The sequence below is a fragment of the Haliotis cracherodii genome, unplaced genomic scaffold (genome assembly GCF_022045235.1).
Source record: "Haliotis cracherodii isolate W230 unplaced genomic scaffold, xgHalCrac1.p SCAF_9, whole genome shotgun sequence".
Lineage (NCBI taxonomy): Eukaryota > Metazoa > Mollusca > Gastropoda > Lepetellida > Haliotidae > Haliotis > Haliotis cracherodii.
In genome coordinates, this window is record NW_027266343.1 from 267,845 (window position 1) to 400,371 (window position 132,527).

Genomic DNA, 132,527 nt, shown 5'->3' on the forward strand with positions numbered 1-132,527 from the left:
GGAACTTATAACTGAATGGAGATATAATACCCTTGATAATAGAGGATGATCCACATTTGGTCAAACTGTGAATAAAGCCATATCACAAAGCTATGAGCAAGTAAACAATGCATTAAGGACTGACATCAACATCTCAAATCAGCACTCAAGGCCCACAATACATCATAAAATAGAGCAAAATAAATGTGCTTCTAAATAAACAGATTTCAACTGTTGAGGAAACAAACATTTCATGAAGCCCTACCTTCTTGTGTAAATAATTTGGAAATGTTTGCAAAAGTTTCTGGAAAGTTGGTGACAATTTTCTAGTGAGATACCATCTGAAAATTATACCCCCAAATTCTTACATCTTGACTAAGTTCAAGAATTTGTACAGTTTATTGTTTTCACAATAATTCCATTTTAAGTGTCATCTGTAATGTTAACATGTTGGACTTTTGAACTGCTAGTGTCAGTGCAATGTATACATTTAGCAGCCAGCAACACTCCAGGCAAGGGGTGTCTCAGTCACCAGCAACACTCCAGGCAAGGGGTGTCTCAGTCACCAGCAACACTCCAGACAAGGGGTGTCTCTGTCACCAGCAACACTCCAGGCAAGGGGTGTCTCTGTCACCAGCAACACTCCAGACAAGGGGTGTCTCAGTCACCAGCAACACTCCAGGCAAGGGGTGTCTCAGTCACCAGCAACACTCCAGGCAAGGGGTGTCTCAGTCATCAGCAACACTCCAGACAAGAGGTGTCTCAGTCACCAGCAACTCTCCAGACAAAGGGTGTCTCAGTCACCAGCAACACTCCAGGCAAGGGGTGTCTCAGTCACCAGCAACACTCCAGGCAAGGGGTGTCTCAGTCACCAGCAACACTCCAGGCAAGGGGTGTCTCAGTCACCAGCAACACTCCAGGCAAGGGGTGTCTCAGTCACCAGCAACACTCCAGACAAGAGGTGTCTCAGTCACCAGCAACACTCCAGGCAAGGGGTGTCTCAGTCACCAGCAACACTCCAGGCAAGGGGTGTCTCAGTCACCAGCAACACTCCAGGCAAGGGGTGTCTCAGTCACCAGCAACACTCCAGGCAAGGGGTGTCTCAGTCACCAGCAACACTCCAGACAAGAGGTGTCTCAGTCACCAGCAACACTCCAGGCAAGGGGTGTCTCAGTCACCAGCAACACTCCAGACAAGGGGTGTCTCTGTCACCAGCAACACTCCAGGCAGGGCGTTACAAGGCTTCATCAGCTGCTGGTCTCCATGGACTCCTCCTGCTCCATGGGACGGTCATCTTTATTCCTGAAAGTAGAAGACACGATACCTTCATTACATCCACAGGATCTCTCTACAGGACGTCTCTGCAGGACGTCTGCTGGTCTGGCAAAGAGGATTTAACTTTTTTTCAAGATAGATTATATTAAGATTTTAGAAATACCTAACTGTCCTAATAAAAAAGGTAAGAGGGTTAGTGTGCATTATATTGTGCTAGATCCACTTGTTCACAGGGCTGTGTATTGGCCAAAAACATTTATTTCAATATATTGCGATGCGGGTTGGACCGTGATTAACACTGATTGTACATGCAGAGCCTGTTTCTTACATACTGAAGTAAATAATACTCAGCATAGTCAGTTGTGGTCATTTTGTAGTCATGGATACAGGGGAGATAACAATGTGAGGTAAATCACTTACATGTTTCGGGCGTTTTGTAAAAAGATTTCAAAGGGAAACATCAACTGTGAAGGAATTTCTGGGTTGATTTTAGGTTGAATGATGTAAATAATAACAAAAATTGTTTTATTTTCTTACCCAATATACCGGATAACAGAAAAACAACTGCAATATATACTGTGCCAAAATAGTAGGGGATAGTTGGAATCATGAAGACAAATCTTCTGATCTATATGGTACTGGTAAATGAAATGATACGATCATATCTTCTGGGGAGCAGGCCATCAGACGTAATGGGTTCTAATGGCTGGACTGATGGGATGGTGGCGCACTTGGCGTTAAAGAGGTCATGACCAAATTTGGATTTTGCAGACTTTATCAATATCAGGTAAAAACCACCTCTATTGGCCAGAGATGCATGAATTCTTCGAGGCGTGCTTCTGATGAGTCGACCAATGTCAGCTTGACTCCTGTTGTTCCACCCATCAGTCAGGACAACACCAAGATCATTGAGAGTGGTGGATGGACTTTGATGTTGACGTACGACGTGCCATTGATGTCCAGACGTGGTCAATGGGGAGGGAAGGTCAGGACAACACCAAGATCATTGAGAGTGGTGGATGGACTTTGATGTTGACGTACGACGTGCCATTGATGTCCAGACGTGGTCAATGGAGGGAAGGTCAGGACAACACCAAGATCATTGAGAGTGGTGGATGGACTTTGATGTTGACGTACGACGTGCCATTGATGTCCAGACGTGGTCAATGGAGGGAAGGTCAGGACAACACCAAGATCATTGAGAGTGGTGGATGGACTTTGATGTTGACGTACGACGTGCCATTGATGTCCAGACGTGGTCAATGGGGAGGGAAGGTCAGGACAACACCAAGATCATTGAGAGTGGTGGATGGACTTTGATGTTGACGTACGACGTGCCATTGATGTCCAGACGTGGTCAATGGAGGGGAGGTCAGGACAACACCAAGATCATTGAGAGTGGTGGATGGACTTTGATGTTGACGTACGACGTGCCATTGATGTCCAGACGTGGTCAATGGAGGGAAGGTCAGGACAACACCAAGATCATTGAGAGTGGTGGATGGACTTTGATGTTGACGTACGACGTGCCATTGATGTCCAGACGTGGTCAATGGAGGGAAGGTCAGGACAACACCAAGATCATTGAGAGTGGTGGATGGACTTTGATGTTGACGTACGACGTGCCATTGATGTCCAGACGTGGTCAATGGAGGGAAGGTCAGGACAACACCAAGATCATTGAGAGTGGTGGATGGACTTTGATGTTGACGTACGACGTGCCATTGATGTCCAGACGTGGTCAATGGGGAGGGAAGGTCAGGACAACACCAAGATCATTGAGAGTGGTGGATGGACTTTAATGTTGACGTACGACGTGCCATTGATGTCCAGACGTGGTCAATGGGGAGGGAAGGTCAGGACAACACCAAGATCATTGAGAGTGGTGGATGGACTTTGATGTTGACGTACGACGTGCCATTGATGTCCAGACGTGGTCAATGGGGAGGGAAGGTCAGGACAACACCAAGATCATTGAGAGTGGTGGATGGACTTTGATGTTGACGTACGACGTGCCATTGATGTCCAGACGTGGTCAATGGGGAGGGAAGGTCAGGACAACACCAAGATCATTGAGAGTGGTGGATGGACTTTGATGTTGACGTACGACGTGCCATTGATGTCCAGACGTGGTCAATGGGGAGGGAAGGTCAGGACAACACCAAGATCATTGAGAGTGGTGGATGGACTTTGATGTTGACGTACGACGTGCCATTGATGTCCAGACGTGGTCAATGGGGAGGGAAGGTCAGGACAACACCAAGATCATTGAGAGTGGTGGATGGACTTTGATGTTGACGTACGACGTGCCATTGATGTCCAGACGTGGTCAATGGAGGGAAGGTCAGGACAACACCAAGATCATTGAGAGTGGTGGATGGACTTTGATGTTGACGTACGACGTGCCATTGATGTCCAGACGTGGTCAATGGGGAGGGAAGGTCAGGACAACACCAAGATCATTGAGAGTGGTGGATGGACTTTGATGTTGACGTACGACGTGCCATTGATGTCCAGACGTGGTCAATGGGGAGGGAAGGTCAGGACAACACCAAGATCATTGAGAGTGGTGGATGGACTTTGATGTTGACGTACGACGTGCCATTGATGTCCAGACGTGGTCAATGGGGAGGGAAGGTCAGGACAACACCAAGATCATTGAGAGTGGTGGATGGACTTTGATGTTGACGTACGACGTGCCATTGATGTCCAGACGTGGTCAATGGAGGGAAGGTCAGGACAACACCAAGATCATTGAGAGTGGTGGATGGACTTTGATGTTGACGTACGACGTGCCATTGATGTCCAGACGTGGTCAATGGGGAGGGAAGGTCAGGACAACACCAAGATCATTGAGAGTGGTGGATGGACTTTGATGTTGACGTACGACGTGCCATTGATGTCCAGACGTGGTCAATGGAGGGAAGGTCAGGACAACACCAAGATCATTGAGAGTGGTGGATGGACTTTGATGTTGACGTACGACGTGCCATTGATGTCCAGACGTGGTCAATGGAGGGAAGGTCAGGACAACACCAAGATCATTGAGAGTGGTGGATGGACTTTGATGTTGACGTACGACGTGCCATTGATGTCCAGACGTGGTCAATGGGGAGGGAAGGTCAGGACAACACCAAGATCATTGAGAGTGGTGGATGGACTTTGATGTTGACGTACGACGTGCCATTGATGTCCAGACGTGGTCAATGGAGGGAAGGTCAGGACAACACCAAGATCATTGAGAGTGGTGGATGGACTTTGATGTTGACGTACGACGTGCCATTGATGTCCAGACGTGGTCAATGGAGGGAAGGTCAGGACAACACCAAGATCATTGAGAGTGGTGGATGGACTTTGATGTTGACGTACGACGTGCCATTGATGTCCAGACGTGGTCAATGGGGAGGGAAGGTCAGGACAACACCAAGATCATTGAGAGTGGTGGATGGACTTTGATGTTGACGTACGACGTGCCATTGATGTCCAGACGTGGTCAATGGGGAGGGAAGGTCAGGACAACACTCAGATCATTGAGAGTGGTGGATGGACTTTTATGTTGACGTACGACGTGCCATTGATGTCCAGACGTGGTCAATGGGGAGGGAAGGTCAGGACAACACCAAGATCATTGAGAGTGGTGGATGGACTTTGATGTTGACGTACGACGTGCCATTGATGTCCAGACGTGGTCAATGGGGAGGGAAGGTCAGGACAACACCAAGATCATTGAGAGTGGTGGATGGACTTTGATGTTGACGTACGACGTGCCATTGATGTCCAGACGTGGTCAATGGGGAGGGAATGTCAGGACAACACCAAGATCATTGAGAGTGGTGGATGGACTTTGATGTTGACGTACGACGTGCCATTGATGTCCAGACGTGGTCAATGGGGAGGGAAGGTCAGGACAACACCAAGATCATTGAGAGTGGTGGATGGACTTTGATGTTGACGTACGACGTGCCATTGATGTCCAGACGTGGTCAATGGGGAGGGAAGGTCAGGACAACACCAAGATCATTGAGAGTGGTGGATGGACTTTGATGTTGACGTACGACGTGCCATTGATGTCCAGACGTGTTCAGTCAGGACTAAGTGCTGGCCATGGCATGACATGGATGTTTTGTTGTTGGAGAAATTGGGTCACAATTCGGGCATGATGAGCACATGCATTCTCATCTTGAAAGATGATAGGTTTCCCTACACATTGTGCAAATATCACCACAAGTGGTGCAATGACGTTGTCCCGGTAGTATTGACCTGTGACTATGACATTGACAATATGGAGCGCAGTCCGGCCAGTCATTGTGATACCACCCCATACCATTAGGGACCCACCCCAAAACTGACCATGCTGCACAACGTTAACGTCCATAAAATACCCATTAGAACGTCTCCAATCTTTATTCCTTTGGATATGGAAGTTGAGAGGGAACCTCCATTCGTCAGAAAACATTACATTAAATCATCTTTCTTTGGACAATCCCTACTTCACTGCCGCCTCTGACACCTTCAAATGGCTCGCAGCAAGTTGTGGGATGACATGTGGAAGTCGTGAAAACAAAAGCCATCTGTGCAGACGATATCTCACCATCTGTGCGACGATATCTCACCATCTGTGCGACCTATATCTCACCATCTGTGCGGATGATATCTCACCATCTGGGCATCTACTCTTACACCAGTTGCCTGTGGCAACCGGTCCCTTATCTGAGTGCCATGGTTCGGACTAATCTATCCAGGAATTGTTGCCCTTGGACGTCCAGAGCGACATCGATCGTCGACATAATGTGTTTGTTGTTATGGGGCCAACAATCTGCTGATGACAGATTAAGAAACATGCAGCGTTTTGGGCAACAATATTCTGACATGTGCCCGTCTGCAACATGCCTATGGCAAGGAAACATTCAGCACGTTGAAAACATCGCATGATCTATGCTGTTGCTTCCCTAATGATTAAATGTCTTTAATAACGTGTCTTTGAGCGGTTGGTTCCATGAAAACAATACGCATCTGCTCTCAACCGTGTCTGAGAGACAATGGTAAATCAAGCATACCGCCCATTGCACGTGCTGTCCGAGGTCACAAACTTCATGACTGTCTTAATGTTGTGTGTAGGAGCTTCAGAAATGTTCGTGCCACATAAATCATTTACTTTCATTGCCAGACATTGGTGTATTTGCTTGTCTTTTCACCTCAAAACTAAATATCTCCCTACTATTTTTGCATAGTATACATCATTTGAAAAGCGTACTGTGCAGTCCTACTTGTTATCAATCACACCTAAGTCACACTTTACAATAAGGGCATACAGGGACCCATACACAACATTTCACATAGAAGTACAATAGCATATAACTTTTACAAATAATTTATCCACATATGGAAATAAAGTTTACCTATATGAAAACATACTTTCTATGTGTTTTTATGCCATTTTATTAATCGTATTAATAAAATTTAAAAAACAAGCACATTACATATTTCCCTTAATTTCCAACATGCATCGACATTCCATTATAAAGAGAAGTTAAAAGGTGTGGGGAAATAAGAATATATTTTCAGTGCAATGGAAAAAGTCTTATCATATGAAGCAGCTGTAAAATCTGCACAAACACCTGGCAACAGCATAACCTTCAAATGAAAATCTAAAAATATGTAAATCAGTAACCGAAAATGAATGTTTTACCAGATGTTTGTAATGTACATGCATGTAAATGAGCTGGGTTCTAAGACTTTCTCATGTTCAAATATTAGGCCACTGCATGACAACCTCTAAAATCAGCCTCTTTGACAAATTTTATACTTCTTGCAGAGGATAAAACTAAGGCGGCTTTATCTTGAACACATTGTGTTATTTGTATACTGTAGACAGGCAGCCCGATACAGAGTTTCCACAGACACATCTTAGAACTTGTGATTGGAAGTGGAGCAGCCTAGTTCTCAAGGAAAATGCAACAAATTCTTACTTCTCATCTGCCAGTTTCTGGTTGAGTGACTTGAGGATGATGTCTTTGTGCTGAGTCTGCATATGGCGGATCAATGTCGACTCCTTCGCATACTGTCGGCGGCAGTGACCGCACGATAACATGCTCTCTTGGCTGTGTGCTGCACGAATGTGCCGCTTCAAATCCCCTACAACAGAAGACGTGACTGAATGATAACATGCTCTCTTGGCTGTGTGCTGCACGAATGTGCGGCTTCAAATCCCCTACAACAGAAGACGCGACTGTATGATAACATGCTCTCTTGGCTGTGTGCTGCACGAATGTGCCGCTTCAAATCCCCTACAACAGAAGACGCGACTGTATGATAACCTGCTCTCTTGGCTGTGTGCTGCACGAATGTGCCGCTTCAAATCCCCTACAACAGAAGACGTGACTGAATGATAACATGCTCTCTAGGCTGTGTGCCGCACGAATGTGCCGCTTCAAATCCCCTACAACAGAAGACGTGACTGAATGATAACATGCTCTCTAGGCTGTGTGCCGCACGAATGTGCCGCTTCAAATCCCCTACAACAGAAGACGTGACTGAATGATAACATGCTCTCTTGGCTGTGTGCTGCACGAATGTGCCGCTTCAAATCCCCTACAACAGAAGACGCGACTGTATGATAACATGCTCTCTAGGCTGTGTGCCGCACGAATGTGCCGCTTCAAATCCCCTACAACAGAAGACGTGACTGAATGATAACATGCTCTCTAGGCTGTGTGCTGCACGAATGTGCCGCTTCAAATCCCCTACAACAGAAGACGTGACTGAATGATAACATGCTCTCTAGGCTGTGTGCTGCACGAATGTGCCGCTTCAAATCCCCTACAACAGAAGACGTGACTGAATGATAACATGCTCTCTAGGCTGTGTGCTGCACGAATGTGCCGCTTCAAATCCCCTACAACAAAAGACGTGGCTGTATGATAACATGCTCTCTTGGCTGTGTGCTGCACGAATGTGCCGCTTCAAATCCCCTACAACAGAAGACGTGACTGAATGATAACATGCTCTCTAGGCTGTGTGCCGCACGAATGTGCCGCTTCAAATCCCCTACAACAAAAGACGTGGCTGTATGATAACATGCTCTCTTGGCTGTGTGCTGCACGAATGTGCCGCTTCAAATCCCCTACAACAAAAGACGTGACTGAATGATAACATGCTCTCTAGGCTGTGTGCCGCACGAATGTGCCGCTTCAAATCCCCTACAACAAAAGACGTGACTGTATGATAACATGCTCTCTAGGCTGTGTGCTGCACGAATGTGCCGCTTCAAATCCCCTACAACAGAAGACGTGACTGTATGATAACATGCTCTCTAGGCTGTGTGCCGCACGAATGTGCCGCTTCAAATCCCCTACAACAAAAGACGTGGCTGTATGATAACATGCTCTCTTGGCTGTGTGCTGCACGAATGTGCCGCTTCAAATCCCCTACAACAAAAGACGTGACTGTATGATAACATGCTCTCTAGGCTGTGTGCCGCACGAATGTGCCGCTTCAAATCCCCTACAACAAAAGACGTGGCTGTATGATAACATGCTCTCTTGGCTGTGTGCTGCACGAATGTGCCGCTTCAAATCCCCTACAACAAAAGACGTGACTGTATGATAACATGCTCTCTAGGCTGTGTGCCGCATGAATGTGCCGCTTCAAATCCCCTACAACACAAGACGTGGCTGTATGATAACATGCTCTCTTGGCTGTGTGCTGCACGAATGTGCCGCTTCAAATCCCCTACAACAAAAGACGTGGCTGTATGATAACATGCTCTCTTGGCTGTGTGCTGCACGAATGTGCCGCTTCAAATCCCCTACAACAAAAGACGTGGCTGTATGATAACATGCTCTCTTGGCTGTGTGCTGCACGAATGTGCCGCTTCAAATCCCCTACAACAAAAGACGTGGCTGTATGATAACATGCTCTCTTGGCTGTGTGCCGCACGAATGTGCCGCTTCAAATCCCCTACAACAAAAGACGTGGCTGTATGATAACACGCTTCCAGTCCCCAAGCCTGTAGTAAGACCCGACCGCTGTGGTGGCTACACTCTGTGACCTGGATGACTGTGTCACCATACCCATGGGTCATTCACTGATGATGCAGTCAGCTCACCCGACCCTGACCAGATTGTTGCTGACTGCTGCATCAGATTGTCCAATTCCCCAAAGGCCACTTTTATATTACTTGCCTTATGGATCCATCGACTGTAACATTTGTTGAAATAAATTCAGACTAAATTCAGGTTTTGCATCTTTTATCCTGCCAATATGCTGATAGAAAATTGCACCAAAAAATTGATTTTCTTAACTGAAGTTGACACATATTGAACATGGGAGTTAAAATGAAGTTTGTTGTTGTTCCTGAAATTGCTTAGATGTATTCGTGTGGCCTAACTGAAGATATTTTGAACATTACATGCTCTATAAACAATGTGAGTGATTACCAAGGTCTCAGCTTGTGACCCTTGCTCTTTGTTAATTGTTTGTTATTTGAATAACTTCCAAAGAATTCAGCTTCTGGGCCAACCATTGCCAACAACAGCTGGGTGCAAATATTCATAAAAAATGGTTAATAAAAAAAACTCTAACTCCATTCAATTCTAACAAGCATAACATACATCCAACAGCTGTAACTCATTGTTAGGTGAGGCGGGAGGCTCCTGTTTGTGCAGATAACAGATCTCACTCAACTGGAGCATTGAGATGGGGATGGTGTTGTAAGGACGGTCCAGCTCCACCACCCCTGTGACTGGTAGTGGTCCTTTGTTCACTGTGTGAGAGTGTGTGTGGATGTGTGAAAGTGAGGGTGGGTGTGTGAGTGTGAGAGTGGGAGTGTGAGAGTGAGGGTGGGGATGTGAGAGTGTGTGGTTGGGTGTGTGAGGGTGTGTGAGGGTGAGAGTGGGGGTGTGAGTGTGAGGGTGGGGGTGTGAGAGTGGGGGTGTGAGAGTGGGGGTTTGAGGGTGGGTGTGTGAGAGTGGGAGTGTGAGGGTGGGTGTGTGAGGATGTGAGTGTGAGAGTGAGAGTGGGGGTGTGAGTGTGAGGGTGGGGTTGTGAGAGTGGGGGTGTGAGTGTAAGAGTGGGGGAGTGAGTGTGAGGGTGGGGGTGTGAGTGTGAGTGGGGGTGTGAGTGTGAGGGTGTGAGTATGAGAGTGGGTGTGTGAGAGTGGGTGTGTGAGAGTGGGGGTGTGAGTGTGAGAGTGGGGGTGTGAGTGTGAGGGTGTGAGTATGTGGGGTTGTGAGAGTGTGAGTGTGAGTGTGGGTGTGTGAGTGTGGGTGTGTGAGGGTGGGGGTGTGAGAGTGTGAGAGTGAGGGTGGGAGTGTGAGGGTGTGAGTGTGAGAGTGCGGGTGTGAGAGTGGGTGTGTGAGGGTGGGAGTGTGAGAGTGAGGGTGGGGGTGTGAGAGTGAGGGTGGGGGTGTGAGAGTGGGTGTGTGAGAGTGGGTGTGTGAGGGTGGGGGTGTGAGTGGGGGTGTGAGTGTGAGAGTGGGGGTGTGAGAGTGGGTGTGTGAGGGTGGGGGTGTGAGAGTGGGGGTGTGAGAGTGGGGGTGTGAGAGTGGGGGTGTGAGTGTGAGAGTGGGGGTGTGAGTGTGAGAGTGGGGGTGTGAGAGTGGGTGTGTGAGGGTGGGGGTGTGAGAGTGGGGGTGTGAGAGTGGGGGTGTGAGTGTGAGAGTGGGGGTGTGAGCGTGAGAGTGGGGGTTTGAGTGTGAGAGTGGGGGTGTGAGAGTGGGTGTGTGAGGGTGGGGGTGTGAGAGTGAGTGTGGGGGTGTGAGTGTGGGGGTGTGAGTGTGAGAGTGGGGGTGTGAGTGTGAGAGTGGGGGTGTGAGAGTGGGGGTGTGAGAGTGTGAGTGTGAGAGTGGGGGTGTGAGAGTGGGGGTGTGAGTGTGAGAGTGGGGGTGTGAGTGTGAGAGTGGGGGTGTGAGTGTGTGAGTGTGAGAGTGGGGGTGTGAGTGTGTGAGTGTGAGAGTGGGGGTGTGAGTGTGAGAGTGGGGGTGTGAGTGTGTGAGTGTGAGTGTGAGAGTGGGGGTGTGAGAGTGGGGGTGTGAGAGTGGGGGTGTGAGAGTGGGGGTGTGAGTGTGTGAGTGGGTGTGTGAGAGTGGGGGTGTGAGTGTGTGAGTGGGGGTGTGAGTGTGAGAGTTGGGGTGTGAGAGTGAGAGTGGGGGTGTGAGTGTGAGAGTTGGGGTGTGAGTGTGAGAGTGGGGGTGTGAGAGTGGGGGTGTGAGTGTGAGAGTGGGGGTGTGAGTGTGAGAGTGGGGGTGTGAGAGTGGGGGTGTGAGAGTGGGTGTGTGAGGGTGGGGTTGTGAGAGTGGGGGTGTGAGAGTGGGGGTGTGAGTGTGAGAGTGGGGGTGTGAGTGTGAGAGTGGGGGTGTGAGAGTGGGGGTGTGAGTGTGAGGGTGGGGGTGTGTGGCTGTGTACGCTGCTCTCAGGACAGTCCTGGTCCACCTACCTGACTGGTAGTACTCCTTAGTGCACTGTGTACACTTGAAGGGCCGATCCTTGCTGTGGAACCGCATGTGCACGACCAAATCACTCTTCCGAATATAGCCTGGGGAAACACAGAATCACGAATACCACAGATATTAATTTAGAAGTGAAATCAGTTGCAACAAAACAGTGCATTTGTCATGCATTATATAACCACCCACGTTGTTTTTTAAACCATGACACAAAAACATTTTTCAAGGACTCATATTAAACTCCCTCCATGAGGTCAATGTCCACTCTATACCGAACTCTGAGTCGCTATATGGCTGAAAAAATGCTGATTCACCCACCCCAAACTCTGATTCCCATAATTTTCTTTCAGTTGAGAAATCTTAACATGTTTAACCATGTTAACAGCGATAGAAACTAACTGTTTTTGTCTACTGGTCCTTATAATGATAACATATAGCAAAACCCTCAAAAATGGCAAATTTCTACTGGTCCTTATGATACCTTAACTATTGGGCAGTTTGGCAAGGACTATAGGACGGACTAGTGCCAATTTCTAACGCTGGCTTAGGTAAAGGCTATGACAGCAGTAAAATCTGTTGAAAATGGGACAAAGCCTCGAAGTTATGGCACAAACAGAAGACTTAGTGTTGAAACCATGGTAACGTGTGCAGGATTTCAGAATGATCGAAGACATGATGTGGTTTCAGTACAAGGACTTCTGTTTCTAGAGCATACAGGAACAATCCAGTGTTTCTGTCCTCCGGTTTATACCAGACATTGACCGGTAAAATGTGTCTGATAACTCTGAAGGTGGACAGTCCCAGAGTCCTGTAGAACTTTCCACTGAAGAACGCATGTCATATGCTGTGAATTGCTGAAGAACGCATGTCATATGCTGTGAATCACTGAAGAACGCATGTCATATGCTGTCAATCGCTGTAAATATTAAATCACTCTGTTTCAAACGTCACCTGTCTTCAAACACCTGATTGATTCGGTACTTTTTTTGCAGTTCCTTGAATGAGCAGCCTTGTTTTGGCGCAGTTCTCTACATTATCTTACAGGTCTCGACATTATCTTACAGGTCTCGACATTATCTTACAGGTCTCTACATTATCTTACAGGTCTCGACATTATCTTACAGGTCTCGACATTATCTTACAGGTCTCGACATTATCTTACAGGTCTCTACATTATCTTACAGGTCTCGACATTATCTTACAGGTCTCTACATTATCTTACAGGTCTCAACATTATCTTACAGGTCTCGACATTATCTTACAGGTCTCTACATTATCTTACAGGTCTCGACATTATCTTACAGGTCTCTACATTATCTTACAGGTCTCTACATTATCTTACAGGTCTCTACATTATCTTACAGGTCTCGACATTATCTTACAGGTCAGCATTAAAGCTCAAAGAGTAAATGAAACCTTGAACCTATTCAAAAACTAGGAATGCTTGTCAAATTATAGAGTTCACAATATTTTACTCTCTAAAATATTTCCTTTTCATAATGACATGGGCACCACAATTCTGAATGACAGACTGTTCTAACAGGTGTACAGTATTCCATGAATAGGACTCCAAGTGTGGACTGCCAAGTCGGCAGCTTTGATGACGTTTCACCTTTCGATATAACACGACGATTGACTATCAATATGACTGTGTGAAAACGTGTCTTACATAGATCTCTTGTCAGCTGTCATGAGACCAGTAAATTTTAGCCAATACTGGTATTTTTGTTTACTACCAACCCACAAGAATGGCAGATAAAACTGCCACCAGAAACCCTGGAATAAACTTTGTGTACCCCTGTACATTGTCTCAGTACTAGAATGAGTGAGTGAGTTGGGTTTAACGCCACTTTTAAAAGTATTCCAGTTATATCACCGGGTATCAGCTTAATGTGGGAGGAAAGCCCGAAGTGATGCAGGTCTCAGACGTTTACCACTTCGGTGAAACCCATCAGCACAGGTATGGATGGTGCTGACAAACCTAGAAACAAATTGGGGCAAACCTGGATTAGAACCCACATCATAGGTTTCTGACGTGTCCAAGGGACGCAACTCTGCACAGCGAATTGCAGCGCTCAGTACTAGACTCGGGCCTTACCTTTGCCACACACTTGACACTTGTGAGGCTCCTGCTTGGTGTGGATGAGCATGTGTCTCTTCATGTCACACCTCTGGATGAAGCTTCGCTCGCAGGTCGGACATTTGTACTTGTTCTGTGAGCATGGAACAAAACAGATAGTGCTTGCAGGGATGTAGCTAGGATAACTAAGTCCCTCTGACAAGTAATTGGTATTTTCTTCACAGTTCTTATTATCTTAAATTCAGAGATATTTATTTAACACTGCATTCAGTGCATTATCAGTGTTTAAAATACCTACCCATAATGCAGTGTTTAAAATACCTACCCATAATGCAGTGTTTAAAATAACTACCTGCCTGGCAATCTGAGACGGTCTATTTTGCTGACTGAGATCAGTTATGAAATGCTGCACGCCCGATGATCGGGCTATTATTGTATACCCTAAAATACCTAAGCATTCTAGTTTTAATTCAATGTAAGAGGAAACTTAACTGTAAATGTTAAACACATTATTGATGGAAAAAAATATTAATGAGTTAAAGTTACTAAGTTGACAATCCACCAATTTATCGTTGTTTTCTGAGAACCAACATTAAACAGTACTATTCTTATGTTTACCCTTTTCTTACTTATGATCGTAAGTCTACAAAATTATGGACTGGCAACATTTTATCTGGTCTGGTAACTATGCAAAGTTGCCAGTCCGGTTGTCTGACAGCAATTTTGAGGAATTTCATACACAGGCATTATATACAAGTAAGGATTGAAACCTCGGGTTCTTATATCAGAAAGGTGAGGTGAAATGTGATTTAACATCACGTCCAAGATTATTCTACAGATATAGCAATGGCCATGTGCTTGTACTCGTTCGGACTGATGCCAATTTATACTGCTAGACCACTGAGACACCATGCCACAGTTTAACATGAATACCTGACTCAGACACAGTATAATTACTCCGAGCCAACCAGTCCTTGTTTTAGCCCTTAATGCCCAGTGCCAGAGAGGGTAACAACAAGTACCATCTTTTGGTACAACAAACCGGGGATCAAACCCGGATCTTCCACTTTACCACTAGACCACTGAGATCAGTGCACTTCTACAAAAAACTTTACATGCTTTAGTTATAACAACACAACAGGAATTTGGGATTTTTTTCTGACATTTTCTGTAAGCTTGGGGACAATTATCAGCCTATGAGCAGGATTACATACATTCCTGCCTTACGTATTCATTCCAATGCTCTTGTGATATCAAAAAATGTATCAATACATAGGATGTTTGTCTTTTCAAATATTCTTATTATTATGTATTTAATTGTATCATTTTCCTGATTTTACCATAGTGTCATTGAGGTAGACTAAAAGTATACTCCCTAGGGAACTGAGAATGAAAATCAAGTTGGTAGTAGTAGTAGTAGTAGCAGTAGTAGTAGTAGTAGTAGTAGTAGTAGTAGCAGCAGTACATTATTTTACTCAAGTTGCATAACATGTTATTTCACCTGAATGAAATATAGTATTTCATCACTAAATGCATAACAATAGATAACATTCTGTTTACTGAAGCGCAATTCCTGTCAATATGTATGTGAAGTATAATGTGTATTGTGAACAATCATTTTAGTTTAAATTTGTGCAATAAATAAACTCTGTAACTGACACATTTTGTTAGCTTACATTTCACAACCATGACATTTGTACTTTTAGGGTTAAGACATAAAACCTAAACTAATAACAATGTGAGCATAACACTAACCTTTCAGTCAACCCGTTGAACCTATGAGAAATATTCTATGATATCCCGATTCACAATTTAAAGGTACAAACAGGAGACTAACTATGAATAACTCAGCAATATTCCAGTTTTTCTGTAAATCATGTCTGAACCAGACAATCCAGTGATTGATATCATTAGCATCAATAAAATCAGTGAGCCTGATAACCCAATCTCGTAAGTCGCCTCTTACGACAAGCAGTCACCTTTTTACAGCAAGAATGGGTTGCTGGAGACCTATTCTGCTGAATTAAGCGTTACATTCTACACAACATCTCCTAAGGACCAAACTAGTCACCTTTAGTCGAAGGTGTGGTCCTTAGCAAATATTGAGCGGTACATATCATTACATCCCCATACCTCATTGTTAACCTTGTGAATTTTCCGATGCCTCGTATAATTCCCCAGCACATCAAACTGAGCACTACACAAGTCACACTTGAAGACCTTGTCCTTGTCCACAACTCGTTTATACTTTTTCCTCGTTGGTGAAGTTTGGGGAACAATGTCAGCCAACTGAAGAGGAGGTTCGTCTGTGCCATGACTCTCCCTGTCAGCCCTCTCTGCGTCCATGTCAACAGCTTCCACATCTAATAAGTCGTCTGCAGAGTCTTCAAGGTCGGCATCTGTAATGTCATGGCCCAGGTCTTCCGTCAGAGTAGTCGTGATGTTCTGACAGTACAAGATATCTTTGCTGGAAAAAGCACTATTACGGATTAGATGCACTAAAACTGGTGTAGATTTCTCCTCACACGTCATGGGCACAGTCACCTTTATCTCTTTGCCATCCGTATCTTTAGGCAGAATCGGAACTTTGTGAGACGGCAGCTCCTTGACCAGCCTCGACCCTTCCTGAAGTCCCTCAATGATCAGTGTGGAAGGAGCACAGTGTTTCCTCACCTCAACTGTCCTTGCAACTTCTTTACCATCATTTGGTTTGTTTTCCTTTTGTGCTTCTTTAGCTGCCGCCCTGTCCTCGATCTCCTGGAGCTCCTCAGAAGATGAGCACTGGAGTATTGGCTGATCGGGTGCCAGTGTCATGAGGTTGGTCAGGGGGAGGCAGTCTGAGAGCTGTTTTGTTGGGGTCACCCCTCCATTGGATGGCAAGTCCTGAAAACTGAACAACTCTGAAAAAGAATTGGATTCTGAACCTTCAGACTTTGAAAGAATCATTCGTTTCACTGAGCTTTTGTCCAAATCGCTGTCTGAGACAACCCGAGGTATTTCTGTTTGTATTATGTTTGTTGAACCTGAGCAGTTGTTTTTCATTAGAATGTCTTCTAATCTAAGGAATGAGGTAGGATTAGCTTCGTGTGTGTCTTCTGACTTTAACACCATGTGCGTCCCTTCATGCAGTGCACTAGAAACCTCAGTCACTTCTGTCATATTGGCAACGCCTTTCGAAGAATTTGAAGATCCAAAAGGAAAATGTATTCCATCCTTGTTTGAGTGTTCCTTACCAAGCAAACTACTCCCCAGGGATGTCTGGCAATAAGATGAAGGCATCGGTACCGTCACAGTTTCAGTGTAGCATGCGCTACTCTTGCAGATATCAGTGGAACCCATCTTAACCACGTCCTGGACAGAAGCAGTAGCCATTGATTGTACAGACGAAGTAAGTGTGACCGGCTTCACTAGATTGAGAATGTCTGGGTTGATATTGATAGGTGGTGTGTTCAGCACCCAGATTCCTGCAGCGGCCGGTGTTACAGATACCGAGTTCATTCCGGACTGTGAAGACTCGGACTTCTTGGCATTGAGCACTGCAGACACCAGTGTCTGAGCGGTCATGTTTCCTATCACCACCGGTCCGGCGTTCAATGGACTGAGAAGCTGGACCCCCGGGACATGGCCATGGCTGGAGCCTCCTGTTGAAGCAGCTGTTAATGATGGGATGGCTGAAGTGACAGAGATCGGCAAGGAGCTATTACTGGCTGAAATAGCTGAAGCCGATGAGACGGATACATTGTCGAAACAAGATGGTGGGCTACACGACAGACCCGTCTCAAAATTTGGTGTTATTGACAGTTCAAGGTCATCAGGGTCGTCACCTTCTCTGACCAGAGAATAGGAAGATCCTAACACTGAATCAGGGTCAAACTTGGAGGATTCACCAAAGTCCAAACCAATATCCGAAGTGATCTGGTCTGCCTTATCATCAGACAGTGATGGGTTGAGCAGCCTCGAGATGTCAGCCGATGGACTGTCTGCAGCATCATGGAGACTTGACACCTCCGACAGGCTGCTGCAGTTCATTTCGGAAACAAGCAGAGTTATCTTTCCTTTGTCATACCTGCTTTACGGCCATATCTCTGCAACAGAAGAGGTTACCAATATTTTGTGAATAAGATTCAGTCAAATATTAGAATTTGATGTTTTCTCTCCACAGATTTAACAACAAATTTGACAGTGGCCAGCAGGGCTTGCTCCTTTCAAAAGCTACTTGCCCTTCTCCAAACTAACTAAACTAATGTTGGAGGACACGACTGAGTTACACAGGGGGCTCCCAATATTTTAGAACTCCTCACCCCTAAAAGATCATTTCCTGCACTCTTGTGATTAAATATTGGCTTCCATATTTGCATTTCGTGGCGATTTTATAAGCACATAAGATGTTGTTGAACAGTCAGAACATTACAAAATGGCCGCTTGTTGTGTCACTCTATTGATATGATCTTTGAGTTAACCATTCACACGACCTCATACCCCCTAAGTATTTTTTCATCAAAACTGCATGATTCACAAGCAGTGTCTAATTAAAGCAATTTTGACAAGCGCGACAGGCCATTTATTTTATGTTTCAGCAAGCCTTTCGTAATTTGAAATGGCCAGCGGGCCAGCAGTTAAATCAACCCCTGCACTGAACCTGGAACAGCAGTGTTGAAATAGTGAGTGAGTGAGTGAGTGAGTGAGTGAGTGAGTGAGTGAGTGAGTGAGTTTTAACATTATTCCAGTTATATCACTGCGCATCAGCTTAATATGGGAGGAAAGCCCAAAGTGATGCAGGTCTCAGACGTTTACCACTTCGGTGAAACCCACGAGCAAGGGTATGGTGCTGACAAACCTAGAAACATAATTGGGGCGAGCCGGGATTCAAACCCACAATCATAGGTTTCTGGTGGCCCAAGGGACGCAACTCTGCACAGCGAATTGTAGTGCCTTTGACAACTGGGCCACCCATGTCCCAGTGTTGAAATATAACATGATATTCCAGGAAATGTGTCCAACTATGTAAAATGTGACCTTCTAGGCGACAGACGCGCTGACAAACCACAATGCTTTTAAGATCTCTTTTTCAAGTATATTTACATCAGCAAGAGATATTTAACACCCGTTTCCTGATGTTCATGGGAAGTATGTTTGAAACATAAACTTGTTGATAAATATTCTCTTTCAGTTTATTTATAAGTAAGATAACACGATTCCCCTCGGGTTCTTATGAGATTTCAAATTCTTATTCTTGGGATGCACCTCAGTTTATTCCTCAGGCGAGGGTTTTAAATCTCAAAAAGGCCTCAGACATGTTTTATCCCCCACACAATCAGTGGTTGATCCTCTACATGGTGTTGTAATGGCTGATCTCATGTGTCCATCATTGATTGTGGAGGAGAATGCCGATTTATGTAACAAAACAAAAGAGATGAAATACCAAAGGATTATATCCAATGAATCACAATCTCAAACTGATACAAGACATCGAAGACTCACAATAAAAGCTGATATTGACAAACGGAGATGAAAAGTATAGAATAGGCACCTTTGCCATGTTTGGTTTGGTTTGGTTTGTTTGTTGTTTAACGCCGCACTCAGCAATATTCCAGCTATATGACGGCGGTCTGTAAATAATCGAGTCTGAACCAGACAATCCAGTGATTAATATCACGAGCATCGATCCATGCAATTGGAATCGATGACATGCATCAACCAAGTAAGCGAGCCTGACCACCCGATCCCGTGAGTCGCCTTTTGCGGCAAGCATTGGTTGCTGAAGACCTATTCTACTCCGGAATCTTCACGGGTCCTTTGCCATGTAAATCGTAACATTGGGCATTATTTTGCCATACATACACAGGTCTTACGCGACACATAACTGTGCGTCCAGCACGCACAAATGTAAAGGTGGTGGTGAGTTCGGCTTTACGCCGCTTTTAGCAATATTCCAGCAATATCAGGGCGGGGGACAGCAGAAATGGGCTTCACGCATTGTACCCATGTCGGGAATCGAACCCGGGTCTTCGGCGTGCCGAGCTAACGCTTTAACCACTAGGCTACCCAACCGCCCCCACAAACGTAAAGAATAGCCTCAGAAATAGTAAGCACTGTACTGTAAGATTCGATCACTACTTTAATTATCATGACTATAGGACCTCAATAACATCTGTCGATAATTTAGTAAAATGAATGTGTCCATTTTATACATTTGTGGGTACATTACCATGGTTACCAGCATCATGTTTTGTTCTATTTATGAATTTCAATTAACACATTCATGTTTCATATGGCTTCTGAATTCAAAATTTAGAATCAAACAATACATCGTGATACGTATCGCAATATGACCTTGTGCATGGCAAAAATTGTGATACACTTTTTAACCTCCAGTAACCATCCCTATTTTAGACATTATTGTCCTGAGTGAGAATGTGACTGTTTCACACAGCAGTCAGCAATATTCCAGCTATATCACGACAATTTGTAAATAATCAGCAACCAGTGACAGAAAGCATTGATCCACATCAATAACAAACCATCAGACAAATCACAGACCACACACAATACCACTCATATTTGTCAATGTGCCCAACAAGACATACAATTACAAATGGAGTCATATTAATTTATGCATACACAAAACATGGTCAGCCTACAACTTTAGCCAACAGTCCAACGACTGTATCTAATAAAATTCTGTGCGTCTGCTAAACTCAGCTAAAGGCGATCATAGTACATACAATAACATAAAATTTTTGATAATGATGGTAAGATGGTAAGGCCAGCAGACTCGAAGGTTTTTGCACTGATTGCCTAGTTTTAAAATGGGTTCATTTTCTAGGACATTGAGAGATTGTCATCCAAAATGTACAAACGATTAGGTGAAAATTGGTACCATTAATGCTACAGAAGAATGTTCTATCAAAAACTGTTAAAATCGCGGAAATATCCCACAGCCATTTGTCTCTAGCATAATTAATGAGTGCATGGGTGAGTATGGTTTTACGCCGCTTTTAGCAATATTCCAGCAATACCAGGGCGGGGGACAGCAGAAATGGGCTTCACACATTGTACCCATGTCGGGAATCGAACCTGGGTCTTCGGCGTGACGAGCTAACGCTTTAACCACTAGGCTACCCAACCGCCCCCACAAACGTAAAGAATAGCCTCAGAAATAGTAAGCACTGTACTGTAAGATTCGATCACTACTTTAATTATCATGACTATAGGACCTCAATAACATCTGTCAATAATTTAGTAAAATGAATGTGTCCATTTTATACAATTGTGGGTACATTACCATGGTTACCAGCATCATGTTTTGTTCTATTTATGAATTTCAACTAACACATTCATGTTTCATATGGCTTCTGAATTCAAAATTTAGAATCAAACAATATATCGTGATACGTATCGCAATACGACCTTGTGCATGGCAAAATATTGTGATACACTTTTTAACCTCCAGTAACCATCCCTATTTTAGACATTATTGTCCTGAGTGAGAATGTGACTGTTTCACACAGCAGTCAGCAATATTCCAGCTATATCACGACAATTTGTTAATAATCAGCAACCAGTGACAGAAAGCATTGATCCACATCAATAACAAACCATCAGACAAATCACAGACCACGCACAATACCACTCATATTTGTCAATGTGCCCAACAAGACATACAATTACAAATGGAGTCATATTAATTTATGCATACACAAAACATGGTCAGCCTACAACTTTAGCCAACAGTCCAACGACTGTATCTAATAAAATTCTGTGCGTCTGCTAAACTCTAAAGGCGATCATAGTACATACAATAACATAAAATTTTTGATAATGATGGTAAGATGGTAAGGCCAGCAGACTCGAAGGTTTTTGCACTGATTGCCTAGTTTTAAAATGGGGTCATTTTCTAGGACATTGAGAGATTGTCATCCAAAATGTACAAATGATTAGGTGAAAATTGGTACCATTAATGCTACAGAAGAATGTTCTATCAAAAACTGTTAAAATCGCGGAAATATCCCACAGCCATTTGTCTCTAGCATAATTAATGAGTGCATGGGTGAGTATGGTTTTACGCCGCTTTTAGCAATATTCCAGCAATACCAGGGCGGGGGACAGCAGAAATGGGCTTCACACATTGTACCCATGTCGGGAATCGAACCCGGGTCTTCGGCGTGACGAGCTAACGCTTTAACCACTAGGCTACCCAACCGCCCCCACAAACGTAAAGAATAGCCTCAGAAATAGTAAGCACTGTACTGTAAGATTCGATCACTACTTTAATTATCATGACTATAGGACCTCAATAACATCTGTCAATAATTTAGTAAAATGAATGTGTCCATTTTATACAATTGTGGGTACATTACCATGGTTACCAGCATCATGTTTTGTTCTATTTATGAATTTCAACTAACACATTCATGTTTCATATGGCTTCTGAATTCAAAATTTAGAATCAAACAATATATCGTGATACGTATCGCAATACGACCTTGTGCATGGCAAAATATTGTGATACACTTTTTAACCTCCAGTAACCATCCCTATTTTAGACATTATTGTCCTGAGTGAGAATGTGACTGTTTCACACAGCAGTCAGCAATATTCCAGCTATATCACGACAATTTGTTAATAATCAGCAACCAGTGACAGAAAGCATTGATCCACATCAATAACAAACCATCAGACAAATCACAGACCACGCACAATACCACTCATATTTGTCAATGTGCCCAACAAGACATACAATTACAAATGGAGTCATATTAATTTATGCATACACAAAACATGGTCAGCCTACAACTTTAGCCAACAGTCCAACGACTGTATCTAATAAAATTCTGTGCGTCTGCTAAACTCTAAAGGCGATCATAGTACATACAATAACATAAAATTTTTGATAATGATGGTAAGATGGTAAGGCCAGCAGACTCGAAGGTTTTTGCACTGATTGCCTAGTTTTAAAATGGGGTCATTTTCTAGGACATTGAGAGATTGTCATCCAAAATGTACAAATGATTAGGTGAAAATTGGTACCATTAATGCTACAGAAGAATGTTCTATCAAAAACTGTTAAAATCGCGGAAATATCCCACAGCCATTTGTCTCTAGCATAATTAATGAGTGCATGGGTGAGTATGGTTTTACGCCGCTTTTAGCAATATTCCAGCAATACCAGGGCGGGGGACAGCAGAAATGGGCTTCACACATTGTACCCATGTCGGGAATCAAACCCGGGTCTTCGGCGTGACGAGCGAATGCTTTAACCACTAGGCTACCCGACCGCCCCCGCACAATTAATGAACGACTGGTTCCGTTATATAATCACCCTTTGCACACTGTGCACAAGACCTGCACTGAGTTGCCATGGTTACTTTGGAGTTTTCTATAGTTTTGGTGTTATGTACAAGCAATCTACACTACTATCCACCAGAACCTACATCATGTAAACATCATGGCACCGACCAAATGCTTTATTTCAGCAGAGACCATAAAATTTTATGGTCTCTAATTTCAGTTACTTTTCTATAATCATAAAATATTTAAAAACTCCCCAAACAGTTAAATACATAACAGTTCTAACTTGGGTTACAAACAGGTTACACATTGAACATGACAAATAACACAAGCAACTCAATTTCAGTACCGAAGTCATGTCACCAATTAAATTAATGATTGTGTCCATCAGAATATGTTTCGGCCATTAATGGCCATCAGTAGTGTAATATGCTGCATCTGAATGGCACGCTTACTAATGACATTTTCAATATCAACCACATGTGGCATTCAGGCCATATTTGGGCAACACCCATTAGATAATATGTAAAATACACCCACAGATATCCATGTTATAATTGCCGACTCAATTACTATTCGGAAGAGTCCATTTTATCCCTTCTAACAACAACATAATAATGGTTAAAAATGTCAGAAATATATTTAAGAAAATTATTCCCCCCCCCACAAGAAAAAACATTTCCTGAAGATATTTTATTTGTGTGTGTTGTATTGATTATTAATTTTAAGTTCTGGATTTGATCATGTTGATAAAATACTACACTGCCCACGGACACCCCTGGAAAATAATGGATTCTTCTGAAGATAAACCGGTACAAATAATGCCTATCTACCACAAAATGAAGTTTTCGGTGGCATTTTCCAAATTAATCAACTTGAAGGAAGGTGAACAGCTTGACCTGTTTTGAGGTTCAGGAATAACAGGTGAGCTGATTTTGATATCAAATCACATGTTTTAGTATATTTTTTTATATATTTCTTATATTGACAAAACATGTTTCTTTCAGTTCACCACAAAATTAACACTAGTACCTATTTCATGGCCACCTATGTCAGAACACATCAAGTAATGACATACATCATTTGACTTTATCAAACCACAAACACATTTTTTAAATCCACAATTGTGTTTCTTATATGCTGGACACTTTCATTCTAATACAGTAGCTATTTTTCAAATAATAATTTGGCAATTAATAATTTATTGAACTTCCGAAATGGAACAGTCATGATAGAACCTGTTGTATGTAACTAGTATTTAAGTGTGTATTTATATGTGTATTTATATATATATACCTAATAATGAATGAGTGAGTGCGTGGTGAGTTAAAATTTAGTGTCAAATTGGCAGTATTTCACACATATCATCAAGGATCATGTTGGGAATTTTCTGATGTGGGCCCATTTAGCACTGATAAGTGAAATTTGGAACAATTCATGTGATGCCTATATAATACTCTGTTATAACGCTCCACTGCTTTTGAGTGAGTGAGTGAGAGAGTGAGTATGGTTTTACGCCGCTTTTAGCAATATTCCAGCAATGTCACGGCGGGGAACACCAGAAATGGGCTTCACACATTGCACATTGTCGGGAATCGAACCCGGGTCTTCGGCTTGACAAGCTAACGCTTTAACCACTAGGCTACCCGACCGCCCCCCACTGCTTTTGAACACGTGGGCCTTTTTTCAGATTAATGGGCCCAAAACCCAAGGGCCCTTCCTAGCATTATCCATGTATCATGGCATCTCCTTTATACAACCATTGTCTATGTACAGAAAACATCTCCGACTAATTATCCCCGTGTTGTGGGTTTTCAGACGCCAAAGAAATTCATCATTTTCTCATTAACCACAAGAATAACTTGTAAAACCTCTCACTCACCTTATCTTAAAAACAGGCCACAATCTCAGTGTTTACAATGAATGTGTGATGACACATGGCCGTCCGAAAACCTGTGATCTGACGATATGTTAAAAAAACATTATTACTAGGAGTGACACGGTTCATACATTTTCACCAAACAATTCAATACATGATACGCTACCTATGTTGCCATTTATTTATCAATTTGTGCTTGTGCTCATCAACCTATTCCTTTCACAGAAACTGCTCATCCCGCCAACATTAGCATGGAACCGGAATCTTCCTTCACTTTTCCTGAGGTCAACCTGCGGAGACGACAGCTGGAAATATTTAGCAAAGTAAGTTCCTATTCTGCAGTGCCCACTGAGGTGCATGAGTAGGCAATGGCGAAAGAATGCCAGTCAGCACTAATCTAGCTTTATCATCGTGGCCTATCATCATGGTAATGTAACAGTATGTTTTTGTTCAAGAGGTTAAAATCTGTTAGTCGTGAGATTTGTTTTAAATTGTTCCTAAATTAAACTGGAAAAGAATTACTTGAGGTCTTACCCACAAGACTTGTCCATGGGACATTAAAAAAAGAAAATTGTATATTCATCCATTCACAGATTGAAATAAGGCATTTTGAAGGAGTAACATAAAAAATATCTTGTTTCAATAAAAATGTCAGCCTCTTCCGCCAAATAATAACAACCCAAAGCTTAGCATTCTGGCAGAGACAATCTTCCCCTGGCAAAGATGATGGAGAAGACATATTCGTGTCAACAAAGACAGGCAGCGGTAACGGGGAGACAAAATGTGGATTTGAGTATCCGTGTCTCATCACCCGACTTGGGACTCCTGGTGTGAAGTTGTATGACGTGTGTACTGCTGATGAGAGTTACTTGTCCTTTTCAACATGTTATATAACTTATCTCGATTACATCTATACTGTACCTTTCACAGCCCGAATGCTACTTGTGCTATTTTTAGCAACAGGGGATTTCCAAAAAGAAGTCATTTTGAAAGATAACAGTAACCAAAGCCATGAAAGCAGTAGCATTGGAAACAGACAGAAGACTATTTTCAGTAGCTATTCCGTGAACATCTTGACCAGAACAAAAAACATCAATACATCTATTTAATAGCATTCTGCCTATGTTCATATTGTGGAGTCATTGAACGTATCATTGTATAATGGATCCAAAACATATTCCAATGTTGGATGCCATGTTGGCTTCACCGTGTTCACCCACAGGAATACGTAGCTGTGTGCACACAAATGTATCATCTCTCTCTGCGCGGGTGCATGTGTATAGTTACATATTCCTGTGCTTCACCATAGAAATTGAGTGTATCCCTGTGTCATGGGTTTTCAGATGCTTAAGAAACAGTTGCAGTTGTAGTTTTCTCTCTAACGACATGAACACTTTTATTCGCTCATAAAAAAACTTTCTCTTAAAAACAAGCCATCCTCTGAGTATTTACAAGTTCTGTGTGATGCTACACCCCCCGTTATAGCACAAGTATGTCCGAAAACCCATGATCCAAGGATATAATATATCATGATATATAGACTATTATACAAAATGAACATTTTATTTAACACCATACTTTATTTAAGTGATTCCTTCAAAATAATAATCTATAATGTGTCAATCTAGAATAAGGAATTTGCATACCGACGTATATAATAATGTCACGTGATAAGTTATATCTGAAAGTATTTCTGCACACTTCAATGAAGACCTTTTACCGAAGACCACATCGTTAAACTGCCTCCGACCTCACTTGCTTACGTCTGCAGTGTTCACAGTTGTTACAGAAAAAAACACACAAGTCAGATGACAATGTAGAATAAAACGTACAAATAACATTCGCCGTGAATACTTACGCAATTTGCAGCTATGAGTATCTGTTTCAACTTGAAGTTAGGTTTGTTTTGATGTTTTCTTCGCGGAATAAGTTTGGTTTTCAAAGCTCCTGGCGGCAAGTCCACCAACACATGGAAGAGTCTTTTCGCTTTGAAAAGAAACGCCGCATGGTTGAGTCACGCATATCCATTTACAATACTGGCTCAGGCATATTTCAGAAACACGCAAAGAAAACGTTCATCCCATCTGACGAATACATTTCGAGAAACCTAAAGTCCACGAAAACATCATTTACGTGGCGGAAGTATACACCAGGCTCCTCACAGCGATAGCCCGTTCCCGGAGCTCTCTATACTATGTTACCGAGAGCGTAACGAAGGTGTCACGCGCTGGGAAGGAGCTTGAGTATACACAATGGAAGGGAAGCAACTCTCGTCAATCACAATTTCACAAACCTCTAGGTAAACTGATCGATCATTTCAAACCTTGTTGGAGATTGATAACACATAATGATATATCTGCACAAAAACACGGAACAATCCATGAAATATATCCATGTTTCAGTACATATTTCGTATAAATCGTTTGAATTAATTGTCTTAAGACACATGTGATATTTTTTGTATTACAAGAAATTCTGTTTGACTGCCATTCTATAAGTTGGTGAATAAGTAAGAAAAACGTCGCTATATGCAATAAACCATAACCAATTATCCATAAAGTAGTACGTTTTTCTTTTAAAAAATGTCGAAATAACAAGCTTCCTTTACTTGGAAACACATTTTGTTTCTCCAGACACAGTAGTATTTTTTATCATGATTTGGCTTCTGCGATATTGAAGACAGCCTAAAAGCTTAGATTAAGCATCTTGCCTTTGACATTACATTACATTTTTCACTGGAACTTGTATAATAAAGAATAACCTTGTTTTAGATAGCCCGGGTGACACATATCCCGAATTGACAAGTTACTTTGTATCAAACACTTGCTTCTCTTTTCACACACACCAAAGGAAGCCAGACATCATTGATAGGTTATAGGCAATGGGCAAACGGGAGGCCGGGGGTAATTAGCTCTGATAGGTTAAAGAATGGAAATAGTAAAGCGCAACTGGAAGCCAGCTGCATACATAGTAGGGCTGGGACGAGTCCAAATTAACTACCCCGGTACCCAGCTCCCTATTACCCGACCCTACCCGGGTACCCGCTATAAGTCTCAAGAGATAGGTAATACATGTCCGATTGGGAATAGATAGGCCGTACTCCTGTCAAAATAAACTAAGATACACGTATAAACCGATCTGGCCATGCATACACTGAAGTTGACTGATGCTTTATCATTATGTAAACATATAAAGTCAGAAGGAATGTGTGCAAAGTCAGAAAGAAATGTGAACATTTATCACTTATAGTGTAACCATAGAGTTCTAGATAATTTTTGCCATTAAACAATTATATAATCACTTGACTAACCACGGGTCCGGGTAGTTCTGTGGGTACCCGGGTCCTATTCAGTACCCACCCGACCCGGCTACCCGAGTTACCCGTCTCAGCACTAATAAATAGCACCAACAGAAATCAAAGCAGTAAGACCCAAGCACTTGGCAGATAGGTCCACTGGTCACGGATCATAGCTGGCTGGGGTCTCCTGATGTCAATGGCTTCTTGTAGTTTTCTTTGTTATTTTTTTCAAAATGGGAATAGTACCTTACTTGTTGATACACACTCATATATTACATACACATGCACCTATATTACACGTGGACTTTTAAACTTCGATCTCTACAGAGGCAGCCTTGTGGTTAAAGTGTTCGCTCGTTAGCGGAAAGCCCGGCTTCGATTCCCCAACTGGGGACAATGTGTGAGGCCACTCGTAGTGTGCCCCGTCGTGAATCAATCTCACATAACACTGACGCCTGCATGTTCCGAAAGTACAAGTGCAATGCAGGGCGAACGGTTAACACTAGGGTACACTTGCAAAAGTCTCTAGGACAATAATTATTAGTTTAAATACAATTTCTAGATTACGGTTAATGATAAGAACAAGTTGTCACTATAAGAGACTGGAGTCCTTATCTAGACTTACTTATTCGGAAGGTAGAATTAGTACACATCCATGGACCTTTCTTTCAGTACAGCCTGAAAGCAAGGCTAACACTAGGGTAAACCCATGTACACACGCGCGTCAAGGCAAGGCATCCCAAGTGTGACAGGAGTGAAAGTTCGAGTGAGTCAGCTGACGAAACAACACATGATCACATTGTTTAATTGTGTGCTTCCGGGGAACGCAACGCTTACAATTTACTGTAATCGCGATCGCCGCGTTTGTTTGTCCGGCGACGCCGATGTGCACGTTGGTGAGTATTCCTGTCAGTGTTCAACTCTCTCGACCACAATGCTTGCTCTTGCTTCAATGTTTCTCTTAAACAAACATGTATTATTACATAATACATTTTTGTCCTTTTGCTGATTTCATTGACTAAACATTTTCAGGACTTTCTTATCAGGGTAACCTTGCAATGATAATTTTAGGTCACGCGTAATTTATACAACTCCACATTCTGAGCACAGTCGGTGCCCTTTTCAACCAATCAATCCACGGTGTCAGCTACAGGATTTGAACACACAATGCCATTTAGAAAGTGGTCAAATGTAACAAATATTATATTTGGGATAACACTTGTTTGTAAAGTGCAGATTCTCGTACTTTTGGGGGTTGAGTCCCATCCTGGATCCAAACCCACACTGGTTATAGCTACAGGATTGCTTCCATGTAACCATGGGTACAGCAGTCTTGACTGGGTGCGAACAGGAGGGGGATAGACATAGGGGTTAGAACTTAGAAGCATCAAGAGTCAGAGTCTTCGGAGTGACAACCAATTTTAACCACTAGGCTACCCCCACCCACCCGCAATATGTGAACATTTCATTGTACGTGTTACAAGTGAAAAAGTCGATGACAGCATTAGTGATACGGTGTCTTGTGTGCGAATGGTGCTAGTTATAAATAAGTGATTTAATTTCCTGTTTGAGAACAAATGATTACAAGCTTTCCTTGTAGGTTATTTGCATCCTTGTAGTATGTCTCCATACATAGCGGGACCTATTCGCTACCAGGTAGCTTTGTTTTACCTCCGGTTCAAATGACTCTAGATACAACCGCCCACGCAATCACTATCATATGACATGGGGTGAGTGAGCATTGTTTTACGCCACTTTTAGCAATATTCCAGCAATATCACGGCGGGGACGCCGGAATTGGCTTCACACAGTGTACCCATGTTTGGAATCGAACCTTGGTCTTCGGCGTGTCGAGAGGAAGCCTTATAACGAGGCTATACACTCGTGGTATTTATGGTAAATCGGGGAGTTTTACATATAGGCGTCCTGACTTATTCGACAGCAAAGATGAGAATCTATATAGGGTTTATGACATCGTGTAGGCAATAATTTGGTAATTTTTAGCTCACCTGATTGAAAGTCAAGTGAGCTTATGTCGTGGTGCGTTGTCCGCCCGCTGTACACTGTTCAATCTCCTCTGGAACTGCAATGCTTATGGAGTTGAAACGCTGTACATATTGTCTGAGCTATGGTGTCTCGAAATCCTGCTTGGGCGGTCGGGTAGCTAGTGGTTATAAAGTGTTCGCTCGTCTCGCCGAAGACCCGGGTTCGATTCCCGACATAGGTTTCAATTTTTGTTCCCCGCCTCGATATTGCTGGAATATTGCTAAAAGCGGCGTAAAACCATACTCACTCACTCTAAATCCTGCTCAAAGAATTTTGATCCGAGTTCAAGCATGGCGGCCATATAATTTTGTCATACTGACCATAACACATTTATTATTATGAGTATGTGTTAAGGTAGTGTGTGGTTGGACACATAATACGGTGGTTTTGCATATTAATTCAAGCTACGACCTTTCACATTAACCCCATTAATATATGAAACTTTGTTTGTTTGTTCGTTGTTACGCCGCACTCAGCAATGTTCCAGCTATATGACGGCGGCCTGTAAATAATTGAGTCTGGACCAGACAATCCAATGATTGACATCATGAGCATCGATCCACACAATTAGGATACGATGACATGCATCAACCAAGTCAACCTGACCACCCGTTCCCGTTAGTCGCCTCTTACGACAAGCATAGTCGCCTATGGCAAGCATGGGTTGCTGAAGGCCTATTCTACCCCGGATCTTCACGGGTTCTCTGAAACTATTTGGCCTATGTAGCTGACACTTTGTATCAATGGTCCCAGCTGTGACGACTAACAACTCTAAAAAATTCACACACAATTCCAATCCGAATTTAAACATGGCCGCCATTATTTCTTCATAATTCAGGGGAGACCCGTGGAGATCTCGCTTCAGCAACCCATGCTTGTCGGCGTCTGTACGTTCTTGTGGTAAGTAGCGACTGACGGGATCGGGTGGTCAGGCTCGCTGACTTGGTTCGTGCATGTCATCGTATGGCAATATTATATAGATGCTCATATGATGTTTAGTCTACGGACACTAACGAATGATCCCGATACCATTTGGCACACTCGCCCCATTCCGTAATCTACAAGAGACCAAGTGGTGAGGAATGAGCCGATATGGCGCGGACTGAAAACGGACCCAGACGTCGAACTCGAGGGTACGCATGAATGACATTTTTGTGACAAAAAAGTGTGGTAGGGAACACTGTAAGGATGATGTGGATAATAGTAAGGAACGAGGGAGGCATGGGCATGGTTAGTGACGACACAACAGTGAATTCGCTTTTGAATCAGTACTGAAAAAATGTAGCGGGTGAAAGTGGCTTGTGTGAATGTTCCAGGACAGTTGCCAGTAGCCAAAATATTCGACTCAAAACCATGTCATCCTTTTTAGGCGACAATTTTGTGTGAAAATACTTAGTATTAGGAGCCTCTATAGAATCTATAACAGCCACTAAACGAGTACCTAACCCTAATGATTGTAAAGGGATGATTGATCATAAAGGGGATTCAAGGGCTAAGGATAGAGTTCGGGTAATCTAATAGCTACTAAAGGGGTACCTAACCCTAATGATTGTAAAGGGGTGATTGATCATAAAGGGGATTCAAGGGCTAAGGATAGAGTTCGGGTAATCTAATAGCTACTAAAGGGGTACCTAATCCTAATGATTGTAAAGGGGTGATTGATCGTAAAGGGGATCCAAGGGCTAAGGATAGAGTTCGGGTAATCTAATAGCTACTAAAGGGGTACCTAACCCTAATGATCGTAAAGGGGTGATTGATCGTAAAGGGGATCCAAGGGCTAAGGATAGAGTTTAGGGTAACCTAGTCGGAACACCAGCGACATTTGGATGTGTTCAGCGCCAATATAATATAGATCTAGTCCTACCTAATATTAATAAACAGTTTCTGCATTCTTGTGCATCATAATGAAAATTAATGAACCGAAAAAATAGTATTTGTATATTTGTTCCCATTTAAAATCATTTTAGCCACTTGAATTACGAAAAAAAATTTTAGTAAACATATATTCAAAACTCTCAACATCGTTGGACGTATTTAATGACATTGCATATAGAGATGATAGATCACTGGGAGGAGCTTATGCACACTCAATGACAACTGACGCGAGAGGGATGTTTTGTATGCATAACTAGATTGAACCCTACTACACCTGATACACGCTCACACGCTGATACACTCTACTTGACTGCGTCTTCTTCTTTATGACTGCAAACTAATCCATTATTTGTCAACAGTGGCCCAACTATAAAGCGCATGCAAAGAAATAAATTGCCCACGTAATCTCGGGACCCAGTTAATCAGAAAGTTTTTTTCCCTCAACGATGGCAGTTAGCTAGTTGGACGTAACTATTGATTGTTTTGATGTTCGTAAATGATAACAATTTAATATGAGGTAAATCTTAGGTACGTATGAATTTCTTAAGTGATCTGTTCACTGTTTAGAAAACGAGGCCAAAAGATGACTGAAAGTGAAACGGGGCTTCCCCAGCCCTCAGCCTTAGCATTGGATTTTGATTTTCTGATCAGACTGAATGCAAAAAAGGTTGCATATTGGGAATAGAACTGCTGTAGGTCCTGATAGTGATGTATATCAACAACGGGCATTGCGTTTCTGTGCCATATACGGAATATGACGTCTTGTAATTCTGAAGTTAGATTCAGCAATCTATACTTACAATAATGGTAGCTCAAAGAACACTTGACGTCAGAGGTGTTTGGTGCACTGATGTACTGGAACTGATATGATCCTACTCCATGCTTGTCACATATTTGAATGGGTTGTAGTCAAAACGGCCTGATGTCAGAACAGCCACAAAAGTCAAACATCAAGACAGCCACAAAAAGGTAAAAATGCCCACAAATTAATGGCGACTGTGCTTGTTGTAAGAGGCGACTAACGGGATCGGGGGGTCAGGCTCGCTGACTTGGTTGATGCATGTCATTGTATCCCAATTGCATTGATTGATGCTCATGATGTCAATCACTGGATTGTCTGGTCCAGACTCGATTATTTACAGACCACCTCCATATAGCTGGAATATTGCTGAGAGCGGCGTTAAACAACAAACCAAACAAACAAAACATTTTTCATTGGGTAACCAATATTTTTTCACTCCTCCTTTGATCACTTTATTTGTTTTTTCCCAAAAAGTGAACATTTTGAGATTTAAAACAAAAGGAAATAATGTTTTAGATGTATATTACGATTCTAAATATAGGCTACACTCAGAAAGTGAATTAGCTTGTAATTGTGTTTTTCTGAAATTAGCTCTGTTGTACAAATGCTGAAAAAGCTTCATTGGGAATTTACACATGCTGTTTTCAAACAATTGAGTTCTCCATTTATTGCATGCGTTTCTGTATGCAAGTTAATTTAATGTAATTGGGTTTTGAATAGTTTTGCGGGGGTGGAAGGGTGAGGGGTATTTTACGATAATACGCAGCCTAGCTCTGAGTCATAAAGTAAAAAGTCAGAATGGCCAGATAATAATGTTTACTTTATTGCATTTTTTGGTGATACTCGTTCTCTACCAAGGCATCACAGATCCATGAAGCGACTACTGGGCTATCATTGCTATGCCGATGATACGCAACTGATGAAGACATTCATGATCAAACTCCCATCTGATCTTAAGCTGTCGCCATCGCTTTCGTCCTTTAAGGCTCATCTGAAAACACAACTTTTCACACAACACTATCAACTTCCATCAGCATTATTTGCTAAAACTATGTAGCGCCATGAGCATTGACTTGGTGAATGGAATCTGGCGCAGTATAAATGGACTTATTATTATTATGAGGTATGTGTTTTCAATCACATATAGCTTGAAGCAATCACATATTTTAATCCCTCCCAGGGGTTGAAAAATTATTAAAAATGTTACTTGACCAAGGGCAAGTATGACCAACATACTCACTTGCCCTATTTTAAAATGTACTAGCCCAAAATCAAGCTAATAAATTCAGTAAAATGTTACTGCTGCAGGACTGAGAATAAAATTCTGAAATTTGAATATCCATCAATAAAAGTTCTCTTACGATTGCAAGCGTGTATGTTTGGGTACTTGGAACAAATGGTGCACTTCATGACATTCGCTGTGTCATCATACGCAACCCAAGGAAACTGGTCTTTCCACCCAGCGATGAATGTTCGTTTTCGTTTACATTCGTCATACTTCTTATTCTTTACCTATATACAACTTTCGGAATTTCCCTCTGCCTTCCTTTAAAGTTCGTCCCCACCGCCAAAGAAACTTAAAATAGACCGCTGAGACATTATCGGCCATGTGCGGTACTGGCAACATAAATTGTTATTGCAGATGCCCCTCTGGGTGCTAATGAGGCAAAGGGAGGCTACTCTGTCCTTTACTAGCTTACTCATTTGAAACAACAGATTTACTACAGTGATCCCTCGCTATTGCACTCTTCAATATAGCGCTAAATCGGTTATTGTGTTCGGTAACACGTGGTTCCCCAAACTTATATACACTTTTAGTAAACTCAAGTCACTGACACGATGTCATTTCCCCATCGCAAAAACATTACCACCTGCACGCAACACCGGAAATACCAATCAACAAATTCCGCAATTAAATCCTATTATTACTATCTGGTTATAAAAAAACAACACGTTTGTACCTTGACATATGTTTGTATCATATTTTATTAATTTTATTTAAAATTTCATTCAGTACAGTTTAGATCAATTTTGCCGAAATCGTGCGTAAAGGGGTCGATAGATCGCACAACTCGCCGTTATTTACAGCAACCACGGTCAGCGCCTCGAATAAACTTTAGTTGACAACGAAAAGAAACACATATCAAATAAATGCCATACTTTCACTCGTTAAAAGTCCCGTTTGTTGTAGTTCGACAAAAGTATATTTCATCAAAGCTAGGCCTAACGAATCATCTAAAGTCGGAAAATGTTTCAACCTCGCGTTACAATTTCCAAGAAATTCCATTTCCAAGAAACATGTGCCATATATGGAAGTGTTACTACGATTTAACAATGAAACGAGCCTGGTTCTCGTTGTTGACCTGCCTGACATCGAAATGTATTAATCCCATTTAGTCCGGCAGAGAAATCAATATTTTCCCCCAACCCAGAATTAGGGGATAAAGTTTTTTTTATTGCTGGATTTGTTTAATGATGTACTCTAGATTATGAAACTGACTGATGACACTCTGTCATCTTTGGGCATTTTGAAATATTCAAGATGGCCGACAAGATGGCCGCCAAAACATGAAAATATCGCTTCCTTGCTAATAGTATGGAATATTATACCACTTTTGGAGCAAATCACTAATATTTTACTTTCAACTAATTAGAATATGGTATTCTAAATGAACTGGTATCATTTAAAACATAATTTGATTCTTAAATAAGCAAGATAACTGGCAAAATGCCTGTTGAAACATTATAAAAGTCAACAAGCACGGGACTCTTTTTAAGGATAATTGATTATTCTGAACTTTCAAAAATGAATATTGGCTCAAGGTTTTCTTCACATACATACAATAAGTTTAAGTTTCTTCCTCATCATCAATAACACGGTTTGTGAGTGGGTTGAAGCAGACACTGGAGCTACAGGAGCAGAAAACTGTGCACGGTAACTGGGCGTGACTGCAACCACATCGATTTGTCCTACACGGTGTATCACTGCCACAAGTGCACTTCACAAGTTTCAAAATATATTGTGGTGCTAGTGTAACACTTTCATGTACAGTAACTGGAAGAAGGCACTTGGATGTAATGTCTTTGTGGAACCCAAACTGGGTTGGATCCATCGCAGGTGGGTCTGGCTGTAACGCAGCCTTCCACACACTGGTTTGGAGATGTGCCCGCTTCACATTTTCCAAAAAGGCTTCATCTGTTGGCGGTAAAGTTGAGAGCTTGGGAATTTGAGTACAGCCTCTTCCAGTTTTGGTTGCCCAAACTTGTAAGCGAGCTTCTGTAATAGATGTGCAGTTTGGTTTGCCATAGCACACTGCAATGAATTGAGTTGCTTGTAAATTGATTGCGGGTAAATCTGCTGTAGGATCTCCAAGCAGTGAGAGAGAGTGACCGTCCCTTAATGCCTTGACCACTTTTCCTTTACCAATCCCAAAACATGATGCTGTTGTATCACAACCACTCAATGCATGTGCTGTAGTAGAAATGTAACAGCAGGAGGAATACGTCGGTATCATCTGACAGAACAGTCACTGGATGGATTCCATCTGATGCTACTTTAATTGCTTGTTGGACAATTATGTTGTCAGCTTCTTCATGCGTTGTGGCAATGTCATGTCTGATGGATATGATGCCATTGAACACTTCATGTGGGACATTATTCTCTCCTGTAATGACAAGTTTGTGTTCTTTGGTGTGAACATGAAGCAGCTCATCGTCATTAAGGAGGTCATGGGAAATCAAGTTTATCAACGCATGTTTGTTTTCTTTGACTGTGAGGGTAACATTCTGGGGAGGTAAGATTGTTGACACCTTCATGTGATGAACTCTACTGCTGGCATTTGTTGTTCTTCCCTGCCTTGTGACATCCTTAGTGCTGTACTCCTTGTAGCGGTCAAATACCAAGAACACATCTCCAACTTTCAATTTTGATATAATGTTAGCTTTGAAACATAGCAAAAAATCTAGGACTGCTCCCCATTCTGGCCAGCGAATGACCCACAGCAATGCTGATCCATCAATAATCAAGGCTGTTGTCTGATTATCTGGTTGACGAGAAGATACTGGTACTTTTGTTAAATACGTTTCATCGTGGACTTTGCCTTGCAAACTCTCATTTCTCCAGCGTCGCTGAACATGGAAGTAGGAACTGGTGCCAATTTATGAGAAAATACATGCTTAATGTCAACATCACGAGAGCTGGCCTGCAGACCAATAACACGAGAGTAGATCAAACTTGTGTCGAAAACTTTAATTGATCCAATATTGATATGCTTCTTTGCTGTATCCATTGTAACAATCTTTTTTGGAATTGTTTCATGAAAGCTGTTTGGCCATCCACTCTCAAAGCTTGCCATCTGCTTTGTTCCAATAGATACTGCATCGTGAACGTTAACTGCAGAAGAAGAAATCCTGCTGGAAACGATGTTCACAAGATCTTCAGGATGAGTTTCTGGCTTCATTGGATCAATGAAAAGTTGAAGCTGCTGTCGAATGTTCTCCCTGTCCTTGGCATCCGAGTCTATTCTTGATTTGTTTTCTTCTTTGTGTTTCTCCTGTCCCGTTTCCACATTGTGTTGACTGATCTATAACACATCTTCCTCTAATTGTGTGCAAATGTGGAGACTTAATGCCCATGTCTTAAGCGTTTCAGGCCTCAGGGTAACTCCAATTATTCCCCCTTGCCCATGACCATATCTCATAAATGTTGTTTCGATCCACATGTCACTCCAGATACCGTTCCAGTAGCCAGGTATGTGTCTCATTACATGATCACCCGCAAGAAAGTGTTCTTGGATTTTGATGGGCATAGCTTCAGTGGACCTAAGATAGAACAGACCATATCTGGCATAATGTGTATGGCCTGCAGCAAAGAAGTACGGCATCATTTGTTTAACTGCTTCAAGGTGCAACGACCAGTCACCTTCCCTCTCTGCCCTCTAATACATCATCATAATGAAAACAGGCTTGATGAGAACGTCTTACTGAAGAGAGAGTTTGCAGTTTAAGCTGAAGTTGATTGCCACTGCTGATACTGCCAGGTGCAAGCACACTTCTCAAAATCTCTTCTGCCACCATACGAAGAGCTCTGACGTTCTGTGGAAATTTCTTGCCTGACAGCATCTTTGGCACACCAGCAAACACATTTCCCATTACCTCTTCCAGACCACTATTTGCCATGAGTGATCCTACTGATCCTACGAAGCTCATCAGTAGGTGCATACCTCCTAGCCGTAGAACAACATTGGAGAATCTGTCTGGATACACCCACATCACATGAAGGGCAACTCTGTAAAGTTGTTGATCACAGGTGAATACGGTAATCTCTTGACCTGTCATTTGAGTCAGACGCTGGGCCTCAACTAAGGAAGTCATCATGGTATCAGGGTGTGATGGTGTCATGTCTATGAGTGGTTGGTATGTAGCAGAGGTGCTTGGTTTCAAGGTTCCACCATTTTCCCCGAGAGAATCGGGTGTTGTATCCATTGAATTCTGGGCACTCGTCTGTTGTTACTGCATCCTTTAAGAAGAGAAAATCCTTCTCCTTAGCTTCATTTGATGACACAACACGTTGGCACAATACCTTCAAAAGCAGTGGTGACTTCAGTCTTGCAGTTTCAGGCATTGCCGGCTTCTCAGGACCATGATAGCGAGTAATGACAGGCTCATAGTCAATAGGCACTGCCATATCTTCCTTTCTAATTCGCGTGATCAGAGCTTTGATGTCAGAGGAGTTAACAGATCCATTGTCAGTTGTTCCTGTCTGTGCTACGAGCATTGCTAGGGAGTGTGTTGACTGCTTTCCATTTTGTGATGAAATATCTGCATCAAAGTTGTCAACAACAACTTGAGTGAAATGTGTATCACCATTGATGATCCCTGATAATTCACAATCATGTGCAGCAGCGTGGGCAGCTGATTTCTTGAACCTGAGAACTTCATCATGGGAACAAACTACTTGAAAGTTGTGCATTAACTGGATCATACCTTTGGAATCCAATCTGTAAGTCAGTAGGGGTGTGCTTCAAGATTCCAGTTACCATATTACCCATCAATAGAGCTGAAGGGGTGTGATCAAGGTTTGATGATAAGGAGGCAAAGAGTTCCATTAAGGTTTTGCTAGTTGCCTGCTCTGCATCTGATAATGTGAGTCGTGTTTTATAATGCCCTCTGTCTGTTGCAATTTGTTTGGTCTCCTGCTTAATCTGCTTTGACAACTTGGTAATAGAATTTTGAAGGTCATCATCTTCATCCGGTGCCAATCGTAGAACAGAGGAAGCTGCTGTTTGAAATGCAATAACATTGGCATATCCAGGAGAGGACAACACTAGGAGTTCTCGACTGAATTGCTGGGCTAGTTTCTGACTCAAAGTTTTTCGACACATTTTGCTACCTCCATTGTCTGCATATAGTTTATGCAACTCTACTGAGTTCCAAATACGTGTTTCATCTGACACAACAGAATCAACAAGTTTCTTGTATGGTTCATCAAGGTCATCTCCAGAAAACAGAGAAGAATACTTTGCTTTAGCCACTGCCTTTTGTCCCATAAATCTACAACGACAGTCAACGTGATACATTGCATCGGCAGCATGTAGATCACTCACAGCTCCTTCAATCCGTATCCGTACTTCAGAAGCCCACTCATCATGTCTTTCGTCGCATGTATCACTGATAACCTCCTTGAGAGACTTTTTTTCTGATGTGTATTCCAACTGGCGAAATAAATATGCTGGCCTCCATCGATTTGGATGCTTTTTATCCTTTATCAAAGTGCAGTCCTTTCCACAAAATACACAATGTTTGAGAAAGTCAAACTCAGAACTGTAAGATCGACGAGCACGCTTTACATTTTGTTCATTCAATTCAGTACCAACAGACCGTTTTGTAACTCTCATTAAATGGATTTTTGATGTATATGTTGACACACAACCTCTATGACACTGTACTTGGACACTGGCATCATTGTCCAAGTTCCTTTGTAGCTCTAAATGCTTTCCATCAGCATAGTGTTTGCTGTAGCTGATAATAGTCTGTATTCTCTTAGGTCCTGCAGTAGAAAGTTTCTCTGACTTGCCCTTACATCCATATTTCCACTCAAAATAGCACCTCATTGCTACTAAATATACACGTCCATCTGTAAAAGTGGAAAAATTAGTATAAATTTAAATTTGTGCATTTCTGACCCATTTGACAACAGAAAATATGTACCTTACATTTCATTTCGAAAATATGACTGCTCCCCAAAATATAGTAATATGAGAGTTCTCTCCCTTGAATAGCAGACGACTCCTTATGACTATGTGTAAAGCAATATGTACTTCAATCAGATGCTCTACTTGCATTTAACACACTTTATATAATTCTTTGTGAAGTCATACAGCATTTCATATACTTTTAATAAATTGAATTGAAGAAAAATACTTACAAAATTGGTCCCACTGCTGAGATGTCAAGTTCAAGCATGGAGGCAGCCATTGAAAGGGACCAGTCATTAATTGTTCCATTCTTTTTTTCCAAAAAATTGGCCCAATCTTTTTTTTGTCCAGTTTGTTTTGGCATGAATTTCTTAAAAGTATTTAAAACAATTTAATACAACCATGTGTATAACAGACATAATAGGTTTTGCTTTATTTGCACCTCTTTTGAGGTAACTATTATTTTTATTTATCTCTATTGTTTTTTATAATTTGATTTCAAAATGCAGTGGGAATTTATCTTATTTTGTAACTATAGAACATTAACAATCGTTAGAAAATCCACAAGCATCCCAGTTGACACTGAATAATATAATAACAAATGTATATATAACGATATATACTGATTTGGGGGTTTTCATAGACAATATTGCCTATTATTTTGATTAATTACATTTCCAAATGAAACTATTTCATTAAGAATAACATATTCTAATATGTTGAAGGCAAAACAATAGTGATATGCACCAAAAGTAGTCCCATATTCCATACAATTAGCACGGAAGAGATCTTTTCATGTTTTAGCGGCCATCTTGTCGGCCATCTTGAATATTTTAAAATGCCCAAAGATGACAGAGTGTCATCAGTCAATTTCATAACCTAGAATGTGTACTTTAACAAATCCAGCAATAAAAAAAACTTTATACCCCAATTCTTGGATTTTGTCCTCTCTGCCGGACTAATTTGTTGACTGGCGTAGCTGTATGCAAATTACATTGTCAGTCTGGGACACTAACAAAATATTAGCCAATCAAATACCGTAACATGATCATGTGATTACATTCGCGTGAAACTTGACCCAGTTCATTTTGTGTGCTCTACTTGTCCACGGGCATGCTAGAAAACGTATATTACACGCCCGACATCTAAACCTTACTTGGCACGGGCGTCGGGCAATGGTATTTTTCAAGCCCTGCCTCCACTTCATTTGCATACAAAACAGATATCTAGATTGCCAATTGCATTGCAGGTAGGCAAGCCTACTGGCAATTTCCAATTATTTTAGAGATGAAATTGAACAGTTTAAAGAAAACTTTTGAGTTTGTAAAGTTTAAGAATACCTTTCTCTAAAGCTGACCAGTGTACAGATCGGTTGTGAAAACATGAATAAACTTTGATCCTAATTATCCTCTGTAGACTTTATTTTTCTGTGTTGCCGTTTTGTTTTCTTTTTTGGTGTGGCTCATTTGAGAATGGGTTGTGGCCATTTTGACATTTTCCTGTGGGCGTTTGGACTTTGCTTTATGAGCTGTTATGACGTGAGGCCATTTTGACCTGCTCCCCGTGTCCTTGTATCCATTGTTTTCATGAAAATCCCTGAAAACACACGATGCAAAAGCACTTTATGTTTGGGTAAAATGTCCCTTTTTTTCATAACCTTCCCCAAATATGTCAATTGTTTTCTATGACCCTTCTCTAAAGACTGTAATATTCTTTGGTGACCCCCCCCCGATTCCCTCTGACTCCCCACATCCAGCGATAATACATGACCCATTAGTTGCTGTTTTACTATTTAAGCCATATTTTATTAGTTCAATAATTTGAATTATTTAAGTCACAAGATGTAATTAATGAATTCTGTTTAGATTATGTCATACAGTAAAAGAAAGTAACTTCTGAACCTGCTATATGACGCACCATACACACCATTATTCCCTATTTCATTATCACAAATTCTGTTTCATGATATAAAACAATTATTGATATCCTAATATATTTATCGATATCATGAATTGAATTTTTAGAGTTCCAGACTGAACGAATGTATGGCTTACCTGAAGAATTCAGCACACAAACTTTAAAACATGCCATAATACATTATAAGGTGTGCCTTTGCAATATCACAAAAGAAATATCTGATACCTAAACTTGAATTGTTACATATCATAATATGAATTATTGATTTGTGATTTCCAAAAAGTAGAAGTGGAATATAAATTTTTACACTTATTTAAACTGAATTTCTAAGGCTTGATGTGTAGCACTACAACATGTCCAAAAGGATTCATATTACTCGCTCATGGCATTTAGATTTAGGAATTAAGCGTTTTGTCTTCAACCTGAATTGAATTGAATTTTGTAGGAATTTAGCAGAGCTGAACCTTCTGCACTCGAACATGTGCATTATGTTGCAAAGTCTTATGTATCTCACAAACTGCGGTGATACTTTAATTGAATATTTCTGACCTTGACAGTCTTATTTTAAATTTAAGTATAATTTTTTGGATCATCCTGCCAAAATATTAGCCATACTTTCCTTAGCTGATGGCTTAATGTTTCATATGAAAATAACCACCAAGTAACAGTGAGATCATTTGGAATGTTATGCTGGTGAGCAGTTGCCAGACTTCTCCTTCATAAGCAACTGATAACCTGTTTTCTGAACAAACTGCATATAACATAACCTTGAATAGTCAACCTCGATGTATCCCATGGTATAAACATTTTTTTATAAAATGAAACCTGGACTAGTCTGTTTAGACATTGGTGTGGAAAGTGAGGTTTTGTAGGAGTTGCTTCCCTTACTGTCATGACACGAACGTGTAAGATAGCAGACAGTATTGTTCAAGTTGTACAGGAATCAATTCCCTGTGCATGATGTATCAAGACTGTTGATGATGTTTCAAATTGATGGAAAGGAGTATCCTACAAATCGTTGATTACTCGTAATCATGATAATTTCAGTCTGGGATCCAAAGTGAAGGAAGGAATTCAGGACCTTAAATATTGACAGAGATCTGGATTACTGAAAAGTCAAGCTTTGACAGGCTCAACTGTATAAAGTGAAATGTAGTTTAAATTTTCTTGCCCAGATTGGGATTCAAACTTACATATGTTTTGTAATCCTGTGTTATGTTCACTCTAATCACACGAACAACTGTTGAACATCCCATTCACTTATAAAAGACAACTTTCTGTCAAAAACAAGCTATCATCTGAGTATTTTAAGCATCTGTGTGATGCTACACCCCGTTATAATGCGAGTAATCACAATAAACATGCCCGTCCGAAAACATATGATGTCCTAAAACCTATGATCCGACAATGCTAACTGTATGCAACATGCAGTAACTGCTTGTTCTGTTTGCAGGCTGACGATGAGGATGAGACCAACCAAGGGTACATCATGACATCAGCTGGTGTCATCTCAGCAGCCGTAGGTGGAGACTCGGGTCAGGAGGATGTCCCGACCCTCGACGTCCCCACACTGGATGTCGACAGACCAGTCCTCAACAACATGACATCCATCATAGACAGGTATGTCATCCTCCTCAGGTGGTCAGACTTTGTTGTTGGTTATAAGAGATGACAAATTGGATCAGGTGGTGTGACTTGGTTGTTGGATATAAGAGATGACTTATTGGATCTGGTGGTGTGACTTGGTTGCTGGTTATAAGAGGCGACTAATTGGATCAGGTGGTGTGACTTGGTTGTTGGATATAAGAGGCGACTAATTGGATCAGGTGGTGTGACTTGGTTGCTGGTTATTAGGGGCGACTTATTGGATCTGGTGGTGTGACTTGATTGTTGGATATAAGAGGCGACTTATTGGATCTTGTGGTGTGACTTGGTTGCTGGTTATAAGAGGCGACAAATTGGATCAGGTGGTCAGGTCAGACTTGCTTGTTGGTTATAAGAGGTGACTAATTGGATCTGGTGGTGTGAATTGGTTGCTGGTTATAAGAGGCGACAAATTGGATCTGGAGGTGTGACTTATTTGCTGGTTATAAGAGGCGACTTATTGGATCTGGTGGTGTGACTTGGTTGCTGGTTATAAGAGGCGACAAATTGGATCTGGAGATGCGACTTATTTGCTGGTTATAAGAGGTGACTTATTGGATCTGGTGGTGTGAATTGGTTGCTGGTTATAAGAGGCGACAAATTGGATCTGGAGGTGTGACTTATTTGCTGGTTATAAGAGGCGACTTATTGGATCTGGTGGTGTGACTTGGTTGCTGGTTATAAGAGGCGACAAATTGGATCTGGAGGTGCGACTTATTTGCTGGTTATAAGAGGCGACTTATTGGATCTGGTGGTGTGAATTGGTTGCTGGTTATAAGAGGCGACAAATTGGATCTGGAGGTGTGACTTGGTTGTTGGATATAAGAGGCGACTAATTGGATCAGATGGTGTGACTTGGTTGCTGGTTATAAGAGGCGACTAATTGGATCAGGTGGTGTGACTTGATTGTTGGATATAAGAGGAGACTAATTGGATCTTGTGGTGTGACTTGGTTGCTGGTTATAAGAGGCGACTAATTGGATAAGGAGGTGTGACTTGGTTGCTGGATATAAGAGGCGACTAATTGGATCAGGTGGTGTGACTTGGTTGCTGGTTATAAGAGGCGACTAATTGGATCAGGTGGTGTGACTTGGTTGCTGGTTATGAGGCGACAAATTGGATCTGGTGGTGTGACTTGGTTGCTGGTTATAAGAGGTGACAAATTGGATCTGGAGGTGCGACTTATTTGCTGGTTATAAGAGGCGACTTATTGGATCTGGTGGTGTGAATTGGTTGCTGGTTATAAGAGGCGACAAATTGGATCTGGAGGTGTGACTTGGTTGTTGGATATAAGAGGCGACTAATTGGATCAGATGGTGTGACTTGGTTGCTGGTTATAAGAGGCGACTAATTGGATCAGGTGGTGTGACTTGGTTGTTGGATATAAGAGGTGACTAATTGGATCAAGTGGTGTGACTTGGTTGCTGGTTATAAGAGGCGACTAATTGGATCAGGTGGTGTGACTTGATTGTTGGATATAAGAGGCGACTAATTGGATCTTTTGGTGTGACTTGGTTGCTGGTTATAAGAGGCAACTAATTGGATCAGGTGGTGTGACTTGATTGTTGGATATAAGAGGCGACTTATTGGATCTTGTGGTGTGACTTGGTTGCTGGTTATAAGAGGCGACTTATTGGATCAGGTGGTGTGACTTGATTGTTGGATATAAGAGGCGACTAATTGGATCAGATGGTGTGACTTGGTTGCTGGTTATAAGAGATGACTAATTGGATCAGGAGGTGTGACTTGGTTGCTGGATATAAGAGGCGACTAATTGGATCAGGTGGTGTGACTTGGTTGCTGGTTATAAGAGGCGACTAATTGGATCAGGTGGTGTGACTTGGTTGTTGGATATAAGAGGCAACAAATTGGATCAGGTGGTGTGACTTGGTTGTTGGATATAAGAGGAGACTAATTGGATCAGGTGGTGTGACTTGGTTGCTGGTTATAAGAGGCGACTAATTGGACCAGGTTCTGTGACTTGGTTGTTGGATATAAGAGGCGACTAATTGGATCAGGTGGTGTGACTTGATTGTTGGATATAAGAGGTGACTAATTGGATCAGGTGGTGTGACTTGGTTGCTGGTTATAAAAGGAGACTTATTGGATCAGGTGGTGTGACTTGATTGTTGGATATAAGAGGCGACTAATTGGATCAGGTGGTGTGACTTGGTTGCTGGTTATAAGAGGAGACTTATTGGATCTTGTGGTGTGACTTGGTTGCTGGTTATAAGAGGCGACTTATTGGATCAGGTGGTGTGACTTGATTGTTGGATATAAGAGGAGACTAATTGGATCAGGTGGTGTGACTTGGTTGCTGGTTATAAGAGGCAACTAATTGGATCTGGTGGTGTGACTTGGTTGCTGGTTATGAGGCGACAAATTGGATCAGGTGGTGTGACTTACTTGCTGGTTATAAGAGGCGACTAATTGGATCAGGTGGTCAGACTTGGTTGCTGGTTACACAGCCTATACTGGTTGTATGAGGCGAAGTTATGGATTGATTTGTCAGGCTCAGGGACATGTCATTGAAAACCAAAGGCATGGGACATATAACTCCTGTGTAGAATAGGTCTTCAGCAACCCTTGCCTGCCATGAAAAGCGACTATGCTTGTCGTAAGAGGCGACTAACGGGATAGGGTGGACAGGGTCAGTGACTTGGTTGATGCATGTCATCGTATCCCAATTGCCTGGGACAATGCTCATGATGTCAACCACTGGTTTGTTTTGTCCAGACTCGATCATTTACAGGGTGCCGTCATATACCTGGAATATAAGTGTGATGTTAAACAACAAAAAAACTGTACTATCCTTGGCTTGTAGGTTACACTGAAAGTCATAATCCTCACTGGAATTTTTCTCTCAAATTATGCTAAAATGCCCCAATTGCTGAAATACTGTTAAAAGCAGCATTCTTATCAGTATTAGTTCACTTAAGTTTAAGTTGAGTTTACACATCATCATAGAATGCTGAAAGTATTTAATACATTCATTCTTGTTTCTCCTAACCTGCCTGACGTACTTCGAGCCACAGCGGGTGCAGCCAAACAAGGTCACATTGTACTGAAGAAATGCAAGCAATACAAGAAACGATGAGTGGGAGTTGCCTATCCTACAATGAAACACTGCAGCCCCAAGTAGTTTATACTCCCTGCAGTGTTTTATTGAATGATAAACAACGACCATGAGTCGTTTATTTTGGAGATATCAACATTTTGTACAGCTTTTTTAAGGATGTCAGTAAATTGTCCAAGCTTTAAAAATATTTTCCCTTATTTAAATAATGATGACTCCCTGAATACAATCTGACCTCGGCAATGTCGGACAACTCCATTTTATGTACAGGGGGGTTAAGTTTGGTATTGCCAATTTCCACATAGATTATCTGCACCTTTCCTCCCTCATATCTCTCTGACTTTTTGGTGCAATCATTTGGCCATTGCGTTTTTCTGCATTGCCTGGATACATGTATTGGGAACAACTCAATAGATACTTCCCTCTCAAAAATAACGTCGTCCAATATATCATATCACATCAAGTTGCGAGCATTTGTTTGAATCGCCAGAAATGACGGTCAGGGATAGAACAATGTTTTATCGTGTGTAGCAGGACTGGGTACAACGCCCACAGACCACAGACACTACGGTGTTCATCAATGGCCAATATTCATTTGCAGAAATTATGAATGTTATTTAAAAGAAAACCACCTTTGTAATTTGGACTGAACAGCCTTCCATTATACTGCTGAAAGTAAGGCAACGTTTGTCACCACACTTAGAAACCTGTGGAGTGATGACAACAGAATCTAATTTAGAACTTGTCAAAGATTTTTGGGTTGTCTTTGGCTGTTGATAATTTTGTATTTGCTCAATATCTTCTCCATTGTAATACTTTGATTCAAAATAGGCAGGTATCGTTGAACCATGGATAATGTTTTTTCATGATTAGGTTGAAGGTAGATACTAGAGGAAAATTATTCCCCATATTGTTTTCTTCAGACTTTTCTCTCAGTTTTAGTTGCTCAATACTTAGCGCCTTCTGTATGCTATCTTCAATTAGCTTTGCGGGATAATTTTGATGCAGTAGGAAATTCTTAAGTTCAGCAAGGCGGATAGTTTTAACATCATTCCCGGAAACAATGGTAAAAATATGTCTTGCGAGACAGTAAGGATACTGTGATACTAGAAATGTTATTTACTTGATTGTTTGTAGTGGATGCAATCAAAAGTATATCGGAAAGACAGAACTTAAATTAAAAAGAAGAATGAATCTTCACGGTTCACAAATAAAGCAGACACACAACCGCACGATTCCACTCAGTGAACATTTAGATACATGTGGAAGCGGCAACTTTTTAGTTTTCCTGCTATATAAGCTAAATTTTGATCATGAACCTACATCGTTTCAAAAAGAGCAACATTTCATTCATAAATATGCGCCTAAGTTAAATGTAAAGGCGTAAGTTATTTGTCTTTTGTCACCTTGGTATTGTGACGTCATAGTGCTCCTAAATATTATGATGTCACGTAACTATATGTTACTACAGTAATCGCTCGCTATTGCGCTCTTCGATAAAGCGCTACTTCGGTTACAACACGCGGTAACGCATGGCTCCCAAAATCTATGTACACTTTTAATACTGAGAGTTGAACACAGACATGATTGTATTGTTGTTTGTTGTTCATTTGCACATAACGCTTCACATTGCATAATCAACCGTTTATCGCTAAATGGAGTTCTAATAATCTGTTTGAAAACATCCGCGGCAAGTCCCGGAAATACGATTATTCTACTAGTTATCTTTTTACGCTATACGTCCTTTGATCATAGAAGCGCATGCATGCAATAAAAGAAAACCACAAGCAAAGTTCCGTGTTTCATGTCCGTTATTCAGTTATGGCCTGATGAGACTCGTACGTGGTATGAGTTGAAGCGCTAGCCAATTAAAACTGCCACATGCATTCATTCATTTATGCTTACTTTCATTCATTCATTTATGCTTACTTTCAATCATTCTTATAAGCTTACCTACATTCATTCATCCCATGCATGCTTGCTTAGCCTTACCTCTTATATCACAAATAAACTCTTTCATTTCTAAAACTACAAATCTTACTTTTTAGTTTAATGCTTATACATGTTTTAATGAATGTAGGATACTTATTTGGTTGTTAAACTCAATAATAATTACGAATCCATATTCCATGTATCCGTGTCTAAACACACATATTTCCAAATACAAACAATATCTACAATACTGCAAATACAATTTAATGAATAAAATCCTCATTTCATTAATAAAATACTTACCTTGGAATTTGATCTTAGGTTCCCCAAAACGATCCTTGTGAAAAACACATGAATATATATCTTTATCCGTGGAGTGACCACAGTCCTTAGGTGTCCAGCATACAAGCTGGCCATATAGACAAAAGGCTTGAGTAGGGAGAGGGCTGGGGCTATTGTATTGGTTCACGGGGTGTGACATTCACAAACAAACCTTGCAGTAAGCATGCTTAGTAAGAGTGCTGTGACTGATAGTTTAGTGTTTAAAGTAGGCTGACGTTAAAATAAAATGACTACAACTGCATTTAATTATGTACATGAATTATACTTAAAAGGTAAAATACAAGAAATATTCAAAATATGTAAGTGCCACATGTGAACTATACCATGCTTTGTTCTTCATTGGTTTTTGCAATTTATCGTGTAGCATCTTATATATTAGAATAAAGTCTACTTTAGATATTTGTAACTTACTGCAGAGAGAAAATAGAGAAAAGAATATCCTGCCTACCTAAGCTGCCATGCCTGGTGTATACACCCGTGTTTGATGACAGCTAACAAGGACGAACAAGAAGTGGTTCTTCGATTGGCTCAAATCCAGTTTTCAATTGTATACTTTCTTTTGCAGGTCAGTTCAGTTAACCTTTAGCGTGCTGATTTAATATCTCAATGAAAAATCTGTCAAATTTAGAGAATTTGGTATCATTGTGAAGCATGTGATTCTGTCGTTCCAATCCAAGGGTAATTGACACACCTCTGCTGAATATGGGTATGCAATTTTCCAGTTTGCCTGCGCAACAATTGTCGTGACATACACTCTTGTACTTGGTAGGCTAGGCTAACATCTAGTCTATGAAATGAACATATCGTACAGAAAAAACAGCTGTTCAGTTATCTTAATACAAATATAATAAAAGGGAGCCCAGTGACTCTCTTCATTTTCTGATACTGATACAGCAGTAATCTAGACTTGCCAAACATTATAGACTTGCATGGACTATATTTGATATATACTTGTATCAGGGTCTGTAAAACAGACTATTGGTAGGCCTGCGCGACTTATTACATTGTCATGACACGCAGTCTTAGGGTTCAGCCCAAGTCACATGAACAGGATGAGATGTTTTAACACTACAATGCCAGGGTCGTCAAGAATGGCTACTGTATAAACACGTAACAAAGCTAATATCTAATTACACCTACCCAAGGCAATATTTGTGGTGTTTTAAGCTGGATAATTATGTCTGCCTGACCAAGTCTGTGTTGCTTGTAGTCTAATGTAAGCCTGCTGAGGACAATGGGGACAATACTGAAATTCAGGTTCCTCATGTTCGTCTAGACCAGAATTTTTCAATTTGTTGGTTATTTTTGTTTGTATTTTTCAGCATCATCAGGGTTGTTAGAAATGGCTACTGTGTAAGATGTGACAATGCTAATTGATATGTTGTTGTTGGAATTAATCTGTGGCACAAAGAGGTGGCAACAGTTGTTGTGTTTTAAGCTTGCTAAGTAATCTCTGTGTTGGTTGTAATCTCTGAAGTAAGCTGACATGGATCAATACTAAAATATGACATTTTTCATGTAAGGCTATACCAGATTTATTTAATTTTTATTACAGTAAATTTTGTTTGTAATTTTGTTAAACGAATGACAACATTATTATCATTATATCAGAGTCACGTGTGCATATTTCTACAGTCCATTTCAGACTGCCATCATTGGACTTAAATCATTGGAATAAATGTAAACTTTCTGTTTTCGTTCGCATTTGTCCCCTGTAAACTTGTCGATAGGACTCCTTGTGAGAGAAATACTTCAAACCACAGGAAGGTCGATCGGTAGTATTAATGCGGGGGGATATAGTGATCAGCCAGTCTGTCCGTCCATCAGTAATCATTTCCTTTTCCGGGGCAGAATTCCCAAACCATTCAGTGAATTTGATTGAAACTTGGCAAACTATCAGGCACATACTGAAGAGGTGCCTTTTGATATTTTGGGATTTTTCTCATTTTCATTTTTTAAAATTTTTATGGAATGAAGTTGGACATAGACTCAATTGGGGATGGGGTTCGTTTCCAGGGCAGAATTCCAAAACCATTCAGTTTATTTGATCGAAATTTGGCAAAGCTATCACGCACATACTGAAGTGGTGCCTTTTGATATTTTGGGATTTTTCTAATTTTTATTTTTTTAAATTTTTATGGAATGAAGTTGGACATAGACTCAATTGGGGATGGGGTTGTTTCCGGGGCAGAATTCCAAAACCATTCAGTGTATTTGATCGAAACTTGGCAAAGCTATCAGGCACATACTGAAGTGGTGTCTTTTGATATTTTGGGATTTTTGGAATTTTCATTTTTTTAAATTTTTATGGAATGAAGTTGGACATAGACTCAATTGGGGATGGGGTTCGTTTCTGGGGCAGAATTCCTAAACCATTCAGTATATTTGATTGAAACTATGCATTCATATGGATGCGACCATTGTGGATCTTTTGTGGGTAAACAATGTATGCTTCTTAAAGAACATTAAACTGTTGACTCATTACATACAGAATTGCACATTTACTAGTGGTTACTTTACAGACAGCTGCCGGGGGGGATATGTCATCTTTCTAAAGACTTGTTTCACAGGCAAAAAGCAGTTTTCTAGTATTTCTGACAGTACTTCAGCTACATGGAGTAGTTCAAATTAAGCATCGCAATATTTATGTCATGACTCAAGTCGGAATATGTATCATATCATGATTCAAGTATCGCGATATGTATCATATCATGACTCAAGTATCCCAATATGTATCATATCATGACTCAAGTATCACAATATGTATCATATCATGACTAAAGTATCCCAATAAGTATCATGTCATGACTCAAGAATCGCAATATGTATCATTTCATGATTCAAGTATCGCAATATGTATCATATCATGACTCAAGTATCGCAATATGTATCATATCATGACTAAAGTATCGGAATATATATCATATCATGACTCAAGAATCACGATATGTATCATATCATGACTATAGTATCGGAATATATATCATATCATGACTCAAGAATCGCGATATGTATCATATCATGACTATAGTATCGGAATATATGTCATATCATGACTCAAGAATCGCGATATGTATCATATCATGACTCAAGAATCGCGATATGTATCATATCATGACTATAGTATCGGAATATATGTCATATCATGACTCAAGAATCGCGATATGTATCATATCATGACTCAAGAATCGCGATATGTATCATATCATGACTCAAGAATCGCAATATGTATCATGTCATGACTCAAGAATCGCGATATGTATCATATGACTCAAGTATCGGAATATGTATCATATCATGACTCAAGAATCGCAATATGTATCATATTATGACTCAAGTATCGGAATATGTATCATATCATGACTCAAGTATCGCAATATGTATCATATCATGACTCAAGTATCGCAATATGTATCATATCATGACTCAAGAATCACGATATGTATCATATCATGACTCAAGTATCGCAATATGTATCATATCATGACTCAAGTATCGTGATATGTATCATATCATGACTAAAGTATTGGAATATGTATCATATCATGACTCAAGTATCGGAATATGTATCATATCATGACTCAAGTATCGGAATATGTATCATTTCATGACTCAAGTATCGCGATATGTATCATATCATGACTCAAGTATCGCAATATGTATCATATCATGACTCAAGTATCGGAATATATATCATATCATGACTCAAGAATCGTGATATGTATCATATCATGACTCAAGTATCTGAATATGTATCATATCATGACTCAAGTATCGGAATATATATCATATCAAGACTCAAGAATCACGATATGTATGATATCATGACTAAAGTATCGGAATATGTATGATATCATGACTCAAAAATCGCGATATGTATCATATCATGACTCAAGAATCGCAATATGTATCATATTATGACTCAAGTATCGGAATATGTATCATATCATGACTCAAGTATCGCAATATGTATCATATCATGACTCAAGTATCGCAATATGTATCATATCATGACTCAAGAATCACGATATGTATCATATCATGACTCAAGTATCGCAATATGTATCATATCATGACTCAAGTATCGTGATATGTATCATATCATGACTAAAGTATTGGAATATGTATCATATCATGACTCAAGTATCGGAATATGTATCATATCATGACTCAAGTATCGCAATATGTATCATTTCATGACTCAAGTATCGCGATATGTATCATATCATGACTCAAGTATCGCAATATGTATCATATCATGACTCAAGTATCGGAATATATATCATATCATGACTCAAGAATCGTGATATGAATCATATCATGACTCAAGTATCTGAATATGTATCATATCATGACTCAAGTATCGGAATATATATCATATCAAGACTCAAGAATCACGATATGTATGATATCATGACTAAAGTATCGGAATATGTATGATATCATGACTCAAGAATCGCGATATGTATCATATCATGACTCAAGTATCGGAATATGTATCATATCATGACTCAAGAATCGCGATATGTATCATATTATGACTTAAGTATTGGAATATATATCATATCATGACTCAAGAATCGCTATGTATCATATCATGACTCAAGAATCACGATATGTATCATATCATGACTCAAGAATCACGATATGTATCATATTATGACTCAAGTTTCACGAGATGTCTTACATCATTAGTCACTTCAGTAATGTGATATGTTCCACATCATGACTCACGTATCATGTGGCTTCGTGTGGTATTCGTATTGCGACACTGCTCGTGCCTACAGATGGAAGAAATCACTCGTCCTCGTGCCTCATCAATCATATCCGCCACCAGTTAGGCTCTCACTTTAATTTTCAAGGTGACGAAGATAACTAGAATGTTATAAGATGAAAATGAAATCAGGTTTGGCAGGGTTGCCAATGAGACAGCTGATAGTCACAGAATGATGCAATCAACAGATTCTTGGACATACGAGGACTCTCTGAAGCCAAAAGAAGCAGTGATGACGTAATAATATTCAATGAACTTGCTCTTTGCATTTTTAACATCGGCTCAGTGATGACGTAATAATATTCAATGAAGAACTTCCTCTTTGCATTTTTAACATCGGCTCAGTGATGACGTAATAATATTCAATGAAGAACTTGCACTTTGCATTTTTAACATCGGCTCAGTGATGACGTAATAATTTCCAATGAAGAACTTGCACTTTACATATTTAACGTTGGCTCATCAATTGCACCTTGCTCTAACATGGATTCCTGTTATCAACTGCTACCTTTGACCTTATTATATATCAGGTGATAACTGGTGTATTCCTGGTGGATGTCAACACAGTAGAACGGACTGACGGTCAGTGTACAGGTCGTGTCTCACTGTCGCTGGACGTTGGGACTGGACTCCTCGGTGCCACCAGTAGACAAGCCACTACCTTGGGACTTGATCTCAAAGTGGGGATTCTCTTTCACAGTGCTGCTTCCTAGTGTCATAATCTTTGACAGTTTTAGGGCTGAAGGGTGTTTGTTTTCATAAGGATTACATCCCTGATTGACCAGCCTCCATTAACCCTTGGATCCCATTGTTTTGTTTCAATAGGATTATGGACGGTTGTGCTGGTGACAGTAGTTTGTTTTGAAAGTGGTATCGTCAATAAGAGAGTATAACTTTGTCTTGAGGTGAAACAGGTTTAGAGACATGCATACTTAAAACAAGCATCCCAAGCTACGTTTGACAGTGATGCGTGCTGAGTTGTGACCAGAAACAGTTCTCTCTACACAGTGGAAGTTGCTGCAGTGCTGCCTGACTATCACCACACTGAGCAAGTCGGTTGCTATGGTTTTCTGTGTTTCCAAATAATGACAATAGGCTCTTGCTCGACATTCAAAATGGGCTCCAAAGTGGGAGATACGGCCTCATATACCATAGATACTGAGTAAGTATATCTGAAAAGTGGAAGCTTCACCCCACATCAGCAGACTAAGCAACGCTATCATGGTATTTGATTTTGTAAATATTCATACAACTGTTGAGTGTAAAATGGTGTTGTCAAGTATGTGATCATTTGTGTGTTTACATATGTATGTTATATATTAGTTTTTGATTTTAGGCATGTAAGAGATTTTTATAGACCTCATAGGCTGATATTCATTCCCTGGGCCCTGTTGCACAAAGTGATTGTAGGGGTAACAAGATCGTAACTCCCAAACTATCACATAGACAACGACTGTCATAGCGTTCCAATCGCTTTGTGGAACAGGGCTCAGGTCTGTAGCAAATTTCAGTAAACATTCCCAAATTGGAATTAAAAATATTTCCCAGTATATGCTATTATATTTATAACTAGTTTTATTGTTGGAAATAAGTTTAAAACCCAACGAAACAGTCAGGCAGGTGGCCCATAAGTTCTCTCTGCCTATCTTTGAGTTACCTCCCATATTCTTACATTATGAACAATGAACAACGCAGAAACTAAGAGACAAATTACATCTTGCTTCAGTAAGATAATGTTAACATGGTTAACAATCACTTGAGAATCTACAAGGAGTTATAAACTGAATTGTAAGTAGTCTTAAAATTATCTGCCAGACAGTCCTCCAGGTGGAGGAAAATTTCATGCAGCCCGACAGAAAAGTTACCAGTTACTGTCCGGTGGGCAGGCAGTTATTTTGGACACTGAGTGTAATGGCTTTGTGGATGTGACTTACATTTCACTGTTAAGGGAACAGTTGTCAACATTTTTTGCATTGAACTCAATTTTGAAGTACTTATTAAAATTAGAACTTGAAATAACCAACTTGAACAAAATAATGGAGCAAAGTGCTTTTTATGGTGATTATGGTAGATCTAGATACTAGAGGGAATATATTTATTTTGATAACTTTATTAAGTTTTTGGGCCCGCGAAGATCCGGGGTAGAATAGTTCTTCTGCAACCCATGCTTGCTGTAAAAGGCGACTTATGTAATGCTTGTCGTAAGAGGCAACTAACTGGATCGGGTGGTCAGTGTCACTGACTTGGTTGATGCATGTCATCGTATCCCAGTTGCGTGGATCGATGCTTATGATGTCAATCACTGGACTGTCTGGCCCAGACTCGATTATTTACACGCCATCATATAGCTGGAATATTGCTGAGTGCGGCATTAAACAACAAACAAACAAATTAAGTTCTGGGGCTTGTGTAGAATGAATGAATGTATGGAGGGTGTGATTGGAAGCAGGTTATCAGTGTGAAGCATAGTGGACGTATTTGACCTGTTCGCGATAACAATCAAAACAAACACTTGATGCTGTCATCAGTGTGTTATCGATATGACTTGTGTACAAGTGTTTACAGTTTCAGGGAGATAGAAGCGTGTTGATTAAACTGATGCTTTGTTTGATGGATTCATTATAAACTCACCTGCCTGAAAGTCAAGTAAGCTTATTCCGTGGCATGTTGTCTGTTGTCCAGTTGTTGTTGACATCTCATAAAACTGCAAGTCTTGTTCAGCTGATACTCTGGATGGTCCCTCTTATGGCGGCCCTAATAACTGTAATGGCGGCCATATTGAAAATGTCATTTTTGCCCGTTACCCAGACATTTCTGCATGTATCATTATATTGATTAGTAAATTTGATATGCAAGACAGACAGACTGTATTCATTACTTCAGGCCCTAGGCCCATAATATGAACAAGATGGATAAAACAATTAAATGTACATGCCGAATCGACAGCTAGAGGAAAGTACAATTTATGTTACAGGGAAAGGGGATTTGCTTCTTATCTTGAGTACTTGACAAAGGAATTTAATCAAACATTTAATAATAATATGGATATTGTCGGTTGACATAAGTCTTACAAAGGTTTCAGTTATGGCACTTTGAAGTGCTGGCATGCTTGCCATGCTTGATGTGATTGTTGTGACTAAGAAGTATTACATGTGGGATTAAAATATGTGAGAGGGTTTTTATGAGATCCAAGGGTTTTAAACCTCATAAAAACTTTTATGTTTTATCTAACTTACATGGAAAACTAAACCCTACACTCTTGTTTTACTGCTAAAACTAAACCCTCTACTTTCAGTTTTACTGCTAAAACTGATCCCACTACTTTCAGTTTTACTGCTTAAACCGAACCCTATACTCAGTTTTACTGCTAAAACTGAACCCTCTACTTTCAGTTTTACTGCTTAAACTGATCCCACTACTTTCAGTTTTACAGCTTAAACCGAACCCTATACTCAGTTTTACAGCTTAAACCGAACCCTATACTCAGTTTTACAGCTTAAACCGAACCCTATACTCAGTTTTAATGTTAAAACGTATGTCTTTGCTCTCTGTTTTGCTGTTAAAGTTGAACTCTTCCCTTGTTTACTTTCAGGGAGTGTAATGGCCACCTGTTGCAGAATGGTAAGGTCCACCAGAACGGCACCGTCCCGCAGGAGATGTTGGTTACGGAGGCAGAACACAACGAAAAGGAGAAGGAGAAGTCCTCTGGCAAGGTGAGCTACAACCCCACTGATGTGATGTGATGCCAGGGGTTATGCCATTCTTCCTTTGTCCTGGTCATTTATTACAGGGGAGGGGGAGCTGGTGGGATGAAGGGGAGCGCCATGAAAGAATGACTCAGCAAAAGGATTGGAGGGTCACCAAATTTGTACACCGATACACAGAAAGCCCACAAATGGAGAATCTGCTATCGAAATTTAAAAAAAAATTATTCCAATTTCCTCTTGCATTTCATCATAATTTGATGTGCTTTAAAGTCTTTAAGATATATTTGCAACTGGTTTAAGTATAGCATTTTGAATAATTTACATTGAGATGGGGTTTTGTCAACATTTTACTTATTTCTGGTTTGCAGACTAAAAAACTCACTGCTTTTTACATAATAATCCTGCCTTGGTTCTCTGTGATAAATGTGTATACTCTCATACGCGGATCTCTGTGTGTGTGTGTGGGGGGGGGGGTCTTTCCGGGGCGGGAGAATCCTGCACCACGACTGTGGAATATATGTTGTTCATGAAACCAAAACCTCGATAATAGAAAAGCAAGTCTAGCTAGCTCTAATTTAGAGAAAAGTAACATATTTATATTTTATTATATCTATATAGATATTATAAAATATGTTACTTTTCTCTATATAGATATTATAAAATATGTTACTTTTCTCTATATAGATATTATAAAATATGTTACTTTTCTCTAAAATAGAGCTAGCTAGACTTGCTTTCCTAGAGGAGCTGTCATGAGACAGCGAAAGTACTATGTCTGAAACTGATATAAAGACGATGGACTATTGGGACTTTATTATTATATCATATATTACATGTACACCAAGTGAACAATTACCTCATTTTTGTGTATGTATATATATATATATATTTTTTTGTCTATGGGAGTCTGCTGGGGTAAAATATCCTACCCATTCATTCAGAAATTGACAAAATGCATCCAAGGGGCCACACTTCTATTCATGTCATGTGGTAGGCCAGAGTGTCTTTTTAACAACTGAAATTTAAATAAAGCTGTTACCGAACCATGTTGTTTTCAGGTAGTGAAGCAGCATCATTTCAGGGAGAAGGTGGTGTTTGTGGTGTCCGTGGCAACAGTCAGCTTGTTGACACACAGCCTCATCTCCGCTCAGTTCCTCATCCCATACTTCTACTCAGTCACCGCCCCCATACTGCTGCTCATCCGCTGTATCATGTACTGGTGAGTCCATCCCACCCCCACCCTCCCCAAAACACACACACATCCCTCCCTGTTGGTGATATTATATTTGTTTTAAAGGGCCAATATAAATAAAGTGTTATGGTGAAAAGCACCATGTGTCATTCCGTGAACACTAAAGTGTGGAGACATCTCTGCCAAGTGTCACATGTTAAGCACACTGTCACCTTATGTAAACCAACTCACTCGCTGAGCTCCTGACTTCACATGCCATGTAGTTCAATGAGCAGTGTTAAATACCACTGATGAATATTAACTTGAGCTTCTTTCTTTACAGGTTATGTAAATGGCAGTATTTTTTACTAGATTTCTGTTACTTTGGAAACATCACGTTCTATGTGTTTATTTGGTAAGTACCTCAGACTACTTCTTAAGTGAACTCTACTTTTGAAAACAAGTCTTAGTTTCTTTATACAATAAAAATGGTTTGAAGTTCAGCAATTTAACACCAAATGTTAATTTCTAGAAAATTATGTTTATTCGGTTTATATGATCAAAAAAATTATTTGACTCACATTGACCTCTCACCTCTGCTGTATGGAGTTACTGGGTTGCAGAAACACTAGATTAGGTTCTCATTATCGGAGTTTCAAGGTTCACTAAATGGCAGGATTTGGAAATTAGGATTCAATAAAAAATTGTGAATAAGTTTGTTAATTGTACTGCAGTGTGATTTTGTGTTATTTCCCAGGGCGTTCCCCCAACAGCCGGAGTTCTTCTGTGTGTTGTTTGCCCTGGCCAACGGCCCGATCACATGGGCTGTAGTGTTGTTCCGAAACTCTCTAGTCTTCCACAGCTTTGATAAAACTGTCTCCATATACATCCACCTGATGCCAGCCCTGTTATCCTTCACGTGAGTCAAGCAACATTATTTCTGTTTTATTGCACCATGCCAGCACCATGCCAGCACCATGCCAGCACCACGCGGTAGACATTAGAGAAGGCCCCCACTGCCTGCCACCCCATGTTGATATGTGTCTTTCAGATTCAGGGTATTCTGGACCCAGCATTGTGGTATTCAACTTTAAACATAAAAAAATGGTGTACTATAATTTTTCTTTTACATCGTATTCGATGTAATAAGTGCCCCTCTCTAATAAGCGCCCACGGTGATATTTGCTAATATATTGGCTAGTGAACAACCCCAATTAGCACCCCTTCCGATTGATCAATGTACACAAGACTTATTTATTCATGTATAATACACACTCGTGTGTTATATGCACCCTTAATTATGGACAATAAAATTCTGGAAAAATATATCTGTCGTGTATAATACACACAGACTTTTCTTTTGTATCATTTCAGGCTGTCAGCATAAACCATGAAATTTAACTCTTTCAACTGTTTATTTTTCACCAAAATTATATTCTAATAAGAGCCCCCTATTCCTAATTTTGAAAGCGCCCTGTGCGCTTATTACGTCAAATGGTACTGTATTTTTTCTAATGACCTCAGATTTGACATCATCTGTTTCAGGATACGATGGTACCCAGAAGAGACCTCTAACCTGTGGCACCAAGAGATGATGCCAGCCTTCGCTGACTGGAGCTTTGCATGGCTTGTTGGCGTGCCCTTGGGGTGCTTTATGGTTCACGGTGTGAGTATTATAGAGGGCTTGTCGGCATGCCCTTGGGGTGCTATATGGTTCAAGGTGTGAGTATTATAGAGGGCTTGTCGGCGTGCCCTTGGGGTGCTTTATGGTTCACGGTGTGAGTATTATAGAGGGCTTGTTGGCATGCCCTTGGGATGCTATATGGTTCACGGTGTGAGTATTATAGAGGGCTTGTTGGCATGCCCTTGGGGTGCTATATGGTTCACGGTGTGAGTATTATAGAGGGCTTGTCGGCGTGCCCTTGGGGTGCTATATGGTTCACGGTGTGAGTATTATAGAGGGCCTGTCGGCGTGCCCTTGGGGTGCTTAAGGTTCACGGTGTGAGTATTATAGAGGGCTTGTCGGCGTGCCCTTGGGGCGCTTAAGGTTCACGGTGTGAGTATTATAGAGGGCTTGTTGGCATGCCCTTGGGATGCTATATGGTTCACGGTGTGAGTATTATAGAGGGCTTGTTGGCATGCCCTTGGGGTGCTATATGGTTCACGGTGTGAGTTTTATAGAGGGCTTGTTGGCGTGCCCTTGGGGTGCTATATGGTTCACGGTGTGAGTATTATAGAGGGCTTGTTGGCATGCCCTTGGGGTGCTATATGGTTCACGGTGTGAGTATTATAGAGGGCTTGTTGGCGTGCCCTTGGGATGCTATATGGTTTGGGATGTCTCAGTTTCACAAAGTGATGTCTCAGTTTCACCCAGTGATGTCTTACTTTTACACAGTGATGTCTCAGTTTCACAAAGTGATGTCTCAGTTTCACCCAGTGATGTCTCAGTTTCACCCAGTGATGTCTCAGTTTCACCCAGTAATGTCTCAGTTTCACCCAGTGATGTCTCAGTTTCACCCAGTGATGTCTCAGTTTCACCCAGTGATGTCTCAGTTTCACCCAGTAATGTCTCAGTTTCACACAGTGATGTCTCAGTTTCACCCAGTAATGTCTCAGTTTCACACAGTGATGTCTCAGTTTCACACAGTGATGTCTTACTTTTACACAGTGATGTCTCAGTTTCACAAAGTGATGTCTCAGTTTCACCCAGTGATGTCTCAGTTTCACCCAGTGATGTCTCAGTTTCACCCAGTGATGTCTCAGTTCGACACAGTGATGTCTCAGTTTCACAAAGTGATGTCTCAGTTTCACCCAGTGATGTCTCAGTTCGACACAGTGATGTCTCAGTTTCACAAAGTGATGTCTCAGTTTCACCCAGTAATGTCTCAGTTTCACCCAGTGATGTCTCAGTTTCACAAAGTGATGTCTCAGTTTCACCCAGTAATGTCTCAGTTTCACCCAGTAATGTCTCAGTTTCACACAGTGATGTCTTACTTTTACACAGTGATGTCTCAGTTTCACCCAGTGATGTCTCAGTTTCACCCAGTGATGTCTCAGTTTCACCCAGTGATGTCCCACTTAGCACCCCTTCCGATTGTTCAATGTACACAGGACTTATTTATTCGTGTATAATATGTGTTTATATGCATCCTTAATTATGGGAAATTAAATTCTGGAAAAATATATCAGCATAAACCACAAAATTTACGATCTTTCAACCCCGTTGTTTTTCACCAAAATAATATTCTAATAAGAGCTCCCTATTCTAATTGTGAGAATGCCCTGGGCGCTTATGTCGGGCATGTCCTGGTTTCACACATAAATCTTGTCCCGGTTTCACACATAGGTCATATTCCAGTTTTGTGTGTGGGTGATGTCTCAATTTCATAAAGTATAAACCCAGCCTTATTTGGGACTGGTATTATATTCATCTATTTATTATCCTATGGGATATAGCTATGGGCATTTTTGTCTGTCCATCTGTCTGAATCGTTTCCAGAGCGTAAATCAAAAATCGTTAAATATTTCTTCATCAAACTTTGCATTTATATCACTGAAGTGGTGAAGTTGTGCCTTTTGCTATTTTGGAATTTTTCCAATTTTTGTTTTCTAATTTTCATGAAAGCATGCATTTTTTTATTTTTTACGTTTCCATGGCAACAAGTTGGACTTAGGTTCTATAGGGTAGAGTTCGTTTCCGGAGCATAACTCAAAACCCATTCAAAACTTTCTAACAAAACTTTGTATGTCTATCAGACTCATGCCTCCAATGTTTCAGTTTGTAAATAGGACAGCCAATGTCCTGAGTCTAAAGGTACAGCTAATCAGGTTCAGTGGCAGAGGTCTTAGTGACATCGTTTGATTGTCAAACATCAACCAATGACATCACAATAGCCTGCGAAGCAATGTCATGCAGTTACATTGTACTGATATCTCCCAGGAGGGATCGCTTGTTCTTACCCAAGCAATAAATCCAGTGGAGGCCAGTTTTCGATGATAAGATTTAATTGTCTTGTTACGCAGGTTTAGCAGTTGACTCAGTATTGAATGCTGGTTGGATGTCTCCCCTCAAACATAATTCACTGAACAAACTAACTACAAGTACAACAGAAGAACTTCAAGGTGTTCCATGAGTCACTTTTTAGCCAAGATAACATTATAAACATGTTGGCAGCCAAGTGACTGATTTATTCTGGGTCCATGGTTTAATAAGTGTTCAAATGTATGATTTTTTGTTTTCAGCTGTTTAACGCGGTGCTGTTGCGTGTAATTCTGAAACCGGCGCCAGAATATTCGACCATCTACCGTATCCTTACAGCCAATGAGAAGAGTCAAAGCTTCCTGTTGTTCGACATGTGTGGACCAAAGTAAGTTCCCTAACCATTAGAAGTTGGATTTCTGTTGGGATTCCTGGGCAGAATGGGTCCCCAGTACGCCATGCTTGTCATAAGAGTTACATGAAGATTGGTTGGGCTGAGTGGATGAGGGCTAGCAGTGGCCGATTGCATCCCAATGTAATCTGACATCTTGGGTCGTTCCTCGTGCGACCCGCCACTGGTCTGCCTGGACTCTTTTTTTCACAGTCAGTGATATGGCTGGAATATTGATGACCTGAGAATGGTCAATGGTCAAGGTCACCACCAAAAAGTCTCACTTAAATGTTTGTGATTACATTTTCTCAAGAAGTCTTGTTGCATTTATTATTAAACTTAGTACATACCATGTTTGGGACAGGGCCCCGTTTTAAAAGGTTTTAATCAAAATCAGTCAAAGGTCAAGGTGAATATTGCATGTTTAAGAAAGATGGTTAGATCACTGACAGTTCCTGAGGCATGGGTTCCTGGATATTTGCATGTATATTTACAAATCCTAACACATGTTGGTGGTTGATCTATCAAAGGTCAAGGTCGACTTGGAGGTTATTGTGATTACAGTTAAGATTTCTGGAGCTTTGGGGAAATGATGTTGTTGGTTTTTTACAAGTAAACATCTTGAAGGGAGTTAGGCGCCACTTTCCTCCTGTATTTTTTTTTTCTCCAAATTTCCATGAAATATCTACATGACATCGAGCTCATTCTGACCAATATGCATGATACCACTGATACATGATGTACAGTCACAGGGTACAGGGACACTGTATGTTCCTCCAGGTGGTCACAAGGACTGGGTCGTGTCATGGTGTGAAGTAGAGGAAGTAAGGACAGAGTCGTGTCATTGTATATTGTTGTGTGAAGTAGAGGAAGTAAGGAAAGAGTCGTATCATGGTATATTGTTGTGTGAAGCAGAGGAAGTAAGAAAAGGGTCGTGTCAGGATATTGTTGTGTGAAGTAGAGGAAGTCCAAGTCACATCTGTTTGTATGCTTACACAACTGTTTATTAGCTTTCACAACTGTTTATTTGCTTACACAACTGTTTATTTGCTTACACAACTGTTTGTATGCTTACACAACTGTTTGTTTGCTTTCACAACTGTTTGTTTGCTTACACAACTGTTTGTATGCTTACACAACTGTTTATTTGCTTACACAACTGTTTGTATGCTTACACAACTGTTTGTTTGCTTACACAACTGTTTGTTTGCTTACACAACTGTTTGTTTGCTTTCACAACTGTTTGTTTGCTTTCACAACTGTTCATTTGCTTACACAACTGTTTGTATGCTTACACAACTGTTTGTTTGCTTACACAACTGTTTGTATGCTTACACAACTGTTTGTTTGCTTACACAACTGTTTGTTTGCTTACACAACTGTTTGTTTGCTTACACAACTGTTTGTATGCTTACACAACTGTTTGTATGCTTTCACAACTGTTTGTTTGCTTACACAACTGTTTGTTTGCTTACACAACTGTTTATTTGGTTACATACCAAAAAAAACACCGTCGGCCCGCACTATATTTTCAAAAACCATTGCCGGACAACCAATTCTTTTATTTCTTTAAGCCTTAAATGTCCTCAAAAGATAGTGTTGCTTGATTACTTGCTAGATGTACACTTGCACTCACAGCATTGGCAGTTGAAACACTGGAGACTGGAAGCCTGTGCTTGATTACTTGCTAGACGTACACTTGCACTCACAGCATTGGCAGTTGAAATACTGGAGACTGGAAGCCTGTGCTTGATTACTTGCTAGACGTACACTTGCACTCAGAGCATTGGCAGTTGAAATACTGGAGACTGGAAGCCTGTGCTTGATTACTTGCTAGACGTAATCTTGCACTCACAGCATTGGCTGTTGAAACACTGGAGACTGGAAGCCTGTCCTTGATTACTTGCTAGACGTACACTTGCACTCACAGCATTGGCAGTTGAAATACTGGAGACTGGAAGCCTGTGCTTGATTACTTGCTAGATGTATACTTGCACTCACAGCATTGGCTGTTGAAATACTGGAGACTGGAAGCCTGTCCTTGATTACTTGCTAGACGTACACTTGCACTCACAGCATTGGCTGTTGAAATACTGGAAACTGGAAGCCTGTGCTTGATTACTTGCTAGATGTACACTTGCACTCACAGCATTAGCTGTTGAAACACTGGAGACTGGAAGCCTGTCCTTGATTACTTGCTAGACGTACACTTGCACTCACAGCATTGGCTGTTGAAACACTGGAGACTGGAAGCCTGTCCTTGATTACTTGCTAGACGTACACTTGCACTCACAGCATTGGCAGTTGAAATACTGGAGACTGGAAGCCTGTGCTTGATTACTTGCTAGATGTATACTTGCACTCACAGCATTGGCAGTTGAAATACTGGAGACTGGAAGCCTGTCCTTGATTACTTGCTAGATGTATACTTGCACTCACAGCATTGGCTGTTGAAACACTGGAGACTGGAAACCTGTGCTTGATTACTTGCTAGACTTACACTTGCACCCACAGCATTGGCAGTTGAAATACTGGAGACTGGAAACCTGTGCTTGACTTATGGTTGCAAACTTGGGATACCCTTGGTCAAAATTTTCTAATTTCGTCGAAAAGTAGAAATTAAATGGGTTTTTTGATGATGTGAGAGAAAACCAGCCAGGGTAATCAGTCAGCCAATTATCATGATTATCTTGTGTATTTTATCTCTATTCTATTGTGATATACCCTGGACCCACTGTCATAAAGTAATGAATGAATGCTGTTCAATAATAGTAAGATTAGTAAGGCTGTTTGCCTATTGCTGATGCTGTGTACATGTCGTTGGGTGGGATTTCGTTAGTCTGCCATTCCGTTCCGGTTCGACAGTTGTATGCACCCGGGTCATACTTTTTTATGTAACCTTTGGATGACTATTTTTAACATATTTCCTTTAAATAGGGCTCAAAATGAAGCTATGGTGACGAATGGGTGCAGGGTATTTATCGCAATAGGGTAGAATTGAGATTCAAGGATGTCAGTGACATTGTGGCACATGTTGTTGCAGGTATCGCTACATGATGTACCAGGTGAGCTACTGGGTCTTCTGTCTGCTGTCTGTGCTCGCTGGCATCCTGTGGTACAACTACTTCATCGCTCACTGCATCTACCTCTCCTTCGTCATGCTCATCGCCACCTACAACGGCGCCTGCTACTACCTGGATGTGTTCAGTGTCCGCTTGTTGAGGATGCATCTGCAGAAGGAACGCCAGATTCAGGTTGACAACTGTGATGTAGAGTGATCTGTTTGTCCACGTCTGCTCACTCCGTCTGCTCCTCACGACGGAGTGACCTTGAACTTGAGACAGTCCTATCCTCTCAGTGACTGGAATGTTTCTTCCACGGACATGATGTTGATGAAGCAAACCATGACATATTATTTATCATTTATTTATTTATTATGAGATATTCTCAGTCATACCAGAAGACTTTGCTTTCAGTGTTTGCATAAATATTGTTCACATGTAATGAAAGAAAGTATGCGTGGGTGCTGAAAGTGAGAATATAGTCACTGGTTCTTGTTCTTGTGAACTTTGTACATGTTCTTGTTGTGAGTAGAAGTCACTAATTTTAGAGACCAATTACTTAATATTGTTTTCCTTCATTAGGGTCCTCAGTGTCAAGTCTAATTGTGACTGGAGGCCCTTGTTGACTTTCTTGATCACAGGTTAGGTCAAGGTTGACCAGATTTGGCCGGGGATGACTGAACCTGGCACTGCATTGCACCCTGGGTCGGATATATTGTAATGAAAAGTTGAACCCAACGATAGATAGTCATGTGATGGCTTCCAGCAATGCGTGTATTTAAGCCTTGGGCTTAATTACTGTGTTAACATTTTTGTATTTTATTTAGTCATTTTTTATTCAAGTTTTAACTCTTGGCTGAACATGCTGAAAACAAGTAAATGTTAACACTTAGAACAGAATTAAAATATTTAATGAACATTTATGAAAAAATAGGTAACTTTAAACAAATGTAATAAAATGAAAGTCATCACATTGTGTGGTCGGTTGGATGGGATGTGACACACAATGATGCTATGATTCACAGTCATACAGCCCGTCAGTTTCACCTGTTGCAGTGAGAGGCGGTCGGGTAGCCTAGTGGTTAAAGCATTCGCTCGTCACGCCGAAGACCCGGGATCGATTCCCGACATGGGTACAATGTGTGAAGCCCATTTCTGGTGTCCCCCGCCGGCATTTTGCTGGAATATTGCTAAAAGCGGCGTAAAACCATACTCACTCACTCACACACTGTTGCAGTGCGCCCCAGTATTCCCAGTACATGAGGAGACCAACGTGTGTTGAACATGTGGAACTTACAGTGAGGACCTGGCTCCAACTCGCCATTCATTAATATGCTCTTACATGTTTTAGAACAAATCCCAAATTTTAATTCAATTTTAAGCATATATATTAGCATATTACCTTATCCGTCATGCATGGCCTAGTGTAGTGTACTGTGCCGCATTCCACAAGGAGATCGTAGCGCTACGACTGTCGTAAGTCCATGTCAAAGTATGGCAGTTACAATCATCTTTGCGCTAAGATCGCTTTGTGGAACGGGCCCAGGAACGAACTTAATATTACTATTTTGAAGTTTATCTTTGCACATTTAAAACTTTGCTCAAATGTATTGGACACTTGCACTGTTATTCCAATCAGCTTGTGTGGTATCATTTTGAAATAATTAGAAGCAGGTATTGAAGACAATTCATACTGTCGTGATCGATCATGTATCCTAGGACAGCAAGTTCATCCCAACTAGCCATCAGTTCTAAATATTGCAACACCATGACGGCTCCACATGTTTCATTTGACAACAAAATTATATCAGCATAAAATTATGATTGAATATTTTGATGAAAGTAATTTTATTTTGTAGCAGCATATATCATTTTGATATATGAAATCATATTTTCATATAGCCTTTGTGTTCAGGGGGCTTTGAAGCGTCACCCTTGATTATGTTTAGGGGCACGAAAAAAGGTAAGGCTCGAAAACGTGATGTGAGGATGTATTACTTGTAAATGCTATTCAAGGACTACATTATCAATGTTGTACGTTTTGTACACACGTAACAGGTTCGTCCTGAACTATGACTTTGTTTAAATACTGTAAATCTTGAAATTAACGTGAACGTGAATTAAATGTGAAAAACGCATGTGGTCTTTACTCTCATGACTTAAACTCGGCATATGTGTCTCCAAAATGACTATCAATAATATGACGGCCTCACTGCACACTTTGGATTGTGGAAATACCAACTTGATTATAAACAAACAACGATATATTCCACATCATGGTTTATTGTTTTTACGGAAATTCTCTACTCGGCGCTAATAAGCGGTGATATTTGCTGTTTGACTGGATTAGGGTAAGGTTGGATTAAGGTAAGGATATACATAATTCCACTGGAGGCTGGGGGAGTCACATTAATATTGACTCGCATTTCAGGATTTACAGAATAGGTCTCCAAACCAGTAAGGAGGGTGCGAAAAGACAAGTCTAGCTTACCCTGGTCCATGATGGGATAGACAGGATGTAGTATGTAATAGAATATTACAGTGTAGTGTTCATCTGCCAACATGCATCATGTCATGTTGTTGTGCTAGGTATTGGTTGTTGTGCTAGGTGTTGGTTGTTGTGCTAGGTATTGGTTGTTCTGTCTGTAATTGTGACAATGGATTTACTAATCATGTCCATGTTCTGTCTACCACATGGAAGTAGGTCATCATTAATTAGGAAGAAACTGCGTTGTATATTTTGCTGAATGTGTGTGGGATGATCTGTTGGGTTGTTTGTGAGGCCAGGGCCCCATTCCTCGAAGCAACCTTGGCACTACAATGGCCATAAGTCTATGTTAGAGTATGGGAGTTACGATCATCTTAACGCTACAATGGCCGTAAGTCTATGTTAGAGTATGGGAGTTACAATCATCTTAACACTACAATGGCCGTAAGTCTATGTTAGAGTATGTGAGTTACGATCATCTTAACGCTACAATGGCCGTAAGTCTATGTTAGAGTATGTGAGTTACAATCATCTTAACACTACAATGGCCGTAAGTCTATGTTAGAGTATGTGAGTTAAAATCATCTTAACACTACCATGGCCGTAAGTCTATGTTAGAGTATGTGAGTTACAATCATCTTAACACTACAATGGCCGTAAGTCTATGTTAGAGTATGGAAGTTACGATCATCTAAACGCTACAATGGCCGTAAGTCTATGTTAGAGTATGGGAGGTACGATCATCTTAACACTACCATGGCCGTAAGTCTATGTTAGAGTATGGGAGTTACAATCATCTTAACACTACCATGGCCGTAAGTCTATGTTAGAGTATGGGAGTTACGATCATCTTAACACTACAATGGCCGTAAGTCTATGTTAGAGTATGGGAGGTACGATCATCTTAACACTACAATGGCCGTAAGTCTATGTTAGAGTATGGGAGTTATGATCATCTTAACGCTACAATGGCCGTAAGTCTATGTTAGAGTATGGGAGTTACGATCATCTTAACGCTACAATGGCCGTAAGTCTATGTTAGAGTATGGGAGTTACGATCATCTTAACACTACCATGGCCGTAAGTCTATGTTAGAGTATGGGAGGTACGATCATCTTAACACTACAATGGCCGTAAGTCTATGTTAGAGTATGGGAGGTACAATCATCTTAACACTACAATGGCCGTAAGTCTATGTTAGAGTATGGGAGGTACGATCATCTTAACACTACCATGGCCGTAAGTCTATGTTAGAGTATGGGAGGTACGATCATCTTAACACTACCATGGCCGTAAGTCTATGTTAGAGTATGGGAGGTACGATCATCTTAACACTACCATGGCCGTAAGTCTATGTTAGAGTATGGGAGGTACAATCATCTTAACACTACCATGGCCGTAAGTCTATGTTAGAGTATGGGAGGTACGATCATCTTAACACTACCATGACCGTAAGTCTATGTTAGAGTATGGGAGGTACGATCATCTTAACACTACCATGGCCGTAAGTCTATGTTAGAGTATGGGAGGTACGATCATCTTAACACTACAATGGCCGTAAGTCTATGTTAGAGTATGGGAGGTACGATCATCTTAACACTACCATGGCCGTAAGTCTATGTTAGAGTATGTGAGTTACGATCATCTTAACGCTACAATGGCCGTAAGTCTATGTTAGAGTATGGGAGGTACGATCATCTTAACGCTAATATTGCTTTCACGAATGGGGCCCAGGATGACAGATGGAGTTTTGTGACATGATAGGTTTACCATGGGGAGGTTGTTTAATGTATTTTGTAGCTTGAGTGACTGAAATTATGTAGTCCATCTTTTGGTCCTTGGATCACTTAAATTGGTAGAGAAATTTAGATAAAGGCACCAAATACTGGACAAAGTATTGTCTACAAAGAGTATTCCTTCCATGCCGACAGGCATAGACTTTTAAACCCATGTTTTCATGAGTTGCAACTTAAACTGTCAGTGCTTTAGCTGGCTCTTAAGTTAAAAATGACTTTAAATGACAGAAAATTTAGTTTTTTTAATACAATTTTTGTTTAATCTTTTCCACTATTCAAAAATTAGAACAGGCAGATATGTGATCCAAGTTGTGAAAAAGGCTGGCCCAAAATTATCTAATTTGAGCGAGGTGGGTTTATCTGCTTTTAACAGTATTCCCATGTGCCAGCTTAATGTTGGAGGAAAGCCCCAAGTGATGCAGACCCACAAGCACAGGTATGGTGCTGACAGACCTCGACACATCGGGGCGAATTGGGATTCGAACCCACAATCATAGGTTTCTAGCAGGCCAAAGGAACTGTTCTTTAATGTTGTTAATGTTAATTTGAAAAATAATATGGATATGTGTAAGACGTTTGTGAGAAGTATGAGATATATCCTCGTGTGTGCAATGTCTAGTGCAATAAGGCTAAAGTGAAATGTGCAATCCTAACATTCCATAACTACTGATGTTATTTCTCATAAAACATATCGAATGCCCCTCTTGTCTTTATTGATGTCTGATCTGAGGCAAGGGAGTTAAGTGACTATAAAATTCCAGTTTCCGTCCTCGCTGAACTAGGCTGGAATTCTGGAGTTACATGTTGGCTGGAATAACAAGACTATGCAGAGACCAATCAAAGTTGTGTAATGAAATCAATATGTTCGTAAACTGCCGTGCAGATTTCGGCCGATTTCAGGATTTGCTCAGCAACTTAGGGTCAACAGATATATTCCAAATCCTTTCATGATTTTAATGAATTTTATGTACTTTGTGAAGTAAGACAATTATCAATCAGATCGTCTTCACTGGGTGCCGCGATTTTGTTTGAAGCAAATTCAAGTGATATGAGAGGTGGAATCTGATTGGTCAATAGGAGGGACATAGAAGGGACATAACTTGTAATAGCTAGTGGTGGCGCTACGATCAAATCTAGAAATTCCAGCCTAGTTCAGCAAGGGTGAAAATTGGACTTTTACAGTCAGTAACTCCCTTGCCTAGAGAAATGGATCTTGTAAATCCTTTGAGATGGTGAAGTGAATACACTGTTTTGCACTGGTTAAAAATGAAATGTCTTGGTGCTAGCGTTTGTCATGACTGATTTTGTTTGCACTTTGAGGACTCAGTAAGTTTACATGAGGTTTTTTAAGTGAAAGAAGAACTTGTCTTTCAATATCATTTAACAAATATTGATTCTATTCAAAAGAATAATGTTTTCCATACATGTAGTTAAGTCAAAACAAATTCAATTTCTTGTTCACAGATTTTCTTGGTCATGATATCACTACTATTGAATAATCTGCAATAAAAATTCAAAAAATATGTTACCATGGTTACAGGAAAGTATGCTTTTTTCATTCTTATATATAACCTCTTCACTACAGAAAAAGCTACAATCAAAATACAAAAATCTGTTACCATGGTTACAACAATCTCATTAAAGTCAGATCTTAGTGCTCACTACCGCTAAACACAGATCAGAGGACATCACATTACGGGTGACTCCAGAACGACTTTCCATCTGACCAATCAGAACGTAGCTTACTAAATCAGGACAGTGACAGTCGGAATGTGTTTTTTAATCATGCAGCCTCAAAAGGGTTAAATGGGGCATTATGAACAACATTTACGGGCTGCACGACTGACTTCCTCAGAATCATTATCTATCCCTCGCTTCAATTGAATTTAAACGGAAGGGACTTTCTGTAGCTTTCTGGGAAGTACTGCCGTACAGTCCCGTTAAATTTTCAAATTTTTAATCATGACTTTATTTAACTCGTATTTGGAATGGATGTCCCCAGTTTTAAAATAGTGCCATATACTTCGAAAAAGCTGCTTTCTGATTTGCTAATGTCGACTTCTTGTTATTCATTTCATTGGTAGGTCAAAGTTCGTGAAGGGTCGTTCTGACATGACCTGTAATGGGATGTCCTCCGATCTTTGTTAGAACTATGATCTGATTTGAATGAGATTGTCGTTACAGGAAAGTATGCTTTTAGAACGTATTTTCATGACAGAATATGTATTTTAATTTGATGTCTGATTACGCTGTGACTTATTGCATATTTAGTGCCCTTGGTTCCATTGATGACACATGTCTTTGTTGGCTCTCTTTACAACAGAGAAGTAGAAATATTATCAGTTACAACGCTGATCTGTTCGGACAATGAATAATATTGTGATTTAAATAGTATATGCCATGAAAACAGTGCCTTTGACAAATTGATATATTTTGTGGTTGATTTTATCATGGCCACGTGTTATTTCTATTTTCATAGAAATATTTACCAGAATTGAAGATCATTACCAACATTGATAATATTGTGAATTTAGTCTTTTTTAACAGATATATTACAAAATGGTGAAATTATTTCTTACAACATCTATGCAGTGACCGTTGTGCGAAATGTATATATTTCTATGACATGTGATACTCATAAACACAAAACCAAATATATTTTGGGGAAAGATGGCTGTCAATGTCAAGTATCTTTGATATAATGCAAAAGTTAATATATTTTTGTTTCTGTTTGTATATTTCAAATTTGTTTTTAATGTCATGTAAATATTGTATATACATGTATGATGTATACATGCACGTCAACACATACATAGTACCAGGTGATATTAGGTCATGTTTGTCACAGCAGTTTGACAGTTGTTCATATAAAAACATTTGAATATTTATGTCACGTTTTTTGTTATGTACAAGTTAAAAATGTTGCTGAAGCATTATTGCATACACAGTGTGAAGAATCATGTTCTGTGGGATGTGAAGTGAGGTTTCTAGTTTACAATAGGTCCAGATCAAACCAATGCTTGCTGGGAAAGGCTACTATATAGTCAGACTCAGTGTCTTCATTGATTGCATGACACTCTGTGGGGAGTGAGGGGTGGTCGGGTAGCCTAGTGGTTAAAGCGTTCGCTCGTCACGCCGATGACACAGGTTCGATTCCCGACATGGGTACGATGTGTGAAGCCCATTTCCCGTGTCCCCCGCCGTGATATTGCTGGAATATTGCTAAAACCATACTCACTCACTCACTCACTGTGGGGAGTTGGGACTCAAATTATCAATCATCTCTGGTGTATCTGTCCCAGACTGAACTAGTTACAGACTCTGGTGTATCTGTCCCAGACTGAACTAGTTACAGACTCTGGTGTATCTGTCCCAGACTCAACTAGTTACAGACTCTGGTGTATCTGTCCAAGACTCAACTAGTTACAGACTCTGGTGTATCTGTCCCAGACTGAACTAGTTACAGACTCTGGTGTATCTGTCCCAGACTCAACTAGTTACAGGCTGAGGTGTATCTGTCCCAGACTCAACTAGTTACAGGCTCTGGTGTATCTGTCCCAGACTCAACTAGTTACAGGCTCAGGTGTATCTGTCCCAGACTCAGCTAGCTACAGGCTGAGGTATATCTGTCCCAGACTCAGCTAGTTACAGGCTCAGGTGTATCTGTCCAAGACTCAACTAGTTACAGGCTCTGGTGTATCTGTCCCAGACTCAACTAGTTACAGGCTGAGGTGTATCTGTCCCAGACTCAACTAGTTACAGGCTCAGGTGTATCTGTCCCAGACTCAGCTAGTTACAGGCTCAGGTGTATCTGTCCAAGACTCAACTAGTTACAGGCTCTGGTGTATCTGTCCCAGACTCAACTAGTTACAGGCCCTGGTGTATCTGTCCCAGACTCAATTACCCAGACAGACAACCACCCAAAACCCAAACACACCCACTCACACAGCCACCCACTCGTTTATTGCTTTATTACCCACGTGGTGAAGATACAGGTGGTAAGATACTAAATCCGTACGTCACACGTGTGTCGTACAAGGTTGACCTTGTTTTATTCGTTTTGATTGGATAACCGTGACCTCTGTCACACCGGGACTACTTTTTTCATTCATAAAAAATCGCGAGACGTCATTCATTTTGCGATTACAAGGCAGAACTGAAGAAATTCATGAGAACGAGAGATATTTACAAACACTTTATTAAACCAAACAAGATAGTCACACGCATCAAATTCGGTTTGCATTCAATATAAGTTATGCATAGAGCTCCTACAGACGTATAATCGAGCTAGATCTATAAATCGATTTACAATGTACGACTGCCGATCGAGCGCGTCCCTTGAGCGTGACGCACCCGACCATTTTCGCAACTTTCAATTTGATTTAACGTAAAAGGATAAGCGTGGTGAAATGAAGTCTGTTTAAACTATCTGGACAGATATCTAGACTTACTTGGGATGATCCGGTTGTGCCATCGGTGTCCCCTTTGAAGCGTATTTTGTGGCGCTGTTTCGGTAGGTGTTGTTCATGAATGAACGAACACGACAGCACGACCAGATCACTTAAAGTTCACAGTTCCGATAAAAATCATTCGAAAACTCCGTGGAAGTGTGCCTGACTTCTGATTTTGTGGCCCCAAACATCCCAAATGTGAACAGTAACATTCCCTATCTCTAGCGTAAAACGCTGTGAGTGGATCGCGGTTGTCTTTTCTTATTCCGGTGGCGACCTTGCCCTTCGATCGTTCGAAGCTGTCACTGACATGCAAGCAGACTTGAGTTTGTTGATTTTCACGTCTTCAGTAAAGGGTGGTACAGTTAACATGAATGTCTTTGGCGAACAGTCTGATTTCCCTCTTCCAAAATGGTACGAACATGATATAAATTCAGCTGATAGATCAAGGAAACCGAACCATTTTGATTGCACAGACAGGACCCCGGCTGTGTGACCGACTGTTGGTCCGATATTCAAAGCGCGGCGCTAATGTGACATTTCAAATTTTCTTATCGGTGTCCTGTGTACTTACAACATGGCGCTTGAATTACCATAAGTTGAAGACTTTCTTCCAAAAGGATCTTGAGCGTCGGTGCTGGTTTGTTTGCAAACAGAACAGCAGGCGCATGTTGTTAATGCGTATGCATAAACATGTCAACAATGCCCATATTTGGTCATATATCAATATTCTTGCGCAACTAGATTTTGCAACCGGTTTCAGTTTGGTCTGTCAACGAACGAAAGTTGTTATGTATTTACACTTAAATATATATTTAACGTGGGTAATAAATAAAATACCACACTCATTCTCGTTAGATACCATTTTTACGAAACTCGTGAACTTTCTATGGTATCTGACCGAGCGAAAGCGAGGTCAGATACCATAGAAAGTCCACTCGTTTCGTAAAAATGGTATCTAACGAGAATGAGTGTAGTATTCTCTATATCTCACCCCTGTCAATGGAGCTGCACAACTGACCGTATATATGAATGTCTTTGTTTTGTGTGAGGGATTAAAGAATGAAATTATGAACGTATATATTGACAAATGTATGCAAAAAGGGAGGAAATCAGTATCTATTGCCTGATCTTGCCCCTGTTACAAGGATAGTCTCAGGAATTGGATCTTGGTCATTTGTGATGAAGCTGCTGAGATACATGCCATGTCTATGCCTTCACATTAAAATATTTGAATAAATCATTTGTGTTATATCTCTTCTCATAGAAGGTTTCTCTTCATTGCATGTACTTGTTTGTGTCCCCCGTGGGTATTCCAGGACAGAATTGGTCCTCTGCAGCCTAAGCTTGTCATTACAGACAGGTGGTTTCAATGCATCATCATACACCTAAGGGCGGGATGGTGTTCATAATATCAACCACTGGTTTGTCTGGTTCAGAATCAATGTCGTAACTTCACTAGATCTTATTGATGAGTGCGGCCTTGTCCTTGTCCTTGTATGTGCAGATTTATGTCCATCTGGACTGGTGTCATGGTAACAGAACTGTGTGACAGGTGTAGATATATGTCCATCTGGACTGGTGTCATGGTAACAGAACTGTGTGACAGGTGTAGATATATGTCCATCTGGACTGGTGTCATGGTAACAGAACTGTGTCACATGTTTAGATATATGTCCATCTGGACTGGTGTCATGGTAACAGAACTGTGTCACATGTGTAGATATATGTCCATCTGGACTGGTGTCATGGTAACAGAACTGTGTCACATGTGTAGATATATGTCCATCTGGACTGGTGTCATGGTAACAGAACTGTGTCACATGTGTAGATATATGTCCATCTGGACTGGTGTCATGGTAACAGAACTGTGTCACATGTGTAGATTTATGTCCATCTGGACTGGTGTCATGGTAACAGAACTGTGTGACAGGTGTAGATATATGTCCATCTGGACTGGTGTCATGGTAACAGAACTGTGTCACATGTGTAGATATATGTCCATCTGGACTGGTGTCATGGTAACAGAACTGTGTCACATGTGTAGATATATGTCCATCTGGACTGGTGTCATGGTAAAAGAACTGTGTCACATGTGTAGATATATGTCCATCTGGACTGGTGTCATGGTAACACATCTGTGTGACGTGCAGATATATGTCCATCTGGACTGGTGTCATGGTAACAGAACTGTGTCACATGTGCAGATATATGTCCATCTGGACTGGTGTCATGGTAACAGAACTGTGTGACATGTGCAGATATATGTCCATCTGGACTGGTGTCATGGTAACACATCTGTGTCACATGTGCAGATATATGTCCATCTGGACTGGTGTCATGGTAACACATCTGTGTCACATGTGCAGATATATGTCCATCTGGACTGGTGTCATGGTAACACATCTGTGTCACATGTGCAGATATATGTCCATTTGGACTGGTGTCATGGTAACAGAACTGTGTCACATGTGCAGATATATGTCCATCTGGACTGGTGTCATGGTAACACATCTGTGTCACATGTGCAGATAAATGTCCATCTGGACTGGTGTCATGGTAACAGAACTGTGTGACGTGCAGATATATGTCCATCTGGACTGGTGTCATGGTAACACATCTGTGTCACATGTGCAGATATATGTCCATCTGGACTGGTGTCATGGTAACAGAACTGTGTGACATGTGTAGATATATGTCTATCTGGACTGGTGTCATGGTAACAGAACTGTGTGACGTGCAGATTTATGTCCATCTGGACTGGTGTCATGGTAACAGAACTGTGTCACATGTGCAGATTCATGTCCATCTGGACTGGTGTCATGGTAACACATCTGTGTCACATGTGCAGATATATGTCCATCTGGACTGGTGTCATGGTAACAGAACTGTGTGACATGTGTAGATATATGTCTATCTGGACTGGTGTCATGGTAACAGAACTGTGTGACATGTGCAGATTTATGTCCATCTGGACTGGTGTCATGGTAACACATCTGTGTGACATGTGCAGATATATGTCCATCTCGACTGGTGTCATGGTAACAGAACTGTGTTACATGTGCAGATATATGTCTATCTGGACTGGTGTCATGGTAACACATCTGTGTGACATGTGCAGATATATGTCCATCTGGACTGGTGTCATGGTAACAGAACTGTGTTACATGTGCAGATATATGTCCATCTTGACTGGTGTCATGGTAACACATCTGTGTCACATGTGCAGATATATGTCCATCTGGACTGGTGTCATGGTAACAGAACTGTGTGACGTGCAGACATATGTCCATCTGGACTGGTGTCATGGTAACACATCTGTGTCACATGTGCAGATATATGTCCATCTGGACTGGTGTCATGGTAACAGAACTGTGTGACGTGCAGACATATGTCCATCTGGACTGGTGTCATGGTAACACATCTGTGTCACATGTGCAGATAAATGTCCATCTGGACTGGTGTCATGGTAACAGAACTGTGTGACGTGCAGACATATGTCCATCTGGACTGGTGTCATGGTAACACATCTGTGTCACATGTGCAGATATATGTCCATCTGGACTGGTGTCATGGTAACAGAACTGTGTGACGTGCAGACATATGTCCATCTGGACTGGTGTCATGGTAACACATCTGTGTCACATGTGTAGATATATGTCCATCTGGACTGGTGTCATGGTAAAAGAACTGTGTCACATGTGCAGATATATGTCTATCTAGATTGGTGTCATGGTAACAGAACTGTGTGACATGTGCAGATATATGTCTATCTGGACTGGTGTCATGGTAAAAGAACTGTGTGAGATGTGTAGATATATGTCCATCTGGACTGGTGTCATGGTAACACATCTGTGTCACATGTGCAGATATATGTCCATCTGGACTGGTGTCATGGTAACAGAACTGTGTTACATATGCAGATTTATGTCCATCTGGACTGGTGTCATGGTAACACATCTGTGTCACATGTGCAGATATATGTCCATCTGGACTGGTGTCATGGTAACAGAACTGTGTGACATGAGCAGATATATGTCTATCTAGATTGGTGTCATGGTAACAGAACTGTGTGACATGTGCAGATATATGTCTATCTGGACTGGTGTCATGGTAACAGAACTGTGTGACATGTGTAGATATATGTCCATCTGGGCTGGTGTCATGGTAACAGAACTGTGTGACATGTGCAGACATATGTCCATCTGGACTGGTGTCATGGTAACAGAACTGTGTGACATATGCAGATATATGTCCATCTGGACTGGTGTCATGGGAACAGAACTGCGTGACATGTGCAGACATATGTCCATCTGGACTGGTGTCATGGTAACACATCTGTGTGACATGTGTAGATATATGTCTATCTGGACTGGTGTCATGGTAACAGAACTGTGTGACGTGTAGATATATGTCCATCTGGACTGGTGTCAGGGTAACAGAACTGTGTGACATGTGCAGATATATGTCCATCTGGACTGGTGTCATGGTAACAGAACTGCGTGACATGTGCAGATATATGTCTATCTGGACTGGTGTCATGGTAACAGAACTGTGTGACATGTGCAGATATATGTCCATCTGGACTGGTGTCATGGTAACAGAACTGCGTGACATGTGCAGATATATGTCTATCTGGACTGGTGTCATGGTAACAGAACTGTGTGTCATGTGCAGATATAGGTCCATCTGGACTGGTGTCATGGTAACAGAACTGTGTGACGTGCAGATTTATGTCCATCTTGACTGGTGTCATGGTAACACATCTGTGTGACATGTGCAGATTTATGTTCATCTGAACTGGTGCCATGGTAACATAACTGTGTTTCATGTGCAGATATATGTCCATCAGGACTGGAGCCATATTAACGAAACTGTGATATGTGTATATATTGGAGAGCGACTCGATAAATTGCAAAGAACTATGAAGAACGAAGCGTGGTTGATTTCACGAATAAACATTGTTCTGGAGATTTCTGGAGACTCGAATATGCGCTCGCAACTTCATGACGTAGTAAATTGGACGACTTTAGTTTTGAGAGGGAAGTGTTGTTGTTCCCAATAGATGTAGCAGGGCAAAGTAGATGTACGCAATCGCCTAACGATGGCATTCAAAAGTAGGAGAGGTATTTGGAGAAAAGGTAAAAATAATCGACGTGAAAATTGTAAGAATATCCGGGAAATACCAAACGTAACCCCCTTTTCATAAAATAAGACGTGTCCAACATTGCCGAGGTCGGATTGTATTCAGGGAGTCATCGTAACTTGAATATTTTGTCAAAGCTTGTACATTTTATTAACTTCCTTAAAGAGGCTGTACAAAATGTTGGCATCTCATGTATATGAAATAAACGACTCGTCGTCGTTATTTATCGTACAATAAAACACTGCCGGGAGAATAAACCACTCGGGGCTACGTCCATCGTGGTTTATTCTCCCTGTGCACAGTGTTTTATGCGACGATAAACAACTCCCACTCGGCTTATATTTTGTATATGTTTGTCCGCCTGGGCTGGTGCCATAGAAACAGACCATCTCAGGCTACCACAAGAATATCAAATGGTCCCTCAGTGGATTGGATGGCCAGACTTCGTCGATGGCGTCTAATTGGACGTTGCTCATAATATCATTATTTGTCTGGCCCAAATTGAAATGAGCTACAGGCCACAGAGGAATATTGATGGATGTGGTGCTAAATAACTAGCAGATAAACAATCTCGAGGTGACAACCATGGTGCAATACCATCCGTGACTGACATAGTTTCCATTGGGGTTCGAAGTGTGGATCAAAGTACTGGTCTGAGACCGGAGTCAAAGTCCAGCATGGCCATGTGTCTGTGATTGTTAACATCGCGTTTCCGTGTTCTACATCTGTATGACACCAATAACGTCAGATGACACACAAATCAAAGGTCGCCGACATGAAGTTCAGAGTCTGGGCCATGTTTGTACACAATCGCACGTGCTGGACCACATGCCCGGTAGGGTGATGGGGGACACCTTTAGTTCATATGTAGTCAGTTACAGACTTTTGCAAACTAATTAAATTAATTGGATAAATAATAAAATAAATTTGTGTCACCCATTTTTACATTTTATTTGACGAGTTATGCTTCAGTTGGTTGGTTTAGCGACAAATAAGACGCTAATGCTGTTTACAGTGCAGGGTGTTTACTAGTTTGTAGTCGTAAGAGGCGAGTAACGGGATCGGGTGGTCAGGCTCATGCTCGACGCATGTCATCGTATCCCAATTGCGTAGATCGATGCCCATGATGTCAATCACGCCGCACTCAGCAATATTCCAGCAATATGACGGCGGTCTGTAAATAATCAAGTCTGGAACATGATCAACTCAACTGGGGTACGATGACAAGCACCAACCAAGTCTCCGAGCCCGACCACCCGATCCCCACAATCATTAAACGACAAGCATAGTGGCATCTTACGACAAGCATAGTGGCATCTTACGGCAAGCATAGTGGCATCTTACCATAAGCATAGTGGCATCTTACGACAAGCATAGTGGCATCTTACGGCAAGAATAGTGGCATCTTACCATAAGCATAGTGGCATCTTACGGCAAGCATAGTGGCATCTTACGGCAAGCATAGTGGCATCTTACGGCAAGCATAGTGGCATCTTACGGCAAGAATAGTGGCATCTTACCATCAGCAAAGTGGCATCTTACGGCAAGCATAGTGGCATCTTACGGCAAACATAGTGGCATCTAACGGCAAGCATAGTGGCATCTTACGGCAAGCATAGTGGCATCTTACGGCAAGCATAGTGGCATCTTACGACAAGCATAGTGGCATCTTACGGCAAGCATAGTGGCATCTTTCGGCAAGCATAGTGGCATCTTACGGCAAGCATAGTGGCATCTTACGGCAAGCATAGTGGCATCTTACGACAAGCATAGTGGCATCTTACGGCAAGCTTATAGTGGCATCTTACGGCAAGCATAGTGGCATCTTACCGCAAGCGTAGTGGCATCTTACGGCAAGCGTAATGGCATCTTACGACAAGCGTGGATTTCTGGGGACCTCTGACCTAACCCTGAATACCCCTCGGTCGCGTTGTTAAACAGTACTAGATACTATATATTGCAACAAGTCACATCCAACAACAATAGGAAATAGGTTTCCCCTGTCATTAACTAAAAGTAGGAGGATAAGTGATTCTACTCAAATATAGGTCTGGACTAGGTTTGATTATTTACAGACAGCCGTCAGATAGCTGGAATATTGCTGAGTGCGGCGTTAAACAACAAACAAACATGTGTCAGTTTATGTGGAAACATGTACATCCGGGTTTTATCATCACAGAGGAATACGGCTCGGAGGCAAATCTCCACAATAAAGAAAATATATAGTGTTTGGAAGCATGTTTATTATGTTCACAATTATTGATTAAAATTAATGTATGAGTATTTTATTATAGACGGGTTGTTTCTTGCGTCACTTTTGTTTGTTTGTTGTTTGACGCCGCACTCAACAATATTCCAGCTACGAGTATATGACGGAGGTCTGTAAATAATCGAGTCTGAACCAGACAATCCAGTAATTGACATCATAAACATCAATCCACGCAATTGGGATACGATGACATGTATCAACCAAGTCGGCGAGCCTGACAACGCGATCCCGTTAGTCGCCTCTCACAAGCAAAGTCGCCTTTTACGGCAAGCATGGTTTGCTGAAGACCTATTCTACCCCGGATCTTCACGGGTCTTCTTAGGTCACTGGTTCAGTACACATTTTTTGTCTGTAAAAGGTGGAACCGAACAATCTTACATTTTTCAAGACTGCCAGCATGCCTAGCAAATAATGTTTAATTTATTTTTCAAATACAGAAGTTTGACTATTCTATTGTTATAAATATCCCTCACATATATTTCTCACTAAAACCTTAATAAAATAAGTGATTGTACTAGACTTAGCCATGGCTTTGAGCTGTCTATGAAAGCCATCGGTGCAGTCTTATTGGCTAAGAAACTAAACAGGCCTGACATTTTATTCATAAACCACTGATAATTAATTGGGTGAGGTGAAACTGGGTTTAACGTCGCGTCTAAGATTATTGCACGTATATAGCGACGTGCATGTACGCGCGCGCGCGCGCGTGTGTGTGTGTGTGTGTGTGTGTGTGTGTGTGTGGCTGCTTGTACTAGTCCGGACTGATGCCGATTTATAGTGCTAGCCCACTGAGATATCATGTCGCAGTTTAACATGAATACCCCACTCATACACAGTACACTGACTCCGAGCCGACCAGTCCTTGTTTTAGCCCCTTAATGCCGAGCGCCAGACAGGGTAACAACGTGTACCATCTTTTAACGTCTTTTGGTATGACGCGGCCGGGGATAATTAATTGGATGAAAGGAGATTTGCCTGGAGTCATGTTCAGGTAGAAAAGCAGGAGCGATGGGGTATCCTAGTGGTTAAAGCGTTCGCTTGTCACGATGAAGACCCGGGTTCGATTCCCGACATGGGTCGATTGTACGAAGCCAATTTCTGGTGTCCCCCGCTGTGATATTACTGGAATATTGCTAAGAACGTCGTAAAACCATACTCACTCACTCAGATAGATAACCCTATCTTATTGACAATTGGAGGCATTACGTTAACTCGTTTAGTACTACGCGAAACAACCAGGGGTCTACGTACACGACGAAGACCACAGACCATCAGGTGGGAGTGTTCCATGGGTCTACGTTCACGACGAAGACCATAGACCATCAGGTGGGAGTGTTCCAGGGACAAAGTCTAAGAGTGAGTGAGTGAGTTGGGTTTAACGCCGCTTTTAACAGTATTCCAGTTATATCGCGGCGTGTCAGCTTAATGTGGGAGAAAAGCCCGAAGTGATGCAGGTCTAAGACGTTTGTCACTTCGGTGAAACCCACGAGCACGGGTATGGTGCTGACAAACCTAGAAACATAATTGGGGCGAACCGACAAAGTCTAAGAATGGCTTCGAGTCTTCAAACACACTTCAACTTGAAGTAATACTATTATACTAAGTTTATACTAGCATGCAGTCATTGTTTGAATGTATCGTGAGAATCGTTGCACATCATTATCACAGAGCACCACAACATTTGCGACTGAGGATTGCAACAACTGAATGCACTTGTGCACGTTTGACGACCGAAGAAGTAGTTAGATGGATAGACATGCTTGACAAGATTTAAGGTATTCAACGTAGCCAAACATGACCGCTATGGAGGGGTCTCAGTCATGTTTGTTTGTTTGTTGTTTAACGCCGCACTCAGCAATATTCCAGTGCATATGACGGCGGTCTGTAAATAATCGAGTCTGGACCAGACAATCCAGTGATTAACATCATGAGCATCGATCTACGCAACTGGGATACGATGACATACATCAAGCAAGTCAGCGAGCCTATCCACCCGATCAAGTTAGTCGCCTTTTACGGCAAGCATGGGTTGCTGAAGACCTGTTCTACCTGGACCTTCACGGGTCGGTCTCAGCTATGACTTGGGATAGCATCAGTAGAGCTGTAAGAGCAGATATCCACGTCCTTCAGTGGGCATGATGACGCTCAGGTGTACGCTACAGCGATGTGCGAGATGTATGCTGGTGCAGTCGGACCGGACTTCATGCCCTTGGACGATAACGCACGACCTCATCATACCAAGTCCGTTGACGCCTACTCAGAGCAGGAGGCCATTGTCCACATAGTGGCCTCCCCGGTCACCAGGCCTCAACCCTATCGAAGACGTGGAACCAGCTGCAGATTGCCCTCCCGCGACGCCCTGTCCTTCCGGCAACTCTACAGGACCTCGGCAATGTCCTTACTGAAGAGTGGGAATTATTCCCTTAGCAACCATCCAGACACTTATTGGAGCATGAGACGACGGTGCCAGCTAGGCTGTGATCACATCACCGGAATCGCACACGCGCTGAGGTATTATTTTAGACAATAAACTTGTTTTCGTGGGTCTTTTTACGTTTCCAGATACATCAGTTTTGACGGGTGATCGCACTGATTATTGGTGACATGTTGTTCGTTGGCAAGCATTGTGTGGCATATGGCAAAGGACTATTGTTTAACTAACACGTCTTCACGCAATATTGTCTGTGGCTACTTCACGCAATATTGTCTTTGGCTATTTCAACAGATTGACACAATTTGACGTACTACCTTTCATAGTGGTGATCCTTGGGAAACTTTGAGTAGTATAGATAACAAACGTTGTTTGTTAGTATGGTCTTAGTATGAAGTGGCTTGTGTCTATTGGCAATTTCACAGTGGGATCTCGCTGGGATTTTTGTCTCAATGGACTTTTGCTGTTTTTTTTTGTGTGTCTCAGTGTTTGTTTTTTTGTTTCAGTGGGCTCCAGCTGTTTATTTTGGTTAGCCTCTGCGGGGGATTTTGTCACAGTGGGATTCTGCGAGGGTTTCTGCATGTGATATTGTCTCTGAGGGCTACCGCTGGAGATTTAGTCAGAGTGGGCTTCATCTGGGAATGTTGTCTCATTGGGAGCCCCTATGGGATTTTGTGTCAGTAGGCGCGTGCGGGAGATTTTGACTCAGTAGGCGCCGACAGTGAACTGTCTCAGTGGAAGCCCACAGGGGCTAAATACCAGTAGGCGCCTGCAGGGGATATTGTCTTAGTAGGCACCTGCAGGGGATATATGAAACCCATGAGCACGGGTATGGTGCTGACAAACCTAGAAACATAATCGGGGCGAACCGGGATTCGAACCCACAATCATAGGTTTCTGGCGTGCCCAAGGGACGCAACTCTGCACAGCGAATCGCGGCGCCTTAGACGACTTGGCCACCCGTGATCCCCATGGTTGTAATAATGAAGTCAAGTATTTGATAGATATTTAGATGCTGGAAGAACATAAAGACCTGAAATGTTTATTGATAACATCTTTATTCAATGGTTCGATCCCTGGCTGTGGCACAACAAAAGACATCAGAAGTAGGTACTTGTTACCCAACCTGTATGTACCCTATATTCCTGCATATACCCCTATATTCCTGCATATACCCCTATGTTCCTGCATATACCCCTATATTCCTGCATATACCCCTATGTTCCTTCATATACCCCTATATTCCTGTATATGCCCCTATATTCCTGCATATACCCCTATATTCCTGCATATACCCCTATATTCCTGTATATACCCTATATTCCTGCATATACTCCTATATTGCTGCATATACCCATATGTTCCTGCATATACTCCTATATTGCTGCATATACCCCTATATTCCTGCATATACCCCTATATTGCTGCATATACCACTTTATTGCTGCATATACCCCTATATTCCTGCATATATCCCCATATTGCTCCATATACCCCTATATTCTTGCATATACCCCATATTATTGCATATACCCCTTTATTCCTGCATTTACCCCTATATTCCTGCATATACCCCTACATTCCTCCATATATCCCCATATTCCTGCATATACCCCTATATTCTTGCATATACCCCATATTATTGCATATACCCCTTTATTCCTCCATATACCCCTATATTCCTGTATATACCCCTACATTCCTGTATATACCCCTATAATCCTGTATATACCCCTATATTCCTGCATATACCCCTATATTCCTGCATATACCCCTATATTCCTGTATATACCCTATATTCCTGCATATACCCCTATATTCCTGCATATACCCCTATGTTCCTGCATATACCCCTATATTCCTGCATATACCCCTATGTTCCTTCATATACCCCTATATTCCTGTATATGCCCCTATATTCCTGCATATACCCCTATATTCCTGCATATACCCCTATATTCCTGTATATACCCTATATTCCTGCATATACTCCTATATTGCTGCATATACCCATATGTTCCTGCATATACTCCTATATTGCTGCATATACCCCTATATTCCTGCATATACCCCTATATTGCTGCATATACCACTTTATTGCTGCATATACCCCTATATTCCTGCATATATCCCCATATTGCTCCATATACCCCTATATTCTTGCATATACCCCATATTATTGCATATACCCCTTTATTCCTGCATTTACCCCTATATTCCTGCATATACCCCTACATTCCTCCATATATCCCCATATTCCTGCATATACCCCTATATTCTTGCATATACCCCATATTATTGCATATACCCCTTTATTCCTCCATATACCCCTATATTCCTGTATATACCCCTACATTCCTGTATATACCCCTATAATCCTGTATATACCCCTATATTCCTGCATATACCCCTATATTCCTGCATATACCCCTATATTCCTGTATATACCCTATATTCCTGCATATACTCCTATATTGCTGCATATACCCATATGTTCCTGCATATACTCCTATATTGCTGCATATACCCCTATATTTTGCAGCATATACCACTTTATTGCTGCATATACCCCTATATTCCTGCATATATCCCATATTCCTGCATATACCCCTATATTGCTGCATATACCACTTTATTGCTGCATATACCCTATATTCCTGCATATATCCCCATATTCCTGCATATACCCCTATATTCTTGCATATACCCCATATTATTGCATATACCCCTTTATTCCTGCATATACCCCATATTCCTGCATATACCCCATATTCCTGCATATACCCCTATATTTCTGCAAATACCTCTATATTGTTTCATATACCCCTATGTTCCTGCATATACCCCTTGCATATACCATATGTTCAGGCTAAAACATATTCTAGTGTACCTTAATGTTACTGCATATGCCTCAATATTCCCCCATGACCCTATGTACTTCTGTCTCTGTATATGCATATATATACATGCATAGCCCCTATAGTCATGTATAGCCCCTATAGTCATGTATAGCCCCTATAGTCATATATAGGCCCTGTAGTCATGTATAGCCCCTATAGTCATGTATAGCCCCTATAGTCATGCATAGCCCCTATAGTCATGCATAGCCCCTATAGTCATGTATAGCCCCTATAGTCATGTATAGCCCCCATAGTCATGCATAGCCCCCATAGTCATGCATAGCCCCTATAGTCATGTATAGCCCCTATAGTCATGCATAGCCCCCATAGTCATGCATAGCCCCCATAGTCATGCATAGCCCCCATAGTCATGCATAGCCCCTATAGTCATGTAGAGCCCCTATAGTCATGCATAGCCCCCATAGTCATGCATAGCCCCCATAGTCATGCATAGCCCCTATAGTCATGTATAGCCCCTATAGTCATGTATAGCCCTTCTAGTCATGTATAGCCCCTATAGTCATGTTTAGCCCCTATAGTCATGTTTAGCCCCTATAGTCATGTTTAGCCCCTATAGTCATGTTTAGCCCCTATATTCCCTCAATCGTCTCTACACTCCACACATGCAACTAAATAATACTATAACAGTAACGCTATTTTTCAGGGCATTATCATTTGCAGAAGTCCGAGGTCTTCCATTAAGTGGCTGACGAAGGAGGGCAGTTGAAAAGACCAAGGGCTTCTGCAAGTGATAATGCCCTGAAAAATAGCATTACCGTTATTATAGCTAAAATGGATGGAATTTGTTATCAAATAAAAAGAAAAAAACCCAATGTTTTGAAACATTTACTGCAATCGACACCAATGTCACTGACCAACTTTTACAAATATGGAAACGTCATAGAACAAACCAGATGACGTCACTATTGAACGTGACGTCACCTATCCCTATCCTATGACATCGCCTAACAACGGGCGTGATAATGGCCCGTCGTCAAGCAATATGAGGGCATTATCAAGTTACAGTGGCCCCCTCATTTTTCATAACAAACAGGGGGTTTAATGATAATTCTATCCATTTTAGCCATAAAAGTATATAGGTCCCAGGAATAATGGCAAACATTTTGTGATTTTACTTGAATTTATTGCTGCAGAGCAGACAGTAAAAATGAAAAAAAGCTTATTCTGTAATACAGAACATGGACACCAAGTGTTAAATAAAGACACATGATGATGAGACAGACATCTACAGGGTGTACACTGTAGACACAGCAATCAACAACACCAGGCATGAGGTGCTGGAAGATACAACCAAGTTTCTTGTGACGAATCGTCATGGCAACTCATTAAGTAGGTTGAACCCTAATGTACATACATGAGGTCAATAGAATTATACATTTCTTGACAAAGCATGAATCTTTCAAATCAAAGGCCTGAAGTACATCTTATACCCTTTTGAAAGGTGATTAATGTTTTTTTTGTTGGCTTACGGATCCGCCGACAAGAAAAATAACTATATGAAAATACAATTTCAATGACTTTTCTGATTTTTTAATCCCGCCGACTCTAATAGCATAATGAAGGAAATAAAGTTAACTTGAAATATCACTCAAATTATAGTATGAGTTGAAGAGAGGATTTATTGCGAAATATGAAATACATAGTGTCGTGTTTATTGCAAAGAGTGAAGCGATGCAGACCAATAAGCGGACGTATCCGGTTGCGCAGTGGTTAGGCGGGAAAAAACGCAGTTGAGATTTGTAAAAAATGTTTACCACCAACATTGTAAGAACAAAACAAAAGTCTGTAAACCAAATTTGACAAAACTTAATCACATAAGTCTTGCTGTTACCATCACAACCAATTATAAGTGAAAAGAAAATGAACACTGAACTTAAACAAGGTCACAAAACATGCAAACAAAAGTAACGGAAACTAAATGTAGAATTGTGAATTAATAACCATTTCCAACATTGTGTTTAATGAGAAAAGTCTCAGAAGATCATGGTAGATTCTGCACAAACCTCCACAATACCATGCGACATGTCTGTGAGAAATAGCATGGAGACCTTGCAGGTACATCAGATCACAGTCTTCTGTAGGCACTTGAACATACATCAACAGACCATACAAGGCTCTACATGTCAAGTTCCATTATTGTGGGGCACGTCCACTGGACGATAGTATTGCTCTACTGTTATGACTTGAACTTGAAATACACACACACACAATTTCAAAAGAATAATAATATTATTTCCCCATTTCAAACGTTCAGTTTGGGGGACAATGTGTAAAGAATGGCATAAGATGGAATTTTTTTAATTTGTTATATTTGTCTATGAAAATAGGGGTGGAATTCGGAAAAAAGATCATCAGGTATTTGATAAAAACAAATATCTCTGTTAGGGTCACGTAATATAATTTTATTGTGTGCTCAAATGCCTATGTTGTGTAGAATACTCAAGGTCAAATTTTACTGTTACTTCTATGGTGAATTTAACAATGAAACCACAGCTAAACCTGTCAAAGAGCAGTTAAAGTACACCGGAACCAGCAGACCCTGAGTAGTTCTAATCTCATAGTTGTATGTACACATGTCAGAGGGGTACACAAAGTACGTGATCTACACTACCAGTTGTCAAACTTTCACTTTTGTGGAAGCCTCGGTGGCTGAGTGGGTTAGATCGCTGACTTTGTGTGCTGGCGATTAGGTGCCTCACTCTGGGCTCTCAAATATAACATTTGTTACTTGTGTACACTTTGTCTATTTTCCTCTAACTCCTAATCCTGGTGAGACAATCCTTTACTAGGATTTAAAGGCTATTTTACAATGGTTGATGCCTTAATTACATTTTCTGACAATCAAGAAACATACAAACCAACACCGAGGAGCAGCACACATGCCTGGCAGTTTACCAACCCAATGTCACCCGTGGAGATCCGGGGTAGAATAGGTCTTCAGCAACCCCTTCTTTTTGTCAAAGGCGACTATGCTTGTCGTAAGAGCCCACTAACGGGATCGGGCAGTCAGGCTCGCTGACTTGGTTGATGCATGTCATCGTTTCCCAATTGCGTGGATCGATACTCATGTCAATCACTGGATTGTCTGGTCCAGACACGATTATTTACAGATCGCCCTCATATAGCTGGAATATTGCTGAGTGTCGCATTAAACAACAAACCAAACCGAAACCAACCCAATGCTAGCTGAATATTTAGTGGTTAAAGTTAACTTGAAAACCTGTAATCTTACTGGTCGGACAATTTATGTATCAAGTACTGTTTGTCAAACATTCTCTGTCAGTAAAACAGATAAACAACATGATTTCTTTCTGCTGTCTGGGAGAGTGAGTTGGGCTTAACGTCGCTTTGAACAGTATTCCAGTTATATCACAGCATGTCAGCTAAATGTGGGAGGAAAGCCTGAAGTGATGCAGGTCTGACTTTTACCTTTTGGTGAAACCCACGAGCACGGGTATGGTGCTGACAAACCTAGAAACATAATAAGGATGAACTGGGATTCATAGGTTTCTGCCGAGCCCAAGGGACGCAATTGTGCACTGCGCTACCCATGGCCCCTCAAATGTTTACGTATGACTGATTAGGACAAATTGAGTCACAATTTCATTCAGCTGTTTGACATTTGGCTATCCCCACTTATTATGGCAACTGTGTCAAATGGCAGGAAGAGAGACATCCAGCACATCTGACTGGTGCTTTTATGTAACTATTTCACAGACAGGGTTGGTATGAAAACATGACAACAAAAGAAATAGAAATAAAACAACCATTCCTGTTTTACTCTGATTGAAACTTGTCAGAGAAATATAGAGGTAAACACATGGCATCTTGGAGGCTTGGAAGCTTGGAGGCTAAAAAACTAAATTTCTATCTAAGGATTTCCGCTATTCTGTATTCAGGGCATTAAACTATTTCTGAAACAGGTATTTCTTAAATCTTTATTACCTAAATTTACAGTATAAATATTGGTATACACGCCAATCTGATCTTAGAACACAGAACAAGTCAGCAAACATCCTCAATGATGCAAGAACAGCCTCTGAATACAACGATGAAATTGGATTAATGATATAACAAGCATGAAATACTCATATCCCCAGCCAATATAACAAGGTGCATGGTATTAGCCCTCTCGAAACGACTACGACCGCCATTTTCATGTCATACCTGTTGCTATGGAAACTTATAAATTATGTTTTTGAAAAAAAAAAAAACTATCAAAAGGCACCAGTTTACAACTAGACATATCTATGTGCCAAGTTTGGTGAAGAAACATAACATAGTTTTCAAGATCTGCTCCAGAAAGTAGCACTACCGCCATTTTCAGTCTAAGTCAAAGTCATAGCCATGGAAACTCGAAAAAAAATGTTTTTAAATCCCAAACTATTAAAAGGCACTACTTCACCACTAGACCTAGCTATGTGCCAAGTTTGGTTAGGATATCTCTCATGGTTTTTGAGTTTTTGAGAAACAAACGTGAAGGCCGGACGGACGGACAGCACCCATTCCTATATCCCCCTTCACTTCGTGGCTGGGAACAATAATGACATAGGTTAAACATAACAGTTGATAATATAATGCATATCACATGGAGCTTGTCATGTAGTGGGGCCAGCGTGACTACCTATTTCTATTGTTTGTGGCCGGTGATGTGAAGTCCACCATGTTTGTACACAGGTCCAGGGCGACGTACATCCACCGGGAGTTGAAGGCCAGGGAGTAGACGGGGCTGCTGCACAGTCCGGTGTAGAACATCTGTGCAACAAACACATGGGGTTAGTGAGGGAGCTGGCTTGTTCGCTGCATTCATCAAGCCAAAGTGATGAATTTTCCAGATGTTTTTCCAGGGAGAGACAAGGACAAGGTGTGTGTGTGTGTGTGTGCGTGCGCACACGAGTGCGTGTATGTGTGCAGGCTTGCACACACATCCAGACTAATGCCGATTTTATAGTGCTAGCCCCCTGACATATACCATGAATATCCCACTCAGCATGCCCAGACATAGTATACTGACTCCCGAGTCAACCAGTTCTTGCTTTAGCCCCTTTGTGCTGAGTGCCAGGCAGGGTAACAAGAAGTACCATCTTTTAACATCTTTTGGTATGATGCGGCTGCGGATCGAACCCCCGACCTTCTGTTCTACCAGTAGACCACAGAGGACCTTCTGCTCTACCAGTAGACCACAGAGGCGGTCTTTCCCGGGATGAAACCCCTGAGTAAAGATATGGTGATAAACCTTGAATCATAAGATCCTGGCATTAGAAGGGATACAACACTGCACATAAACTGCAGCATCTTAGACCAGTTGGCGCCTGTGACCAAAGTAAAAACAAAATATTACTCCAATAAGAAAAGGGTACTATGGTCATTGGCTGAGTTCCCGTCAAGTCTTAGAAACATTGTCATTGTACTTCATCAGTTCCTTTAATCAGACCATCTTCAGCAGCAAGGCATGTGAGGGAACACTGGGAGGGGAGGAGGAAGGCAACCAAGGATCTAGGTCAACAAGTTCATCCCACTCATGAACCCAACAGCAGATGAATAAGGGATCCTCGACAAGCAGATCCTGGCATGGCTAAGGGACATAACTCAGAACAGCGAAGTGCTTCACCTTACCCCAAGGGGCAACCATCAGACTGTTTTGTGTTTGCTTAACACCACTATTAGCAATATTCCAGAATAATGAGGTTGGCCTGTATATACTCAAATCTTGACCAGAAAACAGCAATGGATATAATGAGCCTTGAGCCTTGTGTGACCATCCACACTATCCATTTAATTCTACTCTCAATTCCACTCTAAATTCTACTTCTGTGGTTTCCAGTACTATGCAATCCATCAAATCACCAAGTCGTACTTCTTACGTTGCTGGGGATCTGTTCTAACCAAGAGCAAGACCACCCAATCCATTTAGTCACCTGTGATGACAAGCATATGTTGTAGGGGCCTAACCCGGAATCTGACAAAATTGGCGTACACACAAGCCATGCTTGCTGTAACAACGGACTATGCTTGTAAGAGGCAACTTTCAAGAAATGGGTGGTGAGACTCGTTGACTTGGTTGATGCATGGCATCGCATCCCACTTGCATAGATTGATGCTCATGCTGTCAATCACTGGATTCTCTGGTCCTGACTTGATTATTAACAGACCGCGGTCATATAACTGGAATATTGCTGAGTGTGGCGTTAAACAACAAACAAATAAAACAAACTTCAAGTCCAAGCTCCACTACACCACTGACCTGCAAGGAGTTGGTGCAGCGCTTGTCCCACCGCCGCGTCATGCCGTGTCGCGCGGTGCCTGTCATGATGGCGTTGTCATTGTCGGTGGCCAGGCAGTACAAGGCCGAGTCAAATGGCTCTACCCATGTCGATACACTGGATAAACATTCAAAGAATCATACAAATATTCAAAGGAACAACATTGATGATTTTTTGTGAAATTCATACACAAAGTCAAGTTTGCAAAGGATAACATTCCCTTTTAAGACTACACTTTTCTTTAAAAACAGGCTTACAAGCATCTTTATTTCTTATTGATATAAGTAGAGAAAAGAGGGAAACAAATGATAGAGAACTAAAGCAGTGAAGAGGATGGAGAAGAAGAAGGAAGGACATAGGAGAGTCAGTGAGTGAGTTTGAGTTGGGTTTTACGCCTCTTTAATGTGGGAGGAAAGCCCGAAGTGATGCAGGTCTCAGACGTTTACCACTTCAGTGAAACCCACGAGCACGGGTATGTTGCTGACAAACCTAGAAACATAATCGGGGCGAACCAGGATTCCAACCTAAAATCATAAGTTTCTGGCGTGCCCAAGGGACGCAACTTGCAGTGCCTGAAATGACTGGGTCCCCCGTCTTGAAGGCCATGAGAGAAAGGAGGACATGAAGACAGAGATATTACCATGTATGAGTCCTCAGATCCCAGAGACGGAGGCAAGTGTCATGGCCACAGGTCAGCAACGTGTAGGGAGATTCAAACTTCATGTCCAGGACTCCCGCCCCTCTCTTGTGGTCACTCCCCAGTTGGCTGACAACTTCCCCACTGCAACACATCATCATCATCATCATCATCATCATCATCATCATCATCATCATCCTCATAACTGACTGAAACATGGACCATCTTCTGGTCAGTTTCACACTGAATAAAACAATCTGCATTTCAATTCAAGCTGTTCATATGTAACATAGGTTTTTTGGGGAAAACAAGTCCTCCTTCCTGGTTTCCGATATCCCAGATACTATTGTCAACAACTTAAAGATAAACACAAACAGTCTATTTACAGAGGTATTATCAGCTATCCAACATAAACGGTGTGGAAGTGATGAAAAGCAGTGCCTTTGAGACACATTTCAACAAACATTTCCACTAACAGATTCGTGGAACACTTCTTGTGGAACACAGAATCTCAGACGTTACAAACACATTTACAGTCTGTGAAGTCCACCTCAATGTTTCACTAACTTCATCCGCAAAAATCTTCACCTAGAAATGCAGATTTTCCTAAGCCAAAAAAATGTGTGTGTGTTGTGTTTAACCCCGACCACCAGTATTTCAGTGACATCATGGCGTGGAAGCTGTGTGTGGGAGGAAAGGCCGAAGTGATGCAGTTTATCATTTTGGTGAAACCCACAAGCAAGAGTATGGTGCTGACAAACCTAGAAACATAAGTAGGGTGAAAGCACGATCATAAGTTTCCTGCATGGCTAAGGGACATAACTCTGCAAAGTGAATTATGGCACCCTATACGACAAGCCCCTTCCTGGTGCGTGACACCTTCGTTATATGCTCAGTTACATCGCTGCCATCACTGTGGGCGCGGCCATTACAGTAATCTTGAAATCCCCAATGTAGTAACATTTATACTCTTGTTTATCTAGGGAATGCCATCATAGTGAATTTTGAAAAGGTTCATGACTGACCATATTTCCCAGATGAATTTACCTTTGTGTTTGTTTGATCAGATTGGGTGGAGATTGCAGAAGAAAATCACCCTTACATTGTTACCATACCAATAACATGATAGTTGAAATGAAATAGAAAACCCAATTGACACACAAGGAAAATATATATAAATTAGCTGGGGTGAGGGTTTTCGGCGTCACGACTGACATGATTTGTTTAAAAACATAATGGTCAGTTGGTTGCGAGTTCAACTCCAAGCAGGGTGGTAGCAACCTATCACAGTCGGGAGCATTGACTGGTGCCAGCAATAACATAGAGAGCTTCACAAACAGGCTATCACTGTAAGGAGCTTGCCTAGGCGACTGTGCCACCTTGTGTAACAATGTGACCGGGCCTACCTGTGGAGATCCCAGATTGTGACTGGAGGCACTCCACCACATCCAGACGAGCCTGACGCCACCAAACTGCAACATGCATATGGGTCTGTTAGTTACAAAAGTGTGTTCAGTCCGAACTATTAACTACAAAGGTGTGTTCAGTCCGAACTATTAAACACAAAGGTGTGTTCAGTCCGAACAATTAACTACAAAGGTGTGTTCAGTCCGAACAATTAACCACAAAGGTGTGTTCAGTCTGAACTATTAACAACAAAGGTGTGTTCAGTCCGAACTATTAACCACAAAGGTGTGTTCAGTCCGAACAATTAACCACAAAGGTGTGTTCAGTCCTAACAATTAACCACAAAGATGTGTTAAGTCCGAACTGTTAACCACAAAGGTGTGTTCAGTCTGAACTATTAACAACAAAGGTGTGTTCAGTCCGAACTATTAACTACAAAGGTGTGTTCAGTCTGAACTATTAACTACAAAGGTGTGTTCAGTCCGAACAATTAACAACAAAGGTGTGTTCAGTCCGAACTATTAACTACAAAGGTGTGTTCAGTCTGAACTATTAACAACAAAGGTGTGTTCAGTCCGAACTATTAACTACAAAGGTGTGTTCAGTCTGAACTATTAACAACAAAGGAGTGTTCAGTCCGAACTATTAACTACAAAGGTGTGTTCAGTCCGAACAATTAACCACAAAGGTGTGTTCAGTCTGAACTATTAACAACAAAGGTGTGTTCAGTCCGAACTATTAACCACAAAGGTGTGTTCAGTCCGAACAATTAACTACAAAGGTGTGTTAAGTCCGAACTATTAGCCACAAAGGTGTGTTCAGTCCGAACTATTAACTACAAAGGTGTGTTCAGTCCGAACTATTAGCCACAAAGGTGTGTTCAGTCCGAACTATTAACTACAAAGGTGTGTTCAGTCTGAACTATTAACTACAAAGGTGTGTTCAGTCCACACCGGGATCAAACCCACAACGCCGGGCAGACGCTATATCCACCTGACAACAGAGGAGGTCTCAGCTACAATGTAGACACAGTAGATCACCTGGTTAGGTCATGGGAAGTCAACATTTGAAAATAACAGCAAAAGCAGATACCATCTTCATCAAAATTAATACTTTAGTATCCATTATTAATACCATCAGGACATACCTTCCATGAGATGAAACAGCTAAAGACCAAACTCTGGCTCCCACGTTGAGTGTCTTCCTCAACCGGCTGTAGTTGCCGTCAGGCTGCATGGACGTCACCTGCAACCAGTCCATACAGCTTTACACTGTCTGTCAACATTCCAACATCACAATCAGGGAGACAGCGTAGTGACTTCACACACATACACACGGGCAATGAAACCAGTCTAAGACTCAAGTCTGCTTATATTTCCGAGCATCACATCCTTGATTATCCAGTGTATCATCGCCCCACTCTATTATGATTCATACTATCTTAGCACAGAATCTCTCTCACTCGGGCAGCTTGAACAACCAATCAAAATCCCTCTTCTGATTCGGCATAGATCTACATTTAAAATTGTGGTCTCAAAAAGCAAGCGTTCCATATATTTAAACAAGTCACATGACTGACACAATGAGTGGACAAAGACGGGACACCAAAGTCGTGGCAAGTACTGGTCATACTACTGCTTGTTTAAATCATAGAAGAACAGTGTAATATGATTGGACAACTATTTTTAGTGTTGTTTTAATCGACTGAGAAATTCAAATTCCATTTGGGAATTTACTGACATTTGCTGTGCTGCCAACTTGGGGCCAAATATCTGCCTCTGGGCAGGTTCAGGTAAATCCCTGCCAGGGATACACGTAAAGACTTAAATCTAGTGAAAAGATGTTGAAAGATTAGTTTTTCTGTTTCCCTGCTAGTCACATGGTAAAAAACGACTAAATGCGTTATTTATTTCACAACATAAGTTTAAGAACGCATATTAGTGAATTCAAATTCAAAAACAAATATGGCTCAAGAGAGATCAGGCTGACCTGCATTTTTAATTTTGTTAAATGATTGGAGGACATTTTTATTCTCAGCTTGACATAAAATTTCTGGTTTCTGATCAGTAGGACTGCAGGTATAAAGCAATACACTTTTCAACTGACTGGGATTGTAACACATTCTCCATGTTGTGAATACTGGGTAAAATGAGTATACCGTAACAAGGTTAATTACCATTTGTATCGCTTAACCTACGGTACACAGAAACTCATTCACAAAAGATGTTTCCCTTCAAAATTGATTGACAAAATGGCTGAAACGAAGAAGTAATTTTTCTCTCATGTTGTTTGAGAATGTTGTTTGCACTGTATCCATGACTACAAAATGGCGGCGACTGCGCATGTTGAGTAATATTTACTTTAGTGTGTACAAAAATAGAATCTGCATGTGATCACTGTCAATCACTGTCAAACATTTCAGCTCCCAATATACTGCAATACGTATTGCAACATAGTTACCTGTTTCGCAATATACTGCAATACAATATATTTGCCAACACAGCCCTAATATCTAGAATAAAAATTTAATGTGAGGAGAGATGGGAAACAAAAATAAAACAGACAGCCTTATAGCATATCTCGGCAGAAACATTGACAGAGTGACATGAGTTATCTACCTTGACCGTTGCATCCCTGGATCCTGACACAACCAGGGTCTCAATGATGTCCACACACTGTGCATCACTGGAGTGGAGCTTGTAGTTGAATAACTGACAGCCGGAAGATGTCTCCCATCCCATGACAGTACCATCCCTGTGTCGTGAGAGCAACAGAGGTCAATGGGAGATAACTCTCGTTAACTTGAGGGAGTTTGTGTACTGCCAGTTTGAACAGTATTTCATAATAATACACAAGGTAACTTTGATACAGAGGATTTTATAATTATTGAAGTATTGCGTATGTACATATAACATGAGCGAGAAACAAATAAGGTTTCTTATAAAAGTTTGTTTACATCTTCCAACTATTACTCATCCCCTGCAACTTGATCAAACCAAAAACAAATAAAGCAGGGCACATGGCGTGGTGCAATCAGGGCAAGTCAGCATAGTCATAGATTTTATGTAAATGGTATAATTTTGGTGAAACACATGATTTAGCGTTGACCAGGGACTGTACTTCCTGTATCAGGGAATTTGCACCCCGATCATCAGATCCTGACTTGACTAATGGATGAAGATCGAGGGACTGTTCCTAAACGTAATCTAAATGTGGTGAGATCAGGTGAAGTGGGTTTTAACCATTTCATGTTCAGAATGTGTACAGGATTCTTACAGATGAACTTATTTTAGTTGACATCCATCACTGTCTATATAGCGACCATCTCACACAGCTTGGTGAGTAATTGAGTGAGTATGGTTTTATGCCGTTTTTAGCAATATTCCAGCAATATCATGGCAGGGGACACCAGAAACGGGCTTCTCACTTTGAACCCATATGGGGAATCGAACCAAGGCCTTCCCCGTGACAAGGATATGCTTTAAACACTAGGCGACCTGACCGCCCCTCACACAGCTTGGCAATCATCATGTGGGGAATCGAACCCGGGCCTTCGCCGTGACAAGGGAATGCTTTAACCACTAGGCTACCTGACCGCCCCTCACACAGCTTGGCAATCATCATGAGGGGAATCAAACCCGGGCCTTCGCCGTGACGAGGGAATGCTTTAACCACTAGGCTACCCGACCGCCCCTCACACAGCTTGGCAATCATCATGTGGGGAGTCGAACCCGGGCCTTCGCCGTGACGAGGGAATGCTTTAACCACTAGGCTACCCGACCGCCCCTCACACAGCTTGGCAATCATCATGTGGGAAATCCAACCCGGGCCTTCGCCGTGACGAGGGAATGCTTTAACCACTAGGCTACCCGACTGCCCCTCACACAGCTTGGCAATCATCATGTGGGGAATCGAACCCGGGCCTTCGCCGTGACGAGGGAATGCTTCAACCACTAGGCTACCCGACCGCCCCTCACACAGCTTGGCAATCATCATGGTGATGACATATTCATGGATTGTTTTCCCATATAAAGTAAAACTTGAAAATCTCATCTTGCAATTTGACCTGAATGTAGATAACGCGACAGTGCAGACTTCTAGTTACAACTTATCAGCTATAAACCGTTCAAGAAAACAATCACATTTACAGTCATATAAAATCCCCTGAATTGGAACAGTTTCTCACAGATGTTTGTTTGTTGTCTAACACCACAGTCAGCGATAAGATATATCCAGGCATGCAAATAATCAAGTCTGGACCAGACAAACCAGAGTGCTGTATCATGAGCAACGTCCCTTGTTGTTGGGTTTATCAACTAGTAGTTTCCTCTTATAACAAGCATGGGTAGAGGCTGACTAACGTATCCTGGAATCACCAATGTGTAGAGTTATGGAATGACTTGATGATGTTGATACGAGCCATTTGGAAATCTGAAGCCTACCTGCATCCACAGACTGTGAGATTATTCTTGTTAACAAAGCGACACACATCTTCTTTAGGCCCACGTAGATGGCGCTGTGAATTCTCTCGGAGGTGACCATTTTTCAGGACCTGATACTGCTTGATACAGTTCTTGGATGAAAAAAACAGCCGCGAGTCATCATGCTGTAGCCAAGGCAACAACCTGCAAAACACTAACATCGTGTTTACTCCGTGTCAACTTGACAACTACAACATGGAACCACAAGTCAGAGCTGGTCAAGTGTCTTGTCTAGTGTTGATTAATGTCGCTGTCAACATGGTCACCAAACTTCAGCTATAGCAGTCAGCCTAGGGGGGCACGGGTGGCCAAGTCGTCTAAGGCGCCACAATTCGCTGTGCAGAGTTGTGTCCCTTGGGCACGTCCTAAACCTATGATTGTGGGTTCGAATCCCCGTTCATCCTTATTATGTTTCTAGGTTTGTCACCATACCTGTGCTCGTGGGTTTCACCGAGGTGGTAAACGTCTGAGATCTGCATCACTTTGGGCTTCCCTCCCACATTAAGCTGACACACTGCGATATAACTGGAATACTGTTAAAAGCGGCGTTAAACCCGACTCACTCATGTCAGCCTAGAATCAAGGATTTCTCCAGAATTGCTCAGAGACTGATAATCGGCCCTGGTTTGAAGCAAATGTCAGTAAAATTTTCAACATTGGAATGAAAAAACATCCAAGTCATGTTATTAGAGTTATAACTTAGCATTTCATAAGTAACAGGACCAATAAACAAGAAGATGCTTTAAAGTTTAGTTTGACAATTTAGCAATCAATGAAATATTAACAAAACCCAAATTTAAGAAAATAGTCTAAGGGCAATCCAAGATAATCCAGTCTTAGAAATTCACTTTTTTCAAGACCAGTCAAGAGGAATAGTTGAAACATTATTTCAGAGTTTGTAGCTAGTCCTGCTTGAAGAAACAAAAATGTTTACATTTTCTGCCAGTTTTAGACAGTTCCAACTTGTAGCACATCTGAAGCATTGAGAACTGGTTCTGAATGATAGCCCTCAAGTGCTACTAGTTGACGGTGACCATCATTGAATGTTTACTTGCCCTCAGAACAATTTAGTAGTCTCGGGCTAGCGGACTAGCACTTATGGGAAACGGTGATTCATTCTTCCTTGGCATCATAACAGGGTAAAAAATGTTTGTTGTTTACCGCCGCACTCAGCAATATTCCAGCTATATGACAGCGGTCTGTAAATAATCAAGTCTGGACCAGACAATCCAGTGTTTGATATCATGAGAATCGATCCACACAACTGGAATACAACCAAGTCAGCAAGCCTGATCATCCGATCCCGTTAGTCGCCTCTCACAACAACCATGGGTTGCTGAAGGCCAGTTCTAACCCGGATGTTCATGGGTCTAATTATGTTTGAGCACATCTTGCAGACAAACTTGGATTGCTTACCTGACTGGATTCTTTATCAGCGTCACTTCCTGAAACTTTCCTTGTGCCCAGTTTTGGGCAACTCTGCATTTGTTCTTCAGGGAATCACAGCAGCTGAAGAAACAATTGATAAACATAAATGGTCAGGTGCATTATAACTGTCTCTGTTGTTAGCATTGTGATACAAGCATATGTATTGAAGGGTCAGTACATTGACAGTTCTGGGTATTTTTAAATCCTGCAAGAAATAATTTCCGAGTGTGACGTCACACAGATAGTTCCAGCATGATTCAAAGCGAGGCCGACAATCCAAGTACTGCACAGAATACCAGTACTTCGGTCATGTTATAAGATGCAAATTGAAGGGAAAGCTTGTGTTGTGTTCTTATGGATGAGTCACAAAATTCCAATTGCCATCTTGATTGGATTAGAAGCCAGTGTATCAAAGCCTAGATTACACCATAAATGCCTCAGTCATATGAAGTCAATCACGTTGCACTCTCCAACCCGGAGTACCTCTGCCACATTATCATATCTTACCAAGTCTATTCAAGATATGCATATGTCTTTCAACTACATATTTAGATAAACAATTCATGTCATGAAATGTATAACTTTCATCGAGGAAATATACTAAAATGTAAAAAAATTCTTTGCATATTTATATGAAGCTCAATTGTCATGCATTTCACTGTCACAGTTATTGTTGAATATCTATATAATTATGCAAAACAATATGTGAAGCGCACCGGAAGGCTTACATTAGGCCTGTCTGTTCTTAATTGTTAATTCAGGATAAGAATGTACTCTTAAAAATGAATAAATGTTCACTGGAGCAAAAAATAATTCTCTCCTGGAATAAGGCAAGTACAGCCGTGTAAGTTTAGGGAAAACAAACAATGCTTCAGAACTGTCAATGTACTGGCCCTTTAAGGAGAGCAATTTAACACACTGTATCTGCTATGATAAGCACCATGGGTTTTGAGAAAATTAACAAAGAGGGATGCTTAGTTTATACTATAGAGATGCCATAAGATATCCCATCCTCAAAAACATATACAATTGGAAGAAACATGCTGTATGTAAATATATTATCAAGACCATATAGTATACCGATGGACTCTGTATATATCTTTTGGAGGGGTATACGTGCGGGAATCTTTTCAGATTGTTTTAATCAATTATATTAGTGTTTTAAAAACTCAACAAAAGATGTTTGGATAAAACAATGTGTCACACAACACTGCAGTGATGTTCAGTTTTCATAGCGATTTCAACATGTCCAAACATATGCCGTCAGGTGTCTTACCGATCCTTGATAATGTTATGTCGTTTGCTGTATCGCAACCAAATGCTGTCTGAAGACGCAAGGGCCCTCAGATAATTGCATGTTTGACATATTCTGCCTAATGACGGGACGTCCAGGTAGGACAGAATGAGAAATATCACGTCATCAGGAAGGTCTGTCACCGTAAGATTTGACCACCCGACAACCATAGCATTCGTTACTGCTTCTGCAGTTTTCTTCATTATAATCGCTTGTGCGCGTGCTTAACCAGAGAGTATATTCAAAGGAATAAAACTGGACAATTTTCAGATCTGATCTGTTCATTTTAGTTCTATTTTTAGAAATATTTCGAAACATAAGTTAAAATGTTGAAAGACGTTCCGCCATTTTCACCTTGTTTACGTCATGTGACATGAATAGATCATACTATTTGCTTCCAACATAACATATATTCAACAAAATACGGGATGTTTTCATTTGTATGTCCCTGTACCATTTACTTTTTCACTTATTTTACCTGATATTCATCTCATGGTCATTGGCATGGTCACGGTAAATGGAATTAGAAATTAATAAAATTTGGATTTCAGATTTTGTTATTGAAAATAACCGTGTTTCTTCATCTTCTGAAGGATGCCTAAGAAAGACCAACAGTGATATTATTGTTATCGTTGAATATATAAAAAATACAGAAGTACGAATTTAGATGAACAATTTGCAGGGGCAACAATTCAGTTTACTTGGGGCAATTTATATAGCTCGACTTGGCACAGGCTGCTGGCTGTGGCTTTCGCTTCACAGATCTCGCGTGTCTCTTCGACCTTTGCAGTCATCGCCACTATAACCAACTAGAATCACAAATTAACGAAGATAGCTGCATGTGAGCTAATACTTATAAAGTGAAAACAAGCCATTCCACCGATCAGTAATATTACTTTATAGTAATGACCAAAATTGCAAATTTGAGTGTGCTTTCCAAAAAATATTCATTTTGCTTGCGATAAACCAAAGACGTACATTGTAGATACAAGTCTTTGGATAAACATTATCAAGTTTTGACCACGTGGTTAAAATCCGGGTAAGAATCGGCAGTCCGGATGCTAAATCAGAACCACTCAGCGCCACTCAAAATTTTCTAAAATCTGATGACATTTGTATGCGCATTGTCTATCATGATAACATGTTGATTTTGTTGCTAAAGTAAAATTTATATGTAAAGGTATACAGAGTGTCTGTGATTTTTATGGAGGCTCTCAGCCACGTTGACTGGATTCAAATACTTGTGGTCACTGTGGTGGTGCTGGTTTCTTACTGACTGTATGCGGCGTAAAACAATATTCACTTAGAACTCGCTGAAGTGCTTCGCTTAGGTGACAGTCGCATAAAACTTTTACATAAATCAACAGACGTTTGGTGCGGTCAGAATTTTAGTGTTAGAAGTTTTGCGGATACTATGTTCAGCCTAGAATTACCAGAAACCTTTTGTTTATCGTAAGAATGAAAGTGTCACATACAATCGATTATGCCATTTTATACTGACAATTATACCCCATATACGTGATATTTGGCAGAAAATAAACGTTGATCAAGTTAATAGTATTATTTATTGCAACAATACATTGTCGTTCCAGTGTTTTGAAATCCAACGAGGTCACATGACTCGTTTGCTGTGCCAGTGGCTCAAATGGGAATGATTATAAAACCAACGACTCGCCAATTGAAGGGGTATGTAAAGAAATGTGGCTCTTACTTCGTGAATGATATTTCAGTAATGGTAACTCTGTCCATGTCGACAACTGACAATATGCACTTTGGTTTTGATTTCGCATTAACTGCTTGTTAGCCTATATGTTTCGTGGTGCAACTGCAAATGCTGATGCACGATGACCGCGTTCACCAGCTGATTATCGGATAATCCCTTGTTGGGAAACAGTAGGGAGGTGTCCTCACTGCATATATGACACTAGATGTACATAACTGTACTGTTGCTTTTGAGATGATGTGTTTAGCTTTATAAATGTTCGTTTTGCATAAAAACATCCCTTTTGTGATCAGCCAGTGACAGACGGAAAGGGGCACTAATCTCTGGCTTCTTCTCGGCTGTCTATGTTTGTTTGTTTGTTGTTTAACGCCGCACTCACCAATATTCCAGCTTTATGACGGTGGTCTGTAAATAATCGAGTCTGGACCAGACCATCCAGTGGTTGACATCATGAGCATTGATCCTAGCTGCCGTGAGTTGATTTGCTTGCTAATGCATCTGAGCGTGACAAGAGACTGGACTACTGTCTGCAAGGACAGCTAAATAAACTTGGAGGCAATATTTGTTAACGCATTTTTGAACACTGATAATTTACCAGTGATCTATGAAGATTTTGACAGAGGGCGCATGTTAATAAATTTCTTCAGCGTAAACAAAACAGACAAAAAGAATGGCGGAGATCATTGGATGTCGTCATTTGGAAATACCACTGCTGGTTATAGTTAAATAATAAAAAAAAGTATCCATGCAGTGAAAGCAGTTTCGGATTTCGGATTACGTTGACAATACGATTACAACTCCCTTGTTGTCATCCATGTCTTCTGATATAACCATGATAACCCTACACTTGTGTATTTGTTGTCATTCACGTGATGCTCAGTTAACAAATTTATTACAGGTATATTGGTATTTAGGACCACTCAGATTACCTGTTAAAGGTTCCCATTTGGCATTTCTTGTGTCTGGGGTACTTATTCAATCTAAATCCAGGTTTGAAATGAGGTGAAACGTGTGTTATGTAATATGTACGTGGCAGCCCAGCAAGAGATGAATGATCCGTTGATTTACTTTTTTGTAAATCAACGGATCATTCCTAGCCATCAAAGGATTAACAGAAAATACATTGATAGATTAATCACTGTTATCTTGCACAGTGGATATGTCAAAAGTAAGTGTTTACATGTGTAGGTTTACTAAAGCAGACGGAATACACTCATATCATGGCTTGAAGCGCCAATGTTAAAACAACATACTTTGTTCAAAGGGTTAACTGATAATACGTTGATTGATTGCACATTGTTATCTAACTCAATGGATTTTTTTTAAGAACCGTGGACATTAGGAAAATAGTTGTCACGTGGGCTTTCTCAGCTGACCTTTGAGACTTGACACCTTTGTGAAACACCTGAAACAAACTAAGTGATCAGTTGAGAAATGAACACGAGTTATGATATCCCGAAACGCTACATATATTTTAAAATATTTGATTGTTACCATGGTTACAGTGACGCGTGACATAGAATAAGTTTCTTTGTACAGCTGCAGATGTTTGGGATATTGTTCCTTTGTGTGGATATTCACAGATACATTCCTCGAACAAGGTAGCTGCCTAAAATTATACATATAACTTTGGTTGGTATTGAACATGTTGAACAGAAACATAATTCTTGTTCTTCTTCATCCTGGTTGGGAAGTTCTTTGATAGACATTGTTTTCACAAGTATTTTCATTTGTAAGCATGTATATGTTACACTCAGTGTGTAAAATGTGATTCACTCAGGCAGTTTATAAAATGTCTAAATATTTTCATATTTTCCATTTATTTGACAGATTGATTAAAAATGTTTAAGACATTCAAAAGGGCTTACAAACATCACAATAGGTTAATTATGATAGCATTATACGCCAAGTAATATGGAAATGTACTTTTAATCCTAACATTTTCAGGGGGCACGGGTGGCCCAGTCGTCTAAGGCGCGGCGATTCGCTGTGCAGAGTTGCGTCCATTGGGCACGCCAGAAACCTATGATTGTGGGTTCGAATCCTGGTTTGCCCCGATTATGTTTCTAGGTTTGTCAGCACCATACCTGTGCTCGTGGGTTTCACCGAAGTGGTAAACATCTAAGACCTGCATCACCTCGGGCTTTCATCTCACATTAAGCTGACACGCCGCGACATGACTGTAATACTGTTGAAAGTGGCGTTAACACAACTCACCTAACATTTTCAGTCACTTGGAATTTGTTGTCATAATAATAAGGATGGACATATTTTTCAGTCAATTTGTTAAATAACTGAATATTTAGGCATCAATTAAACTTCCTGAGTGAAAATGTTACACATTTTGACTGTAAAAATATACACACGACTATCAATAAATGTGACAAATGCGCTTACGAATGGCGCAGAACAGGTCAAGAACTAGTCTAGATTTTTGCTCTGTCATCCGGGTACTCACTGGGAAGAACAACCAGTCCCGGGGAATTGCTTTAGATCAGTGCCCCTTTAATTGATAGCAAGGAGGTGGGACTGCTGGATTCTGCTGGATTCTGCTGGTTGTAGTCAAACCGGCCTCATGTCAGAACGGCCTCGAAACTCAAAAGTCAAAACGGCCACAAAAAAGTCATGAGTAGTAAAACCATGACCCAAGAGTATTATGAACTGTGATATATAGCTGTGATAAAGAACTGTGATATGGAACTGTGATATAGAACTGTGCTATAGAACTGTAATATAGAACTGTGATATAGAACTATGATATGGATGTTGTAGGAGAGGATTTGGATGTTTTGGTTGTTGTGATTGGGGCAGTTGCTGATATGGTCCGAGATGGCTGATTTACTGTCTGACTTGATGGTTGAAGTTTTTGTGCGCTGATTCTGGTGGTAGAACTTGCTGATATGGTCCTCTACTGTTAATCCTCCACCTACTATATACACTGAACAACAAACGTTCCTGTGACAATGAATAAGATTTAATGCAAAGTTATGTTTCTTACCAAATCTGAAACAATTTCGCTTTGCAACAGATAAAAGACTCCTGTAAGTGTTCAAATGATTTAATTTGCCATACTGACTTCAGAAAATGCGTGATTTCATAAAAAACATGAACATGCCAAAGTGTCAGTTTACAAATCAACAGCGTGTGTTTCCACCTCTGGTTGGGATGCAAGCAACACATCTTCGTCTCATGGAATGGACCAGGTGTTGCACAAAGTCCTGTTGGATATCTGTCCATATCTGCCGGAGCATGTTTCGAAGTTCCTGGAGTGTCTGTGGAACATCTCATCCCACATGTGCTCGATTGGTGAGAGATCAGGGGAGCGAGCCGGCCAGGGGATGACATTCACGTTGTTTTGTTGAAATGAACCCTGAACAAGTCAAGCCATATGAGGCTGGGCATTGTCATGTTGAAAGGTAATGCCTGGGCCATGACGACGCAAAAACGGTAGAACAACAGGGCCGATGATCTCGTCGCGGTAGCGCTGTCCATTGAGATTTCCCTCTACCACTATCAAACGGGTCCTCTGTCTTGCTGTAATCCTACCCCATACCATAACGCTGCCGCCCCCAAATTGATCTTCTTCGATGACACAGTGATTGACGTAATGTTCACCTCGATGTTGGTACACTCGAATCCGTCCATCGCTGTGGCTGAGGTGAAAACGAGACTCGTCAGTGAATAGAACTTGTCCCCACTGCATGGCCGTCCATCGTAGACGCTGTCTACATCACAGTAGACGTGCTTGACGGTGGTTTCCTGTCAAAATGGGACGTCTGACGAGTCTTCTGGCGACAATCCCTGCACATATGAGTCGATGACGTATGGTTTGTGAAGATATTCTTCGAAGGCCACTGATGCTTCTTGCACTCACTGTTGCTGGCTGGAATCGATTTCGTAGGTGTGTTGTTCAAGTTCAGTTGTCTTGTCGATTATTGGTTACGCGTGGCCTGCCATTCCGAGGATGGTCTCTGACTGCAATCATCTGTTGCCAACGTTGCCATAAACACCAAATGGTGTTTCTGTGGACGTTAAATTGTCTTGCAACATCACGTTGATTCAATCCTGCTTCAAGCATACCAATGGCTCGTAGACGCTTGGCTCGGACAGGTTGGCATTTCGTAATGTTGAATAATTGCGTTTTTCTGAGTGGTTGTTGTCAGCATGTTGCTAAACAATGCATATGGAATCCCGTTTACGCACATGTTTTTATACCCATTCTTGGGTAGTGAAATGCATGGGGCTTGCATAAAAGTCAACTTTTGCATGGAATGCATGCTTTTCTGTAGCAGCTGCGTTTTTGTGACTTTATGTACTGCAAACTTGAAAACCAAACTTACCTTGTTTGCAAATACGCTAAAAAATTGGTGTCACAGGAACTTTTATTGTTGAGTATATATTCTTTTCCATGTTCCTCTTCATTCAGTCTTGCCTTGTATAAGGATCTCTACCTAAACGTCACCTTTACAGTATTAAAGAAGTTGTATCCATAAATTGTGTCTCCTTTGTCTCCTAAGTAATGCCAAGCAAACAATTCATCTTTGAGGACGTATCTGTACAAATTGCATGTTGTCAATAATACAAAACATGCCTATTAAAGGCCTTGGATACCGTAAGTGGTTGGGGGACAAGATGGCACCCTAGTAACAAGCTATTCAGCAGTGAAATAGACCAGTGCTGTGATTGGTTAAATGGCTTAAACTATGTATTGAAGCATTGTTCAAACCCTCAGAATACCTGCAAAATACGTTTCAGCTGTCATGATATTACCAGCATTAACCCCTTCCTCTGATATGTCAGTATTCTCGATTGGAGGAATCATTATGTAAAATGACCTGTAGATGCAATTTTTATACATTTTTATAAGGAATTGTCAATACCCTCGTGAACGGAGCTGTCTGTCTATTTTTATCAAATAATGTTCTATGCAACGGAATTTTGGAAGACAATGACTAAAGAAATGTGTCAATGTATGTTTGTTATTGTGTTCCAGCTATGGGAACACCACGATGCTGCTGCCATGAACATGTCCCAGATCCCCTTCAACGTGTCGCTCCCTTTGCTGGGGGTAGGGGTCATGACCCTGCTTCTCTCCCTGCTCTTCTGCTGCTACATGTGGAAGTAAGTATACATACAGCTGCCCTTCAACTAATTCAACAAGTTATAAAAAACTATTCCACAAACTAATCCTATCACATAAAATATTTATGTCTATAAAATGTCTTTGTCATGGAAACCTTTAAGTGCTACACCATTTTTTCGTATTTCAAAAATTCAAGACACTTAGTGGAAATTTCCACATCTTGAATTTTCAAGATAAAAATAATAATTTTGTGGCCCTAATAAACTTCCATACTGTATGGCATACAACTAAGTCTTCCTGATTCCTGAACAATAGGGGCGGTTGGGTAGCCTAGTAGTTAAAGCGTTCGATCGTCACGCCGAAGACCCGGGTTCGATTTCTGGTGTCCCCCGCCGTGATATTGCTTGAATGTTGCTAAAAGCGGTGTAAAACCATACTCACTTACTCCTGAACAATAGGACTATCACTGAAATATTGTGTAGTGTGAAACGCCTCTATAATTGCCAAGTGGCCATTATCAAAGACGTTTTAGTTTCATCGATGTTTGAACTAAGCTTTTTCACTACCACTCCATTTCTTGAAAGAAATTTAACATGTTGAGTATGGTTTTGAAAGAGCCCCCTTCGTCAATCTTAAACTCCCAGAGCATTTTAATAGTGAAGTTTAGCATGTTTAGTGAACAACTGTTTCTGGTGCTGCATATACCTCTGTTGACAGATTGAAGCGGGACGGGCGGAGAGAGAGGGGGTACAGGAATGTAAGTCCAATGATAACTCTCAGAAACAAATATCCTTTCATTGTGTGCATGCAATGGTTTATTCAGTATTAGACTAAAAACACAGCCAAGGATTTTCACAGGGAAATAATTTATATGGGAGTTTTTCTCCCCAAAATGAATGGAATTTTTAATATATTTTTTTGGATAATTTGTTTATCTAGAGCATTACCATGGATCTGTAAAACATTATACACAAATAAATAAAGCATTATGTCTTGACCAAAGCTTTTTAAAGTAATCTCTATTACATTTAATGAATTCGTTGTTAACTAATAAAATTCAGGGGAGCTCCTTATGGAAAATGGGAATGTTGGTAGATAAATACTTTTTCTACAGTTGAAAATGATTCATTTGGACAATATAAGGACATTTGTTTGCATATTGTTACCAGGCTTTGCGTTATGTGCGATATCCAAATATCCATCGTGCCAGATGGAGCGCACTTTGTTGTGTTCACATTAGGGCTGGGACAAGTCCTGAGTTACTACCTGGGTACCCGCCGGCTGTTACTTGACCCTACCCAGCTACACACCACCGGCTGTTACCTGACCCTACCCAGCTACCCACTTGCTGTTACCTGACCCTACCCAGCTACACACCACCGGCTGTTACCTGACCCTACCCAGCTACACACCACCGGCTGTTACCTGACCCTACCCAGCTACACACCACCGGCTGTTACATGACCCTACCCAGCTACCCACCGGCTGTTACCTGACCCTACCCACCTACACACCGGCTGTTACCTGACCCTATCCAGCTACCCACTCGCTGTTACCTGACCATGGGCGGATACAGAGAGGGGGTGCCGGGGTGCGCACTCCCCCTTTTTATTTCGAAAAAAATCTTTATTTCTGTATAAATTACCACCAAAGACAATAAATAGATCTTAATTGTGCACCCCCCCTTTTCAAAAAAGCTGTATCCACCCATGCCTGACCCTATCGGCTACCCACCGGCTGTTACCGGACCCTACCGGGCTACCCATTGGCTGTTACCTGACCCTACCCGGGTACCCACTATAGGTCTCAAGATTTGGGTACAAAATGTCTGATTGGGATTAGTTTGACCGTAGCCCTGGCAAAATGTATTCAGTTATGTGTATGAAATGATCTGGTCATGCATACACTGAAGTTTATTCAAAATATATAAAGATCAGAAGAAATGGGTGCATAGTCCATGTAGTCAGAAAGAAGTGCGAACATTAGTGAGTTGTAGTGTAGAGTTCTAGATAATTTTTGCCATTAAACAATATATCACGTGACAAACCACGGGTCCAGGCCGTCCTGTGGGTTCCTGGGCCCTTCTCAGTACCCACCTGGCCCGGGTACCTGAGTTACCCGTCCCTGCCCTAGTTCACACCTTGTCCTGTCAGCTAGATTTCTAAGATGGGTAATCAGGCTGGTAATGTCTATTCTGCCAATAGCAATGAGATGTTATAGTTTTGCACAACTTGTGAAATACAGTTTTAAAGACGACCCATGTTATCAGTGATGAGGATAGCTGCATTCCTGCTAGTAATAGTTAGTGGTGTAACGATATGGTGGGATGGCGATATGATACATATCCTGATACTATGGTTTTCATACAATTTGTATCTCAATACAGTACTTTTGTTTTAGGCAATGTTTTTTGAAAATATAGTGCAGGCGGCGGTGTCTTTTTTTTGGTTGTTCAAACCAGTATGTAACCAAATAAACAGTTGTGAAACAAAATAAACAGTTGTATACAATTAACCTGGGAAAGGGCCTCCCTACATAAATGTATTCCTTGATAGTAAAATAATGGAATACAGTTTTTGACTACCATTAGACTTGGATATTTAAGGATTTTTAGGGGTTTTTTTTAAAATGGAAATTAAAACGAAACGTGTGATATTGGAACAAAGTTTGTCTGTCCGGTTCTCAAAGGGGACCAATTTTTCTCAAAAACTATTTAAGTCAGAGAAATGAAATGTATACACTGTCATGATCTCAAGTGAGTTTGAAAATTGGTGTTGTAAATTCAATTCTTGCAGAGTTATGGCCCTTGCACCGTGTTTTTCAACTTAGTGCATATTATGTGAAATGGGGACAAGTTTTCTCAGAAACAGTTACTTCAATAAAAGTTAGCATGCCTATCTCAGAGATACTTGTCAAGACTGAGTTCCAAAATTGGTCCCGTAAATCATTTGTTTGCAGAGTTATGGCCCCTGATCCATGTTATTTTACTTGGTAAAAGGTGTCTGCAATGGGGACAAGTTTTCTCAGAAACTACTGAGTTAGTTTATCTGAGAGACACTTATCATGACAGTTATATTTTGTGTGTATTAATTATACATTTGATCATTTTTTCTGATAACATAAACCAGTCAATCTCTTCTTAAGGCTTTCTAAGACTCTTTTTTTTATAGTTTATATTCAATACTATATGAGCAAACAAAATTCTAATGTGCCTCATGGCAGGGTATAGGAATAACGCTGTTTTATTGTTTTAATTAAAATGTCAAAACCATTATCTTCTTTACAGATTCGAACAGTGAAGGTAAAGAAGAAAGTTGAAACTGAGGTAAGATTATGAACATGCAAACATCGTAAAATCAGTAGAGAGTTGAAAAGGGTCCTAATGGAGGGTAAGTCTTCTGGCTGTGAAACCGCCATCTCTGTTTCAGACATGTGCCGTCTGCCTGGAGGAGTTTAAGTACAAGGAAACACTCTCCATTTGTCCTTGTAAACACAAGTTCCATCAAAAGTGAGTTTTACAGCTGTTTCTTGAGTGAGTGAGTTAGCTTTCAACAGTATTTCAATTATATGTCTAGACCTTGTAATATGATTTGGATTTGAACCCGGACCAGACAAACCAGTGGCTAACAGATCACATCCACGTCATTGGGACATGACACTCATTCAGCGAAGTCACAGAGCGTGCCACCTGATCCTCCCCAGGGAGCTGAGAATAAAATTTTAGTGCACACTGATCTAAAGCCAGGGTAATAATAATATACTGCATGAGCATTCAACGTTATGTTTCTTCATGTATGGGAGACCATAGGCCCATGTACATTTCAGTTATATATAGTAACACACAATTGAGGCAATTTACATTGAAAACAATACCAAGGGTATAATATTAGGTCTTTGTACGTAATAAATAATAGAGCTTCCTTCACATACTTAGCTACATGTCTGAGTATACAGTCATTTTGGCTGTATAGATTGCTAAAGTATCAATACATGGATTGTTATAGAATCTTACAGGAATATACTTTTGTCTCAATGATGCGTAAAACGGGCAGACAAACACAAAATGGACTTCGTCCTCAATACAACCATTGTTACATAGCCGACAAAAGCTTTGTGAATAAACAATATCCTCTCTTCTGCCCAGATTACTCCATAAAGGCATTTCACTTAATGAGCATTCATTTGGTGAATTGAATTTGCAGGGCTCGATTTATCTATGTGAAGCATGCAGCATTGCAACCCATTTTTGAAAAATGCAACCTAATATATATGTCTACATCACCAAGTGCTTGTCAAAACATTTCAAGTTTGGGTCCACACAGAATCCATCTTTGAACTCACTCAACACCTCTAAAGTTTGTTTACCATTCCACATCACTAATCCCTGTTATGTGTAATTTCTCATATTTCTTAGGTTTGATGTAATCAAACTGTGGGTGCTTCTAGATAAGCACATGTTCCTTTTACGTTTTACAGCAATGCAACATAGATTTATGTTACACTGGCTGCAGGATGGCCCATGTTTCAACTTTGATAAATTTATGGGACCAGGGTGCAGCCTGGTTTTGTTTGGTGCAACTTGGTTTCCATTGCAACATTGTGCAAGTTAAATCAAGTTCCTGAAATGGAGCCCTGATGTGAACCTTCCCATCTCCTGTAGGATATGTCTGTGACATGCATGTTTACTATTGCATTATGGGTAATACAGAAACTGTTTGACTGATGAAGCAGAAATACGTCATGTATGTTTCTTGAAGTTTTGTGATTTTACTTTTAGGTTAAGACTAAACAGAAATTCTTCAAATTTCATTAAATGTTAAAACGTTTTCTTCAACAAAAAAAAGCTGAAACCTTAATTTGATTTGATTTGAGTTTGTTCAATGCATCCAGTTTTGCTGAAATAAGCTTATACTCAGAATCTTTAGTACAAATGTGCTATAATTCACCTTTGATGTTTGTAACCATAACAACAATGAAAGTCATGTCATGAGAAGGTCAACGGACAAGGTCACAATAAAATATACCAGCTAAAATCTTTTTGTTTACATATCTTTTTTTAAAGTAAAATTGAATGATATAGTGGGGCAGTTAAGGCTAAAATTGTGCACTTTGGGTTAAAAGCACCAAACTTGGCACACTTATACATTGAACTGTTCTGAACATTTTTGGATATGTATCCACCTCAGCATAGCCCCCTGGTGGTAGAAAATCCAAGATGGCCACCAACATGGCTGAACTCTCTAATGTTTTTTTGATATTGAAACTAGTTTGGTGTGTGGTTTTCTTAACCGATATTTATTTGTCATCTTGTTACATCCCAGGTGTCTGACACAGTGGTTGCAGCACAGGAACATTTGTCCTATGTGTAAAGCTAAAGTCCAGTATAACGCAGGGGAGACAACTAGCTTGATAGAGGGCGCAACACCCTTGTGAAACAAGTCCAGGCTCCATTTTGAAAGTGCTAGTAAGCTACTGCCTGACAAGCCAGACTGCAGACAATTGGACAGGATGCGGTGGAGACATCACAAGTGTTGAGAACCTATGCAACGTGTGTCATATGCAATTAAATATGTCTTGTTTTGAAATAATCCACTATATCCTGCTTAGATGTATCTCACAGTTACTGTACAGTACATTAGAACTGAAGGGGTCGACGGCACGGGTACTACAGATATGTACCCATACCCAAATGTACCCTGATCAAGATCAGAATAGTACACGGTACCGAAATGGCATACAAGTCAATCCCACAAACGGAAACCGGTACAAGTTGTATATCTGTATTCTAATTTTGGTTAGGGAACATTTCTGTATACCGAAAAGTACCTGGGGTAAATATCTGTTGTAACCTTGACGACAATTCCTTCAGTGTAAATTAGAACAGAGGAGAACTTTATGTATGTTCACCTGTATAGTTGAATCTGTTTGGCTGGGAAAGAAAATTATCTGTTTGTCAGTTTTACAAGGAATTTTGAAGTGAGACATAAAAATCAACTCCCTTTACAGTGGACAGAGTGGTGACCGTTCTTGTTGATATATGTAAATATTAAATATAATTAAGTGATTTTTAAGGTGCTAAATGTGTAATGGATGTTGTATCAGTAGAGTAGAGGATGTATCAGTTGTTTTTGTTTATAGATTTAGCTGAGTATAGATAAAATTAGAAAATAAGATAATAATTGATTATTCTATTGAGTCATTTTAATTTGCAGATATGTATCCTGAGTGAAGGATGTATGAGTAACAATAAGGCAACATATTTTTATTTTACAGATTCAACCAAACAGCTGAAAACCACAATCAGAAAATAACATAAAATAGTTAAGTTAATTGTTAATGTTCATGTAATTACTCCAACTGTCTGATAATGGCGTAAATATCCAGCAGGTGCTCTGACAAGTGAGTGAGTGAGTGAGTTGTATTTTCCCCAACAAGATTTTAGGGGACACCAAGATTGGGCTTCACACATTGTTTCAATGTGGAGACGGGAACCTGGGACTTAGGTGGGGTGAGTGAACACTAGGCTGGGCTAGAGTTCCCACTGACATTTAATGAAGGGCATAAGCCCTGGTTGATGACAAGATTACTAATACTGTTTTCAACGTAATAAGCGCTCCGCTATAATAAGCGCCCACGGCGATATTTGCTAATATATTGGTTAGTGAACAATCCCAATTAGCACTCTTCCGATTGATCTATGTACACAAGACTTATTTATTCGTGTATGATACGCACTCGTGTGTTATATGCACCCTTAATTATGGGCAATTAAATTCTGGAAAAATATATCTGTCGTGTATAATACGCACAGACTTTTCTTTTGTATCATTTTAGGCCGTCAGCATAAACCACAAAATTTACGATCTCTCACCAAAATTATATTCTAATAAGAGCTCCCTATTTCTAATTTTGAGAGCGCCCTGGGCGCTTATTATGTCGAATATGGTATATGTTAACTGAGATATAGTAGGCCACAATAAATTAATTATATTTTCATCCCAATATTTCCAAAATGAGAAATGGGAGGCATTTTATTTTTTAGGTATATATTAAAACCAACTGTTATGGGCATCGGAGTACATTACATGTCAACAGATGTGATTCACATGAAGCAGGACTGTTTGGTGCGACTAGGCATTTGGTGGTTTTATCAAGTAACAAAAGAAAATGCTCATAGTGATTTATTTTTATGGCTAAAACATGGAACCTTGAGAGAGCCACAATTATCATGCATCGTTAACTTTATCCTCAAGAACCGCGTTCATACTTCTTTGGCCTCTTATTCATATACAGAAGCTGACTATTTTTGTACTGCCCACCGAACACCTAGAAGTGTGACAGTGAGAGATGAATACAGTGAAAACATGGGTGTGGACATATTTTTGCAACCAGTAGAAAAGTCTAGATGTACAGTGAACCCTTGTTATTCTGGATGTACATTTGCAAGTATGACCATCTGCATTAACGAATGTCTGGTTTAGTGAATCATTGTTAGCCAGTGATGTCCTTTGTATGTATTGAACATTCTGGAGTGCAAGGATTTCAGATTAACGAGGAGGTCCAGACTAACAAGGTGTCTGTGTATAGATTGTCTGTGTATAGGTTGTTGGACTGGCTCATTCATTTGTTGTGTATATCATTAATAGTTGTTGTTTAGCTGTTACTTTTTATTTGTTACAAAACCTGCATCTTTCCAATGCAAGGGCATTAACTGACTATAAAAGTCCAGTTTCCACCCTAGCTGAACTAGGCTGGAATTCCGGAATTACATTTTGCCTGGACTAACAACACTATGCATAGTCCAGTCAAAATCATGTAATGAACTAGACTTCTAGTTCGTTAAGAACATGGATTTAAACGTGCAGTTTTCGGTCAACTGCAGGAATTGGCAAAGCATGTGTACCGCCAACTTGGCGTCATCAGAAAATTTGCAAATCATTTCAATGTTTTTAACCAAGGTGCTCAAGTGATTTGTTGCTCTTGGCAGGGTAAGACCCATTATATTACAATATTGATCTTGATTATCGATCAGATCATCTTAACTGGGTGCCGCCATTTTGTTTAAAGCAAATGCAAGTGATATGAGAGGTTTGGACACTAGGAGGGACATAACTCGCAATAGCCACCCGTGGAAAAACCAGTGACCTGTTCAATGTGAAAATGTTCCCCAGACTTCTCTCAACTGAATTTTACTGATCCAAATTCTTTTTGACGTTAATTGAAGGGTTGAGTGTTTTTTGTGCGCCATATTAAGATATGTTGTGATACAGAGGGATTTATCTCGACCTGCTCAGAGGCTGTTATTCACTCTAAGCCCGCAGCAAATGACTGCAAAAATTCTCAAATAGGAATTAAGAAATTCCCAGTTCATGTATATATAATATATAATATATATATATAATTATATAGTCATATAGGATCAATATATGGTAAGAGATTTCAATGCTTAGTAATGTCGTGTTATTGCTTTGAATGCAGTGTTAGAATACAATGATAAAAACCTCCGAAATTAGAAAATAAGAAGTTAAATAATATTTGATCTTAGAGCTACGACAATCTTATGTATTATTAACTATACGCCCAGATGCTGCATGATATATTTTCGTGCTTGTCAAAAAGCTACATAGTTTAAATCAATGCAGCTGTGCTGTGAAGCCACTCTCTGAACACAGGAGAACCGCATCGTGTATCCTATCATGATGAATGCATATTGGGGTGCACCAGTGCAGGTGAAACATTTCCTACTTAGGTATTTCTTAACTTGCTTTTCCTAATCAAATTTGAAAACTTTGAGTTGTCTGTTTTGAGGTTGTGTATTTTCAAGATGTGTTTGGGGATTTCCTGTTTACAGTTTCCTTTCTTAGATAAGAGAATAATTAATTCTATTTTGTTGTCTCTTGTAAGATATTTGACAATAAGCAAGGTAAAAAATAGAAGACAAACATTATATGATCATGCTGAATGACGATCCTGGTTCAATACTTCAATATTTTTACAAACAATAAACAATATTTGTAGACAAATTATCCACATGTGATATAGAAACCATGTAAAATTGCCAAAATACTTTTTCAACAAATTAGCCAGTGACATTTTGTTGAATGAAGGTTGATGCTGTAAAGGAAGAAAAAACATCTGGCCATTATTCATATCTTCTATAGTACCCCATGTATATAGTTGTTATGTTCTGGTATTTATTTTTTGTATTGTGGTATAACCCAGACTACCAGTACATCCTGGGTAGTGTATATATTAGTAGGGGTCATGGCCTCTGTAAAGATCTATATTGTGAGACTGTTTGAATATGCCAAGATGAAAGTTTTTTCTATTGATTAGGTTTATGATGTTAATTTGTTCAGGAGCTCTCATGCTTCTCTGTGGTCAGGTGGATATAGATGTAGACTTGAATTCCAGTAAGGTTGCTGGTTGTGAGTTCTAACCCAGGTTTCAGCAATGAGTTTTTTTGTATAATCTGAAATGTATATTGAAGCCTCAGTTTCACCTCTTCCTGTCATGTGATCAGGTGTGAGCACACAATCTCCATGCATTAGATGTACATGTGCTGTGTGATCCTCCATGTTGTCTGCCGATTGTCACAGTCTGTATGAAAGTATGTTGGAGCACAAATTTTTCTAAACCTCGTCACTTCGTCACTGGAAGCATCATTTCAACGTTAACAGTTCATGATGCAAACGAAACTTTCAGTGTGAAACGATTAACGATATGACGCTGACAATAAATTCCCTGTGATGCGAGCGTTTCAGAGTTTTTGGGTTCTTGCATCTACACTGTTTATCCAGACCACTGTTCCCAAGTTGTCTGGATAACCAAATTCAGGATTGACAGATGATGACTCCAGTGTAATACATACATTGCAAGTGATTCCATGGCATTTGATTGGCTAACCAATGGATTGGCCGTCCAACCAATTTACTCACATGAGCGCAACATTCTAAAATTTCCATGCTAAATTTCTGTGCCTATTCCAGATGTTACCTTGCCTTGTCAGTGTCAGTTCATGGAGACTAGATTTAAAAAATATAATCTCTTTCTTTTTCCACCTTATACTTGAGATAGAAAAACACATACAGTTGCTGATAAATCTGTGAACAAGGATTATGTTATCACTGAGGTCATCATAGAGTAACATGGTGCCGATCATTATCATGTGTGGGTTTTCCATGAGTAACGTTTATCTGTGAATAATATATTTGCAATATGATGTATTTTTCAATTTGATAAAAAACACAGCTTTCAAAACTTGTCACCAGTGAAGCTACATGTTTGTAGCTGTGTGGCTCAGCTGCATCACCCATCATCGTAAGTGCTTGTAGCAGCAGCAGTTTAGGTTTTGATGTCTCCTAAGGCAGGGGACGGCCAGTGGTAATGTATGGCTTGAAGTTACTGCCTATGGTATGACATTATGATCCACCAGTGTGTCTGCCTCAGACAACTTTCCATGACAGGCATTGACTGAAATATTGCTGAGAACAATCGCTGAAATATGGCTGAAACAATCACCATGACATGGTTAAAATATTGCTGATTGCAGTCACTGTGACATGGTTGAAATATTGCTGATTGCAGTCGCCGTGACATGGCTAAAATATTGCTGACTGCAATCGCTTTGTTGTGACATGGCTGAAATATTGCTGACTGCAATCGTTGTGACATGGCTGAAATATTGCTGATTGCAATCGTCGTGACATGGCTGAAATATTGCTGACTGCAATCGCTGTGACATGGCTGAAATATTGCTGATTGCAATCGTCGTGACATGGCTGAAATATTGCTGACAGCAATCGTCGTGACATGGCTGAAATAATGCTGATAACAGTCATAATGACATTGCAGCAACATTGCAACTTCATTTGAAACACCATTGTTGTTTTGTAATATATTTAATCTTAGTGTTAGATTTGCGTCTTTGAAACAACAATACCTCAATGAAGCCTTCGACAAGGGCACTTCTAATACACTCGCAATATAATCGTATGTCACTAATATAGAAGCAACACGATAAAACATGATGCATGAGTGATTCGACACACAAGAATACAGAAACTTGACATTGGACATTGATGAGGTTTTTGCCAGCATCAAGAGTCCCAAACAAAAGATGGTCAAGTAAAAGTGAGTCAAACAGAGTAGCCGTGTCTTTGGAACTCTTGTATATACCTGCATTAATAATTAAATAATATCTATCCTAAGTATCCTCATATAAATATGTATATATACATATAGATATTAAGGGGACTGGTCATTTTGTCATGGGGGGGGGGGGGCCTTAGATATAGTGCTTTTGCATTTCGTCATGTTCAGTGGGTCATGAAAAAAATGTATAAGGACATGGGGAGGGTCATCCAAAAATATGATAAGAATAAGGTGTGGGTCATTATTTTCAGTACGTTAGTGCATCAACCACATCTGACCTACGCCCAACCCTCTGTAATAAATGACCGGTCCCTAATGAAATGGCTCTCATGTTCATCACATCCTGTTTTTGTCTCACTGTGGTGTAATGCACAAGGGCAGGTAACTCTAACCAGCCTAGAAGTGGCATTGAGTTTGTGATCACTGAGTTTCCAATAGGTCAGTTGAATGGCAAATTGTAGAACTGTTTACTTCATCAAGTTGATCCATGTATCATACAATCCTTTCTGTAATTTTGCAATGTTGTTTACCATAAATGTGACACAGCCAGTTTACATCCAGTGGGACGCATGAAGATCTGTGTCCTGTACACACAAATGTGTAAAATGGATCTCCCTCAAAATATACTCAGAGGGACAGACAATAATATTCATTGTACCAAATTCTTGACAAGACATATAAAGCTCCTGTAATTAAAGTAACTATTTAATCTTTCAGTACTCTCCACAATTTCATAGACTCATATCTCCTGTATGGACCCTAGAAATGAATAAGGCAAAACCCTGACCTCGGTATTATTTTGTCAAAACCAAGAAAAGGGGATCAGTTGTTGTTTCTCTGAGGATTCTGCTACGATCAGATAATATCAGGTTCAAGGGAAAGTTGCTCACCATTGTGAAGGAGTAACAGTACAGTCTGAGTTCAGTTCTCTGACTCTTAGTTCCAGTGATATAAATGGGGTACAAGGCCACGCTGCCTGTTATTACTGATGTTGTGATGACTTGATTTCTTTGTAACCATGTGTCTTTCAGATACTTTGTATTCTTTGATTGTCTTACATTATTGAACCATACCATGCTGCGTGTATTGCATGTAAATATTGAAAGCAGTTTAATAAAATATTTACACTTTCCTGTCTCCTGGTTTGTTCTGGACCTGGTGAGGGGCTGAGAAGGCAATAGAGTGGTGATGATGACATGATGGGGGCAGAGGGAGGAGAAGGCAATAGAGTGGTGATGATGACATGATGGGGGCAGAGGGAGGAGAAGGCAATGGAGTGGTGATGATGACATGATGGGGGCAGAGGGAGGAGAAGGCAATGGAGTGGTGATGATGACATGACGGGGGCAGAGGGAAGGGAAGGCAATGGAGTGGTGATGATGACATGATGGGGGCAGAGGGAGGAGAAGGCAATGGAGTGGTGATCATGGCATGATGGGAGCAGAGGGAGGAGAAGGCAATGGAGTGGTGATGATAACATGACGGGGGCAGAGGGAAGGGAAGGCAATGGAGTGGTGATGATGACATGATGGGAGCAGAGGGAGGAGAAGGCAATGGAGTGGTGATGATGACATGATGGGGGCAGAGGGAGGAGAAGGCAATGGAGTGGTGATGATGACATGATGGGGGCAGAGGGAGGAGAAGGCAATGGAGTGGTGATGATGACATGATGGGGGCAGAGGGAGGAGAAGGCAATGGAGTGGTGATGATGACATGATGGGGGCAGAGGGAGGAGAAGGCAATTGAGTGGTGATGATGACATGATGGGGGCAGAGGGAGGACAAGGCAATGGAGTGGTGATGAGGACATGATGAGGACAAGGCAATGGAGTGGTGATGATGACATGATGGGGGCAGAGGGAGGAGAAGGCAATGGAGTGGTGATGATGACATGATGGGGGCAGAGGGAGGAGAAGGCAATGGAGTGGTGATGATGACATGATGGGTACAGGGAGGACAAGGCAATGGAGTGGTGATGATGACATGATGGGGGCAGAGGGAGGAGAAGGCAATAGAGTGGTGATGATAACATGACGGGGGCAGAGGGAAGGGAAGGCAATGGAGTGGTGATGATGACATGATGGGAGCAGAGGGAGGAGAAGGCAATGGAGTGGTGATGATGACATGATGGGGGCAGAGGGAGGAGAAGGCAATGGAGTGGTGATGATGACATGATGGGGGCAGAGGGAGGAGAAGGCAATGGAGTGGTGATGATGACATGATGGGGGCAGAGGGAGGAGAAGGCAATGGAGTGGTGATGATGACATGATGGGGGCAGAGGGAGGAGAAGGCAATTGAGTGGTGATGATGACATGATGGGGGCAGAGGGAGGACAAGGCAATGGAGTGGTGATGAGGACATGATGAGGACAAGGCAATGGAGTGGTGATGATGACATGATGGGGGCAGAGGGAGGACAAGGCAATGGAGTGGTGATGATGACATGATGGGGACAGGGAGGTCAAGGCAATGGAGTGGTGATGATGACATGATGGGGACAGGGAGGACAAGGCAATGGAGTGGTGATGATGACATGATGGGGGCAGAGGGAGGGGAAGGCAATGGAGTGGTGATGATGACATGATGGGGGCAGAGGGAGGAGAAGGCAATGGAGTGGTGATGATGACATGATGAGGACAAGGCAATTGAGTGGTGATGATGACATGATGGGGGCAGAGGGAGGAGAAGGCAATGGAGTGGTGATGATGACATGATGGGGGCAGAGGGAGGACAAGGCAATGGAGTGGTGATGATGACATGATGGGGGCAGAGGGAGTAGAAGGCAATGGAGTGGTGATGATGACATGATGGGGGCAGAGGGAGGAGAAGGCAATGGAGTGGTGATGATGACATGATGGGGGCAGAGGGAGGAGAAGGCAATGGAGTGGTGATGATGACATGATGAGGGCAGAGGGAGGAGAAGGCAATGGAGTGGTGATGATGACATGATGGGGGCAGAGGGAGGACAAGGCAATGGAGTGGTGATGATGACATGATGGGGGCAGAGGGAGGAGAAGGCAATGGAGTGGTGATGATGACATGATGGGGGCAGAGGGAGGAGAAGGCAATGGAGTGGTGATGATGACATGATGGGGGCAGAGGGAGGACAAGGCAATGGAGTGGTGATGATGACATGATGGGGGCAGAGGGAGTAGAAGGCAATGGAGTGGTGATGATGACATGATGGGGGCAGAGGGAGGAGAAGGCAATGGAGTGGTGATGATGACATGATGGGGGCAGAGGGAGGAGAAGGCAATGGAGTGGTGATGATGACATGATGAGGGCAGAGGGAGGAGAAGGCAATGGAGTGGTGATGATGACATGATGGGGGCAGAGGGAGGACAAGGCAATGGAGTGGTGATGATGACATGATGGGGGCAGAGGGAGGAGAAGGCAATGGAGTGGTGATGATGACATGATGGGGGCAGAGGGAGGGGAAGGCAATGGAGTGGTGATGATGACATGATGGGGGCAGAGGGAGGACAAAGCTATGGAGTGGTGATGATGACATGATGGGGGCAGAGGGAGGAGAAGGCAATGAAGTGGTGATGATGACATGATGGGTACAGGGAGGACAAGGCAATAGAGTGGTGATGATGACATGATGGGGACAGGGAAGACAAGGCAATGAAGTGGTGATGATGACATGATGGGGGCAGAGGGAGGAGAAGGCAATGGAGTGGTAATGATAACATGATGGGGGCAGAGAGAGGACAAGGCAATGGAGTGGTGATGATGACATGATGGGGGCAGAGGGAGGAGAAGGCAATGGAGTGGTGATGATGACATGATGGGGGCAGAGGGAGGAGAAGGCAATGGAGTGGTGATGATGACATGATGGCCGGGAATTGTTGGCAGTGCATGGAGAAGGGAGATAGATGACTGGTTAGGCTCTGGGGGAATTCAAGTTAGAAGTAGTCCACACTGACCTGTGACTCTTGGAGAGGTGACTACATTCATTTGGTGAAATGGTGGTTTTCGAGTCATCATACTCAGATGTTGTTGGGAAGGGACGGTAGTGGGGAAGGAAGAGGATGGGAGTAGGGAAGGACGGTAGTCGGGATAGGAGATGATGGGAGTTGGGAAGGTAGAAGATGATGAGGGAGGGAGGGGATGGTAATAGGGAAGGGAGCGTTTGGAATAGACTGGGTGGTAGTGGGGAAGGGAGAGGTTGGGAGTGGTGGAATGGAGAGTGGGGAAGGGACAAGATGTCATTGGGGGAGAAGAGAATAATAATGGGGAATGGAGAGAATGGTAATGGGGAATTTAAAGGATGGTAGTGGGGAAGGGAGAGGTTTGTAGTGGGGAAGGGATAGTGGAATGGAGAGGGGGATACTGGGGAAGGGAGATGATTGGAGTGGGGAAGGTGAGAGAATGGGAGTGGGGAAGGTGAGAGGATTGGAGTGGGGAATGGAGAGGATGAGAGTGGGGAAGGTGCGGAAGGGAAAGGATGGGAGTGGGGAAGAGAGAGTATACGAGTGGAGAAGGGAGATGATGAGAGTGGGGAAGAGAGAGGATGGGAGTGGGGAAGGGAGAGGATGTTTATTGGGAAGGGATATGATGGTAGTGGGGAAGGTGAGATAATGGGAGTGGGGAATGGAGAGGATGACAGTAGGGAAGGGAAAGGATGGGAGTAGGGAAGGGAGAGAACGGGAGTGAGAAGGGAGCTGAACGGAGTAAAGATGGTATTGGGGAAGGGGACGATGGGAGTGGGGAAGGGAGATGATGGGAGTAGAGAAGGGAGAAGATGCCAGTGAGGAAGGGAGAGGATGGTAGTGGGGAAGAGAAAACATGTTTATTGGGAAGGGACGTGATGGTAGTGGGGAAGGGAGAGGGTGTGGGGAGTGGGGAATGGAGAGAATGGGAGTGGGGAAGTGAGAGGATAGGAGTAGGGAAAGTGAGAGGATGCCAGTGGGGAATGGAGAGGGTGGTAGTGGGGAAGGTGAGAGGATTGGAGTGGGGAAGGGAGAAGATGAGAGAGGGGAAGAGAAAGGATGGGAGTGGAGAAGGGAGATGATGGTAATGGGGAAGGGAGGGAAAGGTATTTGGGAAGGGGAGGGTGGGAGTGGGGAAGGGAGGTGATGGGAGTAGAGAAGGGAGAGGATGGGATTGGGGAAGGGAGATGATGGTAATGGGGAAGGGAGAGAAAGGTATTTGGGAAGGGGAGGGTGGGAGTGGGGAAGGGAGGTGAAGGTAGTGGGGAAGGGAGAGCATGGGAGTGGAGGAGGGAGATGATGTGGGGAAAATGGGGAAAGATGCCAGTGGGGAAGGGAGAGGTTGGTTGTGAGGAATGGAGAGTGGAAGGGAGAGGGGAACAGACAGGATGTTTATTGGGAAGGGACATGATGGTAGTGAGGAAGGGAGAGGATGGTAGTGAGGAAGGGAGAGGATGGGAGTGGGAAAGGGAGAGGATGGAATTGGGGAAGGGAATTGAACTCGGCGACAACCACAACGGGGCGCGCTGACTTGGTTTGGTACAGCCGGCCTCCGTTGGGAGCGCCAAGTCGGGAGCACCCGGCGCCGACCAGGCTTGGGAGCACTGGGTCCGACCGAGACGGGAGCACCCGTCAGCGGCCAGAACGGGACGCGCCAACTTGGCTTGGGTGCGCCGGCTTCCGACGGGAGCGCCAAGTCGGGAGCACCCGGCGCCGATAAGAAAGGGACTCGCCGACTTGGCTTGGGTGCGCCGAGTCCGCCCGACACGGGAACACCCGGCCCCGCCCAAAACGGGAATCGCCCACTTGGCTTGGGAGCGTCGGGTCCCGAGACGGGAGCTCCCGGCGGCAACCAGAACCGGACGCGCCGACTTGGCTTGGGTGTGCCAGCCACCGACGGGAGCGCCAAGTCGGGAGCACCCGGCGCCGATAAGAAAGGGACGCGCCGACTTGGGTCGGGGCCACTCCCGTGGAGACGACAGAGACAAGGCGAAATGCCCGTCACGCTTTGAACATCCTCGGAGAACATACCCCGGGGGTCGGGTTCACTGGGGTGGGGAATGGAGAGGATGAGAGCGGGCAAGAGAGATGATTGGAGTGGGGAAGGTGAGAGAGTGGGAGTGGGGAAGGGAGAGGTTGGTTGTGGGGAAGGTGAGAGGATGGGAGTGGGGAAGGGTGAGGATGGGAGTGGGGAAGGTGAGAGGATGGGAGCAGGTGAAGGTGAGAGAATTGGAGTGGAAAAGGGAGACAATGGGAATCGGGAAGGGAGAGGATGGTATTGGGAAATGTCAGAGGATGGGAGCATGGAAGGTGAGAGGATAGGAGTGGGGAATGGAGAAGATGAGGGTACGAAGGGAGCTGATGGGATTGGGGAAGGGAGATGATGGTAATGGGGAAGGGAGGGAAAGGTATTTGGGAAGGGGAAGATGGGAGTGGGGAAGGGATATGATTGGAGTAGAGAAGGGAGGGGATTGTAATGGGGAAGGGAGATGAAGGTAGTGGGGAAGGGAGAGAATGGAAGTGGGGAATGGAAAGGATGACAGTAGGGAAGGGAAAGGATGGGAGTAGGGAAGGGAGAAAACGGGAGTGAGAAGGGAGCTGAACGGAGTAAAGATGGTAATGGGGAAGGGAGAGGAAGGTATTGGGGAAGGGGACGATGGGAGTTGGGAAGGGATATGATGGGAGTAGAGAAGGGAGAAGATGCCAGTGAGGAAGGGAGAGGGTGGTAGTGAGGAATGGAGAGGGTGGTAGTGGGGAAGAGACAACATGTTTATTGGGAAGGGACATGATGGGAGTGGGGAAGGGATATGATGGGAGTAGAGAAGGGAGAGGATGGGATTGGGGAAGGGAGATGATGGTAATGGGGAAGGGAGGGAAAGGTATTTTGGAAGGGGAGGGTGGGAGTGGGGAAGGGATATGATGGGAGTAGAGAAGGGAGAGGATGGTAATGGGGAAGGGAGGTGAAGGTAGTGGGGAAGGGAGAGAATGGGAGTGGAGAAGGGAGATGATGTGGGGAAAATGGGGAAAGATGCCAGTGGGGAAGGGAGAGGGTGGTAGTGAGGAATGGAGAGGGAGGTAGAGGGGAACAGACAGGATGTTTATTGGGAAGGGACATGATGGTAGTGAGGAAGGCAGAGGATGGTAGTGAGGAAGGGAGAGGATGGGAGTGGGAAAGGGAGAAGATGGGATTGGGGAAGGGAATTGAACTCGGCGACAACCACAACGGGACGCGCTGACTCGGTTTGGTACAGCCGGCCTCCGACGGGAGCGCCAAGTCGGGAGCACCCGGCGCCGATAAGAAAGGGACTAGCCGACTTGGCTTGGGAGCGCCGGCCTCCGACGTGAGCGCCAAGTCGGGAGCACCGGGCGCCGATAAGAACCGGACGCGCCGACTTGGCTTGGGTGCGCCGGCCTCCGACGGGAGCGCCAAGTCGGGAGCACCCGGCGCCGATAAGAACCGGACGCGCCGACTTGGCTTGGGTGCGCCGGCCTCCGACGGGAGCGCCAAGTCGGGAGCACCGGGCGCCGATAAGAACCGGACGCGCCGACTTGGCTTGGGTGCGCCGGCCTCCGACGGGAGCGCCAAGTCGGGAGCACCCGGCGCCGATAAGAACGGGACGCGCCGACTTGGGTCGGGGTCACTCCCGTGGAGACGACAGAGACAAGGCGAAATGCCCGTCACGCTTTGAACATCCTCGGAGAACATACCCCGGGGGTCGGGTTCACTAGGGTGGGGAATGGAGAGGATGAGAGCGGGCAAGAGAGATGATTGGAGTGGGGAAGGTGAGAGAGTGGGAGTGGGGAAGGGAGAGGTTGGTTGTGGGGAAGGGGAGAGGATGGGAGTGGGGAAGGGTGAGGATGGGAGTGGGGAAGGTGAGAGGATGGGAGCAGGTGAAGGTGAGAGAATTGGAGTGGAAAAGGGAGACAATTGGAATCGGGAAGAGAGAGGATGGTAGTGGGGAAGGGACAGAATGGGAGTAGGGAAGGGAGAGGGTGGGAGTGCAGAACGGACAGGATGGGAGTGGGGAAGAGAGAGGACGGGAGCGGAGAAGGGAGATGATGGGAGTAAAGAAGGGAGAAGATGCCAGTGGGGAAGGGAGAGGGTGGTAGTTGGGAAGGTGAGAGAATCGGAGTGGAGAAAGGAGAAGTTGAGAGTGGGGAAGAGAGAGGATGAGAATGGGGAAGGGACAGGATATTTATTGGGAAGGGATATGATGGTAGTGGGGAAGGGAGAGGATGGTAGTTGGAAAAGGAGAGGATGTGAGTAGGGAAGGGAGAGGATGGGAGTGGGGAATGGAGAGCATGAGAGTGGGGAAGGGAGAGGATGAGAATGGGGAAGGGACAGGATATTTATTGGGAAGGGATATGATGGTAGTGGGGAAGGGAGAGGATGGTAGTTGGAAAAGGAGAGGATGTGAGTAGGGAAGGGAGAGGATGGGAGTGGGGAATGGAGAGCATGAGAGTGGGGAAGGGAGAGGATGGGAATGGGGAAGGGAGGTGAAGGTAGTGGGGAAGGGAGAGAATGGGAGTGGAGAAGGGAGATGATGTGGGGAAAATGGGGAAAGATGCCAGTGGGGAAGGGAGAGGGTGGTAGTGAGGAATGGAGAGGGAGGTAGAGGGGAACAGACAGGATGTTTATTGGGAAGGGACATGATGGTAGTGAGGAAGGCAGAGGATGGTAGTGAGGAAGGGAGAGGATGGGAGTGGGAAAGGGAGAGGATGGGATTGGGGAAGGGAATTGAACTCGGGGACAACCACAACGGGACGCGCTGACTCGGTTTGGTACAGCCGGCCTCCGACGGGAGCGCCAAGTCGGGAGCACCGGGCGCCGAAAAGAACCGGACGCGCCGACTTGGCTTGGGTGCGCCGGCCTCCGACGGGAGCGCCAAGTCGGGAGCACCCGGCGCCGATAAGAACGGGACGCGCCGACTTGGCTTGGGTGCGCCGGCCTCCGACGGGAGCGCCAAGTCGGGAGCACCCGGCGCCGATAAGAACCGGACGCGCCGACTTGGCTTGGGTGCGCCGGCCTCCGACGGGAGCGCCAAGTCGGGAGCACCCGGCGCCGATAAGAACGGGACGCGCCGACTTGGGTCGGGGTCACTCCCGTGGAGACGACAGAGACAAGGTGAAATGCCCGTCACGCTTTGAACATCCTCGGAGAACATACCCCGGGGGTCGGGTTCACTGGGGTGGGGAATGGAGAGGATGAGAGCGGGCAAGAGAGATGATTGGAGTGGGGAAGGTGAGAGAGTGGGAGTGGGGAAGGGAGAGGTTGGTTGTGGGGAAGGTGAGAGGATGGGAGTGGGGAAGGGTGAGGATGGGAGTGGGGAAGGTGAGAGGATGGGAGCAGGTGAAGGTGAGAGAATTGGAGTGGAAAAGGGAGACAATGGGAATCGGGAAGGGAGAGGATGGTATTGGGAAATGTCAGAGGATGGGAGCATGGAAGGTGAGAGGATAGGAGTGGGGAATGGAGAAGATGAGGGTACGAAGGGAGCTGATGGGATTGGGGAAGGGAGATGATGGTAATGGGGAAGGGAGGGAAAGGTATTTGGGAAGGGGAAGATGGGAGTGGGGAAGGGATATGATTGGAGTAGAGAAGGGAGGGGATTGTAATGGGGAAGGGAGATGAAGGTAGTGGGGAAGGGAGAGAATGGAAGTGGGGAATGGAGAGGATGACAGTAGGGAAGGGAAAGGATGGGAGTAGGGAAGGGAGAAAACGGGAGTGAGAAGGGAGCTGAACGGAGTAAAGATGGTAATGGGGAAGGGAGGGGATTGTAATGGGGAAGGGAGATGAAGGTAGTGGGGAAGGGAGAGAATGGGAGTGGAGAAGGGAGATGATGTGGGGAAAATGGGGAAAGATGCCAGTGGGGAAGGGAGAGGGTGATAGTGAGGAATGGAGAGGGAGGTAGAGGAGAAAAGAGAAGATGTTTATTGGGAAGGGACATGATGGTAGTGGGGAAGGGAGAGGATGGTAGTGGAAAAGGGAGAGGATGTGAGTCGGGAAGGAAGAGGATGGGAGTGGAGAAGGGAGAGGATGGGAGTGGGGAATGGAGAGGATGAGAGTGGGGAAGGGAGAGGATGGGAATGGGGAAGAGAGAGGATGGGATTTGGGAAGGGAGGGGATGAGAGTAGGGAAGGTGAGAGGATGGTAGCGGGGAAGGGTGAGTGGGAATTGGAGTGGAAAAGGGAGACAATTGGAATCGGGAAGGGAGAGGATGGTAGTGGGGAAGGGACAGAATGGGAGTAGGGAAGGGAGAGGGTGGGAGTGCAGAACGGACAGGATGGGAGTGGGGAAGAGAGAGGACGGGAGTGGAGAAGGGAGATGATGGGAGTAGAGAAGGGAGAAGATGCCAGTGGGGAAGGGAGAGGGTGGTAGTGGGGAAGGTGAGAGGATCGGAGTTGAGAAAGGAGAAGTTGAGAGTGGGGAAGAGAGAGGATGAGAATGGGGAAGGGACAGGATATTTATTGGGAAGGGATATGATGGTAGTGGGGAAGGGAGAGGATGGTAGTTGGAAAAGGAGAGGATGTGAGTAGGGAAGGGAGAGGATGGGAGTGGGGAATCGAGAGCATGAGAGTGGGGAAGGGAGAGGATGGGAATGGGGAAGGGAGAGAATGGGAGTGCAGAAGGGACAGGATGGGAGTGGGGAAGAGAGAGCATGGGAGTGGGGAAGGGAGATGATGGGAGAAGAGAAGGGAGAAGATGCCAGTGGTAGTGAAGAAGGGAGATGATGGTAGCGGGGAAGAGAGAGGGTAGGATTAGAGAAGGGAGAGGATGGTTATGGGGAAGGGAGATGAAGGTAGTGGGGAAGGGAGAGCATGGGAGTGGAGAAGGGAGATGATGTGGTGAAAAGGGAGAATATGCCATTGGGGAAGGGAGAGGGCGGTAGTGGGGAACGGAGTGGGTGGTGTAGGGGAACAGACAGGATGTTTATTGGGCAGGGACATGATGGTAGTGGGGAAGGGAGAGACAGGTGGCAGAGAAGGGAGAGGATGGCAGTAGGGAAGGGAAAAGATAGGAGTAGGGAAGGGAGAGAACGGGAGTGAGAAGGGAGCTGAACGGAGTAAAGATGGTAATGGGGAAGGGAGAGGAAGGTATTGGGGAAGGGGAGGATGGGAGTGGGGAAGGGAGATGATGGGAGTAGAGAAGGGAAAAGACGCCAGTGAGGAAGGGAGAGGGTGGTAGTGGGGAATGGAGAGGGTGGTAGTGGGGAAGAGACAACATGTTTATTGGGAAGGGACATGATGGTAGTGGGGAAGGGAGAGGGTTTGGGGAGTGGGGAATGGAGAAAATGGGAGTGGGGAATGGAGAGGGTTGTAGTGTGGAAGGTGAGAGGATGGGAGTTGGGAAGGGAGAAGATGAGAGTGGGGAAGAGAGAGGTTGGGAGTGGAGAAGGGAGATGATGGTAGTGGGGAAGGGAGAGGATAGGAGTAGACAAGGGAGAAGATGCCAGTGGGGAATGG

At 42.0% G+C, this 132,527-nt stretch overlaps 6 protein-coding genes across 7 annotated transcripts; 3 read left to right on the forward strand and 3 right to left on the reverse strand.

Moving 5' to 3' along the window:
- Positions 1-990: 990 nt before the first annotated feature.
- On the reverse strand, positions 991-27,086 carry LOC139452796 (uncharacterized). Its single transcript, XM_071234410.1, has 6 exons — positions 26,808-27,086; positions 15,913-17,864; positions 13,798-13,912; positions 11,690-11,788; positions 7,224-7,389; positions 991-1,281 (listed from the first exon to the last, which is right to left on the reverse strand). Exons 2-6 carry the CDS (start codon positions 17,806-17,808, stop codon positions 1,227-1,229), a joined length of 2,331 nt encoding a protein of 776 aa, XP_071090511.1. The 5' UTR covers positions 17,809-17,864; positions 26,808-27,086; the 3' UTR covers positions 991-1,226.
- A 2,044-nt stretch (positions 27,087-29,130) lies between these two features.
- Positions 29,131-69,155, forward strand: LOC139452795 (uncharacterized). Its single transcript, XM_071234409.1, has 9 exons — positions 29,131-29,143; positions 43,537-43,703; positions 57,444-57,564; positions 58,617-58,777; positions 59,073-59,144; positions 59,487-59,648; positions 60,275-60,395; positions 62,972-63,096; positions 66,143-69,155. Exons 1-9 carry the CDS (start codon positions 29,132-29,134, stop codon positions 66,375-66,377), a joined length of 1,176 nt encoding a protein of 391 aa, XP_071090510.1. The 5' UTR covers position 29,131; the 3' UTR covers positions 66,378-69,155.
- A 19,291-nt stretch (positions 69,156-88,446) lies between these two features.
- On the reverse strand, positions 88,447-103,528 carry LOC139452530 (F-box/WD repeat-containing protein 4-like). Of its 2 annotated transcripts, XM_071234041.1 has the most exons (9): positions 103,156-103,528; positions 101,868-101,960; positions 100,413-100,595; positions 98,589-98,724; positions 97,118-97,215; positions 95,970-96,035; positions 94,567-94,707; positions 93,908-94,043; positions 88,447-92,418 (listed from the first exon to the last, which is right to left on the reverse strand). In XM_071234041.1, exons 1-9 carry the CDS (start codon positions 103,374-103,376, stop codon positions 92,284-92,286), a joined length of 1,209 nt encoding a protein of 402 aa, XP_071090142.1. In that variant the 5' UTR covers positions 103,377-103,528; the 3' UTR covers positions 88,447-92,283. The 2 variants fall into 2 exon arrangements, with proteins under 2 accessions (XP_071090142.1, XP_071090143.1); XM_071234042.1 differs by lacking the exon at positions 100,413-100,595.
- Positions 103,529-104,811: 1,283 nt separating this feature from the next.
- On the forward strand, positions 104,812-121,252 carry LOC139452412 (RING finger protein 24-like). Its single transcript, XM_071233882.1, has 6 exons — positions 104,812-104,859; positions 109,890-110,017; positions 110,697-110,736; positions 113,266-113,304; positions 113,408-113,487; positions 115,301-121,252. The coding sequence occupies exons 2-6, from the start codon at positions 109,917-109,919 to the stop codon at positions 115,410-115,412; spliced, it is 372 nt and encodes a 123-aa protein (XP_071089983.1). The 5' UTR covers positions 104,812-104,859; positions 109,890-109,916; the 3' UTR covers positions 115,413-121,252.
- Positions 121,253-122,255: 1,003 nt separating this feature from the next.
- Positions 122,256-124,595, reverse strand: LOC139452970 (nuclear pore complex-interacting protein family member B13-like). The gene has a single exon (XM_071234596.1). The coding sequence runs from the start codon at positions 124,593-124,595 to the stop codon at positions 122,256-122,258; it is 2,340 nt and encodes a 779-aa protein (XP_071090697.1).
- A 4,442-nt stretch (positions 124,596-129,037) lies between these two features.
- LOC139452973 (uncharacterized) lies at positions 129,038-130,214 on the forward strand. The gene is made up of 2 exons (XM_071234598.1): positions 129,038-129,184; positions 129,855-130,214. The coding sequence occupies exons 1-2, from the start codon at positions 129,038-129,040 to the stop codon at positions 130,212-130,214; spliced, it is 507 nt and encodes a 168-aa protein (XP_071090699.1).
- Positions 130,215-132,527: the final 2,313 nt, after the last annotated feature.

Excerpts from the sequence above, each read along its gene's own strand:
- LOC139452530 (XM_071234041.1), bottom strand. The coding sequence starts at position 103,376 with ATGAAGAAAACTGCAGAAGCAGTAACGAATGCTATGGTTGTCGGGTGG. Across the intron at positions 101,961-103,155 it reads CATAACATTATCAAGGATCG|CTGCTGTGATTCCCTGAAGA; the intron begins GTAAGACACCTG and ends TTGTTTCTTCAG. Across the intron at positions 98,725-100,412 it reads CTCACAGTCTGTGGATGCAG|GGATGGTACTGTCATGGGAT; the intron begins GTAGGCTTCAGA and ends CTCACGACACAG.
- LOC139452973 (XM_071234598.1), top strand. The coding sequence starts at position 129,038 with ATGGGAGTAGGGAAGGGAGAGGGTGGGAGTGCAGAACGGACAGGATGG. Across the intron at positions 129,185-129,854 it reads AGAGGGTGGTAGTTGGGAAG|CCGGCCTCCGACGGGAGCGC; the intron begins GTGAGAGAATCG and ends GGTTTGGTACAG.
- LOC139452970 (XM_071234596.1), bottom strand. The coding sequence starts at position 124,595 with ATGTCATCATCACCACTCCATTGCCTTCCCCTCCCTCTGCCCCCATCA.
- LOC139452796 (XM_071234410.1), bottom strand. The coding sequence starts at position 17,808 with ATGAACTGCAGCAGCCTGTCGGAGGTGTCAAGTCTCCATGATGCTGCA. Across the intron at positions 7,390-11,689 it reads TAAGGAGTACTACCAGTCAG|GGGATTTGAAGCGGCACATT; the intron begins GTAGGTGGACCA and ends CTTCTGTTGTAG. Across the intron at positions 1,282-7,223 it reads CAGAAACTGGCAGATGAGAA|GAATAAAGATGACCGTCCCA; the intron begins GTAAGAATTTGT and ends TTCTACTTTCAG.
- LOC139452412 (XM_071233882.1), top strand. The coding sequence starts at position 109,917 with ATGAACATGTCCCAGATCCCCTTCAACGTGTCGCTCCCTTTGCTGGGG. Across the intron at positions 110,018-110,696 it reads TTCTGCTGCTACATGTGGAA|ATTGAAGCGGGACGGGCGGA; the intron begins GTAAGTATACAT and ends CTCTGTTGACAG. Across the intron at positions 113,488-115,300 it reads AAACACAAGTTCCATCAAAA|GTGTCTGACACAGTGGTTGC; the intron begins GTGAGTTTTACA and ends GTTACATCCCAG.
- LOC139452795 (XM_071234409.1), top strand. Across the intron at positions 60,396-62,971 it reads GGTGCTTTATGGTTCACGGT|CTGTTTAACGCGGTGCTGTT; the intron begins GTGAGTATTATA and ends TTTTGTTTTCAG. Across the intron at positions 63,097-66,142 it reads TTCGACATGTGTGGACCAAA|GTATCGCTACATGATGTACC; the intron begins GTAAGTTCCCTA and ends ATGTTGTTGCAG.